The 144,179-nt window shown below is 45.1% G+C and overlaps 6 protein-coding genes, 2 long non-coding RNA genes and 1 pseudogene across 12 annotated transcripts; 3 read left to right on the top strand and 6 right to left on the bottom strand.

The window, feature by feature from the left end:
• Positions 1–25,944: 25,944 nt before the first annotated feature.
• Positions 25,945–26,937, bottom strand: LOC139832802 (uncharacterized; annotated as a pseudogene).
• Positions 26,938–40,895: 13,958 nt separating this feature from the next.
• Positions 40,896–41,390, bottom strand: LOC139832214 (uncharacterized). Its single transcript, XR_011746917.1, has 3 exons — positions 41,251–41,390; positions 41,078–41,150; positions 40,896–40,977 (listed from the first exon to the last, which is right to left on the bottom strand). It is a non-coding gene; the product is annotated as an uncharacterized lncRNA (long non-coding RNA).
• An 8,506-nt stretch (positions 41,391–49,896) lies between these two features.
• On the top strand, positions 49,897–52,666 carry LOC127309185 (uncharacterized). Its single transcript, XM_051340135.1, has 3 exons — positions 49,897–50,434; positions 50,780–50,822; positions 50,904–52,666. Exon 3 carries the CDS (start codon positions 51,911–51,913, stop codon positions 52,556–52,558), a length of 648 nt encoding a protein of 215 aa, XP_051196095.1. The 5' UTR covers positions 49,897–50,434; positions 50,780–50,822; positions 50,904–51,910; the 3' UTR covers positions 52,559–52,666.
• Positions 52,667–55,559: 2,893 nt separating this feature from the next.
• LOC127305392 (uncharacterized) lies at positions 55,560–56,500 on the top strand. Its single transcript, XM_051335803.2, has 3 exons — positions 55,560–55,738; positions 55,858–56,071; positions 56,174–56,500. The coding sequence occupies exons 1-3, from the start codon at positions 55,695–55,697 to the stop codon at positions 56,312–56,314; spliced, it is 399 nt and encodes a 132-aa protein (XP_051191763.1). The 5' UTR covers positions 55,560–55,694; the 3' UTR covers positions 56,315–56,500.
• Positions 56,501–56,672: 172 nt separating this feature from the next.
• On the bottom strand, positions 56,673–61,740 carry LOC127305389 (protein PHOSPHATE STARVATION RESPONSE 1). 4 transcript variants are annotated; one of them, XM_071821243.1, is made up of 8 exons: positions 61,686–61,740; positions 58,545–59,326; positions 58,118–58,322; positions 57,848–57,924; positions 57,724–57,763; positions 57,516–57,573; positions 57,219–57,288; positions 56,673–57,135 (listed from the first exon to the last, which is right to left on the bottom strand). In XM_071821243.1, exons 2-8 carry the CDS (start codon positions 59,121–59,123, stop codon positions 56,938–56,940), a joined length of 1,227 nt encoding a protein of 408 aa, XP_071677344.1. In that variant the 5' UTR covers positions 59,124–59,326; positions 61,686–61,740; the 3' UTR covers positions 56,673–56,937. The 4 variants fall into 4 exon arrangements, with proteins under 4 accessions (XP_071677344.1, XP_071677346.1, XP_051191759.1 ...); XM_071821245.1 differs by having other exon boundaries at positions 57,516–57,570; XM_051335799.1 differs by lacking the exon at positions 61,686–61,740 and adding an exon at positions 59,978–61,627.
• LOC127305388 (uncharacterized) lies at positions 61,686–65,363 on the bottom strand. Of its 2 annotated transcripts, XM_051335797.1 has the most exons (10): positions 65,173–65,363; positions 64,869–64,967; positions 64,329–64,777; positions 64,010–64,211; positions 63,748–63,915; positions 62,753–62,853; positions 62,607–62,675; positions 62,471–62,514; positions 62,287–62,361; positions 61,686–61,734 (listed from the first exon to the last, which is right to left on the bottom strand). In XM_051335797.1, the coding sequence occupies exons 1-9, from the start codon at positions 65,338–65,340 to the stop codon at positions 62,291–62,293; spliced, it is 1,371 nt and encodes a 456-aa protein (XP_051191757.1). In that variant the 5' UTR covers positions 65,341–65,363; the 3' UTR covers positions 61,686–61,734; positions 62,287–62,290. The 2 variants fall into 2 exon arrangements, with proteins under 2 accessions (XP_051191757.1, XP_051191758.1); XM_051335798.1 differs by lacking the exon at positions 62,607–62,675.
• A 139-nt stretch (positions 65,364–65,502) lies between these two features.
• Positions 65,503–69,121, top strand: LOC127305391 (large ribosomal subunit protein uL14). The gene is made up of 4 exons (XM_051335802.2): positions 65,503–65,641; positions 66,475–66,759; positions 68,598–68,639; positions 68,839–69,121. The coding sequence occupies exons 1-4, from the start codon at positions 65,629–65,631 to the stop codon at positions 68,919–68,921; spliced, it is 423 nt and encodes a 140-aa protein (XP_051191762.1). The 5' UTR covers positions 65,503–65,628; the 3' UTR covers positions 68,922–69,121.
• Positions 69,122–81,145: 12,024 nt separating this feature from the next.
• LOC127309834 (F-box protein At5g03100-like) lies at positions 81,146–102,398 on the bottom strand. The gene is made up of 4 exons (XM_051340556.1): positions 101,517–102,398; positions 101,313–101,447; positions 81,338–81,499; positions 81,146–81,268 (listed from the first exon to the last, which is right to left on the bottom strand). Exons 1-4 carry the CDS (start codon positions 102,396–102,398, stop codon positions 81,146–81,148), a joined length of 1,302 nt encoding a protein of 433 aa, XP_051196516.1.
• A 1,595-nt stretch (positions 102,399–103,993) lies between these two features.
• Positions 103,994–109,044, bottom strand: LOC127305387 (uncharacterized). The gene is made up of 5 exons (XR_007853921.2): positions 108,776–109,044; positions 105,367–105,735; positions 104,757–105,173; positions 104,354–104,657; positions 103,994–104,248 (listed from the first exon to the last, which is right to left on the bottom strand). It is a non-coding gene; the product is annotated as an uncharacterized lncRNA (long non-coding RNA).
• Between the last annotated feature and the right edge of the window lie 35,135 nt (positions 109,045–144,179).

Genomic DNA, 144,179 nt, shown 5'->3' with positions numbered 1-144,179 from the left:
CTTTCACTTGTCCCTATGGAACCTATGCTTATAGACGTATGCCTTTTGGTTTATGTAATGCTCCTGCTACTTTTCAAAGATGCATGTCTGCTATTTTTCATGGCTTTTGCGAGAGTATTGTAGAGGTATTCATGGATGATTTTTATGTCTATGGGAATTCTTTTGATAATTGTTTGCGGAACCTTGATAAAGTTTTGCAGAGATGTGAAGAAACTAACCTTGTTCTTAATTGGGAGAAATGCCACTTTATGGTTAATGAAGGGATTTTATTGGGACATAAAATTTCCGAGAGAGGTATTGAAGTTGATAGAGCTAAAGTTGAAGCAATAGAGAAGATGCCCTATCCTAGGGATGTTAAAGGTATTCGTAGTGTTCTTGGTCATGCTGGGTTTTATAGGAGGTTTATTAAAGACTTCTCTAAGATTTCAAAGCCTCTTACTAATCTTCTTCAAAAAGATGTACCTTTTGTTTTTGATGATGATTGTAAGGAAGCTTTTGAAACTCTAAAGAAAGCCCTAACAACTGCTCCTATAGTTGAACCTCCGGATTGGAACTTACCATTTGAAATTATGTGTGATGCTAGTGATTTTGCTGTAGGCGCTGTTCTTGGACAGCGAGTAAATAAAAAATTGAATGTTATTCATTATGCTAGTAAAACTCTTGATGCTGCTCAAAGAAATTATGCTACTACTGAGAAAGAATTGTTAGCTGTAGTCTTTGCTTGTGATAAGTTTAGATCTTATATTGTTGATTCAAAAGTTACTATTCATACTGATCATGCTGCAATCAGATACCTTATGCAAAATAAAGATGCTAAGCCAAGGCTTATTAGATGGGTGCTTCTGTTGCAAGAATTTGATTTACATATTGTAGATAGGAAAGGTCTTTGATAATCCTGTTGCTGATAATTTGTCTAGATTGGAAAATATTTCTTATGATCCTGTTCCTGTCAATGATAGCTTTCCAAATGAACAATTGGCTGTAATAAAGGTGAGCTCGCGGGACAGTCCTTGGTATGCTGATTATGCTAACTTTATTGTTTCCAAGTACTTGCCTCCGACCTTTTCAGCTCAGCAAAGGAGGAAATTCTTTTATGACTTGAGGCATTATTTCTGGGATGACCCACACTTATATAAAGAAGGAGTGGATGGTATTCTGCGAAGATGTGTTCCCGAATATGAACAGCAGGAAATATTGAGTAAATGTCATGGGAGTGCTTATGGAGGACATCACGCCAGAGATAGAACCGCGCAAAAGGTTCTACAATCAGGTTTTTATTGGCCAACTCTCTTCAAAGATGCAAGGAAGTTTATTTTATCTTGTGATGAATGCCAAAGGGTTGGTAATATTTCCAGACGCAATGAAATGCCTATGAATTATACTCTTGTTATTGAACCGTTCGACTATTGGGGATTTGACTTCATGGGACCCTTTCCCTCTTCAGAAGGTAACACTCATATACTGGTTGCTGTTGATTATGTTACTAAATGGGTGGAAGCCATACCTACAAAAAGTGCTGATGGTGAGACCTCTTTAAGAATGCTTTTAGATATTATTTTTCCTCGATTTGGAGTTCCTAGATATATTATGACTGATGGAGGTTCTCATTTTATTCATGGTGGTTTTAGAAAAACTCTTGCTAAATATGGCATTAATCATAGAATTGCTTCTGCTTATCATCCTCAAACTAGTGGGCAAGTAGAACTATCAAATAGATAAATTAAATCTATCTTGCAAAAGACTGTTAATAAAACTAGAAAGAATTGGGCTAGTAAATTGAAGGAAGCATTATGGGCTTATAGAACTGCTTATAAAAACCCCATGGGAATGTCACCTTATAAAATGGTTTATGGAAAAGCTTGTCATTTACCTTTAGAATTAGAGCACAAAGCTTATTGGGCTGTTAGAGAATTAAATAAAGATCCTAAACTAGCTGGTAATAAGAGGTTGCTGCAATTGAGTTCTCTAGATGAATGGAGAAGTGAAGCTTATGAAAATGCTAAACTCTTTAAAGAGAAAGTTAAAAAATGGCATGATAGAAGGATTATCAAAAGAGAATTTAATATTGGGGATAAAGTCCTATTGTATCGGTCTCGTCTCAGATTCTTTGCAGGGAAATTACTCTCGAAATGGGAAGGACCATATGTTGTTGAGGAGGTGTATCGTTCAGGAGCAATTAAAATTAGTTCTCTCCAAGGCAATGCCACGCAAGTGGTGAATGGACAAAGGCTCAAGCATTATATCTCAGGTGATTCTTATAATGTTGATGTTGATATTATTCAAGTGGAAACACCGGAGGCTTTCATCAAAGGACAAATTGACAGTCCGCCAGAATTCGACTTTGAATAGGTAACAGTACTGGTAATGAAAAGATCGCAATTTACTTTCCGAACAATATTTTTGCTGTTTTTGGAAAATATGAAAAATTACGAGATCGAAACGGAGTGGAAGAGACGCACGAGGGGGCGCCCCCATAGGCCGGCGCGGGCCCTACCCTGGCCGCGCCGCCTTATGAGGAGGCCGCCTCGTCGCCTCTTTTCGACTCTGGTTCGACCTGGTACTTTCCGTTTGTTGTGAAAAATTTTGCTATATAATCTCCCGGACCCCTAGAGGTCCGTATATCGTTTTCTCGACGTGTTTTGTTTTGAGCTGTTACTGCCAGGTTCTGCTCCGGATCTATATCCATCATGTCTTCGTCGGAAACTCCGAAGGGCAGCTCCTGCAAGGATGTCGGCAACTTGTACATGGAGGAGTTGAGGATGCACCCCAAGGAGTTGCTGCTTGTTGAGGGAGAACTGCAGATCAAGGATGTCCAGGGTCCTAAAGGGAAAGGAAGCTTGGAAGACAGGATGGAGAAGCTAGAACAAGAGCTCTTCAAATACAAGAAGATGGCTGAGCGTGAGGTGGATATCTTCCACAAGATTGTGTCTGAACTCGAACTGCAGTTTCCTTCTCGTGTTCAGCAATGAGTTCAGACACAATCTTGTGGAAGATATCCACCTCACGCTCAGCCATCTTCTTGTATTTGAAGACCTCTTGTTCTAGCTTCTCCATCCTGTCTTCCAAGCTTCCTTTCCCTTTAGGACCCTGGACATCCTTGATCTGCAGTTCTCCCTCAACAAGCAGCAACTCCTTGGGGTGCATCCTCAACTCCTCCATGTACAAGTTGCCGACATCCTTGCAGGAGCTGCCCTTCGGAGTTTCCGACGAAGACATGATGGATATAGATCCGGAGCAGAACCTGGCAGTAACAGCTCAAAACAAAACACGTCGAGAAAACGATATACGGACCTCTAGGGGTCCGGGAGATTATATAGCAAAATTTTTCACAACAAACGGAAAGTACCAGGTCGAACCAGAGTCGAAAAGAGGCGACGAGGCGGCCTCCTCATAAGGCGGCGCGGCCAGGGTAGGGCCCGCGCCGGCCTATGGGGGCGCCCCCTCGTGCGTCTCTTCCACTCCGTTTCGATCTCGTAATTTTTCATATTTTCCAAAAACAGCAAAAATATTGTTCGGAAAGTAAATTGCGATCTTTTCATTACGATCTTATTACCTATTCAAAGTCGAATTCTGGCGGACTGTCAATTTGTCCTTTGATGAAAGCCTCCGGTGTTTCCACTTGAATAATATCAACATCAACATTATAAGAATCACCTGAGATATAATGCTTGAGCCTTTGTCCATTCACCACTTGCGTGGCATTGCCTTGGAGAGAACTAATTTTAATTGCTCCTGAACGATACACCTCCTCAACAACATATGGTCCTTCCCATTTCGAGAGTAATTTTCCTGCAAAGAATCTGAGACGAGACCGATACAATAGGACTTTATCCCCAATATTAAATTCTCTTTTGATAATCCTTCTATCATGCCATTTTTTAACTTTCTCTTTAAAGACAAGCTTTTCCATAAACCATTTTATAAGGTGACATTCCCATGGGGTTTTTATAAGCAGTTCTATAAGACCATAATGCTTCCTTCAATTTACTAGCCCAATTCTTTCTAGTTTTATTAACAGTCTTTTGCAAGATAGATTTAATTTCTCTATTTGATAGTTCTACTTGCCCACTAGTTTGAGGATGATAAGCAGAAGCAATTCTATGATTAATGCCATATTTAGCAAGAGTTTTTCTAAAACCACCATGAATAAAATGAGAACCTCCATCAGTCATAATATATCTAGGAACTCCAAATCGAGGAAAAATAATATCTAAAAGCATTCTTAAAGAGGTCTCACCATCAGCACTTTTTGTAGGTATGGCTTCCACCCATTTAGTAACATAATCAACAGCAACCAGTATATGAGTGTTACCTTCTGAAGAGGGAAAGGGTCCCATGAAGTCAAATCCCCAATAGTCGAACGGTTCAATAACAAGAGTATAATTCATAGGCATTTCATTGCGTCTGGAAATATTACCAACCCTTTGGCATTCATCACAAGATAAAATAAACTTCCTTGCATCTTTGAAGAGAGTTGGCCAATAAAAACCTGATTGTAGAACCTTTTGCGCGGTTCTATCTCTGGCGTGATGTCCTCCATAAGCACTCCCATGACATTTACTCAATATTTCCTGCTGTTCATATTCGGGAACACATCTTCGCAGAATACCATCCACTCCTTCTTTATATAAGTGTGGGTCATCCCAGAAATAATGCCTCAAGTCATAAAAGAATTTCCTCCTTTGCTGAGCTGAAAAGGTCGGAGGCAAGTACTTGGAAACAATAAAGTTAGCATAATCAGCATACCAAGAACTGTCCCGCGAGCTCACCTTTATTACAGCCAATTGTTCATTTGGAAAGCTATCATTGACAGGAACAGGATCATAAGAAATATTTTCCAATCTAGACAAATTATCAGCAACAGGATTATCAGCACCTTTCCTATCTACAATATGTAAATCAAATTCTTGCAACAGAAGCACCCATCTCATATGCCTTGGCTTAGCATCTTTCTTTTGCATAAGGTATCTGATTGCAGCATGATCAGTATGAATAGTAACTTTTGAATCAACAATATAAGATCTAAACTTATCACAAGCAAAGACTACAGCTAACAATTCTTTCTCAGTAGTAGCATAATTTCTTTGAGCAGCATCAAGAGTTTTACTAGCATAATGAATAACATTCAATTTTTTATTTACTCGCTGTCCAAGAACAGCGCCTACAGCAAAATCACTAGCATCACACATAATTTCAAATGGTAAGTTCCAATCCGGAGGTTCAACTATATGAGCAGTTGTTAGGGCTTTCTTTAGAGTTTCAAAAGCTTCCTTACAATCATCATCAAAAACAAAAGGTACATCTTTTTGAAGAAGATTAGTAAGAGGCTTTGAAATCTTAGAGAAGTCTTTAATAAACCTCCTATAAAACCCAGCATGACCAAGAACACTACGAATACCTTTAACATCCCTAGGATAGGGCATCTTCTCTATTGCTTCAACTTTAGCTCTATCAACTTCAATACCTCTCTCGGAAATTTTATGTCCCAATACAATCCCTTCATTAACCATAAAGTGGCATTTCTCCCAATTAAGAACAAGGTTAGTTTCTTCACATCTCTGCAAAACTTTATCAAGGTTCCGCAAACAATTATCAAAAGAATTCCCATAGACATAAAAATCATCCATGAATACCTCTACAATACTCTCGCAAAAGCCATGAAAAATAGCAGACATGCATCTTTGAAAAGTAGCATGAGCATTACATAAACCAAAAGGCATACGTCTATAAGCATAGGTTTCATAGGGACAAGTGAAAGTGGTTTTCTCTTGATCCTTAGTTTTAACAGCAATTTGTGAAAATCCAGAATAACCATCAAGAAAACAAAAATGAGTATTTTTGGATAACCTTTCTAACATTTGATCAATAAAAGGCAAAGGATAATGATCTTTCTGAGTAACTTTATTAACTTTACGAAAATCAATGCACATTCTATAACCTACAACTACTCTTTGAGGTATGAGCTCATCATTATCATTAGGCACAACAGTCATTCCTCCTTTTTTAGGAACACAATGCACAGGACTAACCCATCTACTATCAGCAATATGATATATAATACCAGCTTCAAGAAGTCGTAATACCTCATTTCTTACCACATCCTTCATCTTAGGAATTAGACGACGCTGAGGTTCAACAATAGGCTTCGCATCATCTTCCATATTAATGGCGTGTTGGCAAATAGAGGGAGAAATCCCCTTCAAGTCATCAAGAGTGTAGCCAATAGCACCTCGGTGTTTCTTCAATATTTCCAATAGCCTTTCCTCTTCAAACTCTGTAAGCGTAGAACTAATAATAACAGGATATATTTTCTTATCATCAATATGAGCATATTTAAGATTATCAGGCAAAGGTTTTAAATCAAAGATAGGATCTTCCTTTGGTGGCGGTGTTGTACCCAAATCTTCCACCGGTAAATCATGCTTAAGAATAGGTTGGCGAAGAAAAATTTCCTCAAGCTCATCTCTTTCTTTCCTAAAAACTTCACTCTCGCTATTCTCCAAATGTTGCTGCAAAGGATTAGTAGGAACAAGAATAATAGATGCACACTGTTCCATTTTAAAATCATCATTAGGCGGATCAATTTTATAAGGAGTTTGGTAAATTTAGAGAAGTTAAACTCATAAGATTCACCAGCAAATTTAGTCAAAATTTTCTCTTTCTTGCAATCTATAATAGCTCCACAAGTATTTAGAAAAGGTCTACCAAAAATGATAGGACAATAATCACTAGCAGCAGAACCAAGTACCAAAAAGTCAGCAGGATATTTAATCTTACCACATAGAACTTCCACATCTCGAACAATACCAATCGGAGAGATAGTTTCTCTATTAGCCAGCTGAATAACCACATCAATATCTTCAAGGTTAAGGTACCCAAGGAAAAATGGCTTGAAGTGACGTCGGATATTAAATCGGGAAAATAGAAGTTTGTCCCCGATAGAGAGAATGACTTGCTGACGGTTTTCCTCGGGAATCTTGAAAAAGGAGGACGAACAAGAGGCCTCGGCCCTAGTTATCCGTGGGAGATTGGGTTTCCCAGCGACATGGACACTTATAGAAGCCGAGCGAGAGCAAAACAACGCCATCAGGAGGTGCAGAATGACCGGTTAACCGAGTTCCAATGCCGGCTTGACCAGTAGCAGCGGGAGATTAACGAACTTAAAGAACGGCGCGATCAAGATAATACCGCCGGCATATCTCAGCGGCGAAGCAGCATGGCTGACTCGGAGGCCCGTTTGAATGTGCACGGATGATAGATGACGGTCATGGCTACCCCGTGGATTGAATCAAGGAGCAGACACCTTGTGATCTCCATGAGGTGTTCAGGAACCTATCTCTTAGGGTGGCGGTCGGCTTTGTTTTACCTACATTAGGACCAGAAGGTGAGCCGGTACTATGGCATGGCAATGAGATTACAGCTGGCTATGCTCGTGTCGGGGTGGATTCAATTGTACCGACGTTTGAGTCATTGCAGCTTGAAATCCTTGGAGGTGAAGGTCAGCTTACACTCGAAGACGTACTGAGTGACATCATTCTTTGGGACAAGAAAAACATCAGGCTTCCAGGCTGGGTACCCCCTACTAGCCGTCGCAGTTTACCATCACCTAGCTCCTCCAAGTGGTCGCATGTCACCATCACCTCCTCCGAGTGATCACATGTCGCCATTACCCCATGAGTACGCCCACCACATCCCTAATCCATCTCCATCTCCATAGCCGGCTCAGCCATCCCCGCCGCCGCCTGCGCCCACTAAGACTCGGCAGGCACCCAAGCGGAAGCGTGTCAAGAGTCTTGTCCGTCGACTGTCGCCCCTCCCAAGAGTACCGAAGGTTCCCCCACCCCGTACTTACGATCTTACTGAAGAGGAAAATCAGGCCGTTGTAAAGAAACAAATGCATGAACATTTTCATAAGGAGAAACCCAAGCCCCCAGCACCATACACCGAGAAGCAAAAAGCATATGCTCTTGATTTTCTGAACAAACCATCGCAATATGACTTACACGAGAAGAAGGATGACTATACACGCACACTTGCGAAGGTAATTGAGCATGGAAAAGAGAAGGATAGTGCTAGCACGAGCAAATCATCAACTAGAAGTGTAGTCGGGAAGCAATCAAGTACAAAAAGTACAGCCCTCAAGGCCAAGCAAGCGACAACAAGCAGAAAAAGAATGAAAGTTCCCCAGCTCGGAGAAAAGACCAAACAATCGATCCCGCCCCTCAAAGTGTTAGATGTTCCCTCAGGGTACCGGGAACATGGTGGTTTCGATATGGAAGCAGTTGCGGTGCTAGTGGCTCAAATGGGCTGTACTGTGGAGCAATTGTTGTGTTCCCAAGATGCTGCACAACCCATTGCTGATATAGCCCCTAAATTTGTCTACGGGGCCGACTTGGTGAGCAAAGAGCGGCTGCATCAACTGCCAACGCATATGCGAAATTTGCATCAGTGGTACCTTGATGCATGCAACGAGAACCAAATATACATCATGGCGAATATCCCAGACGAATATTACTTCCGAAGGGAGGATCTTCATATTGAGATTTCCGAACTCTGGCAGTTATTCAATTTAGACTCCCTCGACAAATCTCTCATGAGTTGTTATTGCTTGTAAGTTGTTAACAACATATAAGTTCATGTTCATTCAGTTGTTTCTGTTCATTGCATATACTCATTATATCTTTTCTACTCTCTTATGCAGACTGAAGATCGATGAATGCAGAAGAAATAAGATAACCAATATTGGGTTTGTTGACCCAGATAAAGTACATCATGACACGGTAAGGTATAAAGCCGAAGAAACGGAGGCAAACTACTAAGGTTTACAACGGAGCAATATTTATGTGATTCAATAATGTTTCCTTACAACTACAGGTGAGAGTCTTATTGATCTTTTGTACACATTCAATTTTTCTTACTCGATGTTAAGTGTAATTCATGACGTATATATATAAACATGTGCAGTTTTTACTGGATTCTGCTAGACATTCAAGTTGATAAGGGAATAATTGAAGTAAGGGACCCATTGAGTAGAGGCCTGGAAGGGTTCCGCGACTTGCAGGACTTGCTCGAGAGGTAATTTCAATTATTGCTGCGCTATATCTTTCGTGAGATATCAATTAATTATCCACTCATTCAATCATTCTTTTGTCTGGCAGGGTTTGGAGAGTTTTCAAGAAGAGGAATACGGGTGACTTCGCAGAGAAGCTAACATTTACTCATGTACCGCGTGCCCAACAGCGGGACGAATCTATATGGATACTACGTTTGCGAGTCCATTCGCATGTTAACCACTGAGAAGAATGATAATAGATTCAACGTAAGCAATAACATTCACAACTTTAATTTATTATCGTCAATATTTCGTTATCAAGATTGATATAGTCATATTCATCTCATTTTCCTATATAGGTCGAGTTCATGCGGAAGAAGCTCCAACCACACCAACACCTACTAGGAATTACGGAGGAAGTGGCGGGACTTCTGATGATCCCCGTGTAATAGTTTGAATAGAAGACGGGTTCTAGTCCCGGTAGTCGTGAGCTCCATGTATATGTAAGGGAAATCTACAAATAGACTTTTGCTTCGAATATTTGTTTGCTCGATCCATATATAATGCATGAACGTGTACAACTTGTAGTAGCGTATAAATATATGAAAATTTTATTTTAAAATAAAAAATGAAATAAAAGGGGATGCGGTAGCTGCACCCCTTAAATCCTAAAGGAGCGCCCACGGCAAAAGGGGTGTCCCCTGAGCGCCCCGTGGCTGCCACGTGGTGGACCTTTTGTCCCGGCTGGTAAGCGGACCGGGACAAAAAAGTTGGACCTTTTATTACGGCACCGTTGTTCCGCCTGACCGGCCGGCATAAAAAAACTCTTACGACGCGTGACATTAGGCCAATTTTCTACTAGTGACATGCACAACCCAACATCTGCAGGTCGGCAAAGCAAAAAGGCCCTTAAGCAGCCACCCGATCCGACAGCACTATCAATGAATTCTTTTGTCAGCCCAGCGAAGAGCGAACAGTAGTGGCAGTCCCGAGTTAGGCCAGGGTGCGTGCTACTAATCAGCTTGCAATGCAGTTAAGCGATAAGTCGTCGTCAACGTGCGTCGCGTTCAGATGACGGTCACGAGATGCCTCCGTTACAAAGCTGGGCTGGTACTCGCTAGGCAGTACACGGTCCCCGGCAGCCATATATTGCTGCCCCCACTGGTGGAAAAAGGGGCTTTGGTCGCGGTTCGCAACTGCCATTAGTCGCGGTTGCGCAACCGCGATCAAAGTAGCGCGACTAAAGGCCCCCCCTTTAGTCGCGGTTCCTTACGAACCGCGACTAAAGGCCCGTCCACGTGGGCCGCAGGCGAGCGCCAGGGCGGAGGACCTTTAGTCACGGTTCTTCTGGCCAACCGCGACTAAAGGCCTCCGCAGGGTTTAGGGTTTAGCCCCCCCTCCCCCTAAATCTGGTTTCTTTTTAATTTGTATTATTTTATTTCTTTTGGGTTTTAATTTTGAAGGAGTTTCACATATTCTACGGTACTACATACATGCATATGAATGTACAATTTCAAACAAATTTAAAATTAGAACCAAAAAGAATTCAAGAGGAATATACAATATATATTCAATATCGGATGACCATATACAATATATATTTAGTTACAAATTCTGGTGCATATAAAGTTCTACGTCATCGTAATAGTGTTCTCCTCTAGGATCGATGACTTCCCTCGCCAACCATCCAGCTAGTTCCTCTTGAAGTGGTCGGAAGCGAGCTTCTGGACTAAGCGTCTTCCGGAGGTTATTCCTCAGGATGTTGTTCTCACACTTCTAGTCCCGCTCATTGCAGTATCTCCGGATCCTCTCACAAACATAGTATCCACATAGATTGGTCCCCGGTGGCTGAATATCCCCAGTCGTCCGCACTGCCATTTTAAAATGTAGCTCTTTTTTGAATTCACCGACCTTGGTATCTACGAACCGTCTCCAAACCCTACGAGGCAAAGAAAATTAAATAAACAAGAGAGTTATTAATTAGTTACTTGATATTAGGAAATGATGAACGAAATAGGCCGATCGATATAGAGCGCAAATGAATGAAAATAATTACTTTTGCATCATTTTTCTCATGTCGGCCCAAAGCGCCGGATCCATATTCAGAGAGTCGTGGACGAGAACTGAGGAGGTCTGAACTTGAATTACCATAAGAATCCAGTGGAACCTGCGGACACGATACATGCACAGTCATGCATAACTCATCGATTAGCCACATACCATGCATGGAGTAAACAAAAGAGAATGTGCTCAAGACAGAAACACTCACCCAAAATGGTAAGGAAATAGAATATCACTTTTCTGTTGCTGTTTTCTAATAAACCGCCACAGGTCATCCTCCACGTCGGCGGGGTGGTATTCTAACACATGTGAATTAACGATGTGTGGGTCAATGAACCCAACATCATGGATGTTCCTTATTCGCATTTCCCGCTTCTTCATTCTGCATAATAGCGTACACAACAAGATAGTTAGGACAATATATATATATAGTGCAGGCAATGAACGAGATGGGGTAGAAATTAATAAATCACTTACAGAACGTAGCAACTGATGATAGATTTGTCGAGGTCGCGCAGATTGAACAGCTGGAACAATTCACTCAGATGAATTTGCACATAGTAATGTTTGAAGTGATGCTCATGTCTAACTTCCGCATAGATATAGTCTTTGGCGTTTTTATGTTTTATGTAACCCTTGTACCAATTTAGCAGACCTTTCATTTGTCGAGGTAGATCCTCTTCCTGCGCAGGCTCGACGAGAGGGCCATTCTTCACATATGTAAATACTACGTCCTTCATTGGCGCCTCATCAAGGCCTAGCAGTGCACGAAGAGTGATACCTAAGTCGGCCGCTTGTTCTCTGGCACTCGTTACAGTCAATCCATGTGCTGCCGCAGCTGCTATGATATCGGGGGCATCCGGATCGGCGGCTTGCACTATGAGCGGGGCGATCGATTGTTTACTTTGTTCCCCGAGCTGGGCAACTTCTTTCCCGCTTTTTTTACTTTCTAATTCCGTTTTCTCCTTGAACATGAGTGCCTGCCTGCGAAGTTCACGTGCATAGTCGTCAGGCAGATTCTTCGCGGCTTGGGATGGTGTGCTCAAAAATGACTTAGCCCACTTCTTTTGCTCATCAGAATATACTGGCTTGGGCTCGGGCTCTCTTTTCTTCTTGCAGGCCGCCTTCCATTTCTCCAAATCAGCAGCCGCGGCCGCGTCGACTTCCTCGGCAGTACGTTCCCAAGGCCTTGTGGGGAGAGGCTTCAGTGATGGCTCCGGTACCTTTGTGGTCTTAGGTACATAAGGGTCCGGGTTAATAATCCAGGACTGCTTCTGCTTCTTCGCCGGAGGTGGATTGGGGGGCGGTGTCTGCTGATCACCCGCCGGACGAGGACTGGGGGGCGGCGTCTGCTTACCCGCCGGAGGTGAATTGGGGGGCGGCGTCGGCTGACGTGAAGGAGGTGTAGGTGAAGCACCACCACCACCACCACCACCGCCACCGCCACCGTCACCGCCACCGCCACCGCCACCGCCACCACCACCATCGTACGGGGGTGGACTTGTTGGCGCCTCGCCTGGAAACTTGATAAATTTCTTCTGCCATAGAATGAACTGGCGCTTGACATCTCCAAGTCTTTTCACCCCTTCAGGTGTAGCAATGTCAATGTCCAGGTCCTCAAACCCTTGGACTATCTCCTCCACCGTGACACGAGCATAGCCATCTTGAATGGGGTTGTTGTGGTGGAGTGCTCCAGGTGGCAAAGCACTGCCGATGGCTACCTTCACGGACATGTTCCCGATAGGATAATACAGATGACATGCTTTCATCTCCTTTATATCGTCCACGGGGTAGCGAGGAGGCTCCGGTGCAGTAATTTCGACCACCAGAGGCTCCGGTGCAGTAATTTCTATCGTCGGTGCACCAGCCGGTGAGGCCTCCGTGGAAGCCACGCTGCTTCTTCTCTGCTGCTGGCTTCCGAGATCCATTGGATGATCTTCATGCTGCGCCTGAGCTGCATCTCTTTTGGCGACTAGTACATTCACGTTTTTCTTCAATACATCCATTTCCGTTACCAACTTCGCCACAACATCTGCATCCCGATCCATCTTTCTCTTACGGCTTCTGTAACCGTACGGGTCATCGTTCTGGGGGAACCCTACTTTCCACGGAATGGGCCCCATGCCTCGTACACGTCCTCCGTGTTCAGGATTCCCGAGGGCTTTTGTCGGGCGTCGTTCTCTCTCGTTGAACTTGATCCTCCCCTCTTGAGCATCCCTCATTGCCTCAATAAGCTTTTGGGTGGGTGTAATTATTTTGCCCTGATAAACACACTCCCCTGTCTCCGGGTTCAGCGATCCCCCATGCCCGTACCACCAGCTTTTGGCCCTTGGGTCCCATCCCTCCGTACCTGGACGGATTCCTCGCGTCCTCAGCTCGTTCTCCATCTTCTCCCACTTAGGCTGCCAAAAGCGATACCCTCCTGGCCCCATAATATGATTGTACTCCTTCTTGGCCGCATTCTCCTTATTTTTTTTTGGATATTTCAAGGAACTGCTCCGATTTCTTTTGCTTCACAAATTCTGGCCAATCATGTTGCAGTTTCTCATATTGTCCTGTGAAATCCGGAGTCTTGCCCTGCTTGACAAAGTCATGGGCTAGATTTTGCTTGTATTTCCGGAATGCGTTGGCCATCTTAGAAAGAGCGAACTGTTTGACTAGCTTGCACCTCTCCTTGTTTTCCTGAATCTTGTTACCCGCCTCATCGTATCTGCGGTATTCCGGAGGTAGAACGAAATGTTCCATAAGCTTGTTGAAGCAATCTTTTTTTGTTCTCTTACCGACAAAAGTGAAACCAAGACGTGCCTTCTTTGGCTCATTCCACTCCTGGACGGTGATCGAGACGTTGTCTCTAACAACGGCTCCGCATTGGCTGACAAACTTGGTGGCGTTCTTGCTGGGCTCCAGCGGCCTGCCGGTTTCTTCATCGACAACATCGATGGTGCGTGTTTCGTTTGGTTTCATCGTCTTGGTTGCGCCACGCTTTGACGACGTACTCGATTTTTTCGACGATCCGGCCGAGGGCTAAAATAAGAAAGAGAGTCGCGCGCGTTAGTACACACACATTTATTCAAATCAGTTAGTTTGTATCACCAGACGCTCAATATGTATATATATATACCTCGGCGCCGGAGGTGGTTGCTACTTCCAATTGAAGATCGTCGTTTATCGACGTTTCTTCGGCATCATCTGCTTGCTGACGGCGCCCTTCATCTTCACCCTCAAGGTTCAGATAAGAAGAGATATCATCTTCTTCTTCTCCGGTCGGCACATATAGAATATCGCCTTTTATGATGCCGAACATATGGTCTTCAGCGTCCGGATCATAGTTGTCCAGAATCGGGTCAGCTCTATCGTCCGCCATATGTCAGTCCTGAAAACATGTAGTAAAAACAAATTAATTGTGTATATGCCAGCATTATCATATCTCTTCTACATATAAAGAGAGAGGGCGACGAGGGAGGCGAGAGGGGGGACGCAGTGATCGCGTGACCGAGAGAACGGTGGTGGTGGCGAAAGGGGGGACGCAGTGACCGCGTGACCGAGAGACCGGTGGCGGTGGCGAAAGGGGGACACATAACCCTCGCCGCCCCCTCTCGATCCCAAATAAAATTTTTAGTTAAGTTAAAAAAACAAATTTTAGTAAAATTTTTAGTGATCAAAATTCTGTAACTTAACAAAATTTAGACTTAATGATCAAAATTTTAACTTAAGAAAACTTAATGATCAAATTTTAACTTAAGAAAACTTAATGATCAAAATTCTGTAACTTAAGAAAACTTAATGATCAAATTTGAAATGATCAAATTTTAGTAAAATTTTAGTTACATTATACTATTACATGTGTAAATTTTTGTTAAATTTTGTTACATATTACATATTTGTTAAATTTTGTTAAGTCAAAATTTTGTTAGTGCACAAATTTTTAGTTAAGTTAAAAAAACAAAAAAAAACAAAAAGAACAGAGAGAGGCAGGGGCGCCGGCCGTGTGTAGGCGCTCCCCGCGCCCTGATCTCTCTCTCTCTCCCGGGCGGCGGCGGCGGCGGGCAAGCGGCGGCGCTGCGAGAGTGGGGGCACAAATTTTAGTTCTTTTTTTAGTACCCATTTTAGTTCAACTTTTATTAAGTCAAAGTTGTAGTTTCATTTTTACTAGTTTTTAATTAAAAAAACTTATATATAGTTAAACAAAGTAAAAAACTAAAAAACTAAAAAAAGAAAAAGGCAGGCCGCGGGGCTCGTCTGCCGCGCTCCTCCGGCCCGGCCCATCTCTCTCTCTCCCGCATATGCGCGCGTGGCGGCAGATCGAGCGCCGCCGGCAGAGCGCCGCCGGGCGGGCGAGCTAGCATGGCGGCGGCGCGCGGCGGCCCCGGCGCGTGCCTCTCCTCTCTCTGCGCCGGTGATGACGAGCGAGGGGCGGCGCGGCGGCCCCGGCCTCCCTCTCTCTCTCTCGGTGGCGCGCGGCAACGGCCGGCGCGCGTGTGGCGGCGGCGACGATGACGTACTCGGGGCGGCGGAGATCGAGCGGCGGACGACGAACTCGGGCGGCGGACGAACGCGGCGGCGGACGACGAACTCGGGCGGCGGACGACGAAACGCGCGCGGCGGAGGAGATCGATCGGGCGGAGAAACGAAGAATGAACCGCCGGGCGCGCGCGAATTTATAGCGGCGACCCTTTAGTCGCGGTTGGGGTCCCCAACCGCGACTAAAAAGTATTTAGTCGCAGTTGGCCTCCCCAACCGCGACTAAAGGGTATTTTCGGCGGGTTTAAGTTTCCCGCGGAAAATACCCTTTAGTCGCAGTTGGCGAGGTCAACCGCGACTAAAGCTATTTTTCAAATTTCTTTTCTTTTTCAGAGATATATCAATAAATTCAGAAAAATTAAACTAATACATTTCAAATTTTTTAAAATACAAATAATATATAAAAAAACAGAAAAATAAAACTAATTCAATTTAAAATCTTAAAAATACAAATATTATATCAAAAAATTAGGAAAATAAAACTAATTCAATTCAAAATATTAAAAATACAAATTATATATCAAAAAAATCAGAAAAATAAAACTAATTCATTTCAATATGTTAAAAATACAAATAATATATCAAAAAATTCAGAAAAATAAAACTAATTCAATTCAAAAAATTTAAAATACATATAATATATCAAAAAATTCATAAAAATAAAACTAATTCAATTCAAAATCTTAAAAATACAAATAATATATCAAAAAATTCAGAAAAATAAAACTAATTCAATTCAAAATTTTAAAAATACAAATAATGTATGAAAAAATTCAGGAAAATAAAACTAATTCATTTCAATATGTTAAAAATACAAATAATATATCAAAAAATTAAGAAAAATAAAACTAATTCAATTCAAAATGTTTAAAATACATATAATATATCAAAAAATTCATAAAAATAAAACTAATTCAATTCAAAATTTTAAAATACAAATTATCAAAAATTCATAAAAATAAAACTAATTCAATTCAAAAGTTCGTTGGCCCCCTCTTCCCGCCTCTTTCCGCCGACCCCCTCTTCCCTCCTCGTCTTCCGGCCTCTTTCTTCCCGCCAATTTTTTCCCGCCAATTTCTTCCCGCCACTTTCTCCCCGCCTCTTTCTTCCCGCCTCCTGTCTTCCCGCTCCCATTTTTCCCGCCATTTGTCACTACATATAGGTAGCCCGGCTTGGCCAGCATTATCACATCTCTACAATCTCTCATCACTCTCTCATGGCTTCCACAGCACCCACTCTAACCTACCAGCAGGTGGAGGAGCTTTGCGCCACGAACAACACTTGCCATCCGGGCTACCGCGTCCACTCGCTCGGCCGGAGCCCAGGCGCCGGCGGCGTGCCGGTCCCTCCGTCCCTCGGGTATCGCGCCGGCGGCCATCACGAACCACTACTACCTCGACCTCACGCCGGAGCAGCGGATGAATCCCGGCCGGCATCCCGATAACCAGCATACTTGGGACGCCTTCTTCATCAATCGGCGTGAGAGGGCGCTCGCTGTGTATGAGGAGGACGGTTCGCCTCTGGAAACTTCCACGAGGCCGGCCGTCGGCTATGGTGGTACGGCCGGACTCTGCAGAGCGTCATGGACTACATCACGGCCGGCGATATCCCCCGCCCGCGCTACCCTCGATTCGAGCCACGAGCGCCGCCCGACGACAGCCGACGACGGCAGCCGACGACGACGCCGGCAACTTAGAAGGCGACGACTACCAGTACAACGGCGGCGGCTATGAAGACTACGAGTATGCATATTATACGCCTAGGCAGGAGTATGACTAAATCACTCCAAAATTCATGTATGCAGGAGTATGACTTAGTCACTCCAAATTTCCTATATGCTGGAGTATGACTTAGTCACTCCAAATTTCATGTATGCAGGAGTATGACTTAGTCACTCCAAATTTCATGTATCATCAGTGCTATCTCGAGTCAATTGAATCATTCGAAAATGGACACCAAACACATCACGGGTAATATAATTCACATGATTCATTCAACAAAGTTTGGTACAATAAATTATTACACATCATTTCTTCCCTTGTGTCCCTGCTTGCTTACGATTGTGCCGTATCCATGGAGCATCCTCATCATTTAACTTAATGCTTGGGTCGGTGTTCACTTTGAAGGGCGGAATTTCAGCAAACATATTATAATCTTCTCGACATGTCTGTCTTGTCCTCCACTCCCACGATGTTTCTTTTCCACTGAAAGAACAATGTGGCGCTTTGAATCATCGCATGATGTACCGATCGTTTTCTTATCTTTCCGTTTCCTCGGTTTGCTACTCATGTCCTTCACATAGAAAACCTGAGCGACATCTTTCGCTAGGACGAATGGTTCGTCAAGATAACCAAGATTGTTGAAATCCACCATTGTCATTCCGTATTGCTGGTCCACCTTTACCCCACCTCCTGTTAGCTTGAACCATTTGCACCGGAACAAAGGGACCCTAAAGGAGGGTCCATAGTCAAGTTCCCATATCTCCTCTATGTAACCATAATATGTGACCTTTTGCCCATTCTCGGTTGCTTTGCATCAACGCGGACACCACTGTTTTGGTTGGTGCTCTTTTTATCTTGGGCGATCGTGTAAAATGTATTCCCATTTATCTCGTACCCTTGGAAAGTCGTTATAGTCGAAGATGGTGTCTTGGCCAACATGTACAGCTGATCTACAACCTTATTGTCACTCATTAAATGTTTTCTCAACCAAGCGCCGAAAGTCTCCATGTGGGCCTTCCTAATCCAGGATTCGGGCTTCCTGTGGTTGTCCGAGCGTAAAATATTCTTGTGTTTCTCAAAGTACGGAGCCACCAAGCTGGAATTGGTCGAATCGTGTGGTGTGCTTCGATCGAGAGAATGGCCGTCCATACATATCATTGATTTCCTTCCGATCGTGCCTTTTCCACTTAGTCTCCCCTCGTGCCGCGATTGAGGAAGACCAATCGGCTTAAGGTCAGGAACAAAGTCAACACAAAACTCAATTACCTCCTCATTTCCATAGCCCTTGGCGATGCTTCCTTCCGGCCTAGCACGGTTACGAACATATTTCTTTAATACTCCCATGAACCTCTCGAAGGGGAACATATTGTGTAGAAATACGGGACCGAGAATGGAAATCTCATCGACTAGGTGAACCAGGAGGTGCGTCATAATATTGAAGAAGGATGGCGGGAACACCAACTCGAAACCGACAAGACATTGGATCACATCGTTCAGTAACCGTGGTAGAACTTCTCGGATTGATTACCTTCTCGAGAGATTGCATTGAGGAATGCACATAGCTTCACAATGGCTACTCGAACATTTTCCGGCAGGAGCCCCTCAAAGCAATCGGAAGCAATTGCGTCATAATCACGTGGCAGTCGTGAGACTTCAGGTTTTGGAACTTTTTCTCCGCCATGTTGATTATTCCCTTTATATTGGACGAGAATCCCGACGGGACCTTCATACCGCTCAGGCATTCAAAAAAGATGACCTTCTCTTCTTTGGTCGTAGCGTAGGCGGCACGACCTTGAAACCGTTCCGGATGCCGGTCATCGTGGTCTTTCAAACTTTGCTGGTCCTGCCGTGCTTCCTTTGTATCATTTGACTTCCCATACACGCCCAAGAAGCTTAGGATGTTCACGCAAATATTCTTCGTAACGTGCATCACGTCGATTGCAGCGGACTTCTAGGACTTTCCAATATTCTAGCTCCCCGAATATAGATTTCTTCTTCCACATGGCTACGTGCTCGTCAGCTCCCTTCGGAACCGATTGTCCGCCAGACCCTTTCCAAAGATGACTTTCAAATCCTTGACCATATCAAATACCTCGGCACCGGTGTGTTCCGCAGCTTCGGCCGGTGATCTGCCTTGCCGTTGTAATGCTTGCCTTTCTTTCTTCTTGGATGACCTTTCGGAAGAAATCGACGATGCCCAAGGTACACGTTCTTCTTACAATTTGGCAAATGTACACTTTCAGTCTCATGTAAGCAGTGCGTGCATGCATTGTATCCCTTATTTGACAGTCCCGAAAGGTTACTAAGAGCAGGCCAATCGTTGATGGTTACGAAAAGCAACGCTCGTAGGTCAAATTCCTCTTCTTTGTGCTCATCCCACACACGGACACCAGGTCTGCCCCACAGCTATAAAAGTTCATCAACTAATGGCCTTAGGTACACATCGATGTCGTTGCCGGGTTGCTTCGGACCTTGGATGAGCACTGGCATCATAATGAACTTCCGCTTCATGCACAACCAAGGAGGAAGGTTGTAGATGCATAGAGTCACGGGCCAGGTACTATGGCTGGAGCTCTGCTCGCCAAAAGGATTCATGCCATCCGTACTTAGACCAAATCTTATGTTCCTTGCGTCAGCTGCAAAATCTTTGAACTCTCTGTCGATCTTTCTCCATTGCGTTCCATCTGCGGAGTGTCTCAACTCCCCGTCCGACTTACGGTCCTCTTTGTGCCATCGCAACAACTTGGCATGCTCTTTGTTCCTGAACAGACGTTTCAACCGTGGTATTATAGGAGCATACCACATCACCTTGGCGGGAACCCTCTTCACGGGTTTCGGCCCTCAACATCGTCACCGGGGTCATCGCCTCGATCTTATAACGCAATGCGGTGCATACCGGGCATTCATTCAAATTCTCGTATTCACCACGGTAGAGGATGCGATCGTTGATGCATGCATGTATCTTCGTAACCTCTAAACCTAGAGGGCAGACAACCTTCTTTGCTTCGTACGTACTGGCGGGCAACTCATTATTCTTTGGAAACATATTCTTCAACATTTTTAGCAAGTTTTCAAATGCCGAGTTAGCTACACCTGCATGTGCCTTCCATTTCAGCAAATCCAGTGTGCAGCCCAGCTTTTTCAGACCATCATCGCATCCGGGGTACAGCGCCTTCCTGTGATCCTCTAACATGCGATCCAAATTCTCCCTCTCTTTTTCAGTTTCGCAGCGTCTCCGTGCATCAGCAATGGTCCGACCAAGATCATCAACGGGATCATCACGTGCCTCTTCTTCACCTTCCCCTTCACCTTCCCCTTCACCTTCAGCATCCTCCATGAAAGTATCACCGAAATGAGCAAGATAGTTTTCATCGATGAAATCATCCCCTTCTTCATCTTCTTCCATTATAACCCCTCTTTCTCCATGCTTGGTCCAACAATTATAGCTTGGCATGAAACCGTGCCGAAGCAGGTGCATGTGAACATCTCTTGAGGAAGAGTAACCCTTCTGATTCTTACAGTTAACACATGGACAGATAACAAAACCCCCCTGCTTGTTCGCATTAGCCACTACGAGGAAATCTTTCAAACCCGCACTGAACTCGCCGGAGAGTCGGTTACCGTACATCCATTGTCGATTCATCTGCATTATTATAATATAAAATATATAATTAACCATCATGCATTTGTTAAACTAACTAGCTACAAACAATATAAATTAAACAATGAACTACACACACATGCACATTTTATCAACGACACATCAAAGGTTCAAGTTGCTAACCGCGATAAAGGAGGAAAAAATAAATGAGAAAGCTCAAGTGTGGCTCCAACACTTCATATCATGTTTGTTTCATGCTCTTGGGGCATTTCATCAAACACCTTATGTGCTTAAGAGGAACCAAAAGCAAACCTAACACCCACTTGTGAAGCTTGTGAAGAGAATGGCACCAAATAGCTAAGTGTTGGCTGCTGCGTGGGTATATATAGGGGAGGGGCTTTAGTCCCGGTTGGCCTGGCCAACCGCGACTAAAGGCCTTCGGGCACCTTTAGTCGCGGTTGGTCTGGCCAACCGCGACTAAAGACCCCCACGTGCACCGGCTGGCCACCGAGCGCCCTGGGCCCAGGCCTTTGGTCGCGGTTCGCCTCCCGAACCGCGACTAAAGGTACCATTAGTCGCGGTTCCTGCAGCTTCGCGACTTATGGGGCTCACCCGAAGCCTGTTTTTCCACCAGTGCCCCCGTACCGTACGTACGTGCTAGCTCGCTCGCTGGCTGGCGTTCGTTCGTTGACGTCGTCGTCGGTCTCGATAGTTCGCCGGTCGACCGGCCAGGAAACTATACCTTTTCAGCGGATGGAGAATCGATTTTACGGAGGTCTGTACACGGTTGAAGGCTACGGCGAGGGATATTTTTCCCTACATGGGTGGCAGTATAGTCTACGGATTGCAGCACCACCCATACCTTAGGCGTTATATGATTCATCGCTCCGATATGTATTCCGCCTAGTTTTATATACTTTGAATCCAGACACTTTGAACGGCTGTGTGCATCCTGGTTATGCAGAGGCTGGATGTAATTTCTTTCCAAAAAGTAATAAAGCATCCTTTATCGAAAAAGGAAACTATCATCATTGTACTTATGTACGTAACCACATCACCATCTTGTCGGTCGTGCCGCGCGCCGTGCTTGGCACTTGGCACCCATTTGATTACTTTTGTCCATGAAGATACATTTTCGTTGGCAAGTTTATCAGTTAAAATGCATTGCAAGAAGAGAGCTTCTCTAAAAAACCAAGTACTGGGTAAAGATGCATCGATCGAGGCGTGGGATAGATAGACGTCTTTATCCTCGATCATTTAGGCTAAAATTGTTAGAATTCTAGTAGGACCTCTAGCTGTTGCATCTAGTGAGTAATCGCATCTAACCAGGACTCGTACTAGATGAGAGACAGTCGGGTCGCATACCGTCGATCTTCGTCGACGAGGAGCTCGCCATGGCGGCGACGGAGGAGTGGCGGTGATGTCGGTGGTGCTTCCCGCCGCTACAGCGCCTCACCAGATCGGGTGGCTTAGTGTTTGTGTGTCGGTGGGGAGGACGGCAGCGGATGAACCTTGGCGTCCGTGCCCCGGCCCCCACCCCTTTTATATGGCGCTGGCAACGGGGGCCCACCAACCATATGGGTTGGGCGCCCCCGATCAGGGCACGAGACACGGTCGTGATCGACCGTTGGGTCGATACGTGGGAGATCAACCTAACATTCTCCCCCTTGATCTCATCTTACTTTAATCTTAATCTTAGACTTAAACTTTACTTGGTACCCATTTCATCACCGATTAGTATATAGAGCATGTCTCGTCATGATGGCCAGTTACGCACCATCAGATTCAACAACTACTACACACCTTTCCATTTTAAAATAGATTCTTCCTCTAGGCCCTTAATATCCAGGTATCATAGGCTTTTCCGTAAACCCATGCCGGCTACGTGTTCACTGAACACACTGGGTGGTAAGCCTTTTGTAAGTGGATCCGCGAGCATTCTCTTTGTGCTTATATGCTCTAAACTTATGGTATGATCCTGGATTCTATCTTTCACAACATAATACTTGATGTCAATGTGTTTGGCAGCATCACTTGACTTATTGTTGTGAGCATAAAATACTGCTGGCTCATTGTCGCAGTACATTCTAAGTGGTATTTTAATGCTGTCTACCACTCTCAACCCGGGTATAAATTTCTTTAACCAGTTTGCCTGCCCCGAGGCCTCATAACATGCTACATACTCAGCAACCATCGTGGACGGTGCCATGATAGATTGCTTGAAGCTTTTCCACGATATAGCTCCACCTGCGAGAGTGAATACATAACCTGATGTGGATTTTCTGTCATCTACATCTCCCGCAAAGTCTGCATCTGAATACCCTTCTATCTCAAGGGAATCAGTTCTTCTGTATGTTAGCATGAGGCCTTTTGTTCCTTGCGCATAACGCAATGCTTTCTTCACCATTTTCCAGTGATCTATTCCTGGATTACTTTGGAATCTACCAAGTACCCCGGTAACAAAAGCTAAGTCTGGGCGCGTACATACTTGAGCATACATTAGGCTTCCGACAGCTGAAGCATATGGAACCGCTTTCATTTGATCGATCTTATATTGGTTCCTGGGACATTGAAAAGTCCCAAATCTATCGCCCTTGACTATAGGAGCAGGCGTGGAATTACTCGCATGCATACCATACTTCTTTAGAACTTTCTCTAAGTATGCCTTATGCGATAGTCCTAAAACCCCTCTTTGTCTATCTCGGTGAATTTCAATTCCTAGAACGAATGAAGCTTCACCAAGATCTTTCATATCAAAGTTCGAGGACAAGAACTTCTTCGTCTCCAATAGTAGACTAACATCGCTACTAGCAAGTAGAATGTCATCCACATATGGGATAAGGAAAATGAATTTCCCTTTCTTAAACTTTGCATATACGCAATTGTCCTCTCTATTCTCATTAAACCCGAAACTTTTAATTGTCTCATGGAACTTCAAGTACCATTGCCTGGAGGCTTGTTTTAATCCATAAATGGATTTCTTCAAACGGCATCCCATATGTTCTTTTCCTTCCACGACAAAACCCTTGGGTTGTGCCATGTAAACATTTTCCTCCAAGTCTCCATTTAAGAAGGCCATCTTTACATCCATTTGATGCAACTCTAAATCATAGTGTGCCACTAAAGCCATTATAATTCTAAAAGAATCCTTACATGAGACCGGAGAAAAGGTCTCATTATAGTCTATTCCTTCTCTTTGAGTGAAACCCTTCGCAACAAGTCGTGCTTTATATCTTTCAACATTCCCTCTAGAGTCACACTTTGTTTTGTAGACCCATTTACAGCCCACTGTTTTGGCCCCTTTAGGAATTTCTTCTAAATCCCAGACTTTGTTGCTACTCATTGATCTCATTTCATCAACCATGGCCTCAATCCACTTCGATGAATGAGCACTTCTCGAGGCTTCTTCAAATGTGGTGGGATCACCCTCCATTTGAACTTCTTCAATGACATAGATCTCAAAATCGTCAGGAATAGCTGGCTTTCTTGCTCTTTGAGACCTTCTAAGGTTCTCAATCTCTGGTGCACTTTCTATGTGGGGCTGTTGCAGCTCTTCCTCATGTGTGGTAACATTCTCTCTATTTTCATTCATTGTTGCCACAGGAGAACTAACAACAGGTGTCGCAATGACATCGTCCTGTGTTGGTGCAGCAGCAGCAGGTATCGAGAAAAATGGTTCCTGGATCATTGGAGTGGGTGCATACACCCGCTTCTCCTCAAGGTTGATTTCTTGGGATACCGTGCTCCCCCTGATCATCTCATCCTCTAGAAACACAGCGTGTCTCGTTTCTACAAACTTAGTGAGTCTGTCTGGACAATAGAAACGATAACCTTTCGACTTGTCTGGATAGCCAATAAAATGACAACTTACTGTCTTAGGATCTAATTTCCCAATGTTCGGGTTAAAGAGTTTAGCCTCAGCTGGACATCCCCACACTCGCAAGTAATTGAGTGAAGGTTCTCGACTAGTCCACAACTCATATGGTGTTTTAGACACCGACTTACTAGGAACTCGATTAAGTATGTGAATAGCGGTTTTTAACGCCTCCATCCACAAACTAACCGGTAAAGTGGAGTAACTTAACATGCTTCTCACCATATCCATGAGGGTACGGTTTCGTCTTTTAGCTACTCCATTCTGCTGAGGCTCGCCCGGTGTAGAATACTGGGCAACTATGCCATGCTCTTGTAGGAACATTGCAAATGGTCTAGGAACTTGGTCATATGGGGTGTGCCGACCATAGTACTCCCCACCGCGGTCAGACCTTACTATTTTAATCTTTATGCTATGCTGATTTTCTACTTCAGCCTTAAATATATTGAATTTATCCAGTGCTTCTGAACGCTCTTTAATTGGATAAATATAACCATAACGCGAATAATCATCCGTGAATGTTATGAAGGAATCATAGCCATCCACAGATTTCACAGGAAACGGACCGCATATATCCATATGAATTATTTCTAAAACTCCGGTGCTTCTTTTTGCGCCCTTATTTATGTTCTTTACATACTTTCCTTTAATGCAATCGATGCATTGTTCTAAATTCGAAAATTCCATAGGCGGAAGGATTGATTCTTTTACTAAGCGTTCTATTCTCCCCCTCGAAATATGGCCTAAACGACAATGCCATAATTTCGAAGAGACTTCATCAATTCTCTTCCGCTTATTATTTTCACTCAGGGATGTGGAGACATTCTCATTATCAGCGCTTAAAACATTCACATTCTCATCACAAAGTGACAATAAATAAAGCTTGTCTTGTCTGAAGGCAAGACCAACAATCTCATTATTAAACTTGATCTTACATTGACCATCACCAAAATGGCAAGCAAAACCATCATCATCTAAGCGCGATACACTTATTAAGTTCCGATGCAAAGAGGGTACATAAAGCACATCTACTAATAAAAGTACAAAGCCATTTGCTAATACTAATGGGAGATCTCCAATGGCTTCGACTTAAGCTTGGACGCCGTTTGCTACTTTAATACTTCTTTCTCCTCTTTGCAGGGTCTGTCTCATACGGAATTCCTGCAATGAATTTGCAACATGAACAGTTGCACCTGAGTCAATCCACCAAGTAGATTTTGCATAACTTAGAAATAAGGATTCATCTACAAATGTAATTAAATCCTCACCTTTCTTGCACAGATGTTTCAGGAATGCCACACAGTCTTTCTGGTAGTGGCCCTTTTCCTTGCACCACTTGCAAGTGTCCTTGGCCACCTCTTCATGCGGCTTAGCAGGAGGAGGATTCCACTGAGGTTTCCCTTGTGGCTTGGAACTCTGAAAGTTCCTCTTCTTGGTTGGGCTTAGGTAATTGATAGAATCACTAGATTGCCCCTTGATCCTCTCTTCTTCTTGCACACACATGGCAATCATCTTCTCAATGGCCCACTTTTCTGGCTGTGCATTGTAGTTCACAACAAAGGTCTCAAATTCTTTTGGGAGTGAGGCAAAGATCAGATGGATGACAAACTGTTCTGGAAGCTCCATCTCCATAGATTTGAGCTTGGAAGACATATGGCTCATCCTCAATATGTGATCCCTTACTCCACCACCAGTGTACTTGGTGGTGACAAGCTTTCTTATGAGAGTGCTAGCATAGGCCTTGGAAGACCCAGTAAACTGACTCTTTACCTTTTTCAGGTACTCACTGGCGTGTCACATTGTGGGATTGCTCCCCTTATAGCCTCCAAAATGGAGCTCTTGATCACCATCAAGCACTTTCTGTTGGACAAGTCCCACTTAGCACGATCAAGATCGTACTTCATTCTTTTTGGTCCATGGTCAAGAACCCTTTTGTTGAAGTCATGTTCACTTTCTTTGTCGCCCCTCACGGGGTCCTTAGGTTTATGGGACAAGCCTCTATCAGTGCCAAGTCAAGGTCAAGCAAAGCAAGCCCCACCTCAAACTTCTCTCGCCATGAGCCATAGTTCCATCCATTGAGGGGCTCAATAGCCGAGATAAAACTCATAGGATTTCCTGAAACAAAATTTCCATCAAAATGAGTTAATTCAACGTTGGTCAAATTAAAACATGGCACTTCTCAATATTAATTCTACATCACCGTTGGGCAGAAATAGAACCAATAATGATAACTCTGAATCTTGCGGAATACAATTTTATTAACAACGTTGGTCATCAAATAAAATCATCATACTCAAAATTGACTCTTATTTCCTAATTCAATTTTCCCGTTGGTTCCAATTAAATTAGGAAACAATAAAATATGACTTCAACTTAACTAGCACAGCGGAAACTTAACTTAATTTTCGAATCTTAACCCACGGTAAAAAATTCCAAACTCACTTTTATTCTTAGTGCTAAATTATTTCCAGAAACTAAAAACAGAAAACAATTACTGGAAACAAAAAGCAAAACAGGCCAACCATCCCAGATGGGCTCTTCTCTGATGCTCTGTTAAAGGCCAAAAATGCGCACGGGCGGAAAAAAGGTTGCGCCGCTGCATGGGCCGCGCCCAGCACCGGCCCACGGCCTCTTCTCTCCTCTCTCTGGCCCGAAACGGCTTCTGGAAAAACTGACCGTCGGATTCGATCGGACGGCCGCGCGCCGCTCTCGGTCGAACAAAACGGGGTCATTAGCCGCCCCTGAAACCCTAACCCTCACTCTCTCCCCTCTGTTCCTCTCTCACACATCCGACTGCGGTGGCGCAAGCCAGACGAGGGAGACGACGGTGGCCGCCGAGACGGGCCGTCGCGTGGGGAGATTGCGGCGCCGTAACCGGTCCTCTCGCCGGTGCGCGCGTTCCCCGTGCGGGTGAGCTCGCCGCCGCCGAGTGGACTAGCCACGGTGCCCTGGCACGGCGCCTCTGCGAAGGCGGACGACCCTTCCCGGAGTTCGCCGGTAGGTGGAGGCCGGTATGGATGCCGCTTCCCTTTCTCTGTCCCCTTCTTTCTTTTCTATTTCATGCTGCTACTCGGTATGAAACCGATCTAGGGTTTACAAACTAAAGCTTTCTGTTTTAATTGATCTTTGATTCTATCCCGGTAAAGATCTACCTCAACTAGATGAACGAAACTAGACATGCTCTGATACCATTGTTAGAATTCTAGTAGGACCTCTAGCTATTGCATCTAGTGAGTAATCGCATCTAACCAGGACTCATACTAGATGAGAGACACTCGGGTCGCATACCGTCGGTCTTCGTCGACGAGGAGCTCGCCATGGCGGCGACGGAGGAGTGGCGGCGATGTCGGTGGTGCTTTCCGCCGCTACAGCGCCTCACCAGATCTGGTGGCTTAGTGTTTTGTGTGTCGGTGGGGAGGACGTGATAAGGTAGATCCAACGTGATCCACCTAGATTGATACCCGATCTTTCACAGCGAGAACCTGGGGTAGATAATCCTCCCAACAACGCGATGAACGCAGCCTGGAGAAGAGGGAACGAATCCAGCAAGCAACGGATCGATGAACGATACGCCTCAAACCAAGAGCTAGACAATCCTTGATGAACACAAGAACCTTCGCAGCGGATAGTATAGATAAACGGCAGCGCCGTACCCCCGGAGGGATGATACACGTGAACACACGCAACTAGGTATGACCTAAAATTTAGACTAAACTTGTTCTTAGCTAAACCCTAGCCGTGCCATCTCCTTATATGAGAGGGAGAGCTGGCCGGCCGGCCCCCTTATTGGGCCTAACCTAGTTCGACTTGGACAGGCCCAAGTCAAACAGACACTATTAAAACCCTAGATGGCCCACAGCATGACCTGGCTACATTATTTCCTAACATAGAATGAATGACACAACCTTAGACTTAATTATTACATGGCGTAGGTCGTCCTAGCGTGTCACTCCTGAATCCTCGATGGCGTACCACCTAGGTTGGTGGAGTCCTGAAATTAGGCTCCACATAGGCCTCCGTGCCCATATCATCCTCCCCCCCTTCAAGAAGCGTTGTCCCCAACGCGTGAGGGTCTTCTGGAAAAGGTGACGTGATATGAACATGACACGTCCTCGCCGTCCTCAAGTCTTGCTTGCCTTCCACACCACATCCTCCATCGCGGCCTTCTTGACTTGATACAGCACTTGGCGCCTCCTTTCTTCTCCATATGAGCTTGGCCTTTGGCGCCAATTCCTTCTTCTTACGAGGTTTTGATGGACCCTTGTGTCGCTGCACATGACCCTGCACAAGATGTGTAATGCCTGGGCCACATAGATGTCTCACACGTCCATCCTTGCCTCGATGCATCCGCGGTGTCGCGGAAAACTGGACTGCAGTACTCCTAGCACGGTAGTGCCGCTGCCCACCATCTCCACTGATGCGCTCGCCTCCCACTCCTCCCACGCGCATCTACGCCACATGTACTGAAGTATCATCAGCACAAAGATCATCAGTCTGTATACTGGCATCAACACAAACTGGAACGGTAGCACATGCTGCAACATCCACATCAACAATAAGTGTAGCTTCATCCGGCTTGTCACCAACAAGAACTAGCTTGTCATCTACAGGCTTGGCTGAAACATCACCAACATCAATGCTCGGAACATCATGCACCTCTAGCTGCACTTTAGGCTTGTGCAACTTCTCCTTACGCACCACTAACTCCACATCGGACTTGATATGATCATCACCCAAAGACTTCAAAGTCCGCTGTTTTCCACCATGCATAAAAGAATATGTATTTGCTCGCCCAGCATGTGTCACATTACGATCATACTGCCAAGGACGCCCAAGTAGCAATCCACACACCTCCAATGGCAACACATCACAATCGATCTCATCAACATAATCATCAACTGTAAATGGCACACGCACCTTATGAGTAATCTTCAGCATACCACAGCTATTCAACCACTCAAGACGTTTCGGTTCAGGAAGACGCCATGTAGACAACCCCAATGCTGCCACCATCGCCTTGCTAATGCCATTAGTACAGCTACCACCATCAATCATCAACTTGCAAGCCTTGCCCTTGATAATGCACTGAGTCTGAAACAAACTCCACCGCTGAACCTTGTCAACTGTCTTGCAAGCATCATCTTGTACCTTCTTGAGTTGCATATTCAGCCCGCTCAATGGTACATCATCCTCAACAGTCATAGTAGTGCTCTTGGTATCAGAGCCAGGTTTCCTCTCCTCTGAAGATTTCACCTCGACCTTAGTGACTGTTGGTAGTGGAACAATCTCCTGAATAGGAACTTTGCACTTGTCCACTTCCTCTATTGCATGCACAACTCTGGACGGCTCCTCACTCTCCTCCACATATGGTAACACGAAACCACTACGAAGAAAAGTTCTGTAGTCTTCCCAAGTTTCAGCAAATTCACCTTTGTCCACCGCATTCTCCCAGCAACGTTTCAATGCCTCGTCCACACGCCGTATAGCAAGATAAAAGGCATAAGAACTATTGAACTTCCTGTTGTATGTGCGGCATCGAGAAAAACCCAACTCCATGTTCCTCTCCCAATCTTCATACTCCTGAACTGTCGCAAGATGGTGTAGATACCAACGAAGACTGGATGGCGGACGCTGTTCTCCCTTCAAGCAATCCAGATAGTCATTGAAAACTTTACTAGATTTCGTCGGAAGAGTACACCTCATGCCCAGAACATTGCCTGGAAACGAAGTAGCATCATCAGTAGCAACAGCAAATTTCGCCGGAGATGAAACAGGAGCAACAGGAGAAACCGCCGGAGAAAAAACCGCAGCAGTTTGAGCCGTCCCGGCCCAGGGCCCGGTTAGACCGGCCTCCTGACCGGCCAGCCCGGTCACCGGCCCGGTTGACCGGTCGCCAACCGGATGCATCGCACCGGAACACAACCGGATGAATTTTTGCGAACTTCCCGGTTTGCCGCCCGGTTGACCGGATCCCACGCCAGGCTGCCCGGTCACTGGCCCGGTTGACCGGATTTCAAACCGGATTTTTCCTGGTCGCGAAATTTTGTCTTCTTCCCGATTCCGGTCGCGATTTTTCGCGATTTTGACCTCCGAAACAGCCATGGATGACCTCCAAACTACACCAAACTTCCTCCAACCAAACTCCTTCGACCGAGAGCCAAGCTCCACCGATCTAGAGCCAAACTTCTCCGATGCAAACCGATCAAAGAGATCGATCAACAAAACCTCGCCGTGAGCAACCCAGAAATCTGATACCACATGATAAGGGAGGGACCCACTGGATCCTCCTTAGTTGATGCCCGATCTTTCACAGCGAGAACCTGGGGTAGAGAATCCTCCCAACAACGCGATGAACGCAGCCTGGAGAAGAGGGAACGAATCCAGCAAGCAACGGATCGATGAACGATACGCCTCAAACCAAGAGCTAGACAATCCTTGATGAACACAAGAACCTTCGCAGCGGATAGTATAGATAAACGGCAGCGCCGTACCCCCGGAGGGATGATACACGTGAACACACGCAACTAGGTATGACCTAAAATTTAGACTAAACTTGTTCTTAGCTAAACCCTAGCCGTGCCATATCCTTATATGAGAGGGAGAGCTGGCCGGCCGGCCCCCTTATTGGGCCTAACCTAGTTCGACTTGGACAGGCCCAAGTCAAACAGACTCTATTAAAACCCTAGATGGCCCACAGCATGACCTGGCTACATTATTTCCTAACATAGAATGAATGACACAACCTTAGACTTAATTATTACATGGCGTAGGTCGTCCTAGCGTGTCACTCCTGAATCCTTGATGGCGTACCACCTAGGTTGGTGGAGTCCTGAAATTAGGCTCCACATAGGCCTCCGTGCCCATATCATCCTCCCCCCCTTCAAGAAGCGTTGTCCCCAACGCGTGACATAGGCATCCCAAATGGGCCTGCCGAAGATAGTACCCGGGGTTTACTGAAGGCCCACTACCCGAAGAATAAGAAGATTCGGGAGCCCAAGATATATCAAGGAAAGTCAAGAGTTGTAATAGGAAGTGTTATTTGTAATCTGGCGGGATGAGTTAGAAACCGTTCCGGACTATGTAACTTGTATAGCACGAATCCCTCGGCTCCACCTCCTATATAAAGGGGGAGCCGAGGGACGAAGAGGGAATCGAATCATTATCTGCAAACCCTAATTTTCATAATCGTCGAGTACTTTTCGGCTGAAACCTTCGAGATCTACTTGCCCTCTACTTCTAACTAAACCCTAGCCTACAATCCATAGGCATTGACAAGTTGATACCTTGTCAATTGGCGCCGTCTGTGGGAACTAGAGGCGTAAGGATCTGATCTCGATGGCACGCTCAAGATCTTCGACATCATCAACTGCAAGCAACACAATGGATCGAGGTAAACAGATCACTGCTGGTCTTGTCGATTTTGTTCCTCACCCACCCTCCCGTTTGGATGCATATGCGTATCTGGCGGAGCCCATGGAGATGACGTTCGGAAGGTTTCACTTTCGCGTCGAGAAGGAAGGATCGTATCGTGTCGAGGTTCCGATTTCGTCGGGATCGTCGAAGGTCGATTCCGATTTTTCAAGCTATGCGTCGTCAACCGAGTCAGGAGAAGAAGAAACTTCGGCGACACGCTACATCAGCACCAGAACAAGAGAGAAACTCGCCAAGATCTTCAACGACATGTCGTTTGAGTCATCTGCGGACTCATATATAAGCGATGGCTCAAGCGATGTCGATACTATGCCTTCATCGACAACTCTATCACAGTGGGCAAGGTCTTCATCAATCTAAACGATGATGCCACCAAACCCAACATAGATCTGAGTACAAAGTATCATCAGATTTATGCCATTGAAGATCAAGAGGAAACATCTGAGGCTTTCGACGATCTGGGAAATCCATACGTCGATCCCTCCAATCTGCGACAAGGCCTGGGCAATAAATACGTCGGGCCAGAGCCGCGAGATAGAGTCCAACTTTCACAAACAGCGTGGGACAGAGCCGCGAGAGCTATGAACGGTACAGAACCAATGGCTACCACGGCCACACCAGAGGAATTGCAAGCATACCAATATAGGCTCGCACGAGCTGCGAGGGAATTGGAAAAACAGACAGCTGAGTTGAACAGGAGAAAGGAAGCAGCTTCTGCATCCAGCAGGAGAAGGGCAGATCTGAGTCGACAATCTAGAACTTCGGGTAATAGCCACAGGGAGGCTCGGAACAGAGGAAGATCAAGGTTACAACACATACCGAAGCGAAAAGAGAGCACTTGGTTCAAAACCTCGACATGTCCTTTATGTCGATAGACACAAGAGGAAACATTATCCCTAAGACACCGAAGGCTGGGTATATGGCGACACAAGCTTTTATCCTCGCGTCTAAACCACCTCCGGTGATCCAAGGGAAACACTATACAATATGGCGATAGCAGGAGTTGGAGCTATGGGGACAGCGTTCGTTTCAACGCCTCCCGAAGGAACAGCAAGGCAAAATAGTCCACGACCTGCAGCAGCAACGGCGGCAGCCCCTGAAGGACCAAGTGGAGTAAGAGATACGACAGCACAAGCAAGAGTCGACAGAGCACGACAAAGCAGAAGGGATCATCGGCAATCTCCGGAGCTTAACGACGAAGATATGTGCGGCTTGCCATGCTTCACGAGGAGAGTCCGAAAAACTCGAGTCCCTTCAGGATTCAAGCTACCCGACAATTTCAAAAAGTTCGACGGCCTTCAAGATCCAGAGGATTGGCTAGTCGACTATCTGGAGACAGTGAAGCTCACGGGAGGAACCAGGGCAACAGCCATGCAAAGCATTCAGGTGCATTTGAGTGGAGCCGCACGATCGTGGATAAAGAAACTCACTCCAGGATCTATCGACAGCTGGGAAAGTTTCGAGGACGTGTTCGTCAAGAACTTCAGATCCACGTGCAAAAAACCCGCGTCGTTAGAGGAGTTGAGAGCATGTCGACAAAAGCCAGATGAGCCAATGAGAAAGTACATCCAAAGGTGGAATATCATCAAAAACTCGGCAGAAAATATATCTGACGAGAGAGCAATAGATGCGTTTGTCGCAGGAGTCAGGCGTGGAGATTTTGTCGAGGATTTGGGAAGGACCAATCCAAAGACAGTATCCGCGTTAATGGAGATAGCAAATAAATGGGCAGATGGAGAAGACGCTGTCCATAACAAACGGCACAGGTCGCCAGAGGAGGACTGTGGTCGAAACTATCAACCGAGGCGAAGATTTCCTCGGCAGTACCAGAACTATGACGCTCCAGGACAAATTTTGGCAGGTTTTTGGACAAATACAGGAGGAAGAAACAGAGATGATTACCAGAGAAGCAATGAACAGCGAGGTGATAATAGGGATGATTCATGCAACAGGCAAAGTAGCGGGCCTAGGTTTCCAAGACCTTTCGTGTCCCCTGAAGAGATGATGAATGGACCGTGCCAGATGCACTTTTTCCTCGACAGCAACGATAAAAGACAGTCAGGGCACTTGCAGAAAGACAGTCGAAATTTTCAGGCAATGTTGCGGTATGCAGAAAACGCTAACGCGCGGGCAGCACAGAGAAATCCTCGAGAACCCAGAAGCGAGATTCACTTGCCGCCTCCTCCCGCGATTACAGACGACAATCGGCATCAGCTCAGAATAGCGGCAGCACCTGCACCACCACCTTATGTTGATCCTAACTCCAATGGAGCAGTGTCGATAATTCAGAAGGGAAGGCCGTCCAATAGAGCTCAGAAAGTAATCTCACGACAGGTGTTTATGGCAGAGAAAATGCCTCCACCAACAGTTGAGTACCTTAATTGGTCAGGACAAGATATCGGCTTCACAATAGCAGATCATCCGCAGCAAGTTCCTCGACCAGGGCAGTCAGCACTTATTCTGCCAGCAGTTATCGCGGGATTTGATGTCTCTCGAGTGTTCATAGACGGCGGCAGCAGCTTGAACCTTATGTATGCAGATACATTGAGGAAGATGAACATATCCTTAGCAAACTTGAAACCAACAGACACAAGGTTCCACGGCATCACACCGGAGAAACCAAGTTATCCATTGGGAAAGATCAATCTCGACGTTCGCTTTGGGACCGAGAAAATTATAGAATCGAGAGGCTCGAATTTGAAGTCGTGGATTTTCCGTCGCAAAGCCACGCTCTGTTGGGACGACCAGCATATGCTAGATTTATGGCGGTGCCACACTATACATACCTGTTGTGGAGGATGCCTGGACCAAAGGGACCAATCACAGTAAAAGGAAGCTTTGCCTTAGCCGATAAGTGCGACAAGGATTTCCACCGGTTGTCAGAAACTTTCGGGATGCAAGCTGAGTACTTGGCGTCAAAAAGCATGACTGATTACGACGTACTGCCTGACGTTGGAAGGCCAAACAAAGAATCAACTTTCGATCTGAGAAAAATTCAAAAGAGGTGCAGATTCACCCGACAGACCGAAAAAGACGACATCTATCGCAAACGACATGGATATCGCATAGGAAAGCTGCCAAATCGTCGAGTTCCTCCGTGAGCACCGGAAAATCTTCGCATGGTGTCCAGCTGACATGCCAGGAGTACCCAGGGAACTTGCCGAGCACCACCTAAACTTGGATCCACTAGCGAGACCAATCAAACAACCTTTGCGGCGTTTTTCGGAACCAAACCGCAAAGCCATGCTGTCAGAAATCAATCGACTACAAGAAGCTGGTTTTATCAAAGAGATATTCTGAAGCCACATGGGTAGCAAATCCTGTCTTTGGTGCCGAAGAAAAACACTAAGGTCCTTTGCATGTGCGTCGATTTTAGGTGTGTCAATAAAAATTGTCCTAATGATCACTTTGAACTCCCGAGGATCGATCAAATTATGGACTCCTCGGCTGGATGTGAACGTCTTTCCTTGCTGGTTGCTTTTTCTGGTTATTACCAGATCAGATTGAATGAAGAAGATGTAGTAAATACCGCGTTTATTACACCTTAAGGCGTATTTTGCTACAGAACAATGCCCTTTGGTTTATAAAATGCGGGTGGAACATATCATAGGTTGATGCAGAAGTGTTTGGCTTCACAGATCGGGAAGAACGTGCAAGTATACATTGATGATGTCGTCATAACATCAAAAAAGGGGGCAACGCTGATTGAGGATCTCAAGGAAACCTTCGACAACCTTGATAAGTTCTGCCTCAAACCGAACCCGACGAAGTGTTCTTTCAAGGCGTCCCAAACAGGAGAACTTCGGGGTTTCTAGTTTCAGCAAGAGGGATCGAAGCAAATCCCGATAAAATACAAGCTATCGTAACAATGAGGAAGCCAACAAAGTTGAAAGAAATACAACAGACTAATCGGGCGAGTCGCAGCTTTGAGCAGATTCGTCGCTAGGCTGGGTGAAAAAGCGTTACCATTTTACGCTTTGATAAAGCAAGGAGATAAATTCCAAGTGGAACGAAGAAGCCGACGTAGCTTTCGAGGATTTGAAGCGCACAATCTCGACACCACCAATTTTGGTGGCGCCAAAAGAAAGGGAACCTCTCCCGCTGTATATCGCAGCCACGCCCCAAGTGGTGAGCACGGTGCTAGTTGTTGAAAGGGAAGAAGAAGGAAAACTCCACGGCGTGCAGAGGCCAAGATACTTCGTTAGCGAAGTTTTATCGCCCTCAAAACAAAGGTATCCGCAGTACCAAAAGATAGCATATGGAGTGTTCACGACAGCACGAAAATTGCGCCACTATTTTTCGGCACACCCGATCATAGTGGTCAATGAAGCTCCCTTGTCAAATATACTGAACAACCTGTGAGCTACGGGTCGTGTCTCCCTTTGGGGAATAGAACTTTCCCCTCGGGACATCACGTATGAAAAGAAAAGCAATAAAGTCGCAAATCTGCCGGACTTCATCGCAGAGTGGATGGAGTTGCAAAATACAGGACCTCCAGATTTGTCGAGAACCCGGACCATGAACTTTGACGGGTCCAAAAGACTAGAAGGAGGCTGGCGCAGAGTAGTACTCATATCACCCGAAGGCGACAAGTTGAAGTACATCCTTCGGATGACGTTCCCTAACGCATCTAATAATGAAGCGAGAATATGAGGCTCTCATACACGGGATGAAGATGGCGAAAGCTGCGGCGCAACTCGATTAAAATTTTTGGCGACTCACGCTTGGTGGCTCAGCAAGTTATGAACCAATGTGACGCAGTCAATGATAGCATGATGGCATACAAGGAGGTGTACAACGAGCTCGAGAAGTTGTTCGATGGATGCGAAGTAAATCATATTAGCAGATTGAGCAACGACGAAGCCGACGTTCTTGCAAACATCGGGTCGCAATGCCTTGCAGTCCCGCCAGGTGTATTCTGGGAAGAGATAATAGAGAGGTCCACCAAATCAACAAAATCAAAAAAGAAGGAGAAGAAACCCTCGGGGGCTACCAAGGAAAAGCAAGAAGAAGAAGAAGAAGATCAGGACCTGGTCATGATGATACAGACACCGTGGATGCAGCCGTACATATCATACATCCTCAGGAAAGAAATACCCGACGATCCAGTTGAGGCAAGGCGAGTAATTCGACGCTCCAAAGCTTTCACGGTGGTCAAAGGAGAATTGTATAAGCGAAGTATTTCAGGCGTCTTGCAAAGGTGTGTCACACCCGAAGAAGGAAGAATAATTCTGAAGGATGTACACGAAGGAATATGTGGCCACCACGCAAGTAGTCGAGCTATTGCAGCCAAGGTCTTTCGGGCAGGATTCTACTGGTTGACAGCAATCGAGGACGCCAAGGACATAGTAAGAACTTGCGACGCGTGTCAAAGGTTTGCCGCAAAACCTCACTCTCCAAAGAAGAGAGCTAGCACCAATACCATTGTCATGGCCTTTTGCTCAATGGGGACTTGATATGGTGGGCAAGTTACACAAATCCTGGCCAGGAGGAAAGGAGTACATGCTAGTAGCTGTCGACAAATTTACAAAGTGGATAGAAGCGAAGCCGATAAATTCACCAGACGGAGCATCCGCAGTAAAATTTATAAAAGGCCTCGTCTTCAGATTTGGAGTGCCCCACAGCATCGTCACAGACAACGGCAGTAACTTCACATCCCACGAATTCAAAGATTATTGCGAAGAGGTGGGTATCAAGTTGCACTTTGCGTCAGTTGCACATCCTCAAACCAATGGGCAAGTCGAGAAAGCCAATGGTATAATCTGCAATGGCATCAAGAAGCGCTTGTTAGGACCACTGGAAAAAGCTCGACATACCCTGGCCAGAAGAACTACCAAGCGTGTTGTGGAGCATCCGAACAACACCAAACACAGCAACACAGGAAACTCCGTTTTTCCTGGTTCATGGAGCAGAAGCAGTATTACCAATCGAGATAGAGCACAACTCTCCACGTGTCGTGGAATATGACGAAGAAGTGTCGAGAAAAGCGCTAGAAGATGACGTCGACGCACTTGATGAAGCTCGAGATGAAGTACTATCTCGGGTAACCAAATATCAACAGGACCTGAAGAATTACCACAGTCGACGTTTGCGGCCAAGATCTTTTCAGGTGGGAGACCTAGTTCTTCGGCTCACGCAAAAAAGTCATGAAAAACTCGAGTCACCATGGCTTGGCCCTTACATTGTCACGGAAGTAATCAGAGGAGGAGCATACAGGATAAAGGACAAGAAGACAGGGGTGGAGGAGCCAAACCCCTGGAACGTGGCGCAACTTAGGCGGTTCTACGCCTAGAGTCGAAATATAGTCCTTGTAAAACTTCAATGTACTGAAACGCCCGCGAGTTTTCAGACGCACTCTTTTCCTTTTTCGGGGCACCGAGTGGGGCCGGAGAAGGTTTTTAATGAGGCGGGCTCGCGGTGCTGCAATATAATAAAGATAGTATCAATATAACCTTTCTTCCTTATCGACATGATCAAAGTCTCTGCTCCGACGAATTTCAATATAGTTCATCGACAAAAGAAAAGCCTTGCCTTGGTATTAAAATACCTCGTGAGTCAATAAAAATACAAAATAGTACTCAATAAAAAAGCTCGGGGGCTCATATTCGCCATAAATATATAAATGCCTTGGTTCAAAACCTCGCAAATATACAAATATAGTAAAGAGTCACCGAGACACTCGGGGGCTAGACAAACATAGAAATATAGTGGTTGCTTCACAATATAATCATAGTCATGGGTTACAAAAAAGAAATATCTACAAGAGGAAAATAACTAGTCTTGATTCAATATGTCATCAAGAGTAACTCTGTTTTCTTCAGGAGCAGCGCCAAGAAAATCGGCATAATGGCCATCGGCAAAAAAGTCGGCGTCCATCCGAAGAAGGTCCTCAATCATTTCTTCGGCTACAGGCGTAACCTTCGTGTTAATCCTATCAACACCAACTCTTCGACGTTTTACCTTTTGATGAACTTTCGCGACAACTTGGGTAAGGTCAAGATTTGAGTGGCAGATCTGGAGCATGATAAGAGCAAATCTGGCGCCAGCTACCAGTTGAGCTTTGACAAAATCATGGATACTGCCAGCATCCTTGAATCTTTCCATCAATTCAGGGAGAGTTTTTGGTTGGACGTTCCGAGGAAACATGGAGTTGTAAACCATGGACAAGGTCTTGGTACAGAAGTCAAGGAAATCGCGAGTTTGAGAGGTGCGATCTTGGAATCTGACAATTTGTCGGGTCCTCTCTGGGGTAGCCCAAAACAAAGAACCATGGTCCAGGGAAAGGTTAACAAGGAGGTTCGTCCTAGCATTTACCCTCTCTTCCTCGGCAGCAGCATCAGTAAAGGAACCTATCAAAACAACGAAGGGGAAACCTTTAAGAGACATAGCATGAAGATGAAAGATATCGGAGGATGAAGCAAGCATACCCGACATATCTGCACTGGCTTCATTCATTAATTCGAGCATGAAATTTTCTCGAGTGGTCGCCTTTTCAGCCTCGGAAGCAGCAATTTCCTTAGCAGCCACGGCCTCGCGAGCTTGCTGAAGAGCAACTTTTTCGGCTTCAGATGACTTACGAGATTGCTCCATCATCACAAGTGTTTGCTTCTTCGCATACTGAAGTTGCTGTCGAAGCTCATCCAGTTCTTGCGACAAGGTATCATCGACAGGTGCAGTATCAGCAAAAGTTCTCCTCGCGCGAGAAGAAGAAGGCGAAACATTGGAAGGAGCGGAAGATGGAGTATAGTTATCAAATATCAACTGAAATTTAAACAAGACAACATCAAACAACAAGCAAAGATAGAGTTTTCATTAATCTCTTGGAATAACTACAAGGGCATTACAGTGGAGCTAAGGAAGTACGTGTCGCCAAATGACTACTTTCGCGACAAGAGCAAAAGAAACAGAAAGAAAAACAGAGACATGCAACTAGACCTCCGGCCTTGACGAGCTAGGAGTCGACGCTGGTTTAATCCCGAGATAGGCCAAGATCTTCTTTGTGTTGGGCTTGGCTGCCTTAATCAGCGACTTCCACCTTGATTGCTCTATCTGCTCGGTGTCGCCAACTTTCATCCAGTCAATAGTCTGTTGACTGTCAAAGAACCAACGCGATGTTGTTCTCAACGGCAACCTTCATATTTTCTTGGCGCATCTTCAGTCCAAGGTCTTCCGGTGAATTGAACATCTTGGCAAGGTTAAGGAAAGTCGCAGGCTCCTCTTTCTTCGGGAAGAAGTAGGGGAACAATGCCGACAATACTGCGTTAGCATTCGACACACCTTCACGAATCTCGGACCCATGAAGCTCCAGATAGGAAAGTGCGTCAAGGAGCGGGTCATCGACAGGATTCGTCAGATCAAAATCCTGGTTTGTTTGGGCTGTCAAGGAAACAAAGCATTAGTCAAAAGACAAGAAACAACGATTCTCATAAAAATAGAAGGGATCAGCAAAATTACTGAAAGTGCGGCGACTTTGAGTTTTCGTGCGCTTGAGGATTCCTTGTTCACGAAGCTTGCGCAGCTTTGTGCTCGTTTAAAGCAGATGTAGCATCCTCAAGTTTTTTCTGCAGGTCCTCGATACCAGCAGCTTTTGCCTTGGCTTCATCAGCTTCGGCCTTGGCTTCGCTAGCAGCGAGTTCGGTTTTCTTGCGAGCCGCTTCACTTTGCTCAAGTTTTTGAGCAAGTGCGTCGGCACGTTTGTTGGCCTCTGCAAGTTTCTCTGTCGAGATATAAAAAAAAAGAGAGAAGAAAGATCAAAAATCGCGACAAGCAACAGGAGCAAAAAGTCAAGGAAAAATGGCAAGTTTAAAGGTCGTTACCTTCGGCTCTGTTAGCATATTCACGGTACCCAATAAATTGGGAGCCGATGCGGAGAAGATCTTTGATCATAGGCTATTCAAGGTGAACACAGCAAGAGAAACATCGGCATGAAAAAGAGAGAAGGCGTAAAAAAAAAGCAAAATAAGGAAAATATAGATGTCGACAAGCTTACATCATCCAAGAGCAGAGTCGACGAACTGCCCAACTGAGGGGCAGGTTCAACAATCTTTTCAACCCTTGTCCTTTTTGGTGAAGGAGCAAGGGGGCTTGATGGTGGAGTAGTGGTGACGACGTTTTGTTGAGGAGGCGAGGTTTCTTCTCCTTCAACTAGCGTGTCTGAGGCAAGTACGATGCGTGACGTGCTTGTCCGAGGAGCCACGTCAGTAGTTGGTACTTCTTCCTCGTCATCACTGTTGATCAAAAAATCGGCAGCATAAAAAGCAAGACAAGATAAATATTTCGAGTACAAAAATAGGGAGAAATAAAGACGACTTACGAGCTGACGAGGGATTCAATATAAGGATCATAAGCTGCCTTCGGATGAGAAGGAACAACTTCTTCAGCCTTAGAGGTGCCAGAATCCTCGGCATCATTCCTTTTCCTTTTGATCCTTGGAGAAACAGCAGGAGGAAGGGATTGCGTCGATTCACTGGCTTCAGACTCAATTTCTTTTTCACGAGAAGCCGTAGATTTGTGAGAACCCGCGACTTCACTTTCGGGAATAGAAGAACCTTGAATATCTTCGGCAACGATGGCCTGTTCTTCGACTTCTCCACCCTCAGGAAGAGGAGGAAGGGAAGTCATAGTAGGATGGTTCTGTAAAAAATAGCGACAAAAGGAAAATTAAAGAGATGACAATACAATGAGATGCAGAGAAAGTGCGGAACAAGATAAAAACTCGGGAAGACAAAATACCTCGGGGAGTGGATTGGCGGAGCTGTATGGTTCCACGCGACAAGAGGAAGGAATAGGGTCCTTGCCCAGGCGAGAAAGTCTTCGAATCAACTTCTCCAAATCCTTTGAGGAAAGATCACTGAAGATTCTGTTGGCGTCGTTTTCGCCAGAGTACGTCCAAAGGGGATTTTTGCGAGCCTGAAGAGGCTGCACCCTAATCCTAAGGAAGTAGGCAGTGATTTGAACACCAGACAGCTCTTTGCCTCGAGTGTTTTGCAGCTGATGAATACGAGACATGAGTGCCTCTGTCGCCTTTTTCTCTTCTTCGGAAGCTTCGGCATCCCAGGAGCGGCGGCGCTGGATTCTGGCACGTCCGTCGAAAGGAATTATGTGGTGTTCAACAGACTTGGCGCTTTCTACGTGAATGTAGAGCCACTTTTTCGCCATCCTTGGACAGAATCAGGAAATTTGACGTCGAAATAATCGACATCGGTACGAACACGAGATAACAACGCCACCTATGTTATAAGTGACGTTGTGGGAGCCATTGCGGCGGAGGCAGAAAATGCGTTTCCACGAGCCCAATTGGGAGGGATTCGAGGAAGCATTCGCAAAGTGTGATGAAAATAGAAATGTGAAGGATGGAATTGGGGGTCAACTGGTGCAGTTGAATCCCATAAACGAAAAGAAGGCCGCGGAGGAAATCGTGAATTGGGGCCGAAAGGCCGCGGATGAGGTGATCAACAAAACTAACCCGGTACTCCATTGGAGGCTTGGGATAGCTTTCTTCGCTGGGAAAGCGGATGGCGTCCTCCTTCTTCATGAGGCCAAGCCTCTTCAGCATGTTGGTGTCCTGGTTGGAGATTTTGGATCTCTCCCACTCAAGATCCTCGGCGGCCATCTTGGATTCCGGAGTACTGTGGCGAGTGAGTCGCGTGCGCGGTGGCATCAACGACAATGGGCAGAGCAATGCTCGTGAGTGCGGAAGATCAGAGAGAGTTGGGCGCAAGGGAAGTTTTTGCGAAGAGGAACAGATGAGCGGCGCAAGCGAGGGGATGAACGGAGGTTGAAGAAAGGTTTATATAAGAATCGGGTGAAGCAGTGTGCCGTTGGATGAAGAAATCGTGTGGTGAGAAAAGATTTTCTAGATACAAGGGTAAAGAGGTATTTTTACTGAGATAGGCGTTACCGTACGTGCGCCAGAAAAAGCGGAGGACGTGTGTCCCCCACTTGCACGACGTGTCAACGTGGTGGAAGCAATGGACCCACAGGGCAGAAAAATCACGACTATTCAACAGGGATGAAGTAATTTTGATTAAGGGAAGCATGTCGACAAGGAAAATAAAAGAAGATTGGCGACAGGGAGAATTATTAAATACTTCGGGAGCCTTTGATCAAATACAAGTTTTTGCCCAAATGCTCGGGGGCTACTGTGACAAAAAGTAAAATTTCGAGTATGGCAATATAGAAATTGCGGGAGCCTACAACCAAGCACAAGTCCTTGGCTGTAGCCTCGGGGGCTACTCCCATCGGGAGCGCTGTTCGCGCACCCGAGAGATAAAAAAAGAAGAAAGAGATCATATTGGGAAATAATGACAATATAGCGACAAGGTGGACTACAATGTTGAGCCTACAACCAAGCACAAGTTCTTGGTTGTAGCCTCGGGGGCTACTCCCATCGGGAACGCTGTTCGCGTGCCCGATGAAATTAACAAAGGAAAAATAGAAAAGCAAGAGAGTATATTTCGAGTTATAATTAACTCTACATATACTCCCATCGGGAGAGCAATATAAGTCATATTTGACTCGATAAAATGTGCCATTCCAACAGCCGGAAAAGCACTCGACAATATATTCTCAGAACGCCGAAGTTGCGATCAATTTCTGAATGCCGCAAATTTGCGAAGGTAAGACCCAGATCCGTTTCTCGGGCGTGGCATCGCCAAAGACTGCGCTCTGCTACCTTTATCCGTATCAACAGATACGAAGAAAAATCCTAACGGACGCGTTAGGTACCCGATAAATTTGACTGGGACTCGACAGAATGGTAAGACCTTAAGCGGCACCTGTCGAAGTTTACACCAGTATCCCGAGATCATGTCCAGGGACGTGATTTTGAAGTAGGTTTTTGCGGATTGCCACTAGAGCAGTTAACTAGTACCTGATCCGTCAGATGAACTAGCCCCAACTACCATTATCCCTGTACAATATAGAATTTTATGTGAAGAAATATAAAAAAAGTTGAAGCTTTCGAATAAAAATAAACAGTGGAGATTTTCCCTGATTCTACGATTCAAGCAAAATCTCGGGGGCTACTGACATAGGCATCCCAAATGGGCCTGCCGAAGATAGTACCCGGGGTTTACTGAAGGCCCACTACCCGAAGAATAAGAAGATTCGGGAGCCCAAGATATATCAAGGAAAGTCAAGAGTTGTAATAGGAAGTGTTATTTGTAATCTGGCGGGATGAGTTAGAAACCGTTCCGGACTATGTAACTTGTATAGCACGAATCCCTCGGCTCCACCTCCTATATAAAGGGGGAGCCGAGGGACGAAGAGGGAATCGAATCATTATCTGCAAACCCTAATTTTCATAATCGTCGAGTACTTTTCGGCTGAAACCTTCGAGATCTACTTGCCCTCTACTTCTAACTAAACCCTAGCCTACAATCCATAGGCATTGACAAGTTGATACCTTGTCAACGCGTGAGGGTCTTCTGGAAAAGGTGACGTGATATGAACATGACACGTCCTCGCCGTCCTCAAGTCTTGCTTGCCTTCCACACCACATCCTCCCTCGCGGCCTTCTTGACTTGATACAGCACTTGGCGCCTCCTTTCTTCTCCATATGAGCTTGGCCTTTGGCGCCAATTCCTTCTTCTTACGAGGTTTTGATGGACCCTTGTGTCGCTGCACATGACCCTGCACAAGATGTGTAATGCCTGGGCCACATAGATGTCTCACACGTCCATCCTTGCCTCGATGCATCCGCGGTGTCGCGGAAAACTGGACTGCAGTACTCCTAGCACGGTAGTGCCGCTGCCCACCATCTCCACTGACGCGCTCGCCTCCCACTCCTCCCACGCGCATCTGCGCCACATGTACTGAAGTATCATCAGCACAAAGATCATCAGTCTGTATACTGGCATCAACACAAACTGGAACGGTAGCACATGCTGCAACATCCACATCAACAATAAGTGTAGCTTCATCCGGCTTGTCACCAACAAGGACTAGCTTGTCATCTACAGGCTTGGCTGAAACATCACCAACATCAATGCTCGGAACATCATGCACCTCTAGCTGCACTTTAGGCTTGTGCAACTTCTCCTTACGCACCACTAACTCCACATCGGACTTGATATGATCATCACCCAAAGACTTCAAAGTCCGCTGTTTTCCACCATGCATAAAAGAATATGTATTTGCTCGCCCAGCATGTGTCACATTACGATCATACTGCCAAGGACGCCCAAGTAGCAATCCACACACCTCCAATGGCAACACATCGCAATCGATCTCATCAACATAATCATCAACTGTAAATGGCACACGCACCTTATGAGTAATCTTCAGCATACCACAGCTATTCAACCACTCAAGACGTTTCGGTCTAGGAAGACGCCATGTAGACAACCCCAATGCTGCCACCATCGCCTTGCTAATGCCATTGGTACAGCTACCACCATCAATCATCAACTTGCAAGCCTTGCCCTTGATAATGCACTGAGTCTGAAACAAACTCCACCGCTGAACCTTGTCAACTGTCTTGCAAGCATCATCTTGTACCTTCTTGAGTTGCATATTCAGCCCGCTCAATGGTACATCATCCTCAACAGTCACAGTAGTGCTCTTGGTATCAGAGCCAGGTTTCCTCTCCTCTGAAGATTTCACCTCGACCTTAGTGACTGTTGGTAGTGGAACAATCTCCTGAATAGGAACTTTGCACTTGTCCACTTCCTCTATTGCATGCACAACTCTGGACGGCTCCTCACTCTCCTCCACATATGGTAACACGAAACCACTACGAAGAAAAGTTCTGTAGTCTTCCCAAGTTTCAGCAAATTCACCTTTGTCCACCGCATTCTCCCAGCAACGTTTCAATGCCTCGTCCACACGCCGTATAGCAAGATAAAAGGCATAAGAACTATTGAACTTCCTGTTGTATGTGCGGCATCGAGAAAAACCCAACTCCATGTTCCTCTCCCAATCTTCATACTCCTGAACTGTCGCAAGATGGTGTAGATACCAATGAAGACTGGATGGCGGACGCTGTTCTCCCTTCAAGCAATCCAGATAGTCATTGAAAACTTTACTAGATTTCGTCGGAAGAGTACACCTCATGCCCAGAACATCGCCTGGAAACGAAGTAGCATCATCAGTAGCAACAGCAAATTTCGCCGGAGATGAAACAGGAGCAACAGGAGAAACCGCCGGAGAAAAAACCGCAGCAGTTTGAGCCGTCCCGGCCCAGGGCCCGGTTAGACCGGCCTCCAGACCGGCCAGCCCGGTCACCGGCCCGGTTGACCGGTCGCCAACCGGATGCATCGCACCGGAACACAACCGGATGAATTTTTGCGAACTTCCCGGTTTGCCGCCCGGTTGACCGGATCCCACGCCAGGCTGCCCGGTCACTGGCCCGGTTGACCGGATTTCAAACCGGATTTTTCCTGGTCGCGAAATTTTGTCTTCTTCCCGATTCCGGTCGCGATTTTTCGCGATTTTGACCTCCGAAACAGCCATGGATGACCTCCAAACTACACCAAACTTCCTCCAACCAAACTCCTTCGACCGAGAGCCAAGCTCCACCGATCTAGAGCCAAACTTCTCCGATGCAAACCGATCAAAGAGATCGATCAACAAAACCTCGCCGTGAGCAACCCAGAAATCTGATACCACATGATAAGGGAGGGACCCACTGGATCCTCCTTAGTTGATGCCCGATCTTTCACAGCGAGAACCTGGGGTAGAGAATCCTCCCAACAACGCGATGAACGCAGCCTGGAGAAGAGGGAACGAATCCAACAAGCAACGGATCGATGAACGATACACCTCAAACCAAGAGCTAGACAATCCTTGATGAACACAAGAACCTTCGCAGCGGATAGTATAGATAAACGGCAGCGCCGTACCCCCGGAGGGATGATACACGTGAACACACGCAACTAGGTATGACCTAAAATTTAGACTAAACTTGTTCTTAGCTAAACCCTAGCCGTGCCATATCCTTATATGAGAGGGAGAGCTGGCCGGCCGGCCCCCTTATTGGGCCTAACCTAGTTCGACTTGGACAGGCCCAAGTCAAACAGACTCTATTAAAACCCTAGATGGCCCACAGCATGACCTGGCTACATTATTTCCTAACATAGAATGAATGACACAACCTTAGACTTAATTATTACATGGCGTAGGTCGTCATAGCGTGTCACTCCTGAATCCTCGATGGCGTACCACCTAGGTTGGTGGAGTCCTGAAATTAGGCTCCACATAGGCCTCCGTGCCCATATCAGGACGGCAGCGGACGAACCTTGGCGTCCGTGCCCCGGCCCCCACCCCTTTTATATGGCGCTGGCGACGGGGCCCCGCCAACCATATGGTTTGGGCGCCCCCGATCAGGGCGCGAGACAAGGTCGTGATCGACCGTTGGGTCGATACGTGCGAGATCAACCTAACAAAAATGGCTCTTAAGGGCATCTCCAGCGGCGCGACGCAAACGGACGCTGAGCGACCGTTTGCGTCCGCGGGGACCGGAAATGCGTTTGGCACCCTCTCCAGCGGCGCGACGCAAAGTGACCGGGCCGTTCGTGGAGACGCAAACCTGCCGCAAATATGCGCCAGGTTTGCGTCTCTGCGAACGTTCGGCGGACGCGAAAGTGTCCGCTCGCTTCCCCACTGGGCCCGCCTGGCAGCGAGTCTGCATCGAGGGCATCGCTTCAGGCGGTCAGCGCTTCCGCGTCTGCGCCGCAGCCTTCGCCATCAATGGCGCGGCTGCCTGTTCTGCACGCGCACTGGCGGGCGGTGGCTGGGCTTCTTAAGACCACCGGCCGCGTTCCTCCTTCCCCCACGCCTCCACTCGCACCACCACCGCCGCAGCGCCATGGGGAAGAAGAACGACTTCGAGGCCTCCGGCAGCGGCAACAAGAGGGTGCCGCTCCCCGTCACGCTGGGGAGGCTCATGCACGGCAAATGGTTGCCGTGCGAGGCCTGGTCCGGCGTGCAACTGCCTGGCGGTTGGCGGATCAGTTGCCGCCAGGTGCCCATCCCTCCCGTCCCTGCGCGCGAGCCTGATCGGACCGCGGAGATCCGGTGAAGGAGGCGGTACCTGCCGCCGGACCTCCACGCCGATCCGGCGTACGCCATCGACTCCGACACCTGGCGTACGTATCTGACAACCGAGACGGATAAAAGAAGAAGGGCGGGCTTCATGGACGACAGGGATTTTCCCTTCGGGGATGCACCGTCGACTCGTCCACGAAGACAGGAGGCGCCGATGCGTCGTCAGCAGGCGGCGACGCGCGCGCAGCACAACGACGCCGACGACGGCGACGACGCCTACGCCACCTACGACGACGACGACGACTACATCGAGGCGCTCGCGTACCAGAACGAGGAGGTGAAGGACGACAGCGACGACTACGTTGCGGCCGTCTTCCACGAATGGCAGCAGGCCGTGGCGGAGGGCCGCGTTTTCGAGTTCCCGGAGAACATGACGGACGACGAGATGGAGAAGCTCGGCGTCCTCGTCTCCGAGAACGACGCGCCTGTGCAGCCGCCGCTGCCCCGGTACGCCACCGGCGTCATGCCGCCGGGCCTGTCGGAGGATGAAGCCCTTCGACTGGCACTACAGGACTCGGCGGCGCCACAACCGCAGCCCTGGGCGCCTCCTCCACCGCCGCCACAGCCGCAGCCCTGGGCGCCTCCTCCACCGCCGCCACAACCATATCCTGGGCGCCTCCACCGCCACCACAGCCGCAGCTCTGGGCGCCTCCACCGCCACCACAGCCGCAGCTCTGGGCGCCTCCACCGCCACCACATCGATTTCGACCATTTTGGCCAACGCAAACGAACACGCGCGGACGCTAAAATGCGTGGCTGGAGATGCCCTAAGGAAACTTTCAACCTGGACGGGAGGACGCCCGCTCTGTCGTCAGACTGTCGCTGCCACTGCCCGAGCTCCGTCAGAGATAGACCTAGCTAGCTAGCTAGCTAGGTCTATATATGTTGCTTCACTGCTTGGCTGGCTTGGTGAGCTGGACCAGCACGAAATACCAACGCAGTCGGCAGTCTGCATCGTACAGATTATTCAGGAGCTTGGCCTGGTCTGATACTCCATGCTCAACAGTCAACACCTCAAGGTCATTACAGTCAAAGAGTTGCAGCAAACCAATGCACAGGTCCCAGAAGATTGAACCTTGACAGCCCGGCCCGCCTTAAGTTGAGGGAGATACGCTAGGCACAGAATGAAGGATCGGGCCCTTATATATCGCTACCATGGCCCTGGGCTTTTCGTCATGACGGGCCTGGTCCATTCCTTCTGTCAATTACTTCCCCAGTTCCCCGGAAGCTGCTACGATCGCCGGCAGTTTTTCGTCCACGTTACCTCAAACCACTGCACTTAACAATCTGGCTTTCAGAGTTTCAGATGATCATTGAACAGCTGCACTAGCTAGTGCATGCATCCTGGTTACTTGATCGAGTCTATCGCGAAGTTCTGTGGTTTTGCTTGCTTGCTTGTCTGTGGTCGATCGCTGGATACCGTGATCTAGAAACGAGCTAAAATTAGCTACACCTACTAGGAGAACGGCCATCCATTTGCGCCGCGCGCGGTTGGCTGGCCGGCCGGCATCGGCGCGCGCGCTCGCCCATATTTTGTGTGAATATATAGACCTCACAGTGTGATGGAAATCCTGCTGCATGCATTCACCACCATGTACTCCATCGACAGATGCCAAGAAGCGAGCCGGCGAGATGTCCACGGAAACAAGCTCATGGCCGGCTATCATGTATTGTCTTGTCGACCATGCCCTCGCCAAATAAAATGAAGACCTATGATTGCACTCCATGCTGGTGGGAAAACATGGCAGCTAGGGTTTCACTTTATTTTGTGAGGGCACGGTCAACAAGCACCAACCATGAATCTCTCGGACTTGTTTCCCTTTGATATCTCATGGACTTTCTTTTTGAACTCTTCGTGGAGGCCATCTACTCCGCATGCACGTTTGGCTCTGGTCACATCTGGTTATATGTTGCCGCAGAGCATGTCAGAGGTATTGCGCATCTCATGTTGCAGGTAGCACATGTCTGCATTGGAGAGGCCATCGTTGTCATTCATGGACGCTCGTGGTACCGGATAGATCGGTAAGGAGGGGCATGATGTCGAAGACCTCCAGCCAGGCCAGCTTGCGCGTGTCGGCGTGGTAGCTCTCGTTGACGTGCGAGAGGACGGAGACGCAAGTCTCGAGGTAAGGTGTGACAAAGGGTTGCGGACATGCATGATTGCCACACTACATTCTTCTTCTACACTATAGAAATGCTGCCACTAGCTTGTCATTAAGTTGGTTAATTTCCTCGAATTGAACTTTGTACGACCATGCACGGTTTTGTCCTATGGTCACTGTATGAATAATTGTGCATGACCGTACGAAATTGAAGGAATTTTACGATCAACTTAAGAACAACTATTAGTAAGTAGAATTGTTGTGGCATCGAAGAATAATATAGTGCGCTTATTGTGTTAACCATGCATTTCCACCATCCATTCATTAGACTTTCCTCAGGACCTGCGTGTCTAACCTCTTACGCTTCAGGGAGATCTACCATGGTGACATGCGTAAGAAGGCCGGGCTAGAGGTCCTCGCCGTCATACCCCTCCTTAATCATTTTTTCAGCACCTCGAGCATCCAAATAACAATGAGGGCATGTTCAATGCAGATTTGCGCTGCTTCTGCGGCTGCACTGTGGAGACGCACAACGACTCTTAACATAGGTGACAACAGGTATGATGAGGGTGCAACTAGCAAGGAGGCTAGCCTTTGAGCTCGGAGTGCTCCGTTGTTCGGTTGTATAAAAATGAATTTCTATGTCATCACGATGCTCGTAAAACCACCTAGGATCTTTTGAAATGATGAGACCGACATGGTAGAGGAGGAGCCTTATGGCTACATATCAAGAAGGGGGCAACTTGGGCACACACCTGCTGAGACGAGGGCTCGAACACGGGTTGCCCGCGCCTAGTTCCCCCACGGTTTTGTTGGCAATTGATAGAACCAATCGATGTATCGTGTATTCCAAATCCTTTTTAGACCCCATTTTTTTACAAGATGTCTAAAATTCCACATTTATCTCGTGCAGAAGAAAAGAATCCAGGTTGAAAGTGAGAATACTAAAATGATTTTATTCAAATTTTGAATTCAAATTTTGTATGAAGAATCACGTTTGAAATAATCCCGAGATTTTGCGGTAAGCATATTTTCCGGTTTTCTCCGGTAAATAAATGATACCGAGAAAAAAACCTTGATCTCACATGTGATTTCATGATATTTACATCTCCTATATTCAACCGCTTCCACGACAAAAAAAAAAGTAAGAAGAAATACGAGATACGAGATACTACTAGCTAGCATCATTGCATCAACCATGACCTATTTTGACAACGCATCACTGCGTTTAACCCCGAAACCTTATCTACTTCCCGCGGTTTTGTAACAATTCGACGACCAGATACGATTACAAAAGGGAAACGTGGTACAAACGACGAGCAGTAACAATTTGTGTTTCATGGCTCCGCCGCCAGCGATCTGGGTGTATATCCATCCATGAACAACCGACGTCTTCTTTTGGCTATATAACCTAGGAAAACGTGCTACCATGCCAAGCTATTCCAATCACTCAACAACCTTCCCCCCACCCCAAAAAAAAAAAAACTAAGTCCTCAACAGATGGGGAGGCAGCCGGCCGGGATCGGGATCGGGATGGACGACGTGGAGAGGCATGCACGCCATGGAGACCCTGAGATCCGGGACAAGAAGAGCAAGTGCAAGGCAGACTGCTTCATCTGCTGCATCGTCGGTATCATTGTCGTCGTCTCCACGTGCGTGCTTCTCTGGCTCGTGCTCCACCACCTCGACGCGCATTACAGCGTCGCGATAGACGCCGTCTCCGGCCTCGACCCGATTCCGACGAGGGGCCTCTCCTTCAACCTCACGCTCGGCGTCCGCTCGAGCAGCTACGGGGCTGAGGCGTGCATCCAGCCCGGGACGTACGTAGAGGTCTCCTACGGCGGCGTCCAGCTCGCCGAGAGCGCGGCCGAGACGAGGCGGCTTTGCGCGATGCCGAGGAAGTCCGTTGAGCACCGCGTCGTCGCGAGGGTCACCGGCGTGCCCGTGGGCCAAGTGCTCGACAGCATCGCGGCGGAGATGAAGCGTGGGCCGGCGGTGTTCGACGTCACATTGCACCTCCCGGCAGGGTCGTATGGCGTCATGCCGCCTTATGGTGGAGAGAACTGGGCGACGGAGTGCGGTGGCAGGCAGGTTGGCTCCGCCGCCTCGTGGTGCCCCTCCCCCAACCAGAATCCTATGTTTGCATAGACATCAATTCATCTCGAACATGTATCTTTTATCTGAATCAAAAATACTCCAGGACTACTAGTATTAATCTAGATCAGTTGACAAACAGCATATTGTTGCACACTTGGAGTTTATTCACCTAGAACATCAGAGTTTGTATCGGCGAACGACATGGGGGCTAGTTGTGGGGAGAGGTGGGAGGTAGGGGCGTCAGTATTTGGGTTGGAGCTGAGGGTGGAGGAAGAGGAGGAGGAGGATGAGGAGGAGGGTGCACCGGCGGCGCGGGCTTTGGCCTTGGAGAAGAGAGGACCGGGCGGCAACGGCGGAGGAATCGGCGGCGGAGCCATGCCAAGGTGTGGAAAACCTAGGCTTCTGATATATCTATATATACTCTGTAATCTCCACATATCAATACAAAGCAATAGTTCTCTCCAAATATCATGGTATCAGAGACGCCTAGATTTTCCGCACCCTGGCATGGCTCCACCGCTGACTCCTTCGCCTCAGCCACCCGATCCTCTCTTCTCCAAAGCCGAGGCCCTCACGATCGGAAGAGAAAGAACCAGAAGAGGACGATGATGATGACAAGGTAGAGATGGCGTTTGCGATAGCATATGGAAAAGTATTTTCATCAAAAATGACGTGGCGAGAAATGAGAACATGGCCAGAAGATGGATCGAAACACCAGGAACCTTTATGATCATCAGAAGAACCAAGATGGATGCAAGGGAGAGAGCGAGGCACAAGTTTGTGAGGAGTGGTGGAAGTGATATTTGGAAAACATAAACAATGAAAGACACGTAAAGAAGAGTAATCAGGAGGGTGAAGAAAAAGGGGTTGGTATGGGGTGTAAAGAGGACAAGTTTTGGTAGGGAGAATGTTGATGAGAAAGGTGGCTAAACGTAGAGCTTCTGCCCAAAAATGTGGAGGTAAAGAGGCTTAAAATAGTAGCGTACGAAGCATATCATTAATAGAGCGAAGAGAACGGTTCAGCTTTGACAAGAGAAACAAAGTAAGATGATGTGAGAGAGAGAAAGAAATCACGATTTTTAATATTGTCATATTCTCGTCCATTATCACATTGGATAAATTGAATAGCATGTCCAAATGTGTAAAACATTGCGAAAATTCTGAAAAACAGTGGGGACATCAGACTTGGCGAGAAGAGGAATTGTCCAGATATAATGGGAATAATCGTCAAGAATAACAAGATAATATTTAAAACCAGAGACACTAGAAACCGGGGATGTCCATAAATCACAATGTAATAATTCAAACGGGGACGAGCTACTAAAGGGTAATCTAACATGTTTGCCACATTGACATGCATTACAAAAGAATCGTGAGGAGAACTAGTGTTAGGGATACAAAATTCTTGAAGTAAAGATGACAATGTGGTTTTATTGGGATGTCCTATTCGACGATGCCAGAGTCCAACAGGGGTGATCATGGCTTGAGGTGAAGAAGTCGATGCGCCATGAAGAGGATAGAGGTCACCCGAGCTACTGTACCGTGCCATAAGCTTCCCCATTTGTAGATCCTTCACAAATAAGACAAAATGGTCAAATTTCAATGAGACACGATTATCAATTGTAAATTGTCGAACGGATATGAGATTTTTGATTAAGGAAGTGTCAATTAGAATTTGACGTAAAAGAAATTTGGCATGTGGGTGAGATATGCAGGAGTGTCCTGTGCCAGATTGGAATAGAGAAGCCATCGCCAATGGTAATGGAGGAAAAGGGAGAGGAAGAACAAGCTGACAGAAAATTCAAATTTGAAGACATGTGCGAAGATGCACCAGAATCGAAAACCCAATTCGTACCTTTGGTGTTGTTGAGGGTGAAATTGTTCATCGTGGCGATGAAGGCAACTTGATCCCAGTTTGGCGTGGAGGTCGATGATGATGGTCCGGGCGCTGGTGACGGTGATGCATACGGTAGTGCCGGAGGGGGCCGTACATGTATGGTGATGCTGCGTACCCCGGGTGCGGAGCCTGGGCGTGGTAGACCTGCGCAGGAGGCTGAGAGCCGAGGAGACCTGGTGAGCCGGTGGACGGACGGAGACCGTGGTTCCACGCCCCGGTCTAAGCCGGCGGAGCACTGTATGGCGAAGGAGCAGACTAGGGAATGGGCCAAGCTTGAACCAGACCGGTCCAGGGATCATGCGGGGGGCGACCGATAGATCGGATTCCTCCCGCGGTAGTTATGGCTAGGGGGCCATCCGGCATGGGCTGCCGCGGTAGGAAGTTGGGCCAAAATTGCATGACAAAATTGGTTAGATTTGCCAAAATTGCATGACAATGTTGGAAAGCATGCATCTTTGTGTCACCCCAATAGTATGATAAGTTTCAAACTAGAACCATGACAAGAATTATGAAACCAAGTGCTCATACTCCTTCTACTTTTATTTAATTCATGTTTTAGGTTTAGTCAAATTCAAACTTTAATTTTTTTTAACTAAGATTAAAACAATCAATATATGTAATACTACCTCTGTCCATTTTTATATGTCGAAAATTTGTCTAAATTCGAATGTATCTAGACACTTTTTAGTGCATAAATACATTCGAATTTAAACGAACCTCTCGACATATATTCATAGACGAAGGGAGTACCAAATACCTATAACATAAAAATATATATTATCATGATTTTAATATAATATATTTATATTGTAGATGTTGATACTTTTTTCGTAAATTAATCATAAATGGATGGAATATATCTTGTAAGAGAGATGCCAGGCCCCAGCCGAGGATGGTCGGGGTGTTACATCGAGAATCGAGAGCATTAGGTATGTATGTAAGCAAAGTCATGCGTATAGCTGTGTGAATTAACAACTGTAGGTGCCAAAGTTCTCCTCCAATAAGAGCAAGAACTCATGAGAGAGTCTTCCTTTATTTTTTTGTGCACATGCTACTACAGAAACCCGCTTTGAGAAGCAGAAAACGGCTCCCGCACCCAACCGAAACACGCCTTCCACCTCTTTGAGTCTTTCTTGCCCAGCGCCCACGTCATCCCAATCCAGAACCCAACACTCTCCACACTCCACTCCTACGACCCATCTTATCTGCAGACAAACCCACCGCCAGAATCAGTAGCCAAGTCGGCCGGTGACTGACCACACACACTCTCGAGCTCGCCTTGGCGTTGCAATGGCCGGGATCGCCTGCCCTGCCTACCCGTGGCCGCAGGACGCGTAAGCACACCCCAAAGCTTTGGTTTCCCGGCAGCAATCGTCAGCTGTCACGGAGAAGAATTTCTTTCATACTCTCTGAAAAGTATGGCTGGGTTTTGTTGAACTTTTGTGATGAGCAGGTCTCAGCGCGGGCCCAAGGTGTTCATGCAAAGCGACTGCGCTGCGTGCCACTCCATGCTCCCCTACGCCGGCCTCCGGGAAGCAGCGGCGGCGCACGGCCCCCTGGTAGCTCAGGCGGCCGAGATCATCGTCGCCGCGGAGGAGGCGCAGCCGGCGGCGGTGGCGAGGCCCCTCTACGGCCGCGCACCGGACATCACCACTGTCGTCACAAAAGTACGCCTCCCCATGTCATATATCAGATAGTAGTATACAACTATGTAATTGTGTTGTTTCATACTTCGTTCCTTGGATGTTTTTCTTTTCCTTTCTGAAAAGATCCAGGATGGGCTACGGTGCAACCTCTACTCCACCGGCGGCGCCGCCATGTGCCAGGACCTGAAGAGGAAGATTGCCCCGCCGAGCTCCGTCTGGATGCAATTTGCTCAGCCATACCTGAGGCCATTCCAGGCAGCTTGATGCACCAAGCTCCGGTGTGCTCAAGTTCGTCTAATTTTCTGTCGAAGCTGCCTGTCACATGTATAAATGACATTGCATTTGCACCCTGTTCTTGGGTCAAGTAGCATCGAAATAAATCACCCGTGTAAAGTCTATTTTAAACCTTGAATTTGTACTGGTAGTCTGAGTCGAACCTTCAACTTTTAAGTTGATCATGCCATAGCAACCTGACGATGATAAACACAGTTGAATTAAGGCTGGAGATACACAGAGGTAAATCCAAAGCCTCCTAACCAGTGAGCATCGTCAAAAAAGAAAACAAGCCAACCCTGTATGGCACGCATTGGCAATGATGAATCGTCATCTCAGATACGATCAATTCTCAAAAAATTAAATAAAAAAAACTTAGATACGATCTTAGTTTGTTATGAAGAAAGAAATAGCCTGTATTCCCATTCAAAAAAATCTGCGCAAGTCAGCTCACACCAATACAGTGCCTGAAAAAGGTCACCTGGGAGGGAAAATCAACAAGCCAAAGGGGCAGGTAACTAATCAGACTCAAATCTAATTGACTCTTAATCTTGCTTTCTTCAGCCTGTCGGCGTGTCTCAAGTCTTTTCTATTTGTGCACAACTAAAAGGCGGTCATTTCTTTTCTGAATGGCTCTCTTCCACGCCCACTGTTTGTTCTCTATACGTTTCTTTGTGATCCACAGCCTGTCTGCTTGCATGTTGAAACCTTGGCAGTCCCCCGAGCAGTTTTAGGCTCTCGCCTTGCTTCGCGATCACCCTCTCCAGGTACTTGCTGTGTTCTTCTACTTGCAGCTGTAGCTTTCTCTGGACCTAAATATGAAAGAACCCAGGTCAGTAAAATAGATGAAAGTCCGCACGTCTTCTCTCATCAGTTCTGAGTAGGATGTGCATACCTCAAGCTGTTCATGAAGTTGCTTCTGCAAGCCAATCTGAATTCTTAGCCCTTCACAAGCCTCCATGGCTCTGCACAAAGTATAAAACAAACAATTAGAACTCCATGTCTGCACAATAAAGTGAACAAAAGACTTTACCATTCCGCCATTTTATGGACATCTTTGAAATAAGTCCGAACCTAAATAAGTTACTGGTGGCATACATATCCTTTCAGGTTGGTGCATAGGTGGAGTCTTATACATACATAGTCTATACGACAGCAATAAAAGCAAACATATAGGCAAAGATTATCTCACTTCGAGCTTTGAGAGCAAACTTCATCCATATGGCTGCTTCTCTCCGTCGAAGTACCTGCTAAAACAAACAAAATAAAATAAGCATAAAATCCTACCTTTCACCAACTTCAAATTTGACTAGACTACTGGTATCCTAGTCCGCTAAAATATGATGGTATGGATATGGCTTGCAACGATGGCATTAAACACAGCAGAGAGACAAACAAACCATCAGATGATTCAGATTGATGACGAACTGTGCGATACTTCTGCAAAAGAATAACCCGTGGTCATCAGGAAATAAAGAAGAGATATAAAAACTCACTGAAAACTCAGAAGCAACAAATGTATACCTGTAGATGGCTTTTTACATGGTATATAGTTAACCCTTCAACCTTCATAACTTTCTGGACAGCCTTTGGAGTTGCTTCTGCAGGAACAGGGCATAGATAAATGAACTCTCCTAGCAAAAGTAACAAAATAACTAGAAATATGACTGTACAAATAGTAACCCGTATATTTCCTGTTTCAAGGTAACATTGCCCTGTACAGTATAATTAGCACAAAACAAAGCGTACGGAGAACTCAGTTAAAAAAGAGTAAGAAAGCAATAGTGATCATACTTCCACTTCCACCAAGCTTGTTAACAGCATCAACAAACCGCTCATGGAGCTCAGGTGTCCAGCGCATCCTTGACTTGGTTGGAGCAGTGTCTGAAGAAGGGGATTTGTCACTGGAAAGTTCATCCATGTTGAAAGGACTTGATATATTGTTCTGCTCATGAAAATATGCATGATTTGAAGGTGTTGTACTTGTTGCGTCAACTGCCTGCAAATGAGGTGCCAACCACATTAAGCATCTGGGACAAAATTCAATGGTATTATATGGAAAAAGGTTGGATCTGGATCTGCAAAGTGGAGTAGGGCTCTACTAGCCTGTCACTGTATTGTTTTAAAGATAGTAAAACCAAAAGAAAAGAGAGGACACTGAGAACTCCTAGAATAATTAAAGCAAATCACAAGTGGAAAGTCGGTGAAGTGAGATAGTTACCATAAGCACAGACCCACCAGATCCTGAATTTTCAAAAAATTGCCCAGAACTCCCAGATGAGAACCACTCGTTTTGATGTGCAAGGTGGGTATCATGATCCACTGTATTGATGTCCTGGGTTTGTTGGCTAACAATAATGTTTCGTTGATCAGAAACATCAATGCTCGCTGGATAATCAAATACTCCCGGGAGTGGTTTTTCACCCCAGCTGATCTCTTCAGATACTTTGGGATAGAACATCCTTAAATAACCTGGATTACCCTTGTGTGATGAATGTACTGATGTCAGTGAAGTATCACAACCATGCATTGCAGTGATATGTGATTCAGGAGACAGCTTCCCGGTAGGTAATCCATTGTTAATACAAGGATCTGAAGTGAAGTTGGATGTTGACTGGAGGACACCATTTGCAGCCCAAAAGGTATTGTATGAGGTGATAGAATTACCGCACATATCCTTTTCAATGTAGAATGTCCTATACTCTGGAAACTTAGGAGCTGTGACTTCAGAGACTGCTGGTACTACATTAATATCTGATGAAAGGTACCAAGGAACTTCTCCATTGCCAAACTGATTCATTATTGATGTGTGACCGTGTGCATTACCCCTAGGATGATCCACTTCAGTCCATTAAAATGGATCTTTGATCATATGTAAGGGCCTATCCGATTCAAACTTGTGAAGGAAACCAGTGAAGATATAATTTTCCTGTTCTTGTTCAGTCATTCAAATAAATGGAGCTTCTTATTTCCCCAGGTCTCCAACTAGAGAGAATTTGTTTTCTACAAATTTGCAAGCCAACAGACAATTATTATTCCCTCCGATCAATTATAAGTGTCAGGACATTAGTTCAACTTAGTCTAAATTTGAATCGGAGGGAGTACTATAAATCCCCAATTAGTGAATCAGTGAGGTTCTTAAATTGTGAATATCAGGCAGGTTTATGCATCTTAGTAAAAAAATTATAGCTGAACATCAGAATCATGATGTGAATTGTACACTGATAATTGCCAATTAATACTTCTAGAGTCTGAGATTAAACTCAAGATTGCAATCACAACAGGAACTAACTACAAAGGATTGAAACACATGTGCAACATGATTTGCAGATTTAAACCATTCTTAAACATAAAAGATAAAGGAGCAAGCCCCAACTGAATAGAACAACCAATAACTAATCTTCCTGGATAGAACAATAAAGATAAGGCAACAGTATTCAAGAACTAAATAGAACAAGCCCCAACTCTTACAGCAGTTTCAAGAAGGAACAGAATTGCAGGAATAGAACAACCAATTACTAATCTTCCTTTTTGAAGGGAAAACCAATTACTCATCTGAGAGATGAATCAGACCAATTTTTTTTGCATAAAGAGTACTTGATGTGGATTCTGCGTTGCTGTTACAGAATTAGTTGAATCTATGTTGTCACTTACTTGTTTCTTCACAGATTTGAATCGAAGAAGAAAAGGGAATAACTTTCAAGCACAGACTAGGATCATTTTGGAGGCGAAGAATGCCAAGAAGTTCAATTGGCTGTGTCTTGTGTGGATATGGGAGGGTTGGTGGGGCTATGGTTCTAGAGGGGACTCTTAATCCGCTAATGTATCTAAATTTCCCTAATCATCAAGCTGATAGTCTACCAATACTATAGTCTACCAATACTTTAAAGTTTGAACTGACACCATTCTATTTTAAGAGTAGGGACCACATGGAGCTACTTCCCGTGTAGTAATAGATATTCTAAAACCTACCAGCTAACCATCCCAAGAAGCACCCAGCATTCAATTCCTTAGAAAAAATTAAAGCATTACAAGGCTGACCATGCTGGGGATATATGGCTTCAGATATGCTTAACAGCAGCTAGTTTGATCTGGCTGAAACATAGAATATGAATTAACCTATTACACTGATCTGGGAGTTGTAAGAAAATCCTGGCACGGTACCTACAAGGAGTATCAGGACATGTTACAACTAACTTGCCAAGACCTTATGGTGAGTGCTAACCGTGTGGATGAAGCAATATTCCATAAAAGAATCCAACAATGAGCTGGCAATCTAGGAGTATCTTTTTGGCAACTAGGTGCTTTGGAGTTGACAAACCCAATTTGGCATGTATGAGGGTTCTATAAATGTGGAACGACAATGTCTCTTTCCATTACCTGATCTAAGACTATGCATCTCATTTTGTAAGACAAATGACAGCTGGAATGCAGCACTTAAACCAATAATATATTAATCGTGCTTTGGAGTTCTGACCTGGTGCAGGTGGAATCTAGAAGCACTAAGAGGCAAAATCATAGGGAAAAAAAGTCAGCCACATATTGGTTAGATGCAGATTGAAAATTAGTCATCTTCAGTAACTTTATCAAGGAAAAGTGAATTTCCCTCTGTTGATTAATGTAAGCTGACTAGCCTTTCCAAGATTTACAATTCGACACAAGGCTAATTCAACAGTATGTGGCATGCGAATTTGTGACTATGAAGACCTTACTCTACAGCAAGTTTATGGTCGAAGTTCAACTTTTAAAAGCATGGCACCTTATGTAGTACAACTTACTCTACAGAAAGTTTATGGTTGAAGTTCAACTTTTAAAAGCATGGCACCTTATATAAAACAGAGTGAGTATATTGACTGGTGCTTTTTTTTTTATAGATGGAATTCGTCAGCCATGATGCTACCAGCCTACCAAGCTAAATTAAAGAGATCGGGTCACATCAAAATTCAAATAAATAAGAAAAAATCATACAACAGACATCAGCCAAACCACAACTGTTCAACAAAATACCCCCCAAACACTTAAGTTTCGTTGACCAGAAAAATGAGAGCAAAAGAGAGGAATGCATATGATGCAAATAAATCACCTAAAGTAAACATGGGCTGAACCAGAAGATAGGTGTAATTCAAAATTCATCATAGATTGTCAACTTGGAAGAAAGAATCAGAGGAAAAAAAAACTATTCGATCTTCATATTTGACCAGTCTATATGCAGCCACTGTCGAAGAATATCGCTTCTAGATAAACGCTTTTCAACTTTTCAACATGAAAAAATGTATTGTTTTCCCGCTGCTTAATACTCATCAAATCACCACAATCGTACATGCATAGTAATTAACTGCAGCCAGCCTGGAAAATCAATTACTTGGAATTGAAGTGCACATTGCAAATCTCCAGCATTATCTTGAACTACTACCCATAGTAGCCGGATACGGGGTCGACGCCGTGTTCCGCGACCCAGGATCGATCGATACGGATTGAGGGTCGGGAACACGAGCGGATCGACGTGGGTCCTCGCCAGGGCACGATCCCGTTCATTCTCTGTCGACCCTTGATTTCCCGAAATAAAAGCCACGATCTCTTTCTTCAGCCAACCATCTGTCCTCCAAAATCGCATGTAGGGGTCAAGCTTTCCCGTAATAAAAGCCATGATCTGCCGTTTCCAAGCTTTCTTCATACGAGGAGAGCGCGGAAAGAGGAAAATCTGTCAAACTAAAGTTAAGTTTAGCACGATAATTAAGGAAAGTAAATGTTGTTTGCCTCTTCGTCTCTTCTTTCCTTGAGGAGGTTATCAATCCAAAATTATGAGGATCAATCCAAAATTAAGAGGATCCCGACCCAGGTTCCAAATTAACGTACCGGAGATGCATACCCCTCGTCGATCCTCGTTCGCTGGGATGTCGACCCGCGATCCTCGATCCCCTTCCTCGACCCGCACGACCCAGATTTCTGGCAACTATGCTACTGCCACTAGTGAACCGTCAGATGGGGGTGTTGAACATGGAATATGTAGAGACATTGGATCCTTTCAGCAATATCACCTAAAATGAAGGAAACAAGCAATTATAGAGAGTTTGGAGCATTTGGATGGTTTTTCTATTTGAAATTTAGGAAAGGGAGTAGATACAATACAATTGCGAAATTACTTACAGTTATCATGCTGCTCTATTCCATCTCTCCTGCAATTACATCTTCTGAAATTGAAGCAGAAAAAATTAAACGATGAGAACTTGTCCAAATACTTGGAAATTTAACATAGCTTATGGTACTTGACTGTTGGTAATACCGATCTGTGGAAGCAGCTTCATCAAATTGCTTATCTATTTCAGCAAGGTATATCTCAAACAAGGTCGACCTATATGATCCAATGTAAATATTAAAATGATCGACTAATGAGCAGAGATCCATTAGGGTAAAGAGCAAACAGCTCACCTTGGCGGAATTGCTGCAGCGGTAAGAACTGGAGGTAGAAGCCATAATATGTGTGGTTTAGTTTTTAATGACTGCCTTGCATACTCAAGAATGTCATTTTCCTGTTGGAGTTCAAATGTTCAAAGATGATACATTATTTTCCTCAAACACACATAAATGCATGTAGTTTTGTATTACAAGGAACACACACAGAAGGCGCAAAAGGGGATGACATTATTTAACGATGATATACTAACAGCTTTGAGAAACTGAAAGCTTGAATGCGAAAGGGAAGGTGATAACAACAAAGTGGGAGCAGAGGAAAATACTAGATTTTGCTAATACTGTGTCCGTGTCACATACTTTACTTCCTGAGAAACCCCTGAAAGAGCATGTTCTCTATAAATTGTAACCAATAAAGCCATCATGCAGCCTATTGCTCAATTGTGAAGAACTTTTCCTAAGATATTTTGATAAATTTCCGAGATAATGACGTGTTGCAAAACCTGGACATACTGAGATGATACAACTAGGCTACCAGCTATAAAAATAAAAGGATATATGCTTGCAGACCAATTCACTTCCCCTGAGCAATGTTTAAATCAAATATCACATACATCGAACTAGTTCAACTATAAACAACACTAATTTTCATGATGGTTTTTTGCAGCTATTGACTACCTAATGACTAAGCATTGACAATTCCACAGTTCTCACTGATGAATGGACCACATGAACTTCTTGTCAGCTTCAAAAACATGGTTCCATTAACTGTACTGTACTATTGTCAAAAAAAAAATCTGGTTATTAGTGTTCCTTTCGGATTTTTAGTACAACATCACAGTGGAAACAGAGAAAAGCGCATTAGACAGTTGACAAAATGGTGCTTAACAGTATTGTGCATTCAAATGTAGGATTCCTTCATTTAAAGATGGTTTCACCAAAGCTGATGTTTGAAAGAAATGGAATACTTGGCAAAAGCTATAAACAACACATCATATAAAGATGTAAAGAACCTTCAAATTAAGAATCTTGTCTAGGCATTTATCCTGATAAGGTCCCTGAAGCAACTGGTGCAGATCAGCATACTGCTTGGATATAGGAATGGAACTAAAAGCATGCGAGACGAAGCTCTGTATCAATGGGTCCCATCTCATTGAAACCAAACCCAGCAAGCATATCTCCTGTAAAGACAATGCATATAAATATTGATGTGATAATGCAGATAATGGGTATACAGTAGTGCAGATGATTAAAGGGTAAGCGAAGAATAGATACCATGACTTCAACGAGGCCACTTTGAGAAGAATCTACAGAAACTAGTAATGGTTCAAACACTTTAATCCACTGCTCCTTTGGAGCACTAAAGATAAAATTAGATCCAGAGACTATCCGAATGGTACGTTCATCAAGCAAGTATGACAGACACTTCCCTCTCCACTTCTTCCACATAAGGAACTCGTCGACCATTTGAGATTTTCTGTGTCATACAGTTTCAGGTGAGTTAAACTGGAGCATGATACCATGTAAAACAAAGGATAGGGACATATATAGATTAACGGAATATACAAAAGTGAGTCTTTGAGGGCTTACGCACATAAGACTTGCCGGTGCGCGCGACGTGCTCCCTGCATCATCAAAGCTGTTCCTTTTCGCGCTGTTCAGAAGTCCGCCCAGTACTCCCTCAGCTAGAGAAATACACGATGCTGAATCTAGACGTTCCAGAAGCTCGCTAACTAGAACTCTCGAATGACCCATGAACAAGGATTCTGCATACAGCTCATCAGAACTAGTGGCGGGAACCCCGGCATCACCGCCACTCTTGGTCCGCGCCAAACTGGACAAATCCATATCCAGGATCGACTCCACATACTCTTGGCACGCATCGCGCTCGCCACTGCCACCGATGCCCTCGATGTCCATCTCCACAACGGCTTCAAGAACAGCGCACAGGTTCTCAACGCTCGTCGTCTCGGCTTTCAGAAAATGTTTTATAACCAGCTCCCGTGCCGTCGAGAGCGTATCCGATCGAACATCGGCGAGGCCCTGCGCGGTGCAGAGATAGAGCGTCAGCATTCGCACAATCATAATCATAGTGAACACATCATACAAGAGATAATAAGTTCCTCAAGAGCACCTGGGGAAAATTTCGGTTTGAAGTGAGCTCCGCCAGCGCCGCGTCGAACTCCCTCGTGGAGTCCTCGTACCTTCCAGATTCTCGCAGGTTCCTGAATACCTGAACAAAATGCAGGAACAAATTGGTCACACTAAACTCTGCAGGTGGGCTAGTGCGGGCTGGGGCTGCGTAATGGGCACATCGGAGGCGGCGACCCGAAATGCGGGAAGCCGCATCCAGGGGCGGCGGCAAACGCCATGGCGCCGAGGGTGTAGCCAGCCGTGTAGGAGGCGAAACCTAGCGGAGCGGGATCGTGGGCCGTTACCTCCTCGAAGAAGAGCGCCCACCGGAGGGCCTTCTGGACGTCGCCGGAACGCCAGCTTGCGGGAGCGCCGGAGGAGGTCCGGCCCCCGGCGAGGACGAGGATGTCCACGAAGCCCGGCACCAGGCCGAGCACCTCCGCCATGGCCACCGCCTCGTGCGCCCACGCCATTCCTGCAGACCCGCCACTCGCAATTCAAGCTTTCACAGGGACTAACAAGCAAGACGCACCCTAAAGCCCTGAGCCTCGCGGATTTGCTAGTGTACCCCTGAACTATTTCATATTAACATTTTATCGCTAGCACGCAGTTTTTGAGGACAAGAATGATGCGAAAAGTTTATTAGAGGAGTGTAAATGAGTAATGATCGCAAAGCCCTAGACCCCGCCGCTATATAACCGAGGGAACCGCGCCCTCCCCGCCGCCTCCGCCGCCGCCGGACACCAGCCCCCTCTTCCAAGATGTCGAAGCGAGGTAGAATTCCCCTTCTCCATCCCCAGCTTAGACGTCTTCCTTATACTCTGGTTAGATCGCGTCGTGAGGGTCAGTGGGTGATCTGGTTTGGTCCGCTGCTCGTTGTGGTGTGGTGGACGCCTATTGTAATTTTAGGGTTTTTGGTTTTGTTCTTGGTGCGGATTGGTGTTAGTATCATTCATCGGAGGTTAGATTGGGTGTAGAGGTACTTAGGAATGGAGTTCTAGAAGTGTTGTTACACCTGCGTAGTTGCTTTGCTGTTCTGATGTTTGAGATCGATCGTTGCCTTGTCAGTGTTTAGATCCACTCTAGGACCCTGGGAAGTGAACGTATCTGTACCGATTCTATGCCCTCATCTCATCCTTTATTAGATGCCTGTTACTGTAGCTTCACATCATCAAAATGGGCTGCACACTTCGTAGATGTTTATTACTTGATATGTGGTACATGTTCTCTTCAGTATGGAAGTTATTGTGCGTGGTGCATGTTTACTAGTTCAATATGTAGTAAGTTAGTGTTCTGGTTTAAATTTTTATCTGTTGAATGTTCTCTTCAGTTGAATGGTACATTAGTTATTGCATCAGAATTGAATGAAGCATTCAGTTAGTTGCATCTCTCAGGCCAAGTGAATAGATGATTGTAAAGATCCTCAAATGTTTGTGTTGCTGTAAATCCTTTTGAACTCTGAGGGAAAATTTTATGATATCATGTAATCATCACATGTGTGGCTTGCGACCGTCATACATCACTAGGATATTTGCTTGCTGTACTGCACACATTTGGGTTCCTTTTATCTAACTTTGTTTTTGCTGGTGCTCGTCCTTGAACTGTAGGGCGCGGAGGTTCCGCTGGTAACAAGTTCCGGATGTCGCTGGGTCTGCCCGTGGCAGCCACCATCAACTGTGCTGATAACACTGGAGCCAAGAACCTGTACATCATTTCAGTGAAGGGGATCAAGGGACGACTTAACAGGCTTCCTTCTGCCTGTGTTGGTGACATGGTGATGGCCACTGTGAAGAAAGGGAAGCCTGACCTGAGGAAGAAGGTCATGCCAGCTGTCGTCGTGAGGCAGCGCAAGCCATGGCGCCGAAAGGACGGTGTCTTCATGTACTTTGAAGGTACTGCTAAGTTCTTAAGCTGACTCTGCCATTCTGATATGAAATTGCTTGCTTACTAGGAAGCCTTTCTTGTATGACACTCTGTTTGTGGTGTTACATGATTCGTTGTAATATAGTGTCTCAGGAGTTTGGAGTCTAGAGCTGTTATATTCTGTTAATATACCATCTTAATTTTGAGAAAACTCTTGATAAATAATTGAAATTGAATTTCTGCGAAATTACACTTGCACAGCCCTAAAGTGAAGTTATGTTGACATGATTTAGAACCCAGTAGTAGTTTTTTATGCACCCTCCATCTTTCATGGTATTGCTTCCATGTTATATAAATATAAAGAGTGACCTTTCACTATGATCATTTGTCACAAGGAAGCATAAATGCAAATTTGCCAGCTAACACACCATTGTGAGTTCTTGTCTCGCATTATGGTATGAAATCCTGGCTACATGTTTATTAGCAGTGCCCACCCCCTCTACAGTTTATGTGAAGGATGCATAACCATAGTAACGGTCGTTAGCCACCGGTTCAGGTACAAGATACTATCATTACCGCCTGGACGAAAAGGAGCCTTGGAATGGTCTTAACTGAATATTTGGACCTCTTTTGTTTTATGCTCATGCGGATTGTTGTTTCTATGGGTCATCCTTTGTCCCTGTACGTTCCATTGTATCATATTAACTGTTTTGTCCTGTTTCAATTTCATGGTGCTGCTTCATTGTCATTAATAATAAAGAGTGGCCACCTTTAGCTGTGGTCATTCGTCGCAATGAAGCATATATGCAAATTGGCCAGCTAAACATCATAGTTCATTGTTTTCTTTCACTATGTAATGACCCCTGGCCACATGTTATCAGCAGTTCAGCTATAAACTGTGACATTTTTCCTCTTAGAATTGTGTGGTCTTCACTATGCTTGAAACTATGTATGTTTATGTTCTGGTGTGTCATCCTTTGTCCATAGAAGTTCTTATGATTGCTCTGCCACTTTAACAGCCAGAGATTGAATCATTTTAGTTATGCTCATTGTGAACATCATTGCTTAGATGGAAGTTTTTCTCTGGTATGATAATTATGAAACCAGTGTTCGCGTTGATATATATGATTCACTGTAATCTAGTGTCTTCGTCGTTTGCCGTCTAAAGTTGATATTCTGTTAAAATACTACACTAATTTTGTGAAAGCTTTTGAGAAACAAGTTAATATACAGTTGCACTCCATCTTTCATGGTATTGCTTCATTATATAATATAAAGAGTGGCCTTCATTTGGTCATTTTTAAAAAAAGGAAGCATAGATGCAAATTAGCCAGTTAACACACCATAGTGTGTTCTTGTCTTGCATATGATATGAAATACTGAGTACATAGTATCAGCAGTCTTCGCCACCTCTACAGTTTTCTTTGAAGGACAGGAAACCCGAGTAACATCTGTTCCTCTTTGTTGTTTACATATTGATCTGTCATCCTTTGTCCATTTAAGTTTCATGGTATCATATTAACCCATTTTATCCTGTTTCAATTTCATGGTGCTGCTTCATTGTCAGTTTTATCATATAAAGAGTGACCACCTTTTTCTTTGGTCATTCTTCACAATGAAGCATAGATGCAAACTGGCCAGTTATACAATCTAGTGCATTTTTCTCTTGCATTATGTAATGACCCCTGGGCACATGCTATAAGCAGCTTATATTACAAACTGCGATTATTTTCTCTTTCATAGTAGAATTGTATGGTCTTTACAATGCCTGGAACTGTGTGTGTTCTGATCTGTCATCCTTTGTCCATATAATGACTGAATTTCTTTGAACTTCAGTTCTAATGTTAGTTGAATTCATATTTTGCAGACAACGCTGGAGTCATTGTGAACCCAAAGGGAGAGATGAAAGGTACCATACTATGTCAAATCTTTAAAACAGACGAACCATTAGATCTGTATGAGTTGTTATGTAGTTTGAACTCAGCTAACTAAAGCATTCTGATCCACCAGATTAATACATGTAGTAGCTTCACTAGCTGTTTCCGTGTAACTTTTTGCATAGCATAGCTGGATGAATAACCTAATTGACACTTGCTCTGATTTTGCAGGTTCTGCCATCACTGGACCTATCGGCAAGGAGTGTGCTGATCTGTGGCCCAGGATCGCCAGCGCGGCGAATGCAATTGTCTAATTGAAGCAGCTAGCTTAAAGTTTTGATAGCATCTCACTTTCAGTATCATATTTGGCCCTCTAAGGGGTTTAATGGATGATCTGTGCTGCTGGATTATGGCATGTTAGCTTTAAAGATTTTGCACTGCGATACTTAGTATGGTACTGTTGCTGACATTTAGCGGTTTAAAATTCGAATATATTCCAGAATTTCTGCGTTGCTGTTGCGTTCGTCTGGCCCTTTAAAGGGTTTAATGCATGATCTGTGCTGCTGGATTATGGCATGTTAGCTTTAAAGATTTTGCACTGCGATACTTAGTATGGTACTGTTGCTGACATTTAGCGGTTTAAAATTCGAATATATTCCAGAATTTCTGCGTTGCTGTTGTGTTCGTCTGACTATTCCTATTGCGTGAATCGTTGTTTGTGTGTTAGCCTCTTGAAATTATTTTTGTATCTATGCTTGTTGTGAGGTTGTTTAATTTCGGTACTGTGCATCTTTTGGTTGAAAAATCTGCTGAAAAGTTTGAATTATTATATCTTACAAAGGAATTTTTTTTCTTCGATTGTGCGCCAAATGTGTACTACAAGGACAAATCCTAAAAAATTAAAGTGATGTGCATCTGGGAAATTCAATTCGGTTATTTTGTACACCTCTAAAATATATGCGTGCGTGTAGTTTTGGTAAAAAAAAATGATTTTTCTGTGTTATGTGTAAAAAGACAAAAAAGCTTATCAAAAAAATGATTTTTGTGTGTTATGTCTAAAAAGACAAAAAAGCCACGTGAAAACATTACTTTTAGCATTGAATTTTCTCTTTCTACATGGGTCACATGACTGTTAGAAATAGGATAGCTTTGATACTAAGCTAACTAGGCAGTTATTAAGATTAGCTTAGGTCCTAAGCTAAGTAGGCAGTTAGTTTTGTCCAAACACTGTAATACCAAAGAGGTGCCTTTGTAACCGCCTTATTGGCGTCTGTTCGGTGGGTATATATACCCCCAACAATCATCAATGGAACATCAGTTGATTCTCTAAATCATTAGTTTTCAAACACGTTATCACGCACTTTGCTCTCCCAATGAGCGGCAGGCCAAAAAAAGTACTGATTGTCGGCGAGACGGGCGTTGCAGGCACAAACTCCACTCGCTAACAGAGTCACACGACCGTGGCTCCCTCGCGTCCCACGGCATGGAGGCCGCGGCATGGAGGTGCCCGAGGTCGCGGCTCCTGCAACGCGGTGGTTAGCACTCCTCGGCGCGTAACTCCGGCAAAACGGCCGGCGCACCGCACGCGACTGGGACGGTGGCGGTTACTTTCGCGCGGCGAAGGGGACGACGGCCAACAGCCGGCTCTCCGTGTGACAACGGCCCTCGACCGACTCCTCGCGGTGGACGCAGAGACGGCGTCGAACGGATGGCGCACCACACGGTTGCGCCACTGGTCCTGACTCCTACACGGATGGCGCACATGTCAGCCTTCGGCTCGGCCCTCGCGGCGTGGCGGAGCGCGCGGCCCCGCCTCTGGTCCTGACTCCTACCGGCACGGAGGCGACTCCAATTGATGCCCACAGCCAGCCTGCGGCTCGGCGGCGGAGCTGCAGACCCTGACGAGCGGTGCGACCACCGCAGCCGCGGCCGGGCCACGACAGGAGTCACGGCGGCGCCCGAGCCTACGGCTCCCAGCAGCGCTGCGCCTCTTCGGCAGCCGGCTCAACCGGAGGAACCTACAACGATCGTGGACTCTGTATGAATCTATCAGCAAACGAATCGATTGATTCATGCACACAGCAATGGAGGAAAACGACAGGAACCTTATCCCTTCGGTTAATTTTTTTTTTTAATTTGACACTCTAGCTTCATAGCATTTACGTATTAGTTCATGCTTTCTCTGTTTGACTCTCAGCTGAAACGTACTATGCAAATTAGTCGTTAAATTTCTGCCTATAATACATATAAGTTCTCAGACTTATGAGACTTTACAAGTAGAGCTCGCCTTATAACTCTGTACTTATTATGGAGATTAGTCTCATTTATTTAGTTGATTTTTCTTACAACCCTCTGGCTAAATGTAAAAGTCTGTCCAAGCTATTAGACTAACAAACAAGGCAATGCTATAGCAAAATAATATTTTGCCTATATTCAAGATCTTTTTCATGTGGATTTTGAGACACACTCAATGTGTTTTCCTTCACTAGCATTCTCCATAACATGGTATTTTGATCTAACAAAATTATTTTGCAATTCAAATCATTTTTTTCTTGCAAAATTCTCGTTGAAAATACGTGATGATATTGCCAATAAAATATGTGAATATCCTTAAAAAAATATTGTGAATCACAAGGTAATGGCATGGACTGCAAAAATTGCATATCTTCCATTACCGAGAGATCTACCCCATAAATATGGAGTTTGAGATCGACACACACACACACACATATGGCATAAAAGCATCAGCTTAATATTCAAATAGTTCCTATAGAGCATATTTGTTGTTTACCAAAATAAATTTTACTATCATAGTAAAAAAATGATGCATAATTATTGCATGCTTCTACTATGTTGGTAAGATGTGGAATCATTAATCATTGGACATGGATGCAATGTCTATCAAGACAATCCATGATAAATAGAAAATTTCTCATAAACTATCAAAATTTCTACATCACGTGGTGATAATTATATTCACCATGAACAACCAATGTCAACAGTATATATATAATGTAACATCACCCATCACTTTGGGAATGAAGTTCAAATCATTGATAGAAGTATCATTTGATTTATCAACATTAAATGTCTACCTATGGTCATTAAGAAATCACCTTGACCATTAATATATGCTTATTAGAGCATTTGTCATCAATTTCAATTTACTATCACAGTAAACCTCACATTACATGAGAGAAATCGGGTAAATATCGATTTCTACGTAAATCTTCATCAAGGAGATGTATGATGCATACAATGTTAAGAAAATCGGTAATCGTTAACTGCTCGGCCGGCTTGGGATTAGAGATTAATCGGAATTTGGATGATTAACTGATTTAATCGGTCGGCTATTAATCGGTGCAACCTACACAAATTAGCACTTAAAAAAATTATATAAGAAAAATAATAGTATATGAGCCTCTATATGTCTCTCCCTACTTCTCTAAAGCCTAAAATCCTAGAAAAACTTGTACGCTTCTCCTCCATGACCTAATCTTTAAGGTCAGGAGCGAATCAGGATCCACTAGCCGAAGCCGCGTTCCTTCCTTCCACTTCTTCTCCTCTCACCTCTGAAGTTCATATTCTCCCACAACCTACCTAGGGTACGACCCCTCTTACACCTCAACCACCTAACCTGTTGAAGGTGTCCTCTAGTTCCTGGACGAGCTCCTCATGGTGATCGAGCTCCTGTATCTGAGGTCTGGGAAACTATGAGTAGCTGGTCTGGGAGCGCAAGAAACTATTTGGCAACAGTGGAAATGAAGCTACTGGAGGCTGAAATCAAGCGGGAGCTTCGCAAAATATACTTTATTGGGGAGGGGTAGCGCATGTATTAGCGATATGCATTGAAAATATTGTAACTTTTTTGACCAAGTGTGGTAGTTAATCGGGAAAATACCTAGTAATTGGACTTTCAGACTGATTAATCGGGCTAAAGGATTAACACAAGAGATTAATGGTAATCGACACGGTCAAGCCCCTAGTAGCGATTAATCGGCCTAGTAATCGTTGAATCGGCCTAGTTTTTGAACAGTGGATGCATAAACACAATGTGAATAGTTTCTCATCCACTTTTGAGGATTCTAGCCCATTGTGATTTTTTTTAGTTATGTTGTTTATAAAATAAATTGCAAGTTGATATTTTGTCATCAGACAATTTTATTGTAGATCTGATTCAAAACCCTTCATGCACTTTACATCCTCTTGCGATGGTAATGCAAAAACATTATCCTCTCAATTTCAGGATATATGATGTCTTCCCGGAAAGAATCATTAGATACACCCTACGGGTGATATATACCACTACCTGAAATTCAAATGGTACCGATAGTACTAGTAATCTCAATGGTCCCGGAAAGAACTACGAGAAATCAATGTAAACTGGAGGTAAAATGACAAGGAGAAACATAATGGATATATAAAAGAGATAAGATAACTCTCAAGTTTACCAAAGATGTTATTGTATGAATCATTGTACATATGAAATCCCAATTCCCAAGAATTTTGGTTGGGTTATTCCACAAGTTGATCATCAACAAGTTAAACGGGGTAATTTTGAAGCTCACTTCAAGAAACACCGTACTATAATCTTGTTACGATTATACTTATAATCTTCATCATGAAGAAAACACGGGCATAATACGGTTGGAGATACACTCCTTTAGAATACTAGTTTTCTTGTGGAATAAAATTCCCAAGACATTTTGGAGACCTTGTTTAGTCTCATACCTATCTCAATAAACCCATATTTATGCTACCATATGTGGTATTTTGTCCATTAATATCATGTTTCTCATACATGACATTTCAATGTATGAACTAAACTCATACTAAACTTTGTTGCGTACAAACTAATTTTTTGGATCTTCATGAATTTAAGATTTGTCATAATCGCCTTGGTCACCCATTGTTGGGATAATGCGACAAATTACTGAAAATTCTGTTGGTCACAACTTAAAGTTGCAAAGTTCTCAAGTCCACTAGATTCTACGCGCACCTCATGTGCCATAAGATATTTTTTTAAGGCTCTCTCACCTTAAAATTAGAATGTAGCCACTCAAATTTCTTGAACTCATTCAAGAAGATACATGTGGACTGTTCAACCACTTTTTGGGTCATATAAGTATTTCATGGTATCCGTAGGCACATCTAATTGATGGTCTTATGTGAGTCTAATCTCCACAAACCCATGATTTTACTACTTTATGCTCAAGTTATCAAATTAAGAGAAAATTATCATAACATATTGGCTTAACCAATTTGATTATCGCTTTCATGAGCATTTATGATTTTACTGAGTACCTCTTGTACATACCTAGAATGGTGTAACTAAATTCTTTATTAAAAGAATCAAACTAATTAAATGACCACTTCAACAGAATTTTAATACACCAACATATTGTTGGATACATGCGGTCTTACAGACCGTAGATCTAGCCAGATCACAACAGTTGCTTATCATACTGTTTCCCCTTGCAGTAAGTAAGTGAAAATCAAACAAGTATTTCCCATCTGCGATAATTCGGTTATATACTGATATCACCACCCCAACGTACATCATGGGCCCCCACATCAATTTGGGATCTACGTGAGAAATAATAGAGGTATAATTGATTATCCGTTAAATACCTCAAGACCCTAACAAGGGAGTTATTGATAGCCCGTACGCTGATTGCATTTGTAATAAGGACATTTTTCGGCATTAGGGGGAGATTAGTACCACAAAGAATGCCGATAAATAAATAACAAATGTCATAGACTTTCAGTCCTATATTCACGTACTTGAAAATCTGAATGATAACTTCAGTCATAAATTTGCAACACATTGCAAATCTGCCACATACATTTACTCGTGACAAATATGTCACAAAATCATATTATGCATGCAACCAATGTGCCAAAAGAGTGAAGGTACCTAATGTAACCACTTTCCTCCGAAATAAGAGCAAAAGGGGGAGAAAATTGGCCACATGAGATAGAAATTCTCACATGCTTCCGCGGAACAGAGGAAATTATATCCTCAACAAGTAAATGTAGTTCAACCTCAAGTTGAATAACACATAGTGGATGCTCATCATCCAAACCCAGCACAAATGTGCACATAATTTTAAGTGTTGGGACATCGAAACACCTTGACTCCATTGTTATGGGAAATCATGAGGAGTTAAAATATTTTAATCACATTTCCACAAATCTTATCGGTTCAACAGAATCATACAACAAAGACTACATTTTGTCGACAAATATTTAATTCTTAAAATTGCTAAAACCTTTAGGGCCCTGAACCAAAGTCCATGGCAGAGTGCCTAATGCACTCATATGTTGGTTCAACTAAAAGGAGGCAATTGAATAAGAATAGCACTCGCTCAGCAAGAGAGGTATCTACCATAGAAATACCTACTCCTCATAAGCACCTTCCCTATGGAAGACAAATGATTTTTTTGTTAACAACGAAAAAAAAACAATGAGGTGGTGAAAAAGCGAGGCTTGTAGCACAAGGGTTCACGCAGAGACCCGACATCAATTTTATATGATGTAACATACCCTATTGGTATAAGTGGAATTATGTTTCGATATTCATATTATTGGCAGTTAAAAATAAAATATCCATGCAGCTGATGGATGTGGTGATTACATAATCATATGGGTCACTCAATTTGGATATCCATGTTAAAGTCCTTAAGACTTATAAATCCAAATCCAAAATTAAATCGCAACATATGTGTAATAATACAAAGTCACTCTATGACTTAAAATAGTCAAACACAAATTGTGTGGTACAATTGACTATAAGAGCTCCTTCTTATAAAGGATTACTCGTACAATAATGATTGCTTATATGTAGTCATAAACAAAATCCCTAATTGGATTCTACATGACCTTTGTATATATCGATGCTTTTATCATCAAATTCTATAATATACATCAAAGGTCCTTGCAATCTTATCAAGACGGAGATTTGGATTGAACCAAGTATTAATCAAGTTTATAACTTGAGTATATTCCTTCGGAATACATATCTATAAGTCTTTACATGTCCATAAAATTTTGGAGAAATTACATATGGATAAATAAAATTAAAGATACATATGGTCACAATATCCCTAACGGGGATACAAATTCATTCATACATTGTAGTAGTGATAAAGTGATATTGGACCTCTTGTTCCATATCTCAATACAAAGTACATCACGAATGCGAATGTTTTGTTGTCAACTTCTTTAAAGTGCAAACCCCAACCCAAAGGTTGGTGTAAGTAATATCCTCCGATATATTTAAGGCACAACTGATCTTGATTAATTCCCGTAGAAATATCAAGATGTGACCATTGTGTAATCTACATTGGCTATAAAATTACCCGATCCCGAAAATGTCATATCATAGACTGAATTCAATGAAAGAACCTTCTAAAATAAGAATACAAAATAGACTCTAATGGTTCCATATAATGATTGACCATATTCAAGATCATGTGGTTAAGATTCAACAGAATCACCCACCATTATCTATCAGATAATACCACTTGTATTGCTCAAATGCATAAGGGTTAAATTAATATTTTTCAAACTAGGAAGATAAACACTTTGCAAACATATCATGTGAAAATCTAACATATTTATTCACAGTATTTTACAGATTCCCATATTTATGAATTTAAGTTCATGGATTGGTGTGAGACAACTTATAGATTTGCAAAGTTCAGGGGGAGTAAAACTCCCAAATTACAACCCGGTAATGATCATTAGATCATATATATTGTACTCTTTTTCCCTTAATGAGTTTTCCCTAATGGTTTCTCATAAAAGGTTTTTAATGAGACGATATAAATACAAGTGTTAAGATCTGCGACATTGTTTTCTCCTTATATTTTTCCTATTGGGTTTTAAAGGAGTTTTCAGTGGAACATCATATTGCACTCTTTGCAATATTTACACAAGATATATGTCGTACCTCCTATTTTCCCCACTAGGGTTTTTAAAGGAAGTACATAAGGCATATTTATTGTTTTCCAAACTCATTCGTGAGGTTTTTCCTTTCTCTAAGGTTTTCTCATATGAGTTCTCATGGAGACAACAATCTTTACATGTTGTACTATTTTCTCCTTATTTTTTCCAAAGGGTTTAAAGGAGTTTTAACAACATATCAAATACAACTCTCCTCATATTTTTCCCATAGGGTTTTTGGGGGAGAGATTTTAAAGATGATGACTTTCAAGATGATAGAATATTTACAAAGAGCACCATTGTTTACAAGGACATCCTCATATATAAAGACGATTTTCAAGACTATGCGAGAAGACTCTGAAGATTACACAAGAGATTTTCAAGAAACAGCGTTGTCCAAGGGGGAGTGTTAGAAATAGGATAGCTTTGATACTAAGCTAACTAGGCAGTTATTAAGATTAGCTTAGGTCCTAAGCTAAGTAGGCAGTTAGTTTTGTCCAAACACTGTAATACCCAAGAGGTGCCTTTGTAACCGCCTTATTGGCGTCTGTTCGGTGGGTATATATACCCCCAACAATCATCAATGGAACATCAGTTGATTCTCTAAATCATTAATTCTCAAACAATGACAAATTTTCATGAAAAGATTTTCGACGCCCGTAGCTGAAGATGTAAGCGTTTTTTTTTTAAATTTTTAAATATTTTAAATTGTTTCTAAGATACATTCTAAATAAAGGAATGCTTTCTTTATGTGTTGGGAAGGCCGTGATGATCCTATCCGAACCCCTTGCATCTTGAACCAATAATTCAAGAATATTGTTCCCTCGAGATGAACAGCTAGCATCTTTGTACCTAACCCTTTCGTCTTGTTCAGTGCCCATCATTTCACAAAGTCAATTGATCGAAACATCAGGGGCTAGAGTATACTTTGGCTGAAGGAATGACTTCCCAAGGATAGACAGTGATAAAGATGTGAGCAAGACATAACAAATCCATGCAATAGGTGCCATCACCAAAGAACTAAGATACTTCATGACTGATGACGCGACCAGATTGACTGGATAGAGCATGTTGATGTATGCTGAACTTGCGAGGTATGCTAGGAGTAGCAGCCTGAAACTCACATAGGCAAGAGCCAGGAGCTGGAGAATCCCGGTAGCAAACACACTTAAATCTGTAGTGATGTCCGTGGCAACCACAAAACTCTCATCTCCCTCAGTAGAGCAAGATATGTCAGATACCAACAGTGGTTGCGACTTGGCCAACAAGTTTTCCAAGAAGCTAGCAAGCTCATAAATGCACCTTGCAGCAAAGATGTCAATGGCTCCAACAGAAATCCAAGATAATTTGAGAGGTATTTAGGCGCTCGGACCACTGCAATTGAATCAAAGCCATAAGAAGGTAGGCTTCCTATGGAGAGCCTGATGGATCCAGGGACGCGCGGGTCTAGTAGGTGGCATAGTCATGCTGAACTTTTAATCCTGCATTGCTACTTTGCAACGATTTCCACCAATATATAGATGCAAGATTCAGAGCCGCTATCAGCAAGTCGCATTATGTAGAAGGGTTAGTTAAGGAGCGTATTAGGGTATAGCTAGGGTTAGGGTTAGGAAGAGGGTTAGAGGGGCACGGATAGAGGGGGAGGTATGCTCGGGATGTAGGTAGTGGCGGAGACATGCCATTTGAAACCTGGGTGCATAGGAGGTGCCTCAACACATAAAAAGAAATTTAGGGGGTGCATTAGTGGTGAAACACATGTTGTTTAACAAAAGATTTTGTTTTCTACCCGGGTCCTGTGCACCCTGCTACCTAAAGGTAGATCCGCCGCTGGATGTAGGTGATGGGGGAAGCTATGCGCCGCGGGACATAGGGGTAGTGGTAGGAAATGGACCTATGCCTGTGGCGACAGCCGGTGAGGGGGCACGTGGAAGGTGGGTATGTGCAGTGTGACGACGGGTGTAGGAGGGAAAGTATAGGGGGATCCTATGCCTCCCAGTCTAGGGTCCTAAAATGGGTCTGCTTGCGCAACCCAAAAAGTACTTTGTACTTAAATAGTCTTGTTGTTCTAAATTAGATTGAATAAGCACTGAAATTATGGTCTATCAGTTGAAGTTTTAAAGTTTCGGCTAAGCGCTTAGGCCAAGCCACAATTACCAAGTTAGGATTGTATTTGCCAAGCTAAGTTCCACTGATCTCTCAAATAGATCTTTAAATAAGTAAATAAATTAGATTAAACATAATAATAATCAATAGCACTTTAGTCTTATTGCTTTTTTTTTGCATTGAGCTCGCAACCGCGCCTCAGTTCAGGTCAGAAAAACAGAAAAAGTACATGTGTATGATATTTCTCTTAGTTGAAAGCATGCTTTTGTCATATTTAGGAGAAGCTATATTTTTCTTGTTCTCTCGGCAACATGTTACATTGGAGGCAGAAATTGTGGTCAAAGCCAAACCAGGTGCATCATCTAGAATTTGTGGTATTCCGTTTATCTGTTTGACATACTTCCTCCATTTCACCAAAGTTGTCTGAGATTTGTTAAAATTTAAATGTATCTAGACACTATCTAGTATGTAGATATCTAAATTTTATCAAATCACAGACAAGTTTCATGAGACGAAGAGAGTAGATGAATTAGCTTTAGTTTCCTTTCTATATTTTTGCGTGTGTAATTTTCTTGTGGGTCTAGTTTTCTTCCCCTTCTAATCTGTATAACTTTATCCATCACTTTGAATTTGTGTTATGCATATGGGAAAATCAACGACAGGTTATGTACTTATGTTAGATGTATTTACAGCTTTATCTTATCTTTCTTGTTTCCAAATCGGTTTATTGGTGTAAAGGGGTTCAACTAGCTCTTGTTTTTTATGCTCAACAATATTGATGCGAGAATATCTAATATGAGTTACCTTTCTCCTCGTTAGTTATCTTTTCTTATGGGTCAGTGAGGTTTAGCTATTTACTTCATAGTGGCGTGCAGTAAATTGAACTTATTGTACTACTCCGCTAGAAACATAACTAGTTTTCATTTTATCTGGTGAATGCCCTGTATCTTGCGCTCTTTATAGCCAACCAGTGTACATAGCACATTTTAGCTGCAAGTATACAATGAAAGAAATTGCCATGGCGAGCCAGTGCAACAGACCGGAGAGATGAATACTAAAGAGACAAAATATATTGTATCCATTATCTGAGTTAGTTCTCCTCTGCTTTGCACTTATATGCATAGCGTGATAAAACTTCAAAACATTATTTTCACAAATTATCTCCCGTTTAGTCATATAGAGGAAAGAGCTAAAAGTACGAAAACTGCAAACGGACCCCGAGCTACATGTAGCCCTTTATTTTCAAAATTTCAGAAATCATAGTTTTAAGTTTCAAAAAAATCTGAAAAAAATATCCTAAATGTAGACAATGATTAAATCTACAAACGTGCAAAATCTCAATGTAAAATTCTTTGTATTGTAGACTACACAAAAATGACAAAATCTAACTGGTTTTATAGTTTTGAAATATACACTATTCACTATTCTTAGATCCACACATTTGTCATTTTTGTGTAGCCTAAAGTACTAAAAAAATTACATTAAGATTTTGCATGTTTGTATCATTGGCTACATCCAGAATTTTATTTCAGAATTTTTTTAAATTTAAAAATATGATTTCCGAATTTTTGAAAATAAAAAGCTACGTGTAGCTCGGCCTCCATTTGTCCACTTTCGCTAAAAGTATATCAGTACTAAACTACTCCAGAGAAGTGGCACCGTTCAATGTGGATGCTCGAGCGACTCCATGGCTCTGGAATCTGGATTATGGGCCTGTAGCACCATGTAGCACTGGTTGCAGGTTGCAGAACCTGGTTGCAGAATCTATGTGTCAACATTGCAGATTGCAATATTTTAGTTGATCCTTTCTATTGTGCGTTGACTTATTAGGAAAATAATAGATGATCTTCAGTTTGATGCTTTGTACATGTATTTTTTAATCAGACCATGATCATTACAACTTTTTGTTGCATCCGCATTTTCACAATCCTGGAGTATTTTCTCCTTTTTTTATTAGCAGTTTTAAAATAAAGCACATGTTCAAGTCATGCAATGCTCTGGTTGCTAATGGCTTGTTGGTTTTTGGTTGTTCTGGCCTAGCGTTTTCTTTTTTTTTCTGTGTAAGTGAACTTTGTTTTACTCATCTTTTTAGCACTGGTCAAGAAACTTTGGCAGAAGTGTTGTACATTTACCTTTCTAATTGTGTAATGTTTAATCATTTTTCCTAGAAAACCAAATAATAGACTAATTATTGATGATGAGCGGCTAGATACCACCCGTATGTATAAAACTTATTCGAATCTAGATAAAATTGATCAAGTTAGACACACCCGTATCTAGAAAAAATTGAGCAACTAATTATCTTAGGCAAAATGAGTGTTATCATATACCAAGGTCCTTTTGGAGGGGCTGAACATGCTTTCTGCCCACGTATAGATAGGTAAAAAGTGTATCTTTCTACCATGGATAATCTTTATGCGCAACACAATGCAAATCATCATCAACCCCGTCTACATAAGATGTTGCGATGTCCAGGCATCAGCCCTGCCTATGGCTGTCTGAAGGGGTTACTCAGTGACAAATCATGGATGTGTTTGTTGAGATGGTCATCAGGCCAAAGATTATGATGCCTGAATTCAAATTGAATATCTCGAGAAGCTTTGTTTTCCACCTGTAGCATATCTATGAAGGGTTCACGGTTGCAGCTGCTATTTGCATGAACTTCAATTTTGCTAAGCACTTCTGCATTTAAAACGAAGAACCTGGCAAAGTCAACCTCTCCCTCAAGGCCCGAATAACCTTGCAGCACCACTTCTTTGAAGTGGGACTGAAGGCATTCAATTGGATGTAGTGGATCATACCGAGGCTCAATGTTCTTACGCATCTCATAGCTAAAGTAGAACTACAAAAGAGGAAATTAGATGCATATCGTTAAATGTGTTGCTAACCAGACTAGATACTATGGCAACGAAATCAGACATTTAAATAAGCAAATGTGAATACTCACCATGACTGTCGTTGCCTATTCGACGGTACCTCGGAGGAGGGATCCTCACGAGGGGGAGAAGAAGTAGGGGCCATAGGGCGGAGTGCACACGGGACGGTGGTACGCGATTTACCCAGCTTCGGAACACCTGCACGATGACAGGGCCTACTGCTGCTTGTCTGGAATTATCTGGGCGCTTTCGCGTTGTTACAATGAGTTGTGGTTGTGCCTCTAGGGCTCCCGGGATCCGGCTTATAAAGGCGCACGGATCTAGGGTTTACATGGAGAGTCCTAGCCGGATTACAGATAGCCTAGCTACGGTACAATATCTTGCCGTGCACGTCACGGATCCGCCTTCCATATACGTCGTACTAGATCCGGGTTCCTCACGGGCCTCCGCGGATCCGGGTTCCTCCTAATGTCGGTACGGATCCGGCTTACTGATCCTGGGCCGGACTTCTTCCTTCACGATCAACAGCAACTGGGCCGCCCGATGGGCCACATGCCTCATCACCATCTGTGGGCCACCCGGGCTTGCCGGATCTAGGCACTGTCGATGGTACACCCATGAAGTATACCCACAACAGTAGCCCCCGGAGTTCTCCGAGTTTCACCTGCAGTTTCCGCCTTGCTGGTCCTTCATGATCTCCGGCAAATGTTGGTAACGCGGAGAAACTTGAAGAACTCCAACTTCACTTTTCCTTCTTTTTCCAACTTATAGCCGGAAAATGCTCCCATCCTGCGGGACTTCATCCATCGACGTTCCAAAGAACATTTCCAGGTTACTCCCTGCTCGCGAATGAGAGCCAACTTATCCTCACGCAATTACCCGGAATCTTAAAAGACTCAAACGGTTCCGCCAATTCTGGCGCCATTTTCGCGCGATTTGTGCGGTAACTTATCTCTAGCCATTTTTACCGCTTAGGGTTTAGGACACGTGTCACACATCCAACGGTGCGACGCTTGCGTTCCGACCACAGGATGCGGAGCACGAATCTCGTCCCTCCGGCCTATAAATATCCACCGTCAACCCTAACTCCTCATTCACCCCCCTTTCTCACCTCTCCACGCAGCGCCGCTCGCGAGCTCTTCCTCCGCCGTGCCGGAACCCGCCGGAAATTCCGCCGGAGCATCACCGGAGCGAGTTCACCACCGTGGTGTTCATCGTGTTCTTAACTCCGGCGAGCCACCGTACGAAAACCTCGTCGCCGGCGACTCCGACCACCGCGGAATCCATTACGGTAAGTTCTCCGAGCTTCGACCCTTTGCCGTAGTTGGTAGGGATGATCGCTAGGTTGACGATGCCGGATCCGACTAAAAAATGTTTCCGCCAAAACCTTTTCTTCAGATGTCTTCAACGACTCCGCCTCCGACCTCAGAACCTATCATGGCGACCCCAATCTCCTCCGCCCCTCCACCCTTCGTTCCAGTCAGGCTGGATCCTTCAAAGGATTCCGGCAAGGAGGCTGAAGGGACCTCTGCTCACCCGGAGAAAGCCTCCGGGGCGGATCAAACGGAGCATCAGCCGGAGGAGGTCGTCAAAAAGTCGAAAGCTCGCCAACGAGACTCCGAAGCCAAAGGGAAGTGGTGGCCCTGCACCACCACCGAGATGGAGCTAAAGAACCTCGAGGCGGAGGGTTTCCTGCAACCCGGAAGCTGGAGGTCAGTTCCAAATGAACTAGCTCCAGCTCCGGGGGACAACGAGATGGTGCTGACGAAAGCTCTGGTGGAGCGCGGTTTTTCATTTCCGCCTTCAGACTTCTTCTTAGAGATTCTGAAGACTTATGGGCTCCAACCCCACAACATTTCTCCGAACAGCGTGCTGGCAATCTGCAACCACGTCACCCTCTGCGAAGGCCATCTCCGGGTAACCCCCGAGCTCTCTCTATTCCAATATTACTTTACTGTCAAGAAGGAGAGGATCCGGCAATCCGGCGAACTAGCTACATGCGGATCCATCACCTTCATGATCCGCCCGGGCCGCGTCTACCCCCCCACCGACCGCCACGAATCCGCGAGGTACTGGTCTGGGGGTTTCTTCTACTTGAAGGACGTCTCCGACCCCGCGAGCGAAAGAAAGCTGCCGCCATTCAAGAACTGCCCCGCCATTGAGCTTCCGGCATGGTCGCACTGCCCCCACCTTTCCGAATCGCCCCAGCTCTCACGCGCCGTCAGGCGGATCTGTAAGCTGACGGAAGAGGGGCTGGCGGGGAAGGACTTAACCCTTTCTTGGTTCACCAAGCGGATCTAGCCGCTCCAACACAGGGACCGCCTGATGTTCCAATACACAGGGCGCGACGACCCAATGCGCGCCACAAAAGACAATCTCTCCGCCGACGCCATCGACAAGAGGATCCGGCTCCTCATCAAAATCCCACGTGAACTTGACGTTCACGTGTGCAACAAAGACATTCACACGAATGGTTCCGGAACCGCGGTACATCGTCTTGACTTTAGTCTATTGTCTCTCTTCGCATTCAAACTTTTTTTTCTAAGTGTTTAACTTTGCATCAGCTCGAGGCGCTTGAAGAAAACGAACTCGGAACTCTCCTCCGGGTTCCTTCCACCGGCAACACGGATCCGGAAGCTGCATCGGAGGCGGAAGCTCCCGAGGCCCCACGCCCTGCTAAGAGGAAGAAGCCAGCTCCTTCCAGCCCCTATGCGAAGCGCGCCCGCGAAGTGCTTAGCACTACGGCCACCTGGAAAGCGGAGGCGGAAAAGAAGCGCCTGTCACTGATTAATACCAGCAACAAGGGGCAGCCTGCCATCCAACATTTCTTCAAGCCTTCCGGGTAAGCGCCTACTTCCGAGATCCAAGTTCTGGTTTCACGCTCAAACTCTTATACTTTTATGTTTTTTTCTGAAGCTCCGGAAGTCAGCCCCCCAAGGCCCCAAGGGTCCCGAAGAAAAGAGCCAGGCCATCTCCGGCTTCTATTCCTGTTACTCCTGAGGTTGAAGTTCCGCCCAAGGCTTCATCCGCCTCCATGCCGGATCCGAAAGATGTCATCAACCTTGATGACCTTCCTGAAGATTCCGCTCACCATGGCGACTCTGCCAAAGGGGCCTCCTCATCTGTTCCTCCGCAAGATCAGCCAAGCGCCGCTTTCGCGGAGCCAACAGAAGATCAACAGGAGCAAAAGGTAAAGCTCCTTCAAGTCACCAACGCGACTCAGGTCGACCATCGACCGACTCCGTCCCTTCAAAAGCTTACCCTTGCACAGCGTCACGCGGAAGTTTCCACCATGCTGAACAAAGTGTGGGGAAAGCCGGACTAGGAGATGCGAGAGCTCGCTGACTTGGAGGACGGCCTGAAGGAATTTTTCGCCAAGCACAAGGAAGTGCGGCAGGTGATAATAGCCCCCAAGCATTGGGTGATATATTTCCGTGTAACATGTATTAGCCGATGCTTTCCCAAAATGTACTTTTAGGCGGAAATTTGAAATTTATACCAATACTTTGAATTCTTCGCTGGCCTCCAAGATTTTAATATCCGACTAACTCCTTGCTGCCTCGCAGACCACGCGGAAATTGCACGAAGATCTGCGCGTGCACGTGCTGGAGCAAATCACGGAGATCGAGGGGCTGTGCCAACACGCGGAAAATAGCCAAAAAGCTATCCAGCTGCTTGAGACCCGCCTTCAAGGTACGAGATCCGGGTCTTTACTTTTTGTGCTGACATGGTTGTTCAGGATGCATAATATGCGCAACTTTCTGCCTTCAGAAGAAATTGCCAAGCACTCCTCGTTTGATGAGCTATCCGCCAAGGTCAAGGTGCTTGAGGCGGAGAATGAATCCCTCAAAACCTTCATCCAAGAATCCTCCAACAAGGAGACTGAGGCGGGGAAGGAGCTCTCCGATAAGCATGCCCGCGTCCTGGCGGATCTGAACGACAAACTAGAGAAGAGCCAGGGTCGCGTGATCTCCTTGGTAGCCAAGAACAAAGTTCTGGAGGCGGAGGCGGAGGCCATCGACCAACTTATCTTCCGTAAGCTTTTTTTTTTCGTGTCATTGTTCCGACTGCCTTATATGCTCTCTTTCTAACGGAACTGGACTTCCTTCTTCCACAGCAAGCCTTGGCTTCGAGTGGTCAAAAGAGTCGAACCTGAAGAGGACGGAGGCATACGATGAAGCGCGGATTTCTATTGACGCGTTATTTGAAGCCTGTCGCGAAATCGCCAAGACTCTGTCTCTGAAGAAGGCCAAAACCACAATCATCGATACGATGACCAATCTTATGGAACAAGTGCCGGATTTCATCAAGGACTGGCAAAAATCTTCCGCACGCGGAGTCGCCTCCCTGGTCTTGGCCACCTGCAAGGCTCACTTCCCGTCGCTCAACTTGGCGAATGTTGCACGCGGAGCCCCCAAGGGTTCCGACATGGGTGCCCTCCTGGCGGAAACCCAAGGCTATGAGCAATTGTTTGTCAGGCGAGTGGATCACTCGTTCTGGTATAATAAACATGACCTGCCCAAGGGATTTTCCGATGCAGAGGAGGAGGAAGGTGAGCCGGAGTATTATGGGGAAGGCTCCGGGTCGAGCGTCGAGCATTCCGGAGGAAACTCTGGTGACGACTCCGAAGCCGGATCCGGTGACAGTGACGACGACGGCTCCGCCTACCAGGAATCTGAAGAAGAGGACTCCGAGTAGAGTTCCTGTTTAGACAATGAAACAAGTTGCATCATTTTGGCCCCAGAGTGGGTTTGTAATAAGACTTTAAATTCTTAAGTAGCTAGGAAACGAAACGACTATGCATGGGGCGGAAACACTTATCCTGCTATCCGTTAATATTATGCGCATGTTTCGTTTTATGTTGGAAAGCAAGTGCTGATTTTATTGTTTTTCCGGCTTGCCCGCTTGACCTTCCACGAGCCGGAGGACCTTAGCCGGAAACACTCGCCAGCGGCGACGAAGCCCAATGGCAATCCGTCCATAACCGCGGAAACAAGCCCCCAGGCATAGGTGCCGGAAATCGCTACTAGGAATCCACGAGTTCGCAACAGATAACAATTTAATCAGAAAACTTAAGCTTACGTCCTAAAGGACGATTTTTGAAAATCACAACTTTCATACACGCCTAGGCGGAAAAATCCAGCTCTGCGGTTTTAGTCGGAAAACATACATGATCTAAAAATGAACAAGTAAAGGAGGTAAAAGACTCGGAGAGTGAACCATAAGCTTTATTTCATTGATCATGTATAATTATTACAGAGTTTGTAACTCGGAAAAAATATGCTAAGTGTAGAAAGGACATAGCTGTGCGATGTTCCAAGGGCGATCTGTTTCATCGTAGATGTCATCCGGATCCTCACGCTTGCGTTTCCGGTGCCAATTAGCAGGTCTATCCCTCAGCTCGCGGAAATCAACAAGGTAGTACGACCCGTTATGAAGCACTTTGCTAACGACGAAGGGTCCTTCCCATGGAGATTGCAGCTTATGGTCTTTCACCTGTCGAAGGCAGAGGACCAGGTCTCCTGCCATGAAGGAGCGATTCCGAACTCGACGACTGTGATAACGTCGGAGCTTCTGCTGGTAGATGGCGGAGCGCTGGTCAGCTAAGTTCCGAGCTTCCTCGATCAGGTCCACAGATAGCTGTCTGGCCTCATCAGCTGTTTCTTCATTGTAGGCGGAAACTCGCGGTGAATCGTGGATGATGTCGGAGGGAAGCACGGCTTCGGATCCGTATACTAGGAAAAATGGGGTAAACCCTGTTGATCTGTTAGGGGTAGTTCGTAAACTCCACAAAACAGCTTCCAACTCATCAGCCCAAGCTCCGGCTGCTCGTCGCAGCGGTTCTTCTAGGCGCGGTTTAATTCCTGATAATATTAGGCCATTAGCCCTTTCGACTTGACCGTTGGATTGTGGGTGAGCCACAGATGCAAGGTCCAGCCGTATCCCTACTGTCTCACAATAATCCCTCAACTCTCCTTGAGCGAAGTTTGTGCCATTATCCGTGATTATGCTGTGTGGGATGCCGAATCTCATCACGAGGCTGCAGACGAATTTTAGTGCCGTAGCACCATCGGCTTTTCTCACTGGCTTTGCCTCGATCCACTTGCTGAATTTGTCAACAGCGACCAGAAGGTATTCAAAACCGCCAGGAGATGATCTTTTTAACTTACCAACCATATCGAGCCCCCAGACCGCAAATGGCCAGGTGATAGGTATGGTCTTCAGCTCTTGGGCTGGAGCGTTTAGTTGAGTAGCGTAGTACTGACAACCTCGGCAGGTCTTGACTATTTTGTCAGCATCTTCTTTAGCTGTGAGCCAGTAAAAACCTAGCCGAAAAGCTTTTGCAACGAGTGACCTGGGGGCAGCGTGATGCCCGCAGTCCCCTGCATGGATCTCTCTGAGGATTTCAATGCCATCTTGATTGGAGACGCATTTGAGAAATACCCCTGCTGCACTTCTTTTGTAGAGCTATCCATCAACAACTGTGTAGGATCTTGCTCGTCTGACGATCTGTCGCGCGAGGACCTCGTCCTCTGGCAGCTTCTGACCGATGAGGTAATCCAGGAAAGGCTGTGTCCAAGCCGGAATGATAGCCATCACTTCCCTAGCCGGAGATACTGCCACCTCTGGGTTTTCCGGGTTAGCGCCCTTAACTGAGGGTATCCGGAGATGCTCCAGGAAAATGCCAGGCGGAATATGCTTCCTGCCGGATCCGAGCTTGGATAGCATGTCTGCCGCTGTGTTATCGTCTCTCCTGACGTACTTGACTTCGTATCCGAGGAAGCACTTGGCGATCTCATCAACTTCGTCTCTGTAGGCCGCCATGACGGAGTTTCTGGCATTCCAGGTTCCAGCTACTTGTTGTGCCACCAGGTCGGAATCACCACAGCATATGATGTGCTTGATCCCAATTTCCTTAGCGATGCGCAGACCGTGTAGTAGAGCCTCGTATTCCGCCATGTTGTTTGTAGCTTCGAAGTGGATCTGCAGAACATACTGCAGTTCTTCTCCGGTAGGGGACTTCAGGGTGACTCCGGCTCCTGAGCCTTGATGCTGCTTGGATCCATCGAAGTGCATGACCCATGTTTCTGGTTCCGGCTCCAGACTTGCATCCGGAGCTTCTGTCCAATCTGCGACGAAATCTGCCAAGACTTGGGATTTAACCGCGGTCCTAGGCTTGTAAGCGATGTCGAAGGCGGATAGTTCGATGCCCCATTTAGCCGTACGTCCTGTTGCGTCAGCGTTGTTGAGAATTGTTGACAGCGGAGCCTTGCTCACCACTGTTACTGGGTGCTCTTGGAAGTAGTGTCTCAGCTTCCGGCTACCTAGGAACACTCCATAGGCTAGCTTCTGAAAGTGAGGGTATCTCTGCTTTGACTCCGTCAGCACCTCGCTAATGTAATAGACAGGCCTTTGGACGTCATATTCATGACCTTCTTCCTTTCGCTCCACCACGATGACGAGGCTGATGACTTTGTTGGTAGCTGCCAGATAAAGGAGCATTGGCTCTGACTCTGCTGGGGCTGCCAAGATAGGTGGGGAGGTGAGTATTTCCTTCAACCCCCGAAGGGCTGCGTCGGCTGCGTCGTCCCAGACGAATTTGTCTGTTTTCTTCAGCAGCTTGTACAAAGGTAGCGCCTTCTCACCAAGACGGCTAACAAACCTACTGATTGCTGCGACGCAACCAGTTAGTCGTTGCACATCTTTGAGACAAGTTGGCCGTTTGATACACAGGATTGCCTTGATCTTTTCCGGGTTAACCTCAATGCCTCGGTGAGAGACTATGAAGCCAAGGAGTTTTCCGGCTGGCACGCCAAAGACGCACTTCAGCGGATTCAACATCATCTTGTACCTGCGGAGGTTGTCGAAGGTTTCTGTGAGGTCGCTGATCAAGTCGGATCCTTTCCGGGTCATGACCGCGATGTCGTCGACGTAAGCGTGCACGTTCCGGCCAATTTGGTCCTTCAGGCATCGCTGCATCGTACGTTGGTAGGTGGCACCTGCATTTTTCAAACCAAAAGGCATAGTAACATAGCAGTAAGTACCAAACGGGGTAATGAATGAAGTTGCATTTTGGTCGGATTCCTTCATCCGGATCTGATGATACCCGGAATACGCATCAAGAAACACAGAAGTTCCGCCCCCGCCGTTGAATCAATGACTTGGTCAATGCGCGGCAAGGGGAACGGATCCTTCGGGCAATGCTTGTTCAAGCCAGAGTAATCGATGCACATTCTTAGTATTTCAGTGTTCTTTTTGGGTACAAGGACGGGATTTGCGACCCAATCGGTGTGGATAACTTCTATTACAAAACCTGCTTCTAGTAACTTTGCTAGTTCCATTCCTATGGCGCGGCGCTTCTTATCTCCAAAGCGTCGCATAGCTTGCTTCACTGGTTTAGCCCCCGGATTTATGTTGAGGTAGTGCTCGGCGAGTTCCCTAGGTACTCCAGACATGTCAGAAGGTTGCCATGCGAAGATATCCATGTTAGCGCGGAGGAACTCGACGAGCGCGTCTTCCTATTTGGGGTCCATGTTGGCTCCGACTGAAACCTGCTTGGAAGAGTCGCCTTTGATGAGGTCGTGCTTCTTGGTTTCTATCGCGGCCTTGAAGGAGGTTTTCTATTCGGAGATCTGCTTCTTGGTGGTCTGCATCTCAGTCGGATCCACCGCGGCTCTGTAGCCTTTCAGCTCTTCTCCAGATATCACAGACTCTGCGAAGGCGGCTTCGCCTAACTCGCACTCATGAGCCTTTTTGTAGTCTCCGGATACGGTAATCATACCTTTAGGACCCGGAATCTTGAGCTTGTTGTAGATGTAGCACGCTCTGGCGTGGAACTTGTGGTAGGTGGGCCTGCCGAAGATGACGTGGTAGGAGCTCTTGAAGGGCACAACTTCAAACGTGATCTTTTCTTCGCGGAAATTATGAACATCGCCAAAAGCCACGGGAAGTGTGATGCTGCCGAGGGAATTCGCCTTCTTACCTGGAACCACGCCATGAAACTCAGTGTTGCTGTGTTTGAGCTGTTCCTTGGTGAGGTTCATCCGCTCTAGAGTCTCCAGGTACATGATGTTCAGGCTGGCTCCGCCATCCATGAAGCACTTGGAGAAGTCATACCCATCTATGCGGGGACTTACAACCAAGGCGTAGCATTCTTTTGGCACAATTGCGGGGTGATCCTTCCTATCAAATGTGCACGGGATTTCCGACCACCTGACGTACTGCGGCACAGCCGGAACTATGGCGTTCAGGATCCGGATGGCTAACTTGGAGGCGCGTACTGTTGGTGTCCCGAGGAAAGTGTGGTAAGCCCCCACGCTCTTTTTATCGAATGAGTTGGATTTACCTGCGGATCCTGCCTTGGGATCCGGCGAGTTATCATCCTCATCCATCGCCTCGGAACTATCTTCCTCTTTGTCCTTGTTCTTGCCCTTGCCACCTTTGCCGCGTGGGCGGTGCTTCCGGGCGCGCTTGTATCCTGCCTCCGGGTCGTTCTTTAGATCATTGACCCACTTGCGATTGCGGTTTGTGTGAGTGGACTTCACATCGGATCCAGGTGGGCCGGGCAGGGGCATGTCTCTGTACTCCTCGTAGGTTTGCGGGCGCGGGATCCGCCACCTGCGACCTCGGTGGCATGCTGCCGACCCCTGCCGGCTCCGCCTCCACGACCGCGTCCTCTTCCGCCTCCCGAACCTCCGCGTTGAAACGCCATGGCGACCATCTCGGATCCGCCACTCTTCCGGTCATCGGGATTCTTGCGCTTATGGTCGTCGCTGCTGCCGTTATCACGGTTCTTCTTTTGTTGATGTAGGGGGATTGCTGTAGCTGTGAGATCACCGCCTGCGTCATCATCGGCGGCAGTGTGATCACTGGCAATGGAGATCATCTCATCCAAAGTCAGCTTGCTTGAGTTAGCCAGACGAGTGAGCGTATGCCTCAGCAATCCTCCCCTCTGTAGTCCACCAATGAAAGCGTACATGGCGGTGGTGTGGTCGACGTTTTCGCACTCGTTCCTGCATGCCAACCATCGTGTGAGGTAGTTTCTTGAAGTTTCTCCCTTCTTCTGGATGCAGGCTTGCAGGTCGCTTGCCGTGGCAGGTCTTTTGTAGGTGCCTCTGAAGTGTTTCTCGAAAGCGGTCTTCAGGTCGAACCAGCAAAAGATGGAGTTCTTCTCGAGGTCACTGAGCCAGATCCGGGCTGGACCTACAAGGTACAACTGGAGCATGCGGCAGGCGATGTTAGGGGTTCCTCCGGTAAAGGTTACTGCATTATAGTAGTCCTCAATCCAGGTATCCGGCCTTTCGGTGCCATCATAATGCTTCAGATTTCCGGGTAGCTTGAGGTTCATCCTTGGCTTTGGTTCCTCTCGAATCATCCTGCCAAAGCACTTCGGACCAATGTAGTCGGCTCTGTATTCGTTAAGGCGATCCCGCGCGTCGCGCGGGCCATGGCGAGGAGATTGTGAGCGAGAGCGAGATCTCCGGCCGTCGCCTCCGCCTCCACCTCCGCCGCCACCGCTAGGTGGTGGTGAGGGAGACCTGCGAGGTGGTCGGTCCGACTTCTTGCTTCCGCTATCTGATTCTCCTCGGCCTTCCCGGTGCTGGCTCCGGCTTCTGTGGCTGCCTTCGCCATGGCGCTGGCTGCCCTGGTCGTTCCGGCGAGGCTCCGGGTTGCGGCTCCGGCGAGGCTCTGGGTCGCGGCTTCGGCGAGGCTCTGGGCCGCGCTCCTCATTCCGACTCCTTGATACGTCTCCGACGTATCGATAATTTCTTATGTTCCATGCCACATTATTGATGTTATCTACATGTTTTATGCACACTTTATGTCATATTCGTGCATTTTCTGGAACTAACCTATTAACAAGATGCCGAAGTGCCGCTTGTCGTTTTCTGCTGTTTTTGGTTTCAGAAATCCTAGTAAGGAAATATTCTCGGAATTGGACGAAATCAAAGCCCAGGGGCCTATTTTTCCACGAAGCTTCCAGAAGACCGAAGACGAAACGAAGTGGGGCCACGAGGCGCCCGGACTACAGGGCGGCGCGGCCTAGGGTTGGGCCGCGCGGCCCTGTCATCTGGGGCCCTCGTGTGCCCTCTTGACCTACCCTTCCGCCTATTTAAAGCCTCCGTGACGAAACCCCCAGTACCGAGAGCCACGATATGGAAAACCTTCCAGAGACGCCGCCAACGCCGATCCCATCTCGGGGGATCCAGGAGATCGCCTCCGGCACCCTGCCGGAGAGGGGAATCATCTCCCGGAGGACTCTACGCCGCCATGGTCGCCTCCGGTGTGATGTGTGAGTAGTCTACCCCTGGACTATGGGTCCATAGCAGTAGCTAGATGGTTGTCTTCTCCCCATTGTGCTATCATTGTCGGATCTTGTGAGCTGCCTAACATGATCAAGATCATCTATCTGTAATTCTATATGTTGCGTTTGTTGGGATCCGATGAATAGAGAATACTTGTTATGTTGATTATCAAAGTTATATCTATGTGTTGTTTATGATCTTGCATGCTCTCCGTTATTAGTAGATGCTCTGGCCAAGTTGATGCTAGTAACTCCAAGAGGGAGTATTTATGCTCGATAGTGGGTTCATGTCTCCGTGAATCTGGAGGGGTGACAAGAACCTCTAAGGTTATGGATGTGCTGTTGCCACTAGGGATAAAACATTAGTGCTATGTTCAAGGATGTAGTCACTAGTTACATTACGTGCAATACTTAATGCAATTGTCTGTTGTTAGCAACTTAATACTGGAGGGGGTTCGGATGATAACCTGAAGGTGGACTTTTTAGGCATAGATGCAGTTGGATGGCGGTCTATGTACTTTGTCGTAATGCCCAATTAAATCTCACTATACTCATCATGATATGTATGTGCATGGTCATGCTCTCTTTATTTGTCAATTGCCCAACTGTAATTTGTTCACCCAACATGTTGTTTGTCTTATGGGAGAGACACCTCTAGTGAACTGTGGACCCCGGTCCAATTCTCTATACTGAAATACAATCTACTGCAATACTTGTTCTACTGTTTTCTGCAAACAATCATCTTCCACACAATACGGTTAATCCTTTGTTACAGCAAGCCGGTGAGATTGACAACCTCACTGTTTCGTTGGGGCAAAGTACTTTGGTTGTATTGTGCAGGTTCCACGTTGGCGCCGGAATCCCTGGTGTTGCGCCGCACTACATCCCGCCGCCATCAACCTTCAACGTGCTTCTTGGCTCCTCCTGGTTCGATAAACCTTGGTTTCTTTCTGAGGGAAAACTTGCTGCTGTGCGCATCATACCTTCCTCTTGGGGTTCCCAACGAACGTGTGAGTTACACGCCATCAAGCTCTTTTTCTGGCGCCGTTGCCGGGGAACTGAAGAAAAGCTACACCACGGAAATTGCCAACTCCCACGGCAACAACTCTTTTTCTGGCGCCGTTGCCGGGGAGATCAAGACACGCTGCAAGGGGAGTCTCCACTTCTCAATCTCTTTACTTTGTTTTTGTCTTGCTTAGTTTTATTTACTACTTTGTTTGCTGCACTAAATCAAAATACAAAAAAAAAAAATTAGTTGCTAGTTTTACTTTATTTGCTATCTTGTTTGCTATAACAAAAACACAAAAAAAATTAGTTACTTGCATTTACCTTACTTGATTCATCATGTTTCCTTTTAATTTTACCACAAAAGACATACCGGTAGGACGTGGGTCTATAGTTGGGAGAAATAATATAGAAGAATTTTTCAATCATGTTAGTACCATCGAAAATTTTGAAGATAGACACTTGGTGGACCTTGCGCCTACTTATGAAATTGCTGCTGCGCATTTAGTTCGCCTGTTGGAAACTAAATTTGTTAATCTTAATCCTATAATCCAACATATGTTTCTCACACTTGGTGATATGGAAGAAGGGGAAAAGAAAGATTTTGTTTTAGAAACCCTTCTTAGAGAATTTGGTGGTCTAGCAAGAGAAGCTAGAAAGGTCTTTGCTAAATTTAATATGCTTGGTTCTCATACTAATTTTGTTAGCCTCCTTGAAAAGATGGACATGGATAGAATAAGATACACTAATAATATTGATGATGGTGGGGAGATCAAAGCACCAATACCATGTAAACTCTTAGCTATGAATGATGCACTAGAAAATAACTATGCTTGGCTTGTTCCTGAAAATTTGTTTGATGAGAGTAGCACGCCTAAGACTAATGAAAAGGGAGATGCTAAAACCTATGTATCTAATATATTATGCCTGGTTGAGAAAACTCCGCACCCCGCTGAGAATGCATCACTCTTTGATAATACTTGATGCACACTTTCTGCGCCTAGCTGAAAGGCGTTAAAGAAAAGCGCTTATGGGAGACAACCCATGTTTTTACCTACAGTATTTTGTTTTTATTTTGTGTCTTGGAAGTTGTTTACTACTGTAGCAACCTCTCCTTATCTTAGTTTTGTGTTTTGTTGTGCCAAGTTAAGCCGTTGATAGAAAAGTAAGTACTAGATTTGGATTACTGCGCAGTTCCAGATTTCTTTGCTGTCACGAATCTGGGTCCACCTCCCTGTAGGTAGCTCAGAAAATTAAGCCAATTTACGTGCCTGATCCTCAGATATGTACGCAACTTTCATTCAATTTGAGTATTTTCATTTGAGCAAGTCTGGTGCCATTTTAAAATTCGTCAATACGAACTATTCTGTTTTGACAGATTCTGCCTTTTATTTCGCATTGCCTCTTTTGCTATGTTGGATGAATTTCTTTGATCCACTAATGTCCAGTAGCATTATGCAATGTCCAGAAGTGTTAAGAATGATTGTGTCACCTCTGAATATGTCAATTTATATTGTGCACTAACCCTCTAATGAGTTGTTTCGAGTTTGGTGTGGAGGAAGTTTTCAAGGATCAAGAGAGGAGTATGATGCAACATGATCAAGGAGAGTGAAAGCTCTAAGCTTGGGGATGCCCCGGTGGTTCACCCCTGCATATATCAAGAAGACTCAAGCGTCTAAGCTTGGGGATGCCCAAGGCATCCCCTTCTTCATCGACAACATTATCAGGTTCCTCCCCTGAAACTATATTTTTATTCCATCACATCTTATGTGCTTTTTCTTGGAGCGTCGGTTTGTTTTTGTTTTTGTTTTGTTTGAATAAAATGGATTCTAGCATTCACTTTATGGGAGAGAGACACGCTCCGCTGTAGCATATGGACAAGTATGTCCTTTGTTTCTACTCATAGTATTCATGGCGAAGTTTCTCCTTCGTTAAATTGTTATATGGTTGGAATTTGAAAATGATACATGTAGTAATTGCTATAAATGTCTTGGGTTATGTGATACTTGGCAATTGTTGTGCTCATGTTTAAGCTCTTGCATCATATGCTTTGCACCCATTAATGAAGAAATACATAGAGCATGCTAAAATTTGGTTTGCATATTTGGTTTCTCTAAGGTCTAGATAATTTCTAGTATTGAGTTTGAACAACAAGGAAGACGGTGTAGAGTCTTATAATGTTTTCAATATGTCTTTTATGTGAGTTTTGCTGCACCGGTTCATTCTTGTGTTTGTTTCAAATAAGCCTTGCTAGCCTAAACCTTGTATCGAGAGGGAATACTTCTCATGCATCCAAAATACTTGAGCCAACCACTATGCCATTTGTGTCCACCATACCTACCTACTACATGGTATTTTCCGCCATTCCAAAGTAAATTGCTTGAGTGCTACCTTTAAAATTCCATCATTCACCTTTGCAATATATAGCTCATGGGACAAATAGCTTAAAAACTATTGTGGTATTGAATATGTAATTATGCACTTTATCTCTTATTAAGTTGCTCGTTGTGCGATAACCATGTTTACTGGGGACGCCATCAACTATTCATTGTTGAATTTCATGTGAGTTGCTATGCATGTTCGTCTTGTCTGAAGTAAGAGAGATCTACCACCTTATGATTAAGCATGCATATTGTTAGAGAAGAACATTGGGCCGCTAACTAAAGCCATGATCCATGGTGGAAGTTTCAGTTTTGGACATATATCCTCAAATCTCAAATGAGAAAATTATTAATTGTTGTTACATGCTTATGCATAAAAGAGGAGTCCATTATCTGTTGTCTATGTTGTCCCGGTATGGATGTCTAAGTTGAAGAATAATCAATAGCGAGAAATCCAATGCGAGCTTTCTCCTTAGACCTTTGTACAAAGTGCGGCATAGAGGTACCCCTTTGTGACACTTGGTTAAAACATGTGCATTGTGATGATCCGGTAGTCCAAGCTAATTAGGACAAGGTGCGGGCACTATTAGTACACTATGCATGAGGCTTGCAACTTGTAAGATATAATTTACATGATACATATGCTTTATTACTACCGTTGACAAAATTGTTTCATGTTTTCAAAATCAAATCTCTAGCACAAATATAGCAATCGATGCTTTTCCTCTATGGAGGACCATTCTTTTACTTTCAATGTTGAGTTAGTTCACCTATTTCTCTCCACCTCAAGAAGCAAACACTTGTGTGAACTGTGCATTGATTCCTACATACTTGCTTATTGCACTTATTATATTACTCTATGTTGACAATATCCATGAGATGTACATGTTACAAGTTGAAAGCAACCGCTGAAACTTAATCTTCTTTTGTGTTGCTTCAATGCTTTTACTTTGAATTATTGCTTTATGAGTTAACTCTTATGCAAGACTTATTAATGCTTGTCTTGAAGTGCTATTCATGAAAAGTCTTTGCTTTATGATTCACTTGTTTACTCATGTCATATACATTGTTTTGATCGCTGCATTCACTACATATGCTTTACAAATAGTATGATCAAGATTATGATGGCATGTCACTCCAGAAATTATCTGTGTTATCGTTTTACCTGCTCGGGACGAGCAGAACTAAGCTTGGGATGCTGATACGTCTCCGACGTATCGATAATTTCTTATGTTCTATGCCACATTATTGATGTTATCTACATGTTTTATGCACACTTTATGTCATATTCGTGCATTTTCTGGAACTAACCTATTAACAAGATGCCGAAGTGCCGATTCTGTACATTTTCTGCTGTTTTTGGTTTCGTAAATCCACGTAAGGAAATATTCTCGGAATTGGACGAAATCAAAGCCCAGGGGCCTATTTTTCCACGAAGCTTCCAGAAGACCGAAGACGAAACGAAGTGGGGCCACGAGGCGCCCGGACTACAGGGCGGCGCGGCCTAGGGTTGGGCCGCGCGGCCCTGTCATCTGGGGCCCTCGTGTGCCCTCTTGACCTACCCTTCCGCCTACTTAAAGCCTCCGTGACGAAACCCCCAGTACCGAGAGCCACGATACGGAAAACCTTCCAGAGACGCCGCCAACGCCGATCCCATCTCGGGGGATCCAGGAGATCGCCTGGCACCGCCGAGAGGGGAATCATCTCCCGGAGGACTCTACGCCGCCATGGTCGCCTCCGGTGTGATGTGTGAGTAGTCTACCCCTGGACTATGGGTCCATAGCAAGAGCTAGATGGTTGTCTTCTCCCCATTGTGCTATCATTGTCTGGATCTTGTGAGCTGCCTAACATGATCAAGATCATCTATCTGTAATTCTATATGTTGTGTTTGTTGGGATCCGATGAATAGAGAATACTTGTTATGTTGATTATCAAAGTTATATCTATGTGTTGTTTATGATCTTGCATGCTCTCCGTTATTAGTAGATGCTCTGGCCAAGTTGATGCTAGTAACTCCAAGAGGGAGTATTTATGCTCGATAGTGGGTTCATGTCTCCGTGAATCTGGAGGGGTGACAAGAACCTCTAAGGTTATGGATGTGCTGTTGCCACTAGGGATAAAACATTAGTGCTATGTTCAAGGATGTAGTCACTAGTTACATTACGCGCAATACTTAATGCAATTGTCTGTTGTTAGCAACTTAATACTGGAGGGGGTTCGGATGATAACCTGAAGGTGGACTTTTTAGGCATAGATGCAGTTGGATGGCGGTCTATGTACTTTGTCGTAATGCCCAATTAAATCTCACTATACTCATCATGATATGTATGTGCATGGTCATGCTCTCTTTATTTGTCAATTGCCCAACTGTAATTTGTTCACCCAACATGCTGTTTGTCTTATGGGAGAGACACCTCTAGTGAACTGTGGACCCCGGTCCAATTCTCTATACTGAAATACAATCTACTGCAATACTTGTTCTACTGTTTTCTGCAAACAATCATCTTCCACACAATACGGTTAATCCTTTGTTACAGCAAGCCGGTGAGATTGACAACCTCACTGTTTCGTTGGGGCAAAGTACTTTGGTTGTGTTGTGCAGTTCCACGTTGGCGCCGAATCCCTTCGGTGTTGCGCCGCACTACATCCCGCCGCCATCAACCTTCAACGTGCTTCTTGGCTCCTCCTGGTTCGATAAACCTTGGTTTCTTTCTGAGGGAAAACTTGCTGCTGTGCGCATCATACCTTTCTCTTGGGGTTCCCAACGAACGTGTGAGTTACACGCCATCACTCCTCCTGGGCTCGGGCTCACGAACATTGTTCTGGTTCCGGCGTGGTTCCGGCGAGCGCTCCCTGTTTCTGTTTCTTGGCAGCACGTTGTCGCGGATAACAATCCCACCATGCCCTGGGGGCCTGGTGTTTCCAGCTGGACTACGGTGGCGAGGGGGTCGCGGGTAACCGTTGGGCGGAGGAGAGGGGTTGCGATATTTGTCTCGTCCAGGATACATTGCATCCTTTCCCTTCCTTGGATCTGACGAAGGCGTCTTTGACGGAACGGGGATCGGATTTGGGTGTTCCCTGGTTCTTCTTCTGCGCTCCGAGGATCCGGTGTGTGATTCATCATCGGGATGCCGATCGGCGCGGGCGTCCTTCTGCGCGGTAGATACACAGTTATCCGGATTGGATTCCAACCTGCGCGAAGTATCCGCCTTGCTTTGCTGCTGCATTGCTGAAGCGACAAGTGTGCGGAGGTAGTTGATATCCACCTCTTCGTCCTTCTTCTTCAACAGCTCCGCAGCTTTTAGCATGTTGTCCTTGGGGGTTTCCAGCGGCCGGTGCTCTGCGGGCGTGGCGAAGTTGATCCTGCGAGGCGGAATTGCTTCTCTAACAATTCGGTCGGCCTCCGCCTGTGCATAGGTCATCTTTACTTCCCACTCTTTCGCCATGCTCTTGACCTGCTCGAGTGTGGCAGTAATTTCGCGATCCTGTCTGTCGAATTGGTCCGCCAAACCTGCAGCTTGTTCCCTTTCTTCCCTTAATGCGGCTTCGGTATCGGCGAGCTTCTTGGCTGTGGCCAGCATTTCCTGTCTAGTGGCCTCTAGAGCCTCCAGATCTGCGGCGTCGCCCGGGGTTATAGGTTTGTTAAGAACTGCTCGCGCCACCATCTCCTCAGCTGACAGGAGTTCCTCCGAGGAAGAATCCCTGCGGGGTCGCTCCCGAAACATTGGAGATCCTTGGTGGGATGGTTGAGGGTTGGATTGGCTGGTTGGCTCTTCAGATCCAGTTTGTCCCAGCGCTGCTACCGTTGCGAGAACCTGCTTAGGCTGGGCGGAGTCGACTTCAGGCTGATCACCGAAACCGTACTCCCCTAGCTTGCGGTTGAACTCATCAGTATCCATGGAGGGGGTATCTCCGGAAATTGGGCTTAGATTGCCCAAAATCGACTCTTCAGCCGGAGTTTCGCTTTCTCCGACAGGCTCAGCCTGATCCGGATCTGCATCGTTTTCCGGTGCCTCTACCTGCTCAGGACCAGCTCCGTCTTCTTGAGGGGCGGTTCCGGCGGTATGGGCCAAGAAGTGTACGAAGTGGCACCTCTGCTTTTCTAACACCTGGGAGACCCAGGCGGATCTGCATTGGTCTTCCACCGTTGTTTCCTGCACAGGGGCGGATTGGGTGGGCTTTGAAAATTCCAGATCCGAGGCGGAATCTTCCTTAGGAAGCTCCTGCATCTCAGATCGGATCTTCGCGACAGCGTCCAGCTCTGCGGCGGTCGCGTCTGCGTTACTTACCAGTGGGTTTCCGTCGGAATCGACGGTTTTCCCGATGAAGATGTGTATGCCGCCAATTGGGACGATGGAGAGCTTGACGGGGTTTGTCCTAGCCGGAATCCAACATTCATCCGGAGGGACGATCGGCAGATTTCCGGCGTAGAGGACGCGCCCCACAGCGATGGTGTCGTCGTAGCTTCCCACGGCGGAACCCTCCCGGTTCCGGCCTCCAGACGCCACAGGCCCCACGGTGGGCGCCAACTGTCGTTGCCTATTCGACGGTACCTCGGAGGAGGGATCCTCACGAGGGGGAGAAGAAGTAGGGGCCATAGGGCGGAGTGCACACGGGACGGTGGTACGCGATTTACCCAGCTTCGGAACACCTGCACGATGACAGGGCCTACTGCTGCTTGTCTGGAATTATCTGGGCGCTTTCGCGTTGTTACAATGAGTTGTGGTTGTGCCTCTAGGGCTCCCGGGACCCGGCTTATAAAGGCGCACGGATCTAGGGTTTACATGGAGAGTCCTAGCCGGATTACAGATAGCCTAGCTACGGTACAATATCTTGCCGTGCACGTCACGGATCCGCCTTCCATATACGTCGTACTGGATCCGGGTTCCTCACGGGCCTCCGCGGATCCGGGTTCCTCCTAATGTCGGTACGGATCCGGCTTACTGATCCTGGGCCGGACTTCTTCCTTCACGATCAACAGCAACTGGGCCGCCCAATGGGCCACATGCCTCATCACCATCTGTGGGCCACCCGGGCTTGCCGGATCTAGGCACTGTCGATGGTACACCCATGAAGTATACCCACAACAATGACATAGAGCTTTTCCAAACAGGGGAACCACCTAAGAACATTAAGAACTGCATTCAATTGAGAATTACAAGACCCGACGGACAAAATCTTTATGGTGTGCATCGAGTTTTCCAAGCTAACTGGGCTCAATCCCTGAAGAAGAAGAAAACAATTAACATGAAAACATGATGAGATCTGTATGTAGGAATGCTAGATGTTGGCTGTTGGTAGCTGGAAGACATGGAGTTTGGAGAAGTCCGGTATGAAAGGGCCTAAGATCTCCAGTTTAGGTGCCCTCATTATCCTAATATACAGCTGACAAGCACGTTTGTGAGTACCAAGTGATAATATCCTTTCAAGGTGAGGAGCGTCCTCGACGACCAGTTCTGTGCTCTCATGAGGGTTGCCCTGTAAGACGATGCTCCGGATTGTGGATGAGCTAACACGGAGGCAACCGGCGGCGCGGACTTCAGACACGAATAAGCTCTCCAAGGCATGGCAGCCAGAGAGCAAGCCATGGAAGACGCTCTCGGAGATGGAAAGGTCGAGCAGGGAGAGCTGCTTGAGGAGAGGGAAACTCATGGACGGCGCGATCTGGTCGGGGAAATCGATATAGCTGATACTGACAACGCAAAGGGTTGATGCGGAGCGGAGCACGGATGACAGCAGCCGGTAGCTGGACGAAGACAGCGAGGATTCGTGCGCGTATCGGATATCGAGCTCCCGGAGGTTGGACAGGGCTCGGGAGTGGAACCAGCTCTCCAACTCAGAGCTGAGGTCGCCGCCGCCGGTTCTGAGGCCGGGGAAATAGAATCTGCGGGCGGGGCCGGGATGCTCGGAGACTATCTTGGAGACGGCAGAGGGAGGGACGGCGCTGGGGAAGAAGGCTGGGTGCAAGGTGCGGACCTCGAGGTTGAGAGGCGCCGTGCGCCAGAGGTGGCGCCACCGGCGGGAGAGCCCCTGCGTGCGGCCGCCGTCCTTGGTTGGGAGGAGCGTGATGATGGCGCCGAGGATGTCGTCTGGAAGGCGGCTGATCAGATCGCCGGTTCCATGGGATTCTTGCTCCTTGGGAGCCGCCGCCGTGCAGGCCTCCTTGTTCTCCATTGCCGACGGCTGGCGCGCGAGGCGGAGGGTTTTGGGGGAGTCGATCGCAGGAGCTCGGTCGGTGGTGGTTTTGGGCTTCTGGGCTTTGGATTTTAAATTTACTCGACTAATAAAGGAAAAAAATACGTAGGACAAAACGTCCAGAGAAATATGTAGGTACAACTATTCTTCAGATCATCTAAAAAAAACTATTCTTCAGATCAAGTGGCCACACTGGTACAAAAACATTCAGCGAAATATGTTTGCCTACACAATATATTAGGTCGTATCATGTTTTACAAACACTTGCAAGCTCCTCAGAGCATCTCCAACAGACGCGCTATAAATCGGCGCGCTAAACCATGCTGCCGCCACGCTGTAAACCGATGGCGCGCGCCGGATCGAGTTTTCCCCCGCCAGATGCTCCATTTTGCAGCGCATGTTGGCGCGCAAAAAAAAGCACCTCCGCCGGACGCTCTATTTTGCAGCGCGCGGCGAGTCGCGAACGGCTAGTTCGACCGTTTCATTTCAAAATAAATCAAACAAAATATGAAAATTTGATCGAAAATACGAAATATATTAAAAGTTCAACGATACATCGCGACATAGTGGACGAAAATACGAAATTTGACAATTTTAAACTAGTCCTACTCCGAATCCCAGTCGAAGTCCGAGGAGTGGGTGCTCGGAGTCGTCTCCGACACCAGCGTCGTAGTTCACTCGAAGGAGGAGGAGGAGGAGAGTACGATGGTGGACGGCCCTGCGCCGTTCTTCTTTTCCTCCTTCCTCGCCGCCTTCTCGACCCTCGCCGCCTTCCTCGCCGCGGACTCGGGGCGGCTCTTCTCGCCTTTGCCGCCACCTTCTCCTCCTTCTCCTCCTCTTCGCCTTCGCCGCCACCTTCTCCTCCTCCTTTTGCGCGTAGAAGGCTTCCGTGGCGGCGACGTCTTCGGGGAATCGGCGCGCCCACTCGAGGCGGAGGGCCTCATCGCGCTCGGCGATGAGAAGGCGCTACTCCAGCTCCCGTTGTCGGCACTGCTGCTCGCGCGTGATGGCCGGCGGCGGCGCAAGCATCTCCGCCTGCTCGCGCGTCCAGACATCATGAAAGTTCATGGTCCGGTGGGAGCGGCCGAGTCGCCAGGCGACGGCGTCGTACGCCTGCGCCGCCTCGTGCGCCATATCGAACGTGCCGAGGCGGATCCGCTCGTCGCCGGAGCGGATTTCCGCGTCGAACTGGCCGCTCGGCCGCGTCCGAATGCCGTGGTAGCCGGAGGTGGGGCGGCGGCGCGGAGGCATCATCGGCGCGGAGGCGGAGCTTCGACGGGAGAGAGGGAGAGGTGGGGAGAGAGACGGAGCGGCGCAGAGACGAAGTGGCGCGTTGAAAGTTCAGGTCGTTGGCGCATTCGCGCGTGTCGCGTTCATAGCGAGCGCGGCAGCGGACGCGGAAATTCTCCCGCGCGGAATAGCACATGCACGCGGTGAAGATTTTAGCGCGCGCGCTTTTTTCCCGCATCCGCTGGAGCTTGGCGCGCGCCTGTTGGAGATGCTCTCAGTCTAAGCATTAAACAAGACAAATGAATGTTCATCAGTCCAAGAACCAGGGACACAAGGGACACAGGTTCATAAAAATCAGGGGCATAAATAAATCAATCGAACCCTGACAAATGTTATAGTCACAAGGAATCAAATGTCGCAGATAAGTCTCAGCCGTAGTCTTCTAGACAATCTCTATTCTCTGCAATGCCTGCACGACGAGATTAAACTCTCTTCTTGCAGCTGTTTTAACCGCTCGGACATGCTATCCGCGCCATACCCATACTTGCAGCGCATAGATGGGAAAGCCCCGTTCTCCCTGACCCGATACAGCTCAGAAGCTGCAACAGACAAATTCGGAGTACATCACATGAACAGATGAACGTCAGCTACCACCCTCAAAATAAGGGTAACATATGTGAGAAGAGCTGTGACGCAGTGCTTACCGATTTTACCATACGGCATGCGTCTCAGGTCCCTCTCCTTCTGATAAGCCTTCGCGCACAGGAAATTGTCGATGCACAGGGAGACATGCTCCATGATCTGATCTAGAAGTGTCACCTCACCAGGCGTCTGATGTTCCAATGTCCTTCAGGATTTGCAAGATGGTTGCAAGAATTTTCGCACTGGTGTTGGCGTCGTGGCTGTCGGAGAAAGTTGCGTCAAACTGAGGGGGAATGTTGTAGTTTGAGTCATGAGGTTTACCATGAGGCAGTGTTTCCAGTTTCTCTCCTGCTTTCCTGAATGCACCTGGCATTAAAATAAAAATTACTCTACCAACAGGCCAACAACTAGTCTTCCATAAAATATTACCCATAAATATTTAATCAAAAGCTAGATTCGACTTACCGCAATCTAGAAGCAACAACACAAGAAGAGCCTCAGGAGCAAACTCGAAATAAAGTTGGGTCCTTCTCAACATATCGGTCAACTCTGTGCTTGCATCTTCTACACTAGAAGAGATTCCTTGATTCCTTGAATCAGTGGATAGCGTGGTGGACATCTCTGCCAGCATTCACAGGATCCTTTAACTTACTGAACTTCACTTTCTTCAGCCATTCAACATACTATTATTATCATCATACATAAGAAATGGGTATCCCACAACTCCCAGCTTGCCCATGATGCCCAGCATCAGGCTCAAACAGGATTTCCTCAGCTGCATTGAGTAATGTGCCAACCAGCCATCAAAATATTCAGATGCGTCCATAAGTGGAGTGATCGGGTAAAAGTCCTCTCTATAATCATCGTCCATCATTAGTACATCTGAAAGAACACATAAACAATGTGAGCTGCAAGCAAGCATGATTTATTGTGTTGTCATCCATAACAATTGAGAAAGTACACATAGCTCCTTGTAAATAAAAAAAATTTGTTTAAAAAAAACTAAAGAGATTTGTAATGCAGTAAAGGAAGGTGATAAGAAAACAAGAAAATAGACGTAACATACAGACATCACCTCTTCCTCGCTTCTTAGTAGATTTCACCAATTCACATGCAGATGAGGCAGACATCTCATACTCCGCAACAGTACCATGTTAAAATGGTGGTTTGAAGTTTACGGGAACAAATTAGTTCAACGTAGATTGTTTGCACTCACCTTGTTTCACATGTAAATGACCACAGGTTGCATAGTCCAGTAGGGTGTCAAAAGATTTCTTCTCGTTGCTGTTAGGAGACAGACATGCCAGGCCTGAACATTTAAGATCATGCAGAGCCAGAATCAACTTACCGTAGTAGAACGCATTGGTCTTTTGAACACTCCAATCTAGTTCAGGTAGAGATTCGAAATCCACCTTAACATGTATAGCAATAACCGGGTCTGAACCTGCAAAAGGGGCGATTTTCCTACTTAAGCACAACAGCCGTGTAACTCTATGGTCAATAAAGCATGTAACTACTTACTGCTATCGAAAAGGAATCATCAAAAACTTGGACTGTTTGTGTTGTTGCTTGTCTGCTAGGCCTTTGGAGGGCAAGAAATGACAGGGTGTTTAACTGCAAATATATTGGCAGACAGGCTCTGCTCAATCAGATTGCAAGTGACCTACGACTATGGAGCAATAGATCGCCAAAGCTGCAATCACAGTTGATTGCTTGGGCAGACAAGCTGGGTTCGATGTAATTCTTCCTTTTTTCTTCCCTATCCCCCCAGGGTTCCCCTGGTTTGTAATTCCACCCTCACCCCCATGTAACTCATCTGCTCGACTTTACCGGCGAGATATGTGTTAAAGGTTTGGTTACAGATCATTACGGTTATGCGCTCCATGACACGTTCTATGATGCTTGTGTCTTGACATGAATGAATTATTATGCTCCAAATTCCCTTGCGCATCTTTATGACTGTCTAGCTATTGTCTGATTCAAATGAGGTTTTCATTCAATTTTACATATAAATTTATTTGGTGCAAGCAACTTGGGTTATCAAACCCTCTCCTGAACCCAACAACCAAAAAGAAGAATTACTGAAAACTTGAACATTGGCCAATTCCTGAATCCATATCTCTACAACTTTTTTTTTTGAGGAATATATATTTCTATATATGAAGGTAGAGTCGCCTCCACCTTTTTACAACCAATATGTTACAGAGTTAAACTATGATTCATATATAATCATTGAATATTTCTGTGCAACGACCTGCAATATTTTGCAAAGATTAAGCATGTGATTCCTTACAGCAGAAGCCTGCACCCACTGAAACTGCAACTTGGTGAACTGGTGATGACTAGCTCTCAACCAGCATTATCTTTAACACATACTCTACATGAAAAAACATACATATTTGAATACATTTCCATTCACAACTCCCCAAGGCATATCAAGTAGGATTATGAAGATGGCTTGAGATTTCATTGTGGAGATCGTACATTATGACGTTATGTACTGACAGCATTCTTCATATGCTATTGTTCTTTATTAAGTGTACCACCCATCAGATTGATGAACTATGCGAGTTCAAAATGTATTCTATATTGAAGAAACTACGGTACAAAATCTAGCATCAACTATACTTAGAGGGGTAAAAATCTGAGAAATATACTGATGTTCTTACATAATACTCCATATTACGGAGCCTGTAATGCATTTTGATTGAATTTATGTCAGTCAACACGTGCATTGGGCGTGCAAGATTTCTTTGGTTTATGATTTGGTTATTTCATTATAATATCAGTTGTGCTCTATCTTTTTAAACAATCCTGCTCTTTAATATCATTCTTTGGTTATTCATTTGATTAGTGTCATTCTTCGTTTACCATTGCACTTTGTGCTAAAATAGTCAATATTGCCACTTGTGGTAGAGGAGGAAGATTAGGAAAGTACTTCTATGTATTTTTGACCCGTGGAGGGTTACTGTTTAAATTCTAAGTGCTCACTTTTTGAGAAATAAGACCCTTCATACAGTTTTTAGGGGCTGTAGTCATCAATGGCCATCCTTTGTAACAACATTACTAAGTCCTGGTTTTGTGGATGGTATGTTTGTGGCATGGACTGAATCATCAACTAGAGCGACATGTTTTTTGCTTACGTAATGATAACCGTAACACGATACAAAGGAAAATTGTTTACTGAATATAGAAAAATTGTATTTTCAGGGTTTATGTTTGGTTGTTGGGCAGGAGAGTACGTTAAGCTTGCAATTTTTATTTTCACAAAATCGAGATAGAAGGCGTACAGTCAATTTTCTTTCAGTTTTCGGATGGACCCAATTTGATTCTAATGTACTGTATAATGCATTAGGATGGATCCAATTTGATTGCAATGTAAAGTGCACTAGTTGATTTATGGTACGTGCACACTTACTAGTATCAATAACATAGTAGTTCAGTGCCGGCCAAAGAATATTTCAGTTTTATACTTTTCTCAGTTTGGGGAAAAAGAGGATTGGACAACTTATTCCAATACTTCAAAAACACAATAATTTTGAAGATACCATGTTTTTAAAGCTGCAGTATTTGTTAGAGCCAAACAGATCAAAGTATGTTAAACTGTAGTTTTTTAAAATCATAGAAATCGGAGAAAACTTTAAAAGAACACCTATCTACCAAACACACCCTAAGTGTTTTGATGTGGCTCTTTCCCTAAACATAGTTGTAACAAATACAGCCAGTTAAGTGCTCTATAGGTTTACGTATGCTCTTTGAACTCGGTTCAACGCAGTAGCTAGTTCTTCCTGCTTTCTTTATGTTCATGATTTATTGGGCTGTCTTCTTTTTGCATTTTGGAAACGAAAGAATTTCAGCACTATTTGCTAGGTAAACATCCAATTCCTGGACATGCAGTTGTTATTCAAGCTCAGGTTGATCCAGTTCGTGCACAACCTTTCTTTTTCTTCCCTATGCGGAAGTTAGGTGGGGCATTAATTATTCATTTGCAGAATACAAGCTTATGTTGATGAACTGGACCCGTTAAGGCATCCTTGTTCTGTTGAATGTGTGGAGGAAACAAAATTTGATGATGCGCCCGCGGAGAAAATAAGATTGCAAAGAGATGAGTGGTCTGGTGTCCTTCGAATTAGGAACAATGCCATTTTTGTGTTGAGTAGTATTTTTCTTCTGCTGCCATTTGAGCTGGCCTATGCTCATCTGCAGTTCATTTATCATAAAAATGTGCTGATGACTTGCTAGCTAGTTCATTGTTTTCTGAGTAGTGAGCGAGTACTCTATATTGATTGGCTAGCCAGCATGAAAATGGAGTGAACACTTCTTATTGATGTTGATGTCACATCATGCAAGTATGTTTTGACTGCAGCATATCTTGTTGCAAGGCACGCACACCCAGGCTACCCAGCAGACCAGCAAGCAAGCAGCCAAGCTCTCAGAGGCAAATCAGCAAGCAAGACGGGAGCAAGCATGGCGGAATCAGTTACCTTGCTGGAGACGGACGGCGGCGGTGGAGAGATGAGAAACCAGACGGCCGGGGGTGAGAGGAATTCAGGCGCGGCGGCGCGATTCCGGTAGGCGGCGGCCCGTACGACTCCAGGCGGCCGCGGCGGCCCGTACGAATCCAGGCGCCCGCGGCTGCGCGCCAGGGCCGGCCCTATGTTTTTCAGGGCCCTTGGGCGAAGTTGACAAAAGGGCTCCTTTAAAACTAATATATGTATACGCATAAATAGAAATTTCCTTGCCCTCTACAAAATTGTAATGGTCCCTCTGTAACTCTTGTGTTATATATGAAAGTGTTCAGACTAGCGTAAGCCCACCGTAGTTCGATTCAGAAATATATATATATATATATATATATAACTATATATATATATATGCATATTTTTACGTTATACGCATATTATCATAGAAATAATAATAAAATGGTAGAAAAATATAACAAGTATTTTCTACTTGTTTGATGACCTCAAATACTAAACCAAATTACAATTTCAAGATCATGTTGTCCAATATGTCCTTCTTCACCATTACGAGTATCAGATGAAGGCTGCAATTTTTCTTCCTCCATACTCTCCACACTAAAACTATCGTCAAGATCTCCAATTACATTAAAAATATATTTAGTTACTTACTTACATGTGCAAAACATGATGCTAGTTCCTTACTTATCGTTATTCGAGGATTGTTCATTGAACTTAAGATCTCCATATGTATTATCCTCATCATCTTATCGGGGATCGGGCCTTTGATGATTGTTGTCGACATTAACACTACTTTTATCTGGAAATTACTTATTTAAAACAACTCTTTGGAATTCAGTAAACTTATTATCTAGCTTTTTTTTCACAACAGCAGACAATTATTTTTTCCATTGGAACACTAATTTACATCAAACTAAAACCCTAATTAAAAGAATAAGTCATGGATTACATCAAGAAGTAGAAGAAATATTTGCCAATTAGTGATCGGCCAGCATGGGAGCAGGGCGGCCGGGCGAGGCCATCAGGGCCGGTAAGATGCGAAGCGAGAGACGAGGAACAAAGGAAGAGACGAACAATCCAGCCAAGTCAATCAATCGCAGCGTGATAGACTCGCTCGCTCGCGTTGCGTTGCGTTATTTTCTCGGGGGAGGCATGCGCCTGTTCACATGTACTCTAGTAATTTTTTTAGCCCATATATAGTAAAGAAAAACCTTAGATCCTGGGCCCCCTCCGGCCTGGGCCCTTGGCGGCCGCCCATGCCTGCCATGGGTCAGGGCCGGCCCTGCTGCGCGCTCGATATCTTCCCTGCCAACAGAACGAATAGAGAGAGAGCGCTCAGGGGTTCGGGTTAGCAGTGCGCGCCGGCTCTATTGGGAACTTCCCGTGTATCTGCCTCCGCGGTATTGCTACCGTCCCCGCCGCCAGGTCCGTCCTCCCCGTGCAGCCCCCTCGAGACGCGACCCTTAGCCAGGGGAGGACGCCATGCCAGCCAGGCTCCCTACCCGGACTCGGCAGTGGAGGAGCCGAGCTCTCCGGCCGGTGCGCCGTGGTAGAGGCCCAACTTCCGACCGGTCCTCCTTCGTCGCCCAGCGAACCTCCGTGCGGCGCCGCCCTCCCCTATGCGGCGCCACCCTCCCCTATGCGGCGCCGCCCCAGGAGCTCCGTTTGTTTGACTGGGCATAGGGAAGACGACCAGGTTGCCATTTTTCACTATGTAGGTCCCAATGGTGGAAGATCTTACCTTATGAACCGTGGGCCTAGTAGCCGGATGGGGTTTCATTGCCGGTAAAAAGATGCAGAGTAATGTACAGTAACAAAAATCACACCGACCAGGCTAATCAGACGACCTATATCAAGTTAAGCTAGAGATCAAACGGCTGAAAATAGCTGGCACGGGAAGGCCCCCACCAGGCGGGTATATCAATAGGCAACAGCCTTAACTTCTTTAAGTAATTCAAGTGTGCTCTCTCTTCATGCTCTCCAATGTGCACCGTGCGGCATTGGGTTTCCTGGATGGTGTATGCTGATGGGCTATGGTCAGTTAGCTTTTAAGATTGGGATTTCTATTTCTGTGCCCTTGGGTCCTTAGTTGTGCTCAGTTTTCCCCAGCTCCTTAGTTTTTCCTCAGTTTTACCCTAGCCTTTGTTTGAAACCCGCAGAAGGAGCAGAAGCAGCTCGGACGGCAGGATTCCGTTAAGTTGACCGTTCCGTGCTGACGAGTGGGGTCGTGTCGTTTGTGGGGCCGCGTCGTGTGGGGCTGGTAGGAAGGAACCGCGTGGGACAGGACGAGACCATGTTTGTGTGGCCGTAGCGTGTGTGGCCGTAGCGTGTGGGGCCGTAGCGTGTGGAGCCGTGTGGGTCCGGGACGTGGGCACGAGTGGTTTCTGTCTCTTTCGCCCAGATTAGCAGTTTTCAATGTACCTTTTTCCTCTCTCTCGCTCGATCTCATTCATATTTGATAGTCCAAATTGGTAGCAAATCTAGAGCAGCTTCTCCTTCTGTTTTTTAACGACATTCATTTCTTTATGCCTTCGTTTTTACCCAATCAGGTAGGAAATCTAGGGCACAAATCCAGAAAAAATATAGGATAAGCTGCATACAGCAGCCAACATAGCATAGATATGTTCACGACAGATTCAACAGTAGTACCGATAGAACCCTACAATATAAGCTACATTTTACATGAATTTAAGCTGCTCTACAGATACAAAGAGTGCAGTAGGTATGTTCAACGCCTCCAGGTTGCGCCTGTGACTCGCCTGGAGGTTGCGCAGGTGAATCCCAAGTGCTTTGTGTTTGGCCATGAACGCATGCACGTTCACCGTCGTTCCAACTCTAGCGCCGCATCTGCCAATGGATTCAGCATGGTTCACCAGGCAGTTGAAGTCGGTGGCGCGGAGCTTCTGTTGCAGAAGGGGCACTTGTAAATGCCTCGAGCAAAGGGGCCATCGTAATGGCCGGATCGCAGCCTCCCGAGGACGGATTTGACAGTCTTGGTGTGGAAGGACTCGTCGTCGCTGTCGACGTCGCTGCTCTGCACCTGTCACGTAGCACCAAAGATCGTGCAACACGGAGTCAATTGCAACGATGATGGAACAGAGAGTGAACAAAGATCACGCATGATAATATGGGCTCGAAAAAAAGAGGTAGCCTCAGTTACATTGGAGTGGACACACTTATATCTAGGATTTGAGTCAGCAAGCCACAGATCATGCACAACAAATTTGTACACACCAATTGTTTACTGACCAAACCCTGAATCAATTTGTGCCCAAATATTCATCATCATCGGCACAAATCTTAAACAAAAGCAAATCACAAATGGATTGAACTAGGGAACAGACGCACCCTAATAACGCTAGATCTAACACAAATGGATTGAACTAGGAACAGACGAACCCTAATAACGCTAGATCTAACACAAAAGGATTGAAATGGGATAAGAACAAGGGAGCAAAGGGTTACCTCCGGCTCGTCGTCGACGATGCTGGTGTCGTAGGGGTTCTCCGACGCGACGTACGGCGCTGGTTCGTACGGATCCCAAGCGACGGGGGCCTGGACGGTGGCGGCGGCCGATGCGCCGAAGTGGCCGATGCGCCGCTACATTGAAGCGTAGCGACAGGGGCTCGGACGGGGCAGCTGGTCGATGCGCCGGCGGCTGATGCGCCGACAATGGGCATCTCATTCTTCTCCATCGCCGGCGGTTTTCTTCGGGGTTTTTTCTTCGGTTGTGGAGAAGATGATGGGACAGGAGAGGCGGTTGCAGTGAGAAAGTGTGTCGAGGGAGAGAAAAAAGGCTCTATAAAGACGAAGGTGGCGTGTACCGCAACACGCGTCCGCTATGCACGGCTGCAGCGTGCATCGCGACACGAGTCTAACCCTGGGACGTTTGGTGTACTCAGTTATAACCTCGGGTCTTATACAGAAATTTTATCTGTACTCAGTTTTCCCCTCGAGTACTTAGACTGGCAAGTGCAATATACTCAGTTTTGCCCTCAAGTAGCTAGTCAACAGAGAGTCAACAAATGAGATTAACATATCTAATTGAGTCATTTCATGCGCAAAAAAAATCAAAAAAATAAAAACATAGTGGCACCTACTCATGGAGTCTTCCTACGCAACCTGCCACCAAGAAAATCTTAACAAACATATATAAATCAAGTTTTACCACAAATTGCCACTTCTCAGAATCACTAGTGTAGCTATGAAGATGCATGGTTTTCCACTCAAACCCCTTTGCAAAACATCTTCCTCAAAAACATAGTTTGTCTAAATGATGCCATAATTGTCACACTCATGTATATTTGAATTGCAAATAATTTGATGTAGCCCAATATGAATTATATTGTACAAAACACGCATTTTTCATTTTGTAATTCTTTTTGTTTGAATCCCTTAGTCTATCGAAAATGCTGATCTGATCTCGGGCACATCTGCTCCCGTATTTGCTGCCTGTATCTTCTATTTACTATTTGGCTGGGTAGAGAGCAAGTGGGTCCCATGTAATAATGGCTGCCATGTTCACAATATTTGTTGTCTAGACGGGCAAACGTTGTGTACCGTGATTCTGTAAAGACGCAACAATTGCTCTTCAGGCTGTTCAGTTTCTTCTAAGCCGTATAACAAAACTCCCTAAAACAAAGTGCTTAGCGACTCAACCATTACTCTTCCTTTTCTTTTCCAAAGCGCAACAACGGAATAAACAGGTACTGTGGAGAGACGGCACATCGTGCGTTGACGGTGCATAACGCTCAGGAGGAAGTTCGCTGGTGCTACTATGCACGCCATGATTGCCATTTAATGCCTCTGTGTCAAATACTGGGTACATAACTTACGCCACCCTGTAGCACCGTAGAAAATGTGGCCAACACATATCTCCATGCTCACATTAGCGGCAGGGATACCGTGTGCAGCTGTGATCGGGAGCAAAAATGCCTTGCCCTTAGTCTATTTACTATTTATGTGCCCTTGGATTGTTAGTACTACTCAGTTTTGCCCTCAAGTTCTGTCACAAATGCTCTCAGAAGCCCAAACTTATCCTGATTGGTTGAGCCGTTGTCACACGGATCGACTCCACGAACCGTTGATCAACTGATCTAACGGGCAGTATACCCCTCCCCGTCTCTTCGTGGCCACCCATCTCTCTCTTTGTGGCCACCCCTCTCTCTCTGTCGGTGGATGCATTATTGTCACCCCTCTAACAATTATCAACTATCTTTCGTTTTCCTTTTTTTTAGGGGATATAGTTTTGGCATATAGTTTCGGTAATTTGAAACGGCCCAAAAGTGGTATAATTTCGGTATAAACATGAGGCATACATATTTGCGGATTTCGGTGAATGCATTATTGTCACCCCTCTAACAATTATCAACCATCTTTCGCTTTCCTTTTTCTTTTAGGGGATATAGTTTTGGCATATAGTTTCGGTAATTTGAAACGGCCCAAAAGTGGTATAATTTCGGTATAAACATGAGGCATACATATTTGCGGATTTCGGTGAATGCATTATTGTCACCCCTCTAACAATTATCAACCATCTTTCGCTTTCCTTTTTCTTTTAGGGGATATGAAGGAGATATGCCCTAGAGGCAATAATAAAGTGGTTATTATTTATATCTTTATGTTTATGATAAATGTTTATATATCATGCTATAATTGTATTAACCGAAACATTAGTACATGTGTGATATGTAGACAAACAAAGAAGTCCCTAGTATGCCTCTTAACTAGCTTGTTGATTAATGGATGATTAGTTTCATAATCATGAACATTGGATGTTATTAATAACAAGGTTATGTCATTGTATGAATGATGTAATGGACACACCCAATTAAGCGTAGCATAAGATCTCGTCATTAAGTTATTTGCTATAAGCTTTCGATACATAGTTACCTAGTCCTTATGACCATGAGATCATGTAAATCACTTATACCGGAAAGGTACTTTGATTACACCAAACGCCACTGCGTAAATGGGTGGTTATAAAGGTGGGATTAAGTATCCGGAAAGTATGAGTTGAGGCATATGGATCAACAGTGGGATTTGTCCATCCCGATGACGGATAGATATACTCTGGGCCCTCTCGGTGGAATGTCGTCTAATGTCTTGCAAGCATATGAATGAGTTCATAAGAGACCACATACCACGGTACGAGTAAAGAGTACTTCTCAGGAAACGAGGTTGAACAAGGTATAGAGTGATACCGAAGATCAAACCTCGGACAAGTAAAATATCGCGTGACAAAGGGAATTGGTATTGTATGTGAATGGTTCATTCGATCACTAAAGTCATCGTTGAATATGTGGGAGCCATTATGGATCTCCAGATCCCGCTATTGGTTATTGGTCGGAGTAAGTACTCAACCATGTCTGCATAGTTCACGAACCGTAGGGTGACACACTTAAAGTTGGATGTTGAAATGGTAGAACTTGAATATGGAATGGAGTTCTAATATTTGTTCGGAGTCCCGGATGAGATCCCGGACATCACGAGGAGTTCCGGAATGGTCCGGAGAATAAGATTCATATATAGGATGTCATTTTATGTGAATTAAAATGATGCGGAAGGTTCTATGGAAGGTTCTAGAAAAATCCGGAAGAAACCACCAAGGAAGGTGGAGTCCCGGTGGGACTCCACCTCCATGGCCGGCCAACCCTAGTGGGGGAGGAGTCCCAAGTGGACTCCCCCTTAGGGGGCCGGCCACCCCCCCATATGGGAGGTGGAACTCCCACCTCTAGTGGGAGTCCTAGCTTGGCTAGGTTTCCCCTCCATATGGAAGGTTTTTGGTTCGGGTCTTATTCGAAGACTTGGAGACCAACTCTTGGGGTTCCACCTATATAATGAGGGCCAAGGGGAGGGGGCCGGCCACCCCAAGCACCACAAGGTGGCCGCACCACTAGATGGCCGGCGCCCCCCTCCCAAACCCTAGCCGCCCCCTCTCTCCTCTATAGTTCCTGCACGCTTAGCGAAGCTCTGCCGGACTTCTCCACCACCACCGACACCACGCCGTCGTGCTATCGGATTCACTACAAGAGAAACCCCCCTACAGCAACGCATTTATCTGTATCTAAATGTCTAATTTGGCGTTGCTACAGCCTTTACCAACGGATAATAATGCGTTGCGTTTTTGGGCGTTGCAACCACCCAATGCAACGGATATACATCCGTTGGTAACCAGTAGAATATGCGTTGCAAAATAGCTACGGAGTTTAGGGAACAATTGTATGCGTTGTTAGATGCATCCCATTCGAATCGAAATTTGTATTTCCTAAAACCTCATTTTCTAGAATGGGTGGTTGACCGCTCTAGAAGATGGTAGATTTTTTTCTTTGCGGGAGAACATAGTTGATACAAGGCACACCACGTCACACATAGTCATAGAATAGAATATGTAAGCATTGTGTGATAAAGAATTCAACATTTATAATTGGAACCACCATCTCATACATGATATACGTGTCTCAAGAGTAGAACATTTACAATGTTGCAAATCATAATATAGTATTCTACCTAATCCTATATCTATTGTTTTTAATAGTATGCCTAACACGCCGAGGCCTCAGATCCGAATATAGCAAAGTCATGCGGATCTCTGTGACCTGCAAAAGAAAGATTTGATTTTTAGTATCAAATTGGCAAAAGGCAGTGTGAAGGGTATAGCGAATTCTACTATGCACGTACTTAAAAAATTATCAATGAGGCATACTGGCTTTGGTGGTATGCCAACGCAAATTGGTGGTCTGGCTAGTGCACAAGGAGTATTGACAGATAAAGACATGTTACACCTTGCAAGTTGCATTCATAATGTCATCCATAGCATCCACTTATCTTGCCAATCTATATCATAGTAAAAAGTGGAGCCTATTAGTGCAGCATTAGGAATTAACAAAATTACTGTATGTGAAATAAAATAAGAGTGCATAGAAGTTGAAGGGTACAATAGGATAGATCAATAACGACATGTAGAAGACTGAATTTCCTAGATACATGAAGAAGGAAGATAGGACAGAAAGGTACAGTTACTGCTGCAACAACAAAAAACTGGGTAAGCTTAAGCTACTACATCTATTGTAAATGAAAAATATGAACCAGGATCGAGCACTTAACTGCTTTCCTATGCCGCATCAATGCTAAGCTTTGTCATCAGCAATCTTTATATATCATCCTGAAGCATTTAGAATAAAGGAAAATTATTCTTTCATGAAAGTTACTGCAGGTTCAGTGAAAAAATATTACTATCGTCATGTATATATGTCAAGATTCAGGTTGAAACCATGAAAACCGTGTGCTGCATGTACTAGTCAAAGAAAGAGAGCAAGAAGCGGCGCTGTGGCACTTGAAAGAAAGAACTCACATGCCAGAGAACACGCAGTGTAGCTTGTCAGTAGCCTTGCAGTAGCCAGGCGAGCAAGCAACAGAGTCCTTCAGCATCCATGCGGTACCCACGCCGGTGGCGGCAAGAAAGCAGCAGAACCGGTGAGTCCTCTAGCCATCGGCGAGGTAGACTGATCAGGCCATTAGAAGATCCAGCCTCGAGCGAGTCCGTTGGCCGTCACCGTGGTCATGACGTCGACCACTATTCTTCAACAGTTCAACCCGTGGAAACCTGAAAACCAAACCATCCAAATCATCTGACTACGGTCTGGGATGGTTTCACACCAAAAAGTGGCTAAAACTGTGTATGCATAGGCTTAGTAAAAACCATGTATAAGCAGACAAAGATTGTTAGAGATATTACATATAAAAAACACTACATTGTTAGGTGAAGATGGGGAAACTGAAACCTTTATTGGTCTTCTATACCATCAAAGGGTGTATCAATGAAGTGAGAGGGTCATGGTAGTTGCCCCCATTTTCTTCAATGCTGCAGTTAGGTAATTACATATCCATCAGTCCATGAAGCTGCACAACATTGACATCCAACAACCTTTAATAAAGGTACAAGCTTAGACAGTTAGCCAAGGTAAGCTAGTATTTTAACAAATCGACACATCTATTTGCACATGTATTGTCAACAGTTAGCCAAGGCAAGCTAGTATACTACAATACTAGGTTGACAATTTGACAGAGAAATTGCATCAGCACAAGCAAAATTGTGGTTCGAAGGTTTAAATCACAAGCCTACAATCCATAACATAATCACAATTACTGCAACTATTTAGAGATTTGAAAAACAGGTGACTTGAACTGCATCTTTCAGTCACAGAGAATGCAAGGAAAAAGGTAAATAATGGGACAATGAATAATTAGACAGAGAGGGTGCAGATCTTATTTGTGACTAGGTAAGTGCGCTACTAACCTCCACACCATGGAGTACCACAAGTCCAGATCATAGAGTGATCCAAACAGATCGGGAATTTCATGGTATGCCAACCTGAAGTTGAGATTGAACCAGCCCTTGAACTCCTACATGGTCCTCGTCCTCCACACCGGGGGCATCTGAAGCACGACAAAGCCGTTGCTTACAGTAGTGACCGCAACAATCCTCGAACGGGCCTGTAGCTTGGTCATATGGGCTCAACCACACGCACAGGCTGGGGTATTCTTCCTTCTGGCATGCCCTCGAAACGGGAACTTCCAGATCGACGACATCGATCAACGATCTAGGGTGGAGTGGCCTGGGAGTTTCAGGAAGTGGCTGGAAAAGATTGTGGTAGGAGTAGATGGAAGAAGCGGAGAGAAACTATGATCTGTGGACGTTAGCGGCGGAGCTGCGTCGTCGATGGATATCGGAGCGGCGGCGCTAGGGTGGGGGGTGGACTGGAGGAGGGGTTGAGAAGATAAGGAACAGATGGGGCGATGAGATCGGAAGGAAAAAAGGAAACTGCTTGATACACATGCCTAAATCTCGCCCGTCTGCTATTAACTGGCGCCAAACAAAAATTCCAGCGCGGGCTTTTCGTCCAGTGCACGCGCGAGAAGAAGCAGACCCATATTTCAGTTGCAATCTATTACTTACATACGGATGTAGTCTACAACACATATATGCGTATCTATGACAAAATTTTACGACACTTATTTAAGGCGTTGCAAAGTATGTATTGTTATAGGGGGGTGTTTCTTGTAGTGAGAGGAGATACTACTTCCGCTGCCCGCTGGAACGGGGAGGTGGACGTCGTCTTCATCAACAACCGAACGTGTGACCGAGTACGGAGGTGCTGCCCGTTCGTGGCGCCGAAACCGATCGTGATCAAGATCTTCTACGCGCTTTTGCAAGCGGCAAGTGAATGTCTACCGCAGCAACAAGAGCCTCATCTTGTAGGCTTTGGAATCTCTTCAAGGGTGAGACTCGATAATCCCCTCGTTGCTACCGTCTTCTAGATTGCATCTTGGCTTGGATTGCGTGTTCGCGGTAGGAAATTTTTTGTTTTCTATGCAACGTCATCCTACAGTGGTATCAGAGCCGTGTCTATGCATAGATGGTTGCACGAGTAGAACACAATGGTTTTGTGGGCGTTGATGCTCTTGTTATCTTTAGTTTGAGTACTTTGCATCTTTGTGGCATAGTGGGATGAAGCGGCCCGGACTAACTTTACATGACCGCGTTCATGAGACTTGTTCCTCGTTCGACATGCAACTTGTATTGCATAAGAGGCTTTGCGGGTGTCTGTCTCTCCTACTATAGTGAAGATTCAACTTACTCTTCTATTGAAAACATTAGTATCAACGTTGTGGTTCATGTTCGTAGGTAGATTAGATCTCTCTCTCAAAAACCCTAAACCACGTAAAATATGCAAACCAAATTAGAGACGTCTAACTTGTTTTTGCAGGGTTTGGTGATGTGATATGGCCATGATATGATGATGAATATGTATGAGATGATCATTATTGTATTGTGGCAACCGGAAGGAGCCTTATGGTTGTCTTTAATTTTCATGTTGAGTAGTATTTCAAAGTAGTTGTAATAGTTGCTACATGAGTTGAACAACCATGAAGACGGCGCCATGGACCTTGACGCTACGCCGACGATGATGGAGATCATGCCCGAAGATGATGGAGATCATGTCCGTGCTTTGGAGATGAAGATCAAAGGCGCAAAGACAAAAGGGCCATATCATATCACATATGAACTGCATGTGATGTTAATCCTTTTATGCATCTTATTTTGCTTAGATCGCGACGGTAGCATTATAAGATGATCCCTCACATTAATATCAAGATAATAAAGTGTTCTCCCCTCGTATGCACCGTTGTAACAGTTCGTCGTTTCGAAGCATCTCGTGATGATCGGATGTGATAGATTCAACGATTCACATACAACGGGTGTAAGCCATGTTGCACACGCGGAATACTTGGGTTTGCTTGACGAGCCTAGCATGTACAGACATAGCCTCGGGACAATGGAAACCGAAAGGTTGAACACGAGTCATATGGATGATATGATCAACATGTTGATGTTCACCATTGAAACTACATCATCTCACGTGATGATCGGTTTTGGTGTAGTGGATTTGGATCGTGTACCACTTTACAACTATGAGGGATGTTGTATTAAGTGGGAGTTCATTAGTAATTAGATTAAAACATGAACTAATTATCATAAACATAGTCTTAGTAGTATTTTGAATTAATTTTGTAGTATTGGCATCCGTTTACTACTATGCGCTAGTCTTATAATTGAGATAGAAATACTGTTAAAATCTGACAAGAAACTTTACGGATTGGTACCGTATTGTTAAAGAATCAAGAATTGATTAAGTCCTATTGCAAACTTTTAGTAAACCTCACATTATTGATTCAAAGAGCTATGGTTTCAATTAGTACCTAAAGTTATCTTGTCTCCGTGAAACTTGAAGTTCAAATCTGTTTGAAAAGTAAGGAGCTGAAAATTTAGTTTTCAGAAATAATCAAGGTATGAGATATATGTGATATCTAAGACCTTATTGCAAGATGATAGAATATAATTTGGTGAGACTACATGAACTCATAAGTTTTATGGGAATGTACGAAGGTTGAAGACGCAAGGCGTCACAATCCTCCAACTATTGGGGCACTAACGATATTCGCATATCCATGAAGTGACCATCCTTAATATGCACCGTTACTAAAACTCGTCGTTTCGAAGCATCACGTGATGATCGGGTGTGATAGATTCTACGTGGGCATACAACGGGTGCAAGCTAGATTTGCACATGCAAATACCAAGGTTTAAACTTTATGAGCCTAGCATGTACAGACATGGTCTCAGAAAGTTGTCATGAATTGATGGATAAAATTATGAGTGAAATTGTTCATCGTATTACAAAGTTACTAATAGTGAAATCTAGAACACTTGTCATATGATGATCAACTTCAAAATAAGAACCTCAAGGTTATTGGTATTAGACCAACAAACCTAGAAGTTATTGATGTTGAAGTGTTTTTCTGAATAATGAGGAAAACTAAAAGAGAAACTGCAAAAGATATTTTGGCAGAAAGAAAGAAAAGACTAGAAAGTCTAGCTCAGGTGTATATAAATGATATACATGTTATGGTTGTATTCCTAGTTAGGTCACACTATGAAATTCTTGGGTATTAGTACTATATTGGTTGGTATGAAGTGTCATACAAAACAACGCAATACAAGAATACAATGGCCTAAGTGACTGACAAGGAATATGATAGGAATGCACATCTAGAACAAAATAAAGTGTTATTATGTTCGTCATTGGCATTCTATCTAGCCCTTAGAATTTATAATAAAGAACTTAATAATTGTTATTTTGCTCTGGTCAAATGAAAACAATGAGTTGTTCAAATTATGACATTACTCCATGTATGATGGATAAGTTATTATAAATCTTAATGGTGAAACACACATACATAACACTGACGCTAAAATGCCATAAGGCAAATGATTTGAATTCCACTTATTTGTGGAACCGCCATTTAGGTCATGTTAGAAAGGAACGCATAAAGGAACTCCATGCAAATGGATTTTTGGAGTCATTTGATTTTTGAATCATTTGGCGCTTGCAAATCTTTTCTAAAGAGAATGATTAAAATACCGTTCATAGGTTAAGAGTTGAACGGGCAACAAACTTAGTGGAAAAATACATAATGATGTATATGGTTCACTGAGCATAGTTGTGTGCGGGAGATTCTTCTACTTCATGAAAACTTTCAACAATGAATTGAGTATATATATGTGGATATATTCGATAAGGAAGAAGGTTGAAACATTTGAATGGGTTCAAATAAATTTCAGCATGAAGTGGAAATCATCGTAATATCTATGATTGGATCATGGTGGAAATATTTGAATTACGAGTTTTAGCGAACATCTAAGAGAGTCATGAAATTGTTCTACAACTCACATTTCTTGGAGTATCATAATGATGATATAGTATCCGAGAGATGTATCCAAACCTTGTTGGATCAATGATGAGATAAAATATTGATGCCATTATATTTTGTGGATTATGCTTTAGTGACTACCGCTTTTACACTGAATAGAGCATCATCATGATCCGTTGAAATGACACCATATGAGTTATGGTATGGGTATAAACCCTAATAGTCTTTTCTTTAAATTTTGGTCTAAAAAGTTTACAACCAAAATCGGATGAATGTCTTTGTTGGTTATCCCAAAGATTTAATTGGGAATTCTTCCTACGAGACAAAGACAAAAATGTTTGTCAATGTTTCTTATTTCCGAGAAAATTGTTTCTAGTGAAGTATTTGAGTGGGAGGACAATATAATTAGATAAGGTTTATGAACCTGAGCATAATGATCAGAGTAGCGCAGCATCGGAATTGGTTTCGGAAGCGGCCACGACGATCATGGCTCCCATGACTACAAAGTGTTTTAGCCATGGAGATCGAAGTACATATTGAACCTTGTAGGTATGGTTTACTTTGTGATCAAATAAATGATTTGTGGACAAAGGATTGATTTTGAAACAATGATAAACCAACTACAAACAAAGAAGTTATGATGGGCCCTAACTCCGTTAAAAAATGGCTCTACGCCATGAAATCCAAAATAGACGAATACTTTTTGAAAGTAAATGGATCTATAAAATTGATGGACTTGGATGGAATATCCTTGAAGAAGCTCGACTTGTTGAAAAGTTGTTTACAACAAAGTTCAAAGAGTTGACTACGATAAGATTATATCTTCCGTAGCAATGCTTATAGTCTATGTGGATTATTCTAGTAATCACTACATATTTCTTTTATGAGATATGCTAGTAGGATGGCAAAATACACTACTTAACAGAAGTGTGTATTAAAGGTGTATACAAGATACAACCAATTGATTTGCTAGTCCGTAGAATACTAGATAGGTATACGAACTTCAATTGGATGAAGTGAGTATCTGTTGATCGCCGAAACCCACCGGCGGGCAGCGGCCTGTCAACACGGTAGAGCCGGGAAGAGCCTAGAGCTGCGGCTGGCTGAGACCCCTCCGAGCGACGGCCCGCAATGCTCTTCTGGTCACACGCGGCGATGCGAAGTGCAAGGGCGTGCCACCTGACCTATACCTGGTCAGGAAGGTGATGGGGATGCCTCGCTTATGTTCCTACATGGCATACACGTAAACATTAAATACGAGCCTCGATCGGCTCTCAGGTTATCCTGTGAATCGGCTCAAAGAGCCGATCCACCCATGATCCGTACGGGGTGCACGAATACTTGGTGATCCTGCTTGATCAAGATGAAGCTAATGAGATCTACGACGATTTAGGGTTTTCACCGCATAATCGGATCATCCTACTCCAGGTTGGGCCTCGCGGCCACGCACGGTGCTCATAAGCCGATCCTAAACAAGGCCAAAGAACCAACAATGATGTTGATCCGCGGAACATCCTGTTTAGGACTTGCGAACGCCACCCTACGTGCCACTGGATCCTCCCCCCCTTTGTAAGGCCTAACTATTGCAGATATTAAACTAATCCTTGCATAACAAGGAGCAATCGTAACGGATCAGATCTACTAGATGATGAACAAGCAGGTGCCGCCCCACGCCCGAGATAGGCGTGAGGGCGGCTAGACATGCAAGGGTTGCACTACGTAAGCATGTTTATACGAAGAGCTATGCTAACCCTAACACATCTATGATAACTACGTTGCGCGCCATCAAAGACGCTTCAGTACGCGCAACGCATGAACAACGTGGGGCTTGTGCTGCCTAGATCGCAAGATGCGATCTAGGCAGCATGTCGCTTACCTGATTGAAACCCTCGAGACGAAGGAGTTGGCGGTGCGCCGAGATTGGTTTGTTTTGGGGTGAACGTTGTGTTGTTGTTTATTCCATAAACCCTAGATACATATTTATAGTCCAGCGGACTTTCTAATTCGGACGTGCACCTAACCGTGCACGAGTAAAACTCTAACTTCTAATCTAAAGATACGATCTACTATATTACAGATACAATGAGCAATTCAGCCCAATTTCGTGTATAAGGCCAATTCTTGTTTTTTCCCTTCCATGTATATCTTCAAGTCTTTCTCAATCGTGGCCCACCTCTGACTCGGTCAAATTCTGGTGATAACACATGCCCCCCTGGTTTTGGAATTGGTAATTCCAAAATCACTCTGTTTTCCTTCGTCGGGTCATGTCGTGGCAGAGCCGTTGCAGTATCATGATGCCTTGCCTTCTCAACTTCTCCGCGTGGCACCACTTCCTCGGAAACTGCTGTGGCATTGAATTTCCACTATATCCCCTTTTATTTAACCGCCACGAACAGTTCTCCTCTGCATCCCCTTCGCATTAGCACTCCAAGAGCCCTCCTGCGCCACCATGTCTTCCTCCTCCTCTGCCCCATCGGATCTTGCCAGCCAGTCCTCCACGTCCCGCGAGCCGACGCCGGAGTACAACCCGGCGGAGGACCACGCGGCCAACACCCGCCGCGCCATTGCGGCCGGGGAGGAGTCTAGCCACGACTTCTCCATCTGGTCCGAGGACGACAAGTCCCTGACCGACGGGGAGAGCGACCTCCGCCTCCTCGCCGTTGGGGAAACGGAGGAGGAGAGCGATGACAGCTTCTCCTGCGACTTCACCTCTTCCGAGGAGGAGGAGGAGCAGGAAGAGGAGGAAGAGGACGACGACGAGAGCTCCTCCGACGAGCCGCCGGCCAGCGGTTCTGCCCTTGGCCGGGCAATCTTAGCGACTTCGACAGCGACGAGGACGACGCTGACGAAGAAGATGAAGACAACGAGGGCCCGGTCGGCGGCCATTGGAGCGACGATGAGCCCGCCGGGAGCAGCGCCGATAGCGGCGACGACGGCGACGACGAGAGCAGTGATGGCCCATAGATAGGACCTCTAGAATAGGGCCAGTAGTAGTAGATGGGGCAATGTATCCCCTAGTACTTCCTTTTGAGAGCAATCAGCTCTTTATGTAAGAAATCTAATCAATGAAGAACTTTCCCCAATTCGATCTTGCCGATTTCCTTTGAGTTTAATTTAGCCGATTCCTCCTTCTACTGACCTTGCCGATTCGCCCCCTTTGCCAATGCGTAATAAACCGATAACAACGCATCGGTCCTTCGAAATTCGTCCCTTCCTTCTTCAACTGATGATTTTTCCTAATTCTGGCGGATAATGCAGAATCTTCAGGAAAACCTTGGAATTCTTCCAACCAAAACCAATGGTCCTTTTTAATACTCATCATCTGTGAAGGAGGCTGCAATGAAAAATCAGCCGATGGCATCCCCATCGGCTCTTTAAACAGAGTACCCACTAGGCCTGTTGCCCCCCGAGTCTTACTCGAGCCTGCTGCCCCCCGAGCCTTACTCGGGGCGAGAATGTCAGAGAGAATGCGCCACAGCCGATCCTCTTTCTTCCTCCAACAGCCGATAATCTTCCATTTCAACTGAACTAGCCCCAAAGATTGGAAATCCTTGACAAAGAGGTTCAGGAACCCGGATCGGCTCGAAGTAGCTGAAGAAGTTTCCATTGTTTTACTCACTCGAGGCAACAGAAGGTACCACCGTTAGCCTGGATCTGGTGGAGGCTCGATAAAAATTGCATAAATCCACTAAAGTCGATGGCTGCGCATCGGCTGCCTCTCAATTAATTTTTTTTTTACTGGCCGATTTTCTCCTATCAGCCCCCAGTATTCATTGCACACATGTACCCCTGCATCTTGTTCATGTACCCCTGCATCTGTTCCTGTATTTAGGTGCCCCCCGAGCCGAATCTGTTAAAGAATGGCAGATATCGGCTCTGTAATTCGCACGTCGGCTCTTGATAGGGTCAAAGGTGAACACAAGCAGAACATGTGGCGAGGATAATTTTGGCCGATTGCTGGGATCGGCCTCCATAATGATTGGAGCGCTGACTGAAGGTTCCGTAATGTCCCTTCATACCTTTGGGGCCGATCACAAGGATCAGCCTCGCCAAGTTGCACGTCGCTTTGCTTCGACTACATGGTCAGGCCAGTGGATAAAACCAGCTTAACCCTTCCCTTTGTCACATCAATACGCTCGCAATCGTCCAAATTGATGCACGAGAGGGGTTCTTGGCCTCGCTGCTTCCCATGCGTTCATGCCAGCCGTTGAAACTCGGCTGAGTCGTCGGCTTGGACGACCTCTACCTCATCTCCATCCCATTGTATTATGCATTGGTGCATCGTGGAGGGAATACGGCGGTTGGCGTGGATCCAATCTCTTCCCAAAGAAAGACAAAGATAACTGCTCGTGCTATCGACGATGAAGAACGTTGTAGGGATAGTTTTCCTTCCTACGGTCAGATCCACGTTCAGAACTCCTTGTGCCTCAGACGCTTGGCCGTTGAAATCGCTCAATGTTACGTTGGTCTTGATTAGATCCGAGCTAGAGCGTCCTAGCCGACGTAGCATAGAGTACGGCATGATGTTAACTGCCGCTCCGGTGTCCACCAGCATCTTATTCACAGGCCTCCCATCGATATACCCTCGTAAGTATAGGGCCTTCAGATGCCTGTAGCTCTTATCTCGTGGCTTCTCAAAGATAACCGGCCGTGGGCCGCGATCAAGTTGTGCCACGGATGTCTCATCTAACCCTGGGGCACCGAACTCGAAGGGAGGATGAACACCATGTTCGTTCCAGCCGATGTTTCATCATCGGCTCTCCTTTGTTTGGGGCGCCACTCCATTTTCCGTGGACGACCCTCTTCATCCAGGGCTCGCTGAACCTTCGCAGCCAGATCAGGCCGTGCCTTCCCTAGCGCATGCAGGTATAACCTTTCGGCTTCCTCCAGGCCGCGCAAACGTTGAACCCTGCGCTTTTGTGAACGGCTGAGTCCGTCAGGGCACCACCTCGGACGGTGGCACCTGTCTTCTTCTTCTTCTAGTCCTTCGTCTTTGGAATCCTCAAGATCTGCCCAACGAAGTGACTCAGCACGTTTGCTTGGTGGTGGGAGAGGCCCTAAGCGCTCAAACACAGACACGTTGGCTGCCTCCTTCTTCTTCTTGTTGCATTCTGGGCAATTGCCGATTGTGGGCAATCGGCTCATTCCTGAATCCCAGCAGTGTCTGAAGAAAGGGCAGTCCCAGTGTCTGGCGTTATCATCTTGCTCCCTTGATGTGTCCGTGGCACGGCGCTCATGCTCCTCCTCATAGCGATCCTGCCGACGATGTCTTCTGGCTTCTCTAGCCAGACGATCTCCTTCATCATCATAGTTGGACCGTCGGCGTTGGTCATACTGTCTCACATATTTGTTGAGGAGGTGATCAGAGAGAGGTCGTTGATATCTTATGTTCTTCACTTCTCCCTCTGTAACGTAGCGCTTGCCATCATGATGGAGCCGATCGCGTGGAGCGGCCTCCTCTGTATCCTTGCTATGAGAGCAGCTGCCCTCATCTCCATCTTTGCCAGAGTGGTTCCCAGGTCCTACCATGTTGATGCTGAACGTGGGACCTGGCTGGCAGCCCTCGGGGTAGATGACTTCTACCATGTTAACGGCGGGGAAGGGCTGGGTGTCTACCTTCATGGCGTACTGGTTGAAAATTAAACGCCCCTTCTCTATCGCCGCTTGGATGTGCTGACGCCACACCCTGCAGTCGTTGGTGGCATGTGAAAGCGAGTTGTGGAATTTGCAGTACGGCTTTCCGTTTAGCTCTTGCGCCGTGGGGAACTTGAGACCTTCAGGAATCGTCAACTGTTTCTCCTTGAGCAGGAGGTCGAAGATTTGTTCAGTCTTGGTCACGTCAAAATCAAATCCCCTGGGCGGCCCTGGTGGCTTTACCCATTTGCAGGACACAGGGGTTCCTCCCCGAGTCCATTCAGCCACTGCTACTTCTTGGTCTCCCGCAGGCACTTCACCTTCCTCTGTATCGACCATGACTACTGCACGCTTGAACTTGTCTTGGTACAGTGTCAGGTGGCGCTGTTCATATGCTGATAGTTTCTGAACCATGTGCGCCAGCGAGGGATAATCTGCTTGGGAGGCCATGTCCTTGAGCTGTGTTGCAAGGCCAGCTACTGCCAACTCGACTGCTTCCTTTTTCAGTTATATGAACCGAATAACATCGGTTCCTAAGATTCCTGAAGCGCTGGATGTACTCTGTCACCGTTTCTCCGCGCTTCTGACGTAATTGTGCTAGATCGGCAATGCTAGACTCGGAAGCTTCTGAATGATATTGCATATGGAACTGTTCTTCCAATTGCTTCCAAGACTGGATGGAGTTTGCTGGCAAAGAGGTATACCATCCAAAAGCCGATCCTGTGAGGAATTTGTGAAAAGAGCCTCACACGTAGCTGATCCGACAACGAAGCCGGTCCTAGTTGCGCCAAATATCGGCCGATGTGCTCGATGGAGCTGGAGCCATCTGATCCACTGAATTTGGAGAAGTCAGGGAGCCGATATTTAGGTGGCAGCGGGATCATCTCGTACTCGTCGGGGTACGGCTTAGAATAGCCGATTGCCCTCCTTTTCGGCATAATGCCGAACTGGTCTCTCAGTATGGTACTGATCTGATCCGCCGTGCTGGCTGCAGGAGATGCACTTTGAAGATTCGCCGGGGTGGCGTACTTAGCCAGCCATGTTTGCTTTTCCAGCTCTGAGCCAACTGCAGGAGCTGGGCTCTGGAGTTTCGTCGGGGTGGCGTACTTAGTTAGCCACGTCTGCTTCTCAAGCTCTGTCGCTGACGTCCCTCCTGTCTGCGCCGGAGTCCCTGACTTGTGGCCTGGTTTGAGAGTGCCCAGTTGCCACAATCTGGCACATACGTGCACGCGTATCCTTGAGGGATCTCCTTAGGCGCCTCAGTCAAGAACTGGTAGTCACTAGGGTCACCACCGATCTTGTAGACGACGAATGCCGGTGTAGCCGGCACTTCAGGTGGTGCTGCCAACGCATATGGCAGCGGTGGACGGGACTGGAGTGGCAACTCTCCTTGATGTGTCCCGAGAGCTGGTCCTGACGGCGAGTACTGGTGGCTCATGATCTCCTGGATCACGCGCAGAGCGAGACGCTCCAACACGTTGACCAAGTTTTCAGAGTGGCGGTGTAGCGAGTGAGCCACCAAGTAGTTGATCTCCTGCCGCAGGGCCCTGGTGCGTTCCTCCGACGGGGCAGAGAGATCTATCCCATCGAGTGCACCTTGTGGTGAGAACCCCTTCCATCTGATGCCATGGGTACGGGTTCTCTGAAAAGAGCCGATGAGGTCGGCTTCGAGGGTGGCCTTGATCTCGTCGTGTTTCTTCTTGAGCTCAGCAGGCAGCTCCTCGTAGGTGACTGGCGTGCCGTCCGTCGCCATCTCAGATGTAGATGGCGATGTGGTTGATGTAGACGATTGTCCCACCGGGCGTGCCAGAATGTGTTGATCGCCGAAACCCACCGGCGGGCAGCGGCCTGTCAACACGGTAGAGCCGGGAAGAGCCTAGAGCTGCGGCTGGCTGAGACCCCTCCGAGCGACGGCCCGCAATGCTCTTCTGGTCACACGCGGCGATGCGAAGTGCAAGGGCGTGCCACCTGACCTATACCTGGTCAGGAAGGTGATGGGGATGCCTCGCTTATGTTCCTGCATGGCATACACGTAAACATTAAATACGAGCCTCGATCGGCTCTCAGGTTATCCTGTGAATCGGCTCAAAGAGCCGATCCACCCATGATCCGTACGGGGTGCACGAATACTTGGTGATCCTGCTTGATCAAGATGAAGCTAATGAGATCTACGACGATTTAGGGTTTTCACCGCATAATCGGATCATCCTACTCCAGGTTGGGCCTCGCGGCCACGCACGGTGCTCATAAGCCGATCCTAAACAAGGCCAAAGAACCAACAATGATGTTGATCCGCGGAACATCCTGTTTAGGACTTGCGAACGCCACCCTACGTGCCACTGGATCCTCCCCCCCTTTGTAAGGCCTAACTATTGCAGATATTAAACTAATCCTTGCATAACAAGGAGCAATCGTAACGGATCAGATCTACTAGATGATGAACAAGCAGGGTGCCGCCCCCACGCCTGAGATAGGCGTGAGGGCGGCTAGACATGCAAGGGTTGCACTACGTAAGCATGTTTATACGAAGAGCTATGCTAACCCTAACACATCTATGATAACTACGTTGCGCGCCATCAAAGACGCTTCAGTACGCGCAACGCATGAACAACGTGGGGCTTGTGCTGCCTAGATCGCAAGATGCGATCTAGGCAGCATGTCGCTTACCTGATTGAAACCCTCGAGACGAAGGAGTTGGCGGTGCGCCGAGATTGGTTTGTTTTGGGGTGAACGTTGTGTTGTTGTTTATTCCATAAACCCTAGATACATATTTATAGTCCAGCGGACTTTCTAATTCGGACGTGCACCTAACCGTGCACGAGTAAAACTCTAACTTCTAATCTAAAGATACGATCTACTATATTACAGATACAATGAGCAATTCAGCCCAATTTCGTGTATAAGGCCAATTCTTGTTTTTTCCCTTCCATGTATATCTTCAAGTCTTTCTCAATCGTGGCCCACCTCTGACTCGGTCAAATTCTGGTGATAACAGTATCACGGAGTTGGAATCTTCACCAGATGAAATAGTCAAAGAGTTTTTTATTTCATCAAAGACGATGAAGAGACTTGCATTTGCAAGAAATTAAGTGGGAGCGCTGAGACATATTTATAATACTTATGTAGATGACATATAGTTGGTTATAAATGATGTAATTATATACTTGATTAAAAGGTTTCATTGAGAAATTAACTTCAATGAAAGGATATAGACAGAAACAAATTTTGTGTCAAGATCTATAAAGATAGACTAAAACACATAATATGTTTAAGTCAAAGTACATAGAATAGATATTGAAATAGTTCAATATAGAAAATATTCTTGTCATGTTAAGTTTTAACAAGACTTGAGTGTATCTGACACTCAATGAGTAAAAACACATGAGTGATTATAGATCACAAATAATATGTACACAATCAGATGTCATGTGCTATAAAGTGTTATGAGCATATACCAGAATGATTCATATGATGATCATTGGACAACAGTAAGAGTATCCTTGAGTACTTTAGAAGAAACCAAGGATATATATATAGTTTTGTATGGAGAAATGACAAACAAATCGCTGTAAGGTGATTACACCGATATTTGTTTTGTCACATATAAAAAAAATAGAATTTCAATCTCAAATTAGACTAAGTGTTGTTTTAAAGGTAGCACGATGAGCTAGAAGTTGTCTATGCTAGATTTAGAAGAGTTCTAAATATTATGACGGATTCTACAAAAGAAGGCAGAATATGTCATTGTTTTGACAATGACAAAGGATGTTAAAAGTCAAGAGGTTCTTTGAGAACTTGGTGTAGTTCCGACAGAGTCAGAACTTTGAAGCTATATTGTGTGTGACAATACTAGTAACATATTTCAGACCGCGGAATTAAGGTTCCACCAGAAGACCAAACATATTTAAATGCCGACTCATTTGGAAATGAATGATGCGCTGAGATGCAAATGAATTACAAAATACATACGTTTCTGAGCATGTCAGATCCGTTGACTAAAACCTCTCCCGTGAGCAAAACATGATAAAACACCAGAAGGCCAAGGTGTTATATCTTTACAAATGTAAACTAGATTATTGACTCTAGTGCAAGTGGGAGACTGAAGGAGATATGCCCTAGAGGCAATAATAAAGTGGTTATTATTTATATCTTTATGTTTATGATAAATGTTTATATATCATGCTATAATTGTATTAACCGAAACATTAGTACATGTGTGATATGTAGACAAACAAAGAAGTCCCTAGTATGCCTCTTAACTAGCTTGTTGATTAATGGATGATTAGTTTCATAATCATGAACATTGGATGTTATTAATAACAAGGTTATGTCATTGTATGAATGATGTAATGGACACACCCAATTAAGCGTAGCATAAGATCTCGTCATTAAGTTATTTGCTATAAGCTTTCGATACATAGTTACCTAGTCCTTATGACCATGAGATCATGTAAATCACTTATACCGGAAAGGTACTTTGATTACACCAAACGCCACTGCGTAAATGGGTGGTTATAAAGGTGGGATTAAGTATCCGGAAAGTATGAGTTGAGGCATATGGATCAACAGTGGGATTTGTCCATCCCGATGACGGATAGATATACTCTGGGCCCTCTCGGTGGAATGTCGTCTAATGTCTTGCAAGCATATGAATGAGTTCATAAGAGACCACATACCACGGTACGAGTAAAGAGTACTTGTCAGGAAACGAGGTTGAACAAGGTATAGAGTGATACCGAAGATCAAACCTCGGACAAGTAAAATATCGCGTGACAAAGGGAATTGGTATTGTATGTGAATGGTTCATTCGATCACTAAAGTCATCGTTGAATATGTGGGAGCCATTATGGATCTCCAGATCCCGCTATTGGTTATTGGTCGGAGTAAGTACTCAACCATGTCTGCATAGTTCACGAACCGTAGGGTGACACACTTAAAGTTGGATGTTGAAATGGTAGAACTTGAATATGGAATGGAGTTCGAATATTTGTTCGGAGTCCCGGATGAGATCCCGGACATCACGAGGAGTTCCGGAATGGTCCGGAGAATAAGATTCATATATAGGATGTCATTTTATGTGAATTAAAATGATGCGGAAGGTTCTATGGAAGGTTCTAGAAGGTTCTAGAAAAATCCGGAAGAAACCACCAAGGAAGGTGGAGTCCCGGTGGGACTCCACCTCCATGGCCGGCCAACCCTAGTGGGGGAGGAGTCCCAAGTGGACTCCCCCTTAGGGGGCCGGCCACCCCCCATATGGGAGGTGGAACTCCCACCTCTAGTGGGAGTCCTAGCTTGGCTAGGTTTCCCCTCCATATGGAAGGTTTTTGGTTCGGGTCTTATTCGAAGACTTGGAGACCAACTCTTGGGGTTCCACCTATATAATGAGGGCCAAGGGGAGGGGGCCGGCCACCCCAAGCACCACAAGGTGGCCGCACCACTAGATGGCCGGCGCCCCCCTCCCAAACCCTAGCCGCCCCCTCTCTCCTCTATAGTTCCTGCACGCTTAGCGAAGCTCTGCCGGACTTCTCCACCACCACCGACACCACGCCGTCGTGCTATCGGATTCAAGAGGAGCTACTACTTCCGCTGCCCGCTGGAACAGGGAGGTGGACGTCGTCTTCATCAACAACCGAACGTGTGACCGAGTACGGAGGTGCTGCCCGTTCGTGGCGCCGAAACCGATCGTGATCAAGATCTTCTACGCGCTTTTGCAAGCTGCAAGTGAACGTCTACCGCAGCAACAAGAGCCTCATCTTGTAGGCTTTGGAATCTCTTCAAGGGTGAGACTCGATAATCCCCTTGTTGCTACCGTCTTCTAGATTGCATCTTGGCTTGGATTGCGTGTTCGCGGTAGGAAAATTTTTGTTTTCTATGCAACGTCATCCTACAGGATATAGTTTTGGCATATAGTTTCGGTAATTTGAAACGGCCCAAAAGTGGTATAATTTCGGTATAAACATGAGGCATACATATTTGCGGATTTCGGTGAATGCATTATTGTCACCCCTCTAACAATTATCAACTATCTTTCGCTTTCCTTTTTCTTTTAGGGGATATAGTTTTGGCATATAGTTTTTTAGTAATTTGAAACAGCCCAAAAGTGGTATAATTTTTGTATAAACATGAGGCATACATATTTGCGGATTTCGGTGAATAGATTATTGGGAGCCCTAATTATCAACTTTCTTTAGCATTCCAATATAGTTGGTAATTTCGGTGAATGCACACACTAACTATGAAAACAACTACAAGTACATGTAACAACTTCTAGCGCCTGGTGAGCAATGATAAGAATCCGATCGCAATTATACAACTGAAAAAACAACCAGCCATCAGATTAGCTTGCTTCTTCAACTCGATCAGCTGCCTTAACTGCTTGTTCATTTTCTTTAGTTCTCCCTTCACTTCCTCCAGTCCTACATTGGGAGCATTAGGCATAATCGGAACGGCTCCTCTCTCCGCCGCCTTCTCTACAGCAAGTCCCCCCCCCTCCCAAATTGCGCTCCCCAATAGCGCCAATTGATTCCTGCAATTGAAGCCTCCGAACGTACACATCGATCCACTCGAAATGCCTGCATTTCTTCAGGATCTGAAAACAACAACGGGAACCCTAAATCCCAAATTCGAGATAATAGCAAGAAAATCGAGAGAAAACAGAGAAATTGGAGCGAGATCTAACCTTATCCCCCTCTCTATATGGCAAGCTCTCGCATGCAAGGAACTCACGTCCACGGTTGCCATTCTCGTCCGTCTTACAGATCGACCGCTTCAGAGGCTCCTGGCGTGGGCAGTCAGGGCATCTTGTCAAAGGCACGGGTCCATACTGCGGCCATGAAGAACGGGAGGTCGAAGAGAAACTAGACATCACCCGCCTGCCGGAGAAGGGCTGCCGCTGGCGGAGAAGAAGAACAATGGGGCGCGGGGAAAGAAAGGGGAAGCAATGGCACGGGCACGGGCTGGCTCGGGCTCCCATTTTGCAACGGTCACCTGGGTAAGCTGTGGGTCCGGCGCACTAACGTGGACAAGTTGTGGGTCCCACGATGATCTGGATAAGTGAAGACGTGTCCACTGCGGGGCACCAACAGCGGCCCCACTTGCCAGCACCAACCAACGTCAACTAAACGGGATTCCTTCCGTCTGAGCTCCTTCTGCGGGTTTCAGACAAGGTCTTGGGGAAAACTGAGGGAAAACTAAGGGGCTGGGGAAAACTGAGCACAACTAAGGAGCCAGGGGCACGAAAATAGAAATCCCTTTAAGATTTTGCACTACAGTATTCTTCTGATGCTGACATTTTGCGAGACACGGATGGCGCTCAAAGAACCAAGAGAGTACAAGTTGAGATGTCGGCGATCTATCGGTGGTTCCCGGTGCCTTCTATACCCATACCCATGAAACTCATGTCCCTAGTAGTGTGCAAAGTCGCAACAAACTAATAATGCGCAAACTTAGAGTGCATAATTCTAACATAGACAAGTGAGATAAGAAAAAGCTTTTCATCCTTTGCTCGGGAAACCCTTGCTCCTTATAAAGACTTGAGTGTTGGGCAGTACCGAGAAGGTGTTTTGTCCTTATGTAGGTCAAATAGATAAGAATCATTTGGTTATAACCTTGGTACAAGGGTAGGTAAGCGTGTACAAGAGTTTCTTAATTCCTTCAAGCAAATGGTGAATATTTTCATGTCGTTTTCCACGTTCAGTCAACAAAAAATCGAAAGGGAGACAATGTTTTCGCAATTCTATACTTTTTAATCCCCTTTTCTCCTAATTCATTTACATGTTCCAAATGAACTAGGCTTAGCTCAAATAAGTTTGTAACCTAGCTTCGGATGTCAAGGGTACAACATATTTTTTAATTCATATTTCAAATAGTGTGGTTTATTGTTTATGAAGAGTTTGTCCTTTATTTTGTTTACTAAGTGAACTAGTATAATATAAGTCTGTGAAAAGATCATTAAAGTTACGGTAGCCAGAATCTTTCCTAAATAATTGATGGCGCGTGAAGCACACGTCCGTTGGGAACCCCAAGAGGAAGGTGTGATGCGTACAGCAGGAAGTTTCCCTCAGTAAGAAACCAAGGTTATCGAACCAGTAGGAGATGAAGGTCACGTGAAGGTTGTTGGTGAAGGAGTGTAGTGCGGCGCAACACTAGGGATTCCGGCGCCAACGTGGAACCTCCACAACACAATCAAAATACTTTGCCCCAACTTAACAGTGAGGTTGTCAATCTCACCGGCTTGCTGAAAACAAAGGATTAAACGTATGGTGTGGAGAATGATGTTTGTTTGTGATGAACAACAGAGAACAGAGATTGCAGTAGATTGTATTTCAGATGTAAAAGAATGGACCGGGGTCCACAGTTCACTAGTGGTGTCTCTCCAATAAGATAAATAGCATGTTGGGTGAACAAATTACAGTTGGGCAATTGAAAAATAGAGATGCATATACATATCATGATGACTACTATGAGATTTAATTAGGGCATTACGACAAATTACATAGACCGCTATCCAGCATGCATCTATGCCTAAAAAGTCCACCTTCGGGTTAGCATCCGCACCCCTTCCAGTATTAAGTTCCAGTATTAAGTACTGTGCGTAATGTAATTAACACAAATATCCTTAGACAAAGCATTGATGTTTTATCCCTAGTGGCAACAGCACATCCACAACCTTAGAACTTTCTGTCACTGTCCCAGATTCAATGGAGGCATGAACCCACTATCGATCATAAATACTCCCTCTTGGAGTTACAAGTATCAACTTGGCCGGAGCCTCTACTAGCAACGGAGAGCATGCAAGAACATAAACAACATATATATGATAGATCAATTAATCAACTTGACATAGTATTCAATATTCATCGGATCCCAACAAACGCAACATGTAGCATTACAAATAGACGATCTTGATCATGATAGGCAGCTCACAAGATCTAAACATGATAGCACAAGAGGACAAGACAACCATCTAGCTACTGCTATGGACCCATAGTCCAAGGATGAACTACTCACGCATCAATCCGGAGGCGGGCATGGTGATGTAGAGCCCTCCGGTGATGATTCCCCTCTCCGGCAGGGTGCCGGAGGCGATCTCCTGAATCCCCCGAGATGGGATTGGCGGCGGCGGCGTCACGGTAACTTTTCTCGTATCGTGGCTCTCGGTAATAGGGTTTTCGCGACGGAGAGAATATATAGGCGAAGGGGCAGAGTCGGGGGAAGCTCGAGGGGCCCACCCCATAGGGCGGCGCGCCCAGGGGTGGGGCCGCGCCCCCCTAGGGTGTGGCCGCCTCGTCGCCCCTCTTCGTCTCCTCTTCGGACTTCTGGAAGGCTCCGTGCAAAATAAGACCGTGGGCTTTTGATTCGTCCAATTCCGAGTATATTTCCTGTGTAGGATTTCTGAAACCAAAAACAGCAGAAAACAGGAACTGGTGCTTCGGCATCTTGTTAATAGGTTAGTGCCGAAAAATGCATCAAAATGATGTAAAGTGTATATAAAACATGTAAGTATTGTCATAAAACTAGCATGGCACATAAGAAATTATAGATACGTTTGAGACGTATCAAGCATCCCCAAGCTTAGTTCCTACTCCCCCTCGAGTAGGTAAACGATAACAAGGATAATTTCTGAAGTGACATGCTACTATCATAATCTTGATCAATACTATTGTAAAGCATATGAAATGAATGAAGTGATCCGAAGCAATGGTAAATATAATGACTAAACAACTGAATCATATAGCAAAGACTTTTCATGAATAGTACTTTCAAGACAAGCATCAATAAGTCTTGCATAAGAGTTAACTCATAAAGCAATAGATTCTTAATAGATGGTTTTGAAGCAACACAAAGGATGATTAAGTTTCAGCAATTGCTTTCAACTTGTAACATGTATATCTCATGGATAATTGTCAACATAAAGTAATATAACAAGTGCAATAAGTAAACATGTAAGAATCAGTGCACACAGTTGACACAAGTGTTTGCTTCTAAGATAGAAATAAATAGGTAAACTGACTCAACATAAAGTAAAAGAAATGCCCTTCGCAGAGGGAAGCATGGATTACTCTTGTGCTAGAGCTTTTTATTTTGAAAACATGGAAACAATTTTGTCAACGGTAGTAATAATTCATATGTGTTATGCATAAAACCTCTTATAAGTTGCAAGCCTCATGCATCGAATACCAATAGTGCCCGCACCTTGTCCTAATTAGCTCGGATTTCCATGTATTATCATTGCATTACATATGTTTCAACCAAGTGTCACAAAGGGGTACCTCTATGCCACCTGTACAAAGGTCCAAGGAGATAGATCGCATTTGATTTCTCAGTTTTGATAGATCTCAACTTGAGGACATCCATACCGGGACAACATAGAAAACAGATAATGGACCCCTCTTTAATACTTAAGCATTCAACAACAGATAATATTCTCATAAGAGATTGAGGATTAATGTCCAAGCTGAAACTTCCACCATGATACATGGCTTTGGTTGGCGGCCCGATGTTCTTCTCTAACAATATGCATACTCAAACCATTTAATCATGATAAATCACCGTTACTTCAGACAAGACGAACATGCATAGCAACTCACATGATATTCAACAAAGGTGTAAAAAGTTGATGGCGTCCCCAGAAATATGGTTACCGCTCAACAAGCAACTTATAAGAACTAAGATACATAGCAACATATTCAATACCACAATAGTTTTTAAGCTATTTTCCCATGAGCTATGTATTGCAAAGACAAGGAATGAAATTTTAAAGGTAGCACGCAAGCAATTTACTTGGAATGGCAGAGAAATACCACATAGTAGGTAGTTATGGTGGACACAAATGGCATGGTTTTGGCTCAAGGTTTTTGGATGCACGAGAAGCATTCCCTCTCAGTACAAGGCTTTGGCTAGAAAGGTTGTTTGAAGCAAACACAAGTATGAACCGGTACAGCAAAACTTACATCAGAACATATTGCAAGCATTATAAGACTCTACACTGTCTCCTTGTTGCTCAAACACTTTTACCAGAAAATATCTAGACCTTAGAGAGATCAATCATCCAATCCAAATTTCAACAAGCTCTAGAGTAGTTCTCCACTAATAGGTTTAAACTACATGATGCAAAAGCTTAAACATGATCTATGAGAGCTCAAAACAATTGCCAAGTATCAAATTATTCAAGATAATATACCAATTACCACATGAAGAATTTTCTGTTTCCAACCAAATAGCAATCAACGAAGCGGTTTTCAACTCCGCCATGAACATTAAAATAAAGCTAAGAACACCAGTGTTCATATGAAAAAGCGGAGCGTGTCTTTCTCCAACACAAGGAATGCTAGGATCCGAATTTATTCAAACAAAAACAAAAACAAAAACAAACAGACGCTCCAAGTAAAGAACATAAGATGTGACGGAATAAAAATATAGTTTCACTAGAGGTGACCTGATAAGTTGTCGATGAAGAAGGGGATGCCTTGGGCATCCCCAAGCTTAGATGCTTGAGTCTTCTTGAAATATGCAGGGATGAACCACGGGGGCATCCCCAAACTTAGACTTTTCGCTCTTCTTGATCATATTATATCATCCTCCTCTCTTGACCCTTGAAAACTTCCTCCACACCAAACTCAAAACAAACTCATTAGAGGGTTAGTGCATAATCAAAAATTCATATGTTCAGAGGGGACACAATCATTCTTAACACTTCTGGACATTGCCCAAAGCTACTGAAAGTTAATGGAACAAAGAAATCCACTCAACACAGTAAAAGAGGCAATGCGAAATAAAAGGCAGAATCTGTCAAAACAGAACAGTCCGTAAAGACGAATTTTTTAGGGGCACTTAACAGGCTCAGATGAAAAAGCTCAAAACTAATGAAAGTTGCGTACATATCTGAGGATCACGCATGAATTTGCGCTGATTTTTTTGATTCTTCTACAGAGAGAAAAACGCGAATTCGTGACAAATAAGAAATCTGTTTCTGCAGAGAAATCCAAATCTAGTATCAACCTTCTATTAGAGACTTTACTTGGCACAACAATACATGAAAATAAAGATACAAAGGTACTGCTACAGTAGTAACAAGCACCTTGACTCAAATATAAAACAAAAATTGCATAAATAAAATAATGGGTTGTCTCCCATAAGCGCTTTTCTTTAACGCCTTTCAGCTAGGCGCAGAATATTTTAATGATGCTCACATGAAAAAATAGAAAATGAAGCAAAAGGAGCATCAAGAAGCAAATTCAAAACACATTTAAGCCTAACCCACTTCCTATGCATAGGAATCTTGTACACAAATAAATTCATGAAGAACAAAGTGACAAGCATAGGAAGATAAAACACGAGTAACTTCAAAATTTTCAGCATGTAGAGAGGTGTTTTAGTACCATGAAAATTTATACAACCATATTTTCCTCTCTCATAATAATTTCCAGTAGCATCATGAATAAACTCAACAATATAGCTATCACATAAAACATTCTTATCATGCATAAAATTATTACTCTCCACATAAGCATAGTCATTGCTATTAATTGTAGTGGGAGCAAATTCAATACGATAGCTATCATTATTATTCTCATCACCATAATCATCATATATAGGAGGCATATTGTAATCATAATTAATTTTCTCCTCAATAGTAGGTGGACTGAAAATATGATAGTCATAATTGTAATCATCATATATAGGAGGTAAAGTATCATCAAAGTAAATTTTCTCCTCAAAACTTGGGGGACTAAAAATATCACAACCAGCTTCCCCAAGCTTAGACTTTTCCATAGCATTAAAAATAATAGTGTTCAAAGCATTAATACTAATAACATTGCCATTAGCATGCATATAAAGTTCCATAGGTTTTTTAATTTTCTCTTCAAACACCTTATGTCCTAACTCAAGATAAATACTATAAAGATCTCTAATATTTTTGTTGTTTTCCATTAAGCGTAACTAGTGAAGTCACACAACTTAGTGTTCTCAGGAGTATACATTTTAACAGTAATAAAAATAAACTAAGCAAACAGAATTATATAAAGTAAAACAAGTAACTAATTTTTTTGTGTTTTTGATATAAAGAAAGCAAACAAAACAGAAAATAAAATAAAGTAAAGCAAGACAATAAACAAAGTAAAGAGATTGGATGTGAGAGACTCCCCTTGCAGCGTGTCTTGATCTCCCCGGCAACGGCGCCAGAAAAATGCTTGATGGCGCGTGAAGCACACGTCCGTCGGGAACCCCAAGAGGAAGGTGTGATGCGTACAGCAGCAAATTTCCCTCAGTAAGAAACCAAAGTTATCGAACCAGTAGGAGATGAAGGCCACGTCAAGGTTGTTGGTGAAGGAGTGTAGTGCGGCGCAACACCAGGGATCCCGGCGCCAACGTGGAACCTGCACAACACAATCACAATACTTTGCCCCAACTTAACAGTGAGGTTGTCAATCTCACCGGCTTGCTGAAAACAAAGGATTAAACGTATGGTGTGGAGAATGATGTTTGTTTGCGATGAACAACAGAGAACAGAGATTGCAGTAGATTGTATTTCAGATGTAAAAGAATGGACCGGGGTCCACAGTTCACTAGTGGTGTCTCTCCAATAAGATAAATAGCATGTTGGGTGAACAAATTACAGTTGGGTAATTGACAAATAGAGATGCATATACATATCATGAGTACTACTATGAGATTTAATTAGGGCATTACGACAAAGAACATAGACCGCTATCCAGCATGCATCTATGCCTAAAAAGTCCAACTTCGGGTTAGCATCCGCACCCCTTCCAGTATTAAGTTGCAAACAACAGACAATTGCATTAAGTACTGTGCGTAATGTAATCAACACAAATATCCTTAGATAAAGCATTGATGTTTTATCCCTAGTGGCAACAGCACATCCACAACCTTAGAACTTTCTGTCACTGTCCCAGATTCAATGGAGGCATGAACCCACTATCGAGCATAAATACTCCCTCTTGGAGTTACAAGTATCAACTTGGCCAGAGCCTCTACTAGCAACGGAGAGCATGCAAGAACATAAACAATACATATATGATAGATCAATTAATCAACTTGACATAGTATTCAATATTCATCGGATCCCAACAAACGCAACATGTAGCATTACAAATAGACGATCTTGATCATGATAGGCAGCTCACAAGATCTAAACATGATAGCACAAGAGGAGAAGACAACCATCTAGCTACTGCTATGGACCCATAGTCCAAGGATGAACTACTCACGCATCAATCCGGAGGCGGGCATGGTGATGTAGAGCCCTCCGGTGATGATTCCCCTCTCCGGCAGGGTGCCGGAGGTGATCTCCTGAATCCCCCGAGATGGGATTGGCGGCGGCGGCATCATAGTAACTTTTCTCGTATCGTGGCTCTCGGTAATAGGGTTTTCGCGACGGAGAGAATATATAGGTGAAGGGGCAGAGTCGGGGGACGCTCGAGGGGCCCACCCCATAGGGCGGCGCGCCCAGGGGTGGTGCCGCGCCCCCCTCGGGTGTGGCCACCTCGTCGCCCCTCTTCGTCTCCTCTTCGGACTTCTGGAAGGCTCCGTGCAAAATAAAACCGTGGGATTTTGTTTCGTCCAATTCCGAGAATATTTCCTGTGTAGGATTTCTGAAACTAAAAACAGCAGAAAACAGGAACTGGCGCTTCGGCATCTTGTTAATAGGTTAGTGCCGGAAAATGCATCAAAATGATGTAAAGTGTATATAAAACATGTGAGTATTGTCATAAAACTAGCATGGAACATAAGAAATTATAGATACATTTGAGACGTATCAATAATCTTTTATTTTGTACTTCTCTAGCATGTCATTCTTAAGGCGGGTGCAATCCTAGTGTTCTACTCGCCTTGTCGAGTCGTCGATAAATTTGTGTAAAAAGTATGTTAACTCTGGTTCATGTGTGAACTATGCAGTTTTGATGCATCAATGTAACTAACGTTGCACCGACTGACTGATCGCTTCAATCACCAACAATAAGAAGCAGTGATGTGGGTATGTGAACTTCTAAAATATGGCCTCTAAATGTAGAAATCTCCCACTTACATCTGTCTGAACAATTTAAACTCCGAAAAGGATTTTTTGCTCAAAATTTCCATTTTGTTGTTTAGTCATCGGAAAGTTCTTGCATGGAATTGGTTGTTTTGTCTTATCCTGAGAAAATATATGTGATTCTTGCAAATGGTTTTTCTATCCTTGCTGGGAGGTTGTTTGTACACATACTCTCCAGGAATACGTGACACATTGATAAGCCCTACAATGACTTGTACATATTTCAGCATAAGTGAGACAATACCATGTAATGTGAAACATAATGCTAGCAATAGGTTTGGAGCAAAGTATATATGATTTAGTTTAGCTAGCCTATATCAAAGCATCAACAATAGAGGATTATTTTCAGGCATTTTGTGTTGTTTAAAAAATCTTCCTAGATTCACCTCTTCCCTTAGACCCTTGTAAATTGTAATATATATGACTTTCAAAGCTACGATACGTTGCCTTTAGTTGCAACATAGTTTGGCATATCCTGCTGGTGGCTCATGGATTATGGTCTCTTAGCTTTTAAGGTTTTGCACTATGGTATGCTTCTGACGCTGACATTTTGCGAGACAGGGATGGTCATCAGACAAGCAAACAAGTACATGTTGTGATGTCAGCGATTCATCGGTGGTTCCCGGTGCCTTCTATGCTCATACCTATGAAACTCATATCCCTAGTGTGCAAAGACGCAACAAATTAATAATGCGCAAACTTAGAGTGGATACTTCCAACATAGATAACTGAGATGAGAATGAGCTTTTCATCCTTTGCTCAGGGAAGGCTTGCTCCTTATAAAGATTTGAGTGTTGGACAGTACCACGAAGGCGTTTGTCCTTATGTAGGTCAATAAGAATCCATTGGTTATAGCCTCGGTCCTTGGGTAGGTAAGCATGTACAAGAGCTCCATAATTCCTTCAACCAAATAGTGAATATTATCATGTCATTTTCTGCGTTCAGTCAACAAATTTTTTAAGGAGAATGTGGTTTTCCAATCCTATGTTTTTTCTCCTCTTTTCACCTAATTCATTTACATGTTCCAAATGAACTAGGCTTAGCTCAAATAAGCTAGTAACCAAGCTTTGGATATCAACGGTACAACATTTTTTTATTCATATTTCAAATAGCGTGCTTTATTGTTTATGAAGAGTTTGTTCTTTTTTTTATGAGGAGTAGTATAATATAAGTCAGTGAAAAGATCATTAAATATCACAAGTTTTGTTAACCAGAATCTTTACTAAATAACTTTTCATTTTGTACTTCTCTAGCATGTCATTCTTAAGGTAAGGCAGGTGCACCGTTTCCATTTTCTCTCCTATTTTCTTAAATGCACCTGGAATTCAAAAACCATTACTCCATCGACACGTCAACAACTTGTCTTACAATAAAAATGTATCTACTAACAATATTTTATCGAAAGCTGGCCTAAACATTTGGCGCGTTTGTTAAAACTGTCAA

This window comes from Lolium perenne, chromosome 6, assembly GCF_019359855.2.
Source record: "Lolium perenne isolate Kyuss_39 chromosome 6, Kyuss_2.0, whole genome shotgun sequence".
NCBI classification, from domain to species: Eukaryota; Viridiplantae; Streptophyta; class Magnoliopsida; order Poales; family Poaceae; genus Lolium; species Lolium perenne.
The sequence above is the reverse complement of the archived record's forward strand: the minus strand, read 5'-3'. Positions and strand labels throughout refer to the sequence as shown.

Bases quoted from the DNA above. Each gene is read 5' to 3' on its own strand.
- LOC127305391 (XM_051335802.2), top strand. The intron at 66,760-68,597 runs GTACTGCTAAGT...CATATTTTGCAG, and splicing joins TGTCTTCATGTACTTTGAAG to ACAACGCTGGAGTCATTGTG. The intron at 68,640-68,838 runs GTACCATACTAT...CTGATTTTGCAG, and splicing joins CCCAAAGGGAGAGATGAAAG to GTTCTGCCATCACTGGACCT.
- LOC127309185 (XM_051340135.1), top strand. From the start codon at position 51,911: ATGGGGAGGCAGCCGGCCGGGATCGGGATCGGGATGGACGACGTGGAG.
- LOC127305392 (XM_051335803.2), top strand. From the start codon at position 55,695: ATGGCCGGGATCGCCTGCCCTGCCTACCCGTGGCCGCAGGACGC. The intron at 55,739-55,857 runs GTAAGCACACCC...TGTGATGAGCAG, and splicing joins TACCCGTGGCCGCAGGACGC to GTCTCAGCGCGGGCCCAAGG. The intron at 56,072-56,173 runs GTACGCCTCCCC...CTTTCTGAAAAG, and splicing joins TCACCACTGTCGTCACAAAA to ATCCAGGATGGGCTACGGTG.
- LOC127309834 (XM_051340556.1), bottom strand. From the start codon at position 102,398: ATGGAGAACAAGGAGGCCTGCACGGCGGCGGCTCCCAAGGAGCAAGAA. The intron at 81,500-101,312 runs GTTGTGGGTATA...CCTCTTTTGTAG, and splicing joins TGGAAAAGCTCTATGTCATT to TTCTACTTTAGCTATGAGAT. The intron at 81,269-81,337 runs GTGCTTAGCAAA...GATATGCTACAG, and splicing joins TCTTCGTTTTAAATGCAGAA to GTGGAAAACAAAGCTTCTCG.
- LOC127305388 (XM_051335797.1), bottom strand. From the start codon at position 65,340: ATGGCGTGGGCGCACGAGGCGGTGGCCATGGCGGAGGTGCTCGGCCTG. The intron at 64,212-64,328 runs GTGCGTAAGCCC...TGTATGACACAG, and splicing joins CGCGCACCGGCAAGTCTTAT to AAAATCTCAAATGGTCGACG. The intron at 62,854-63,747 runs GTTCTTTACATC...GAACTCCAACAG, and splicing joins ACAAGATTCTTAATTTGAAG to GAAAATGACATTCTTGAGTA.
- LOC127305389 (XM_071821243.1), bottom strand. From the start codon at position 59,123: ATGAATCAGTTTGGCAATGGAGAAGTTCCTTGGTACCTTTCATCAGAT. The intron at 58,323-58,544 runs GTAACTATCTCA...CCTCATTTGCAG, and splicing joins CTGGTGGGTCTGTGCTTATG to GCAGTTGACGCAACAAGTAC. The intron at 57,574-57,723 runs GTTTGTTTGTCT...TGTTTGTTTTAG, and splicing joins TCAATCTGAATCATCTGATG to CAGGTACTTCGACGGAGAGA.